This window comes from Oncorhynchus nerka, linkage group LG27 (assembly GCF_034236695.1).
Source record: "Oncorhynchus nerka isolate Pitt River linkage group LG27, Oner_Uvic_2.0, whole genome shotgun sequence".
Taxonomy (NCBI): Eukaryota; Metazoa; Chordata; class Actinopteri; order Salmoniformes; family Salmonidae; genus Oncorhynchus; species Oncorhynchus nerka.
The window spans coordinates 63,223,683-63,366,820 of NC_088422.1; the positions used below are offsets into that span (position 1 = coordinate 63,223,683).

The following is a 143,138-nucleotide window of genomic DNA, read 5'->3' on the forward strand; positions in this document are numbered from 1 at the left end:
TACGGGGCGGTAGTCATTTAGTGTATGATAGTGTATAACAGTGTATGATTAACGTTTCCCTTCCTTACAATATATTCCATAGAAATGGCAATGTGAGGGACACCAGGAGAATTGCAGGCTTGACAAAGTAATGGGGAGAGTTGGAAATTGCCTGACACAGCTAATTAACAGCCAACCTGAGGTAATTCTTATTTTAAAATAATATGAATTCTCATAGCAAAATTTAAAAATTATAATAATAGGAAGACAAAGGAGTCTCAAACTTCTCATTTAAAGACTAGAAGAGTATTCACTAACTCAAACAAATTCAGATATTTTTGTCACTAATTGTTTTTTTGATCAATCAGATCAGCTATTTAGGCCTATCAAATAATTCATAATGGTCTGTTGTCAGAAAGTGTCATGGCATAAAATGTCATTTTAGCTTAAAAGCTAAGAGGGAGGGGAGCTACACAAGTTGAGAGAAATAGTCTAAAAGCCAGCCTGTCAGCTATCTCCCCTCATATGACAAAGTAGTTAGAGGACAACAGACATGCCTTTCCCTCTCCCCCAGAACGACGGCCACTACTCGTTCCTGTAGACACTCACTATTTATAAAAAGGACACCACTTCAAACAGCACTTTCTACTGTCCTCCATCACCCAGAGCTCTTGTTTTTGTCATCCTAGAATTCTTCTATTGAAGATAAAACGTTTGCCAAAAAGCCCTGCAGTTTCTTTCTCCACCCGTTCTATTTGACATCTATGGCACGTCACTGAAACGTTGAGGAAAATCTATAATAATCGCCTGTAGTTTCTCAACACAAAACCACACGTTTCCTGAGCGGTCGTAGCAATAATTGGTTCCTCAGATGACAGAATGAAACCCCACCTCGATCCTGTTCATAGATTCTTTCCAATACCCGGACAGTGTTCAGACCTATAAGTTATATTTATTTGTTATTCCTATAGCTTAATTTTATTTTATTTTTTTAAATATCAGTTTTATTGTCACATACACAGGAGCAAATGAGGGTTATGTGCCATGCTCACAGGTAGAGACAGATTGTTCCCCTTGTCGGCTCAGGTATTTGAACCAGGGAACTTTCGCTTAATGCAGAAATGACAAATATGCTATGATAGGGTCAAGTCATTCACTAGCAACAAGTCCTACCGGGAATAAGCAGAGGGGGGGAGTAACGCCTTGACACGACACATCCCTTTAAAGCCCCCCCCCCCCCCCCCCCCATACACAAAACACTATGAAATGATCGATCCCTAGGTTGTTAGTGGGTCGTGGGTCCATTAAATGTGTATGTAAAAACATGAAATTTAACAAAACCATTTCACATCCAATTAGTCCATTCTCCCAGTCGAATGCTGACCTAAATATGGACTTTTGTCAGTTTGTACTCATCACCAGATACATTTTTGTTCTCCATCATTGGGCAGATGCTTTCACTGACATAATGATTACCGGCACCATTTAATTCAGTTTTGAATTTGTGGAATAAATTGGTCTATTGAGGTCAGCCTGGGACACCTCATAAGAGGCAGTACAATGTGTTGTATTTCACAGGGGCATGCTGGATTAGGTAATTAATCAAACTGTCTGTGGTGTAATGAGGTTTTACCAGCCCTTTAATCCCCAGAAAATTAATCAACTGGAATTCAACAATTGTGAGCATCTTATAAAAGGTGAAGCCTTAAGCCCAGAAAACCAATGAGCACCCTTCCAGATTTCACCCCTCTCATATGACCTGTATCCAATTGTAAAAAAAAAAACACAAAAAAAAACCAGATCAAAACTTATATAAGTACTCATTTTAATTGGCCCATGATTTAGAATGTTTACAGAATGTTTTCAGCAACATTTGATAAACAAATGACCAGAACTACAGGTGAGGGTGAGACACTAACTCAAAATAAGGCAACGTGATTTCTCCCAACAACAAACGCATTTCAAACAGTGGCATCTTAACAATATCCATTACAAGAAATCATACAATATCCACCCCAAAAAAAGTGAAAAAACATTTGAAGGACATTTGAGTCTCATCATTAGTCATAGTGAAAATAATTGTGTTTATTAGACTCGGGTCTCCACGATATCAGTATACTAAAATGAGAATTGTATTAAAAATAAAAAGCGTATGAAAGTACACATACCCACTCACTAGTCAGTGCAGCAAAATTTAGCAAAGAGGTTGGAATAAATCAAGTCAAAGTGTGATTGTGCATGTACGGAAAACAGAACAAGAAGAAGGGTCAGTTAGTCTCAGTACAAGGTGCCGAAGCTGCCCATGCAGTTTCTCCTGAACTGGTTGTCCTGTATGGAGACAAACATCTCCTGGGAGAGCAGGTTGTCATTTGCCTGGGTCACTCCCAGCTCCTTCAGCATGCTCTCCTGGCGTCGCTGCTTCTTGGCTGACGTGGCCACCAGCTCCCTCTTGATGGCATCGTTGCTCTCCGTGAACTCTGGAGGAACGGCGTAACAAGACGAATAGGAGACTGGTTCCTTCACAGAGCAGACGTCCACCACGATGTGCTGCACGTCCACATCCACCCGCATCTTCCCCTCACCCTTCATGTCCTCGTTCCCTTCTTCTATATCCAGTTGCTCATCTGGAAAAGAACGTGAATCCGTTCATGACAGGCTTGTTAACACCTCGCTGTGACATTCAGACCTAAAACCACCACTTCCACTTCCTTCTCCATCATGACGTTCGGATTTGTCGTGTATGAAAATACCACGTCTTCCTGTGAAATGTTACTATATTCTGTTCAAATCAGACTGTCAGTGTATTCTAACAAAGACTGCCCTTTGGGATCAATGGTAGATAATTGCCTTGCTCTTACCTTTTCAAATCCAAATGCAAGCAGCCTCTTTTCGACGTTTAAAGCGGGGAATGGAGTGTTGAGAAATGTTTTATTAACAGCTTTTTTTGCAAATTCCGGATGGGAAATAACAAAGGACCATAATGGACATCATCTTTTCAATAACAACGCAAATGACAATTACTACCCGGTTGTTGGCTTAGTAGTGTCTCCGCAAAAATTCATGAATGTTGCAGATGACATTTTTAAAGGGTAATCTGAAGAGAAGAGATAGCTTTGTTTATTTCGTTTTTTTTTTAAGGTCACATTTCTGCCACTTTCGCTCATTCTCCTGTCTGGGGTAGAGGTATTTATTCCTATGTACTGGGGTTAAACAATAAGGGACATTCCATTAGAGGACATCGGAGAGTGAGGGAGATGAAGAGAGCACTCCAGATGTATTTTAAGCCATGCCACCTTCAGCTGCACCTTTTATTCTGTAGCTGCCCTGGACTGAAGGTCAAGCACATTTTCTCACAAACTTCCCAGTGAAACCAACTCAGCCTTCCAGAGGCAGTAAACCCATTGATGTGGGAAATACTGAGTAAGACTTGGTTAGTACCTAGTCTCGTGTGGCAATCCTGTCTTGTTGATTCTACCTAAGGAAGTCTATTGGTCTATTCAATTTTCATGAAGACAAAACTCGATTCGGAACGCCACCGACGCAAAATATGTGAAAGATTTGATAAGTGTCGATGCATCACTAGTTTCCATCTAGACTCTGTTTTACGGCACCCCTTTTTTTATATAATATTCCTGAGGAAAACTTCCCCAGGCTTTGGAACTAGTTCATACCTGTAGGGGTGTCTTCCTGTGCAGCCTCGCCTGGTACAGCATCACTAGGCTTGACCAGGATCACATTGTTCACCATGGTGATCTAGGGCATGGTGTCCAGCTCATCAGCAAAGTCCTGGTGGGGTTGAAGGGATGGAGGAGGTTGACAGACGAGCAACAGAGAGAGGGTGGAAAGACAGGCATAAACAGAGTCATCACGTCGGTCTTCCTGCTTAAGTTGTCCTGGCCAAGTCCAACACACTGAGCAGAGAGACAACAGGAAGGAAAGCTCTGTGTGAGGGAGCGATAAAAAACACACTACCGTTCTAGCCTCAGGGAATATGAGATAAGACCCCAGAACTCGTCTGAAGGTAACAAGGGAAATAAGTCCATATTTGTTTTTGCGGCGTGTGTGTGCATTTTAACATCTTTCTCCACTAAATTCAATTTCGGGTTGAGGGAAGATAATGCCACAGGCTTAGAATTGAACTGAACCTAGGAAGAGATGGAGGTTGGATGTGCTAGTGCTGGGAACAGTAATATACAGATTGGTAAATGACCAGTAGAACTTCAAATCTCTCAACTTGATCAGGATCCCTTCTTTGCAGTGATGTATGCCATTTCCCACCATACTGCAGACACTGCCAGGGTAGATCTCCACACCAGCTCCCTATAGCACAACAGTTATCAGCATGTAGAGACACAGCTAGGCTACTGCACGGCCTCAGACACACACAATGATTAACACGAGAGCTAGATCTGTACTAGTAATAAAAAAAAGCCACCATGAAAGAGTGATGAGCGTCAATGACTTCTCACCTTAGAGCCGTAGAGGTCACACATGTTCATAGTCAAGTGGGCTGACGTCCGCACAATGACACCTGTCGTCTCGCACTGAAGGACACAGTTCTCCATCTCCAGCTTACCCTGACGTACACCTGGAGACAAGAGGGAAATAAGATGAAGATTGACACTAGGAGGTAAATAAAGAGACCAGCTAGATCCTAGTATTCCGAATGCGTGTATGACCATAACCCCATTCTCCTCCTGGAAAGTCATTGATATATGGCTGTTGCCAGATGTTAAGCAGTGCCAGCAGCTTAGGCAGAATTACTAACGCAGGACAATGGGTAGAGTTGGGGGGCAGGGTTGATGTAGAGGCAGCATCACATTGGGAAAAGGACTAAGAGGACTCACAGAGGATGCCTTCGATAGCGTCGTGCTGGATGAACTTGACGTTGGAGGCCTTCACGTCGGCTCCTGTTGACGCCACAAACGAGTCCCCTTTGTTCTTCTTCTCAATCACCACCTCATCAGGTAGGCCGAACCCTGAAAAGAAAGAAGATGTATTAGCCTAAATCAGAGCCTAAAATGTTATTTTTGGTCTACCAGCCACCAGAACAGGTAGATTTAAAAATCTACCAGCCACTCAGCTCTTCCCCCCACCCACCCCACACAAAAAAAACAGAAGAGCATGCTTTGTAGTTTTTCTAAAACAAATTCATTACTAGTAAGAAGTAATGTGGTATATTTTATAATTCAATTTGGCCTGAGTATTTGGTTTGCGCTTAGTGGGACTAACATTTGTTTTCAACAGGAGAATGACCCAAAACACACCTCCAGGCTGTGTAAGGGCTATTTGACCAAGGAGAGTGATGGAGTGCTGCATCAGATGACCTGGCCTGCACAATCACCCGACCTCAACCCAATTGAGATGGTTTGGGATGAGTTGGACTGCAGAGTGAAGGAAAAGCAGCAAACAAGTGCTCAATATATATATATATATATATATATGGGAACTCCTTCAAGACGGATGGAAAAGCATTCCTCGTGAAGCTGGTTGAGAGTATGCTAAGAGTGTGCAAAGCTGTCATCAAGGTAAAGGGTGGCTATTTGAAGAATCTCAAACATATTTTGATTTGTTTAACACTTTTTTGGTTACTACATTATTCCATATGTATTATTTCATAGGTTTGATGTCTTCATTATTATTCTATAATGTAGAAAATTAAAAAATTAAATAAAGATAAACCCTTGAATGAGTAGGTGTTCTAAAACTTTTGACCGGTAGTGTATGTCTGCGGCAGAGGGACAAGAGAGCCATGAAAAAGGCATTTTGATCTGTCATGGAGATAAGTGCTGAAAACATGTTGGCTCAACATTTAAAAAGATGGCGAACAAGCAATAGAATGATGAGCTATCAGGTTTTGGCGTAGGTACAGCCGACTAGCGCTAGCTAACATTAACTACCTAGCAATAATCTAAACTTGGAGTCACAGTATCGATAGGAACTCTGTAAAAACAATAGCGCAATACTCTATTACTGTATTGTTTCCCCCCCTCCCCCCCCACCAACTGTACATAGAAATAATACATTTAGATTAAATTGCATTTGCTCCATCTTTGCATGCTGACGGCTGGGACAACTGGGTCATGGCTCAATGGCCACAGTGTTGGGTCCGAACTCTCCTTCCAACCTCGCAGTGGTGTACATGACAAGTAGCGATTCAGCACAATCCCAGGCAGGCAGAATGTGATGGACAGTGTTCTGACGGCTAGGGTTCATTATTCTCTGTTCCTTGACAGATGGCCTGGAGACAGGTGTTCCACAATGTGGCCAACAATTCTACAGCATTGGCTAGGTTCCACACGCTGCCATTGGAAAGGCCAAAGGCTGAATATCGATTGGTAAAGTCATAGGCCCATGCACACATCCAGGAGAGGAAAACCCTATTCCCAGTGGGCTTCATGACTGGCAAAAACGTGCTGCTGCTTAGCGAATTAATTTTTTTAAATGCTAAAACGGTTGCACTGATTGCAGATCAAGAATCCAGTCTGTTCTTAACAAGTGCTGACTGACTGAACCTCCTCACTAATGAATTCTAATGTCTCCTTAGGAACACGCTTTTCGGAAATTCTCGCAATACTTATTATGAAGATAGATCATATGCATTTTATCCCCTTCGTCTTTGATACAGCAATATCCAAAAAGCAATAAACGCATGTGTGTGCCCTGCTCCTCTAAATATCAAAGGCTCTTTGGTGGGAGGGAGAATTCTATTATGGTAATCCGGCAGTGGTCTAATTGAGTTGCTCTTTTCCTGTCATGGTGCAGTGCCAGGCAGCGCTGCATCATATTTCCACACCCTCTTTATCTCAGCTTTCAGGGGTTTCCTAGCACCACAGGAGGGCACGCACATAGAAACAGACGCATGTAAACAGCCCCTCCAATCTCCCCTCCCTCTATCCAACTCGGCAGGCCCACTATTTGCATAAAGAGACTGACGCGGCGCCTCTGCTCTGACCTCTCCTCGCCCCCGAGCTAGCCTTCTCTATGCATTAATATCATCCCTGTTCTTATGCTTACTGCGCCAGCAAGCTCTATTTTATTCCCGAGGGCTCCCTCTGTACATCCCACATCCTCTCTGCTACACGTTCATTTCACTCCATGTGCCGTAGATGTGGTTGTTTTACCTTCGACACGCATTAACACGCCACATAGTACAACCAGTACCATAACAGTATGATCTGCAGGTGAACACTTGATTTCATCTGAAACACTTACACAAGTGTTCAATATGTTGATGGTGGTGGAATCTCCCATACGTGTTCAATTGGGTTGAGATCTGGTGACAGACGGCCATGGCAAATAGTTGACATCGTTTTAAGTCAGGAACCACGCCTGTGTGGAAGCACCTGCTTTCAATATCCCCTGTAGCCCTCATTGAGTTGTTTCTCCATTACTCTGGCAGTTACCTGTACATACATACAGCAGTCGTGCATCCTGCCATTATAAAGGCTGCTTGCAGAAATATGAAACATTACCTTCCACTGATATGGAGTCTGGGATACTGATGGAGCTGGTGACAGTGTAGTGTCCTTGAAGGATGATGACCACGTCTCCCTCGTAGCAGGCACTCACAGCCAGCAGGGGCTCACTGTGAAACTAACATTTAAACACAGAGCAGTTCCAGTACACAGTCGGTCTATACAACACAGATCTGCGCTCACGACTAAACAAAGAAAGACACAAAAACACATGTTTTCTGCTTCTAACGTCTCAGTGGAATACAACGATAGAGCCGAGGCATTCAGGCGAACAGACACAGCTTCTACAAATCCTGGTGGAATGCCAGTGTACAGGAACTAGGGAGGTCAAATAAAAAAAAAGCCCACACACCTTAGCAAATCCCAGCGTATTAGACCAATACACAAGTGTCACATAGTTAGAGAACTTAACCATTGGGTTTCATCTCTGGTCATCTCATTAGACAGGCCATTTGAAATGGAAACCTGGGCAAACTTACATTTGACAAAATACAATATGCCTAAGAATGGATAAATGTCATGGATGTAAAAAAAATATATATATAAAAAATAAATAAAAAGATTATATTTGTTTGCCATACATGTACTTCAAACTCTTCCACTGAGAATTTGGGCCCAAGCTTGTCTGCCATCAGGCTCTGCAGCTGGCTGACTGTAGTGGAGACGGACACGGCATGGACCATCCGGCCACCGGAGACACGAGGCCCCTTGGCCCTGCAAGCCTGCTGCCCTGAGTTAAACTTGTATCCCAGCACATACCTGCAGTGCCAGGAGAGAATACATTTATGTAGAAGAACACAATGGTACAGCATTGGACAAAGCACAATGGTTGCATCTCCACTTTCCAATAGCGTCTGAAAGTATAGGCCAGGGGAGGCTGCTGAAGGGAGAATAATTGCCGGAATGGAGCAAATGGAATGACATCAAACACCTGGAAAACCCATGTGTTTGATACCATTCCACTGATTCCGCTCCAGTCATTACCACGAGCCCGTTCTCCCCAATTAAGGTGGCACCAAGTGTGCGTTAGTAGTAACTATACATTCAATTGCTGTCCCTCCTTTGTATTCTAACCAGAATATGATGCATTGAACTGGACTGTAGTGTACTGTCATTCTGTGAGAAGTTTTGCTCTCAACTGGGGCAGTATAGGTCAAACATGCTAGCTCAGGGACAGAGGTGAATCCAATGGCCTTTACTCAGTCTTCTTATTTTTCCCTCTGTTAGGAGACCAACTTCATCAGTCACACAACTACTCCCTCAACACACTCTGCAGAGACACTGATAGCTCCTCTCAGTCTTCCCACCCCGTGTCCCCTTGGCCAGCTACCTGAGCAGCGGGTTCTCAATGATCCGGAGTTTGCGCTTCAGAGCCTCCATCTGCTCGTACATCCTTAGGCCCTCCACCATGGACACGTTGTCCAGCTCCGACTCCGAGTTGCTGCTGATGCCGTTCCGCAGGCTAGAAAACTCCTAGAACTTCTGAGAGCATCGTGCCAAAAGAGAGTAATACTCTGTCACAAGTCCAGCAGGCACCCGATCCTCCAGAATATCATAAACCCTACAGGGTTGACAGCCACAGAGGAAGAAATACTTATTTTGTTTTCCTTAAAACACAATCGCATTATGAGGACTGCTGGGAACAAATTGTTCAGCAACATTGGAGGGCAACGAGAGGTTAAGGTGGGATAACTCTAGAGGAGATGCACAGAGCACAACATTGTTTGTTTGATGGCCATGTACGGCACTTGAAAATGTTCTTAACCATTATTTGGAGAATGAATCGAGACCCTCCATTCTTTCTAAGGAGCCGATCGTGAATGGGTTAAAGACATTCTTTGTCTATTAAAAGCAAAATCTTCTTTTTTTATTTTTTTACCTAGGCAAGTCAGTTAAGAACAAATTCTTATTTTCAATGACGGCCTAGGAACAGTGGGTTAACTGCCTGTTCAGGGGCAGAACGACAGATTTGTACCTTGTCAGCTCGGGGATTTGAACTTGCAACCTTTCGATTACTAGTCCAACGCTCTAACCACTTGGCTACCCTGCTACCCTGCCCTACCCTTGGTATAAACTAGGAGTTGATTGGTCTAACATTAACAAGCTTGTGGATTTCTGCTGAAGCCAATAAGATATCTTTTAACCCTCTTCTCCACCCATAAAAAAAATAGGAGACGCCACAGTACACTCACAATCCCCGGGTACATACTGCCATCTAGTGGCCAAGGAATAATCTGCAGCCTCTCACAAACAGCATTGAACATATCCAGCTCTAACCATTAGACACGAAGCTTGCTCAAGTGTTCCTGACCTGCACTCATTTACAATGCTCTACAGGTCCCTATGCCATATGGCCATTCTGATAGCGGCATTAAAATAATGGGTTCAAGCTAGCCGTGTCATTGGCAGATCTGAACCAATACAGCCTAAATAAGAATGTGCCAATCTAGCCCACACACACTGACTAATCTTCCCACCCCCACCCCCCCCACTATCACCCTTCTACACGTACAGCCTGAGGCGGGGCTCCACACATCTGACAAATTAGTCAAAGTCATCATCCTCGTCGTCCCACTGTCTCCAGAAGACGCCACGAAATTTGAACACACCCTTCTGTTATTTAGTATCACATAAGAACTAGTCCATATATTATTTTTTTTGCGGCTGTAATGTGACGGGTGATGTCGGTTCTGTCTCGTCTGTCAAATCAAACTTTGTCACATGCGACGAATACAACAAGGGTAGACCTTACCGTGAAATGCTTACTTTACAAGCCCCTAACTCTTCTTGAACTGCACTGTTGGTTAAGAAAATATTTACCAAGTAAACTAATGTAAAAAATATAATAACGAGGCTATATAACTTACAGGGTACCGGTCCCGAGTCAATGTGCGGGGGTTAGGGATGAAAGGGTTACCGGTTTCACGATGAACCACGTTAAAATTCCAGACGATAAGTATTACCGTTTCACATTTTTATTATCATTAAAAACTCACGGTAAATACTGTCCAGCATCAACCAAAGTTAGCAACAGTCTGACGAAGGCGCAGCATGCAACGTGGTTTTGTTGTGTGTGAAAACATGACGGAAGGCAGTGACAGTGCTCGGGAGATTTGTCAGCCTTCTAAGAGGACCAAATCTGAAGTGTGGTCTTATTTTGGGTTTCAGGGGAACTTAATCGAAGATTGTCACCCTGTCTGCAGAACATGCAAATATAAAAATTGCTGCGAAAGGGGGAAACACTTGTGACCACCACCCACTACTTTATAGCGAATGCAAGGTAGTAAGCTTTTACCTCAATGCAAGATGTGGGGACTTCGGAATGGGTGAAAAATGCCATGGTTTGTCTGTTAACTTGCTAATAGCTTGTCAATAATGTAAACTGAAGCTTTCAGTGTTACCTACTCTTGTAAAAACACTACACATTGTTCTGCTGATGTATACATCCTGTGTCTGCAGACTTTATTCACCCATTGCACAAGTTATGTACAGCCAGAAGAGGACTTCCTAGGTTCTGGCCTTTCTAGGGAGTTTTTCCTAGCCACCGTGCTTCTACACCTGCATTGCTTGCTGTTTGGGGTTTTAGGTTTGGTTTCTATATAATAGCACTTTGTGACATCAGCTGATGTAAGAAGGGATTTAAAAATACATTTTATTTGATGTAGTTGTCACCCAAACAACATATTTTATTCATTTACAATCCGGCAGACTTCGACTTGGTCGTAAAAGTGTTTCAACAGGAGAAACACTATAGATTGTTGGGCTCATCGCAATTATCACTGTCTTCTTAAGACTAATTTGTATTCATGTAGATTGTGCATGGGTTCATTGCATATTCTCAAATGCAACACAGGAGATAGACTGTGTGTGTGAACAATAGTAATTATAATGTAACACCAATATTAATAACAACATGTTCTGTTCTATTCCCTAGTTTACGGAGTGGTCGAGCAGCAGGCTAACACCAGTGATGCTACTGGTCCCTCCTCATCTACAGTTGTGACACACTCGAGCAAGCATTTTGAAAGAGGCAGGCTGCTTATGCACCCACATCAACAAAAGATCTCAAGACCTCACTGCAGCCCTTTCATTAGGTTGAGAAGCCGGGCTTTCTGAGGCTGATGAAGGTTGCCGTGGCTCACTACAAAGTGAGTGCTGCTAAAAAAAAAAATGTTTTTTTTTGTTTGTTTTTTTGATTGCTTAAGGTTGTGTTCATTTAAACCTGCACTAGGGAAACTTTTACCTCATGGCGCCATCGTTAATATTATTTTAATGTTTATGCACACAAAAAAGTGCATAGTGCTGCTAATTCTATTTGTTGGTTTTCAATATAAAATTTGGTGAAATGATTTCAGTGTGCGTGTCAGTACTTTATGAACATTTCCAGCACATTTTAACAATACCGCGATAATACTGACAACCGTGGTCACTATAACCGTGATACGAAATGTTCATACCGTTTCATCTCTAGCGGAGGTACAGGTTAGTTGAGGTAATATGTACATTCAGATAGGGGTGAAGTGACATGTCATGTCCATTGACATTATTCTGAGTGCTTTTGTAAAAAAAGTTGACATATTGCAGCTTTTAACCACTCCAAAAAATGTGTTTTTCTAAAGTTCTATCAAGTGGACAAAAAGACAAGAGGGATACATTTTCAGACACACAGTAAGTCAGGCACAGCAACATTGAATGGCAGTTCCACCCCATGCAAAGTCCGACAACAAGAGGCATGTATCACAGGTGCTTTTTCTAGTGCTTTCTAATCTGACATGGAAAGAATAACTGCGGCTTTAACAGCCCTTTGAAAAAAAAACTCTGCAGTTTTATTAACAATAGGGACTTACCGGAGGTGCTCAAGTGCCAGCGCAGTCTGGTCAAAGTCCCCAGACTCATCAAACACCACATGGAGCTCCTGCAGAGGCACTTTGTGCAGCGTGGCCTCTAAGAGGGTATTCATGGCCTCGCAGCCTCTCGTCTCACACTGCAGGGGCACCACCAGCTTCACCTTGGCTTTCAGCTCCTTATAGTTCACATCCACCACCTGAGGAAAGGGGCATAAGTATGAGGTTGTGACCTTCATATGACCATTTTTCAAGGGTAAATGGTTAGGCTACCTTGTTTGACTACTTCTGCTCCACTGATCAGATCCAACCATCTGTATAACATTGGAAAAGATAGCTGTTTCACTGTTTAACCAGACCTCTGGATTCAGATTCCCTATAAAACTGTATCCAGAGTGCAAGTGTTCCAATTCATTTCATGCAGTGTACAAAGCACAGCTCCATTAGACAAGTCTCTTGCTGGGAAATCTTTCAGGTCGAAGTGACTTACCTCCACTGGCACATCAAACACTTCTGTGCACCACTGTGCCTGCCAGTCAAAAGGCTCCAGAACCTTCTCCAGGTAGTCAGCTGTGAAGGCCTTCACCTCTGATGTTTTACAATCACCTGTGCAAAACAGCACAGACAGCATCTGGGACAACACCTCAAGTCAGCTTTGTTTAGATTTTTCACTGGGAGCCTTGAAAGATCGATCAATATGGTTGCAGTAATCATCTTTCATCCTCTTTAGCCAGTAAACCTGACAACTGAATTGATGTAAGACCATGTAAGGTTATCATACCTAGCGTGTAGTCTTGATAGGCTCTGAATCTCCCGTAATAAAGCAGTTCATTTGTCTGAAAGGTGTCAGGAAGGGATGCATCTCCTACGCATTCATCACGTTACAACTGAGTACCAGCCATATCAGGGTTGAAGTAGCCTGTGCCACTGTCACCGTCATCCTCCTCATTCTGAAAAAGTCCTGTGTTAGAAAATAAAGTATCAGTTAGATTGATATATCATTTACTACCTGGATGCATAGTGCAACGTGGTTTCCTTCCCTTTTCCCCTATCCTTCATGATCAATTACTGATCTGGCATGGCCTAGTATTGATCAAGGGGAGACTAAATAATTCCATGGATAGGTACTGATACATTTTCTCTCTCTAACAGTTCTTTGAAATACAGCAAATAGAGATGAAATTAGATATAGCTAGCCTTATTTGCTGTTATGAGTCAACAGTTGGTGGCATTGCATGTTTAGCTAGTTACAGTAACATTAGATAACTAGCTAAGTAAATTGACAAACGTGAACGTTAGCATGCCAGCATTATTAGCTAGGTTAGCTGCACAGTTGAGATGTGCAACAATAGTTACTAAACAAAACCATGTCTGACAACATCTTCTTGTCGCAAATTAAAATGTCTGGCGTACTCTTCTAATTCAACTCCAAATCCACTTTGTCTGTCTTGTTCTGTCTACTTTCACTTGAAGTCATTGAATCTGCTGTCGGCATCATTCTATCAGCCGCCGTGTTCTTTTTTTGTTGTTGTCATATTTCAAAAATCAACTTACATTGCTACATCAAACATGTCTAGCAAACCAAACACAGGTATTAACAATACTCAAATATACAAAATATATCAATAAAATAATACTAAATAAACCATTTAAGTGCAATTATATTCACTCTGAAAATATCTTATTATAATGATTCATGAAGATGATATTCTTGTTGTTATTCACTAGGGTTAATGTTTTAATAAGATAATTAAATTCAATCAGAAAAATGTGTAATTTTGGTATAGAATTTTGGAATTTTTGTTTGTGTATAAAGTATTTGGCAACAAGCATTTTTAAAATTAACAATCATTTCAGTGGTTTTGTTATCATTGCAATAGTAACATATTATATCTTTCGTGTAAAAAATATAGGCAGTGTTCATAATGGCAAATAAGTACTTAAGCAAGGTTTTCCCAAAAATCTGACACAAATTTACATTCAAAGAACAAGTGAGACAGATTCTCACCTTCGTTTTCACAGAAAACGCAGATATCATCAATAGCCACAAATTTGGAAATCATAGAATTACATGGATATATCTTATGTAAAATTTTGAAGTGCACTTCTTTAATTAACTTTGTTTGGTATACAGTATTTGTAAGGCCTTAACCATGCATTTTTCCAGACAATATCAGGAATAAGCATGTTCCAGAAAAACTTTCCTCTAGGTGTAAGTTGGTTTTGTGAATGAAGAATTTGTCTTATATATTGATTACAACAAGCTCTCTCAAGTAAGCCCACGCCTTCCAATCTGAGTTCTGGATAAATTTTGTGATCATTCCCAAAATTAAGATGAGTTTTCATACGTGTAGTTAAACCACTGGGAACGGCTTTGATCACAGAAATAAACTCTCTGAAAGGTATTGGAAACTCTTTCAATGTTATAAATTGTTCATATGTGAGAATATTACCCTTGTTGTCGAAAATATCAAGAACAAAGTCAATATTCCTCTCATGCCAGCTGGGGTAGAACAATGACTTATTCCTTACAGTTATGTCTGAATTATTCCACAAAAGAGCTTTATGAGGGGAATAATTGTGCAGGAAACATATTTTCCAGGCCATTAAAGCTTATTGGTGAAACCTAGCCAATTTAGCAGGTAATATTTTAGGAATATAATTACATTTCAGTAAAAATTGAAGACCTCCCAATTTATTAAACACATTATTTGGAATGAAATACCATATTGAATCAGTATCGATCAGACATTTTTTCAACCAGTTTATCTTGAAAGTGTTATTAATGTCAGCAAAATCCAACACTTCTAGACCGCCTTCAGCTCTTTTATTAGAAAGGACAGATTTTTTTAGTTTGTGAGACTTATTTTTCCAGATGAAGTCAAGAAAGGTCTTATTGATCTCTTTACAAGTAGCTGGATTTCCACATAACGATAATGAGGGGTACAAAAAACGAGACAGTCCTTCTGCCTTGGACAGAAGTACTCTCCCAAGTATAGAAAGATCTCTTTGTAGCCAATTATTAAATATATTTTTAGTTCTCTTAATTTTAGGAGAGAAATTCAAATGTTGTCTGACTAAGTGTTTTTTTGACAGATGTATTCCTAAATATTTAACACAGTCCTTTACAGGAATATTTTCTATTTCTTTATCATCCGAGTCAAATAAACATAAGATTTCACATTTAGAAACATTCAGGATTAATCCTGATGCAATAGAAAATGCAGTTATAGCATTAAGGGCATGTGCAGTATTGTCAGCCAGTTGGGAAATTTTGATTTCTTTGTTAAAAATGGTTACGCCATACAAATTTGCATTATTCAGAATATCTGGAGATAGAAGTTCCACAACCAAAATGAATAAAAATGGCGAAATTGGGCATCCCTGTTGTACACTTCTGTTGATACTAAATATTTTGGAAGTATTAAGGTTTAGTAGCACAGAACTATTTATATCTTTGTAAAACATGCAAATTACTTTAATAACATTTTCACCAAATCCAAAAAGTTTAAGACCTAAAGAGAAATTCATGTTCAATTGTGTCAAAGGCTTTACAGAAGTCCAGAAATGGGACAACCGCATCTGAGTCAATTGCATCTGAATAATCTATAAGGTCCAAGACTAAACGAATGTTAGAGCTTATGTGCCCTTCATGAATCCTGTTTGAATCTCATTTATAATGGTATCTATTCCTTTTTTAAATCTTTCAACCAGAGCAATCAATTTGTAATAAACATTTAATAAAGTAATTGTCAATGAGAGAAGGGTCTTTATCAGGCTTCGGAATCAATGAAATAAGGTCCTGTTTCATAGTGGAGACCATTTCCCCCTTTTTAATGCAATCTTGAAACATATTGAAAATCTGGTCTTCTAGCAACTCCTAAAACTGTCTATAGAATTCAACTGTCAGGCCATCAGGGCCAGGTGATTTCCCTTTTTTCATTGAATTCAGAGCCTCTCTAATTTCTTCAATTGACACAGGTGAATCGCAAACTGAGTGAAAATCATCCTCAATTACAGGGACATAATTCTGAATGTGGCAAATGTAGCTTTCACAACCATCTTCCTGAAATTGAGAGCTGTAAAGGTTTTCATAAAAGGAATTGACAAATGATGATATTGTAATGGGATCTTTGCATAAAACATAGTTAATTTTGAGTGCAGTTATATATTTTCTTTTGTAGTTTCTCTTTTCAAGTGCAAAAAAATAACTAGTGTTTCTTTCCCCCTCTTCAATCCATTTTGCTCTTGACCTTTAAAGGCGCCCTTTGCCAGATCCGTGTAAGTCTGTTCTAATTCTAGTTGTAAAGACCTGAACACAGACTCCTTTTCTTCAGATAGATTATCTTTCTTTAGAAAACGGTCAAGCTTGCTCATCATCTCCTTTTCTCTAAGGTTCTTTAATTGCATCAGCTCTTTGGCGCGTTTAATGGCTACCACTCTGACTTTAATGGCTACCACTCTGCTACCACTCTGGCCGCCGTGTCTCCTCTTGCTTCAAGCTGAGGCTCCGTCATAGATGAACAACCATTTTCTTCAGCCAATGTACAACTTTCAAACTAGGCACAGCAGGGGCTCGAATGTACAATAAAATCCAGCACTAAAATGACGGGTGAGTTAGCTAACTGACTGTGCCTTTGCTAAGAAATGCACTTTCACATTGCTCATTTCAAAATTTCCCCTAAACCGGGGTCTCGACCGTTGAGCATTGCCGTTGGCTAAAGGTTTGGCGTTGTTCGGTTGATGTGCGTTCCCAATAGTAAACCAGTTCTTTTTTTCTTCTTTTTATATATATATATATTTTTTTTTACATATGAGTGGAGATGTATCACAAATTGTAAAGAATCTTTGATAATATGTTAAATCAGAGGCATTTATATATGAAGGAAATGCCTGGTCTTCCCTATACCAATGACCTGTTATATTGTTTATTCAGATCAGTGCATATGGGAGCCTCCCGAGGAAGGTGAGGAACGCACTTTGACTCTTTAGATGCAGAACAAAAATAATAGAGAGAGATAGAGGGAAAAGATAGAGGGGGAGAAAGAGATACAAAGATAGAGGGGAAAGAGATATATCCTTGACCGAGATAAAAGCCTTAAAGGGATACTTTGGGATTTTGGCAATGAGGCCCTTTATCTACTTCCCCAGAGTCAGATGAACTCGTGGATACCATTTTATTGCCTCTGTGTCCAGTACGAAGGAAGTTAGAGGTAGTTTCGTGAGCCAATGCTAACTAGCGTTAGCACAATGACTGGAAGTCTATGAGTATCTACTAGCATGCTAGTTAGCAACTTCCTTCAAAATGCACATAACATAACAATTGTATCCACAAGTTCATCTGACTCTGGGAAAGTAGATAAAGGGCTTTATTACCAAAATTCCAAAATATCCCTTTAACATTTTTCACGTTCAAGTGGTAGCCTACTGCTGACAGCATCCTTTTCAGTGGTAGAGTGGGAATACAGTCATTGTTTCTGGGCAGTGTTTTACACACCAAGCAGTAGTCCTGACTGAGTTAATAGTGAGTCAATGATGTCGTTTCAGAGGGACAGTGCACAGATGGGAAGGAATGAGTAAGAAAGAGCAGAATGAGAAGGGGGAAAGAGTGGGGGATGTCAAGAATAAGTCTTTAAAATGAGATGGACAGTGGTGACTGGTGACGTCCTGACCCTAGTCAGAGCAATCTGGTGTCAACCTCCTGATTCTACCTGTCCATCAGCATCTCCATCTTAATCCATCAACCTAATCAGGTACATCAAACTGGCCAGGTCACTATAAAGAACATTAATTTCAAACTGTGGATTTAAATTAATTCACTATTGGAAAATGTCTGTTTACACTGAGCATTATTAGAGGATTGTTTTATTGTCAAGCATGTTGCTGACTGTGGTATAAATCAGCATCTACATGATAAACATGGTGGCTATTCTGACACGTAGCTTGTCACAGGCTATTTTTCATGTTGGCTGAGCACATATAATCTGATGACTGGGTAACAACACACAGAGGACCACAGGATAACAAATGGACAACTCTGTATGACCTTGTGAACTTGTCAAGCCAGCAAGCATTTGCATCAGAAATGAAACAATGATTTCAGTCATAAATGTGTTACGTGTAAGTAGCATGTTGTGTTATTGTATAAGTACCCATCTAAGGAAAATCTGAACTATCAAAATGGCAACATCCTTTGGACCTGATTATAATGGCTCACACAAATTAAATATGAAGACCTAACTATTAGTTATAATTAAATAATATTCACATTCACAAATAGCATACTACAACTGTCAGGTTATAAAGTTAAACATATAATATGCAAAAAATATTTGGTAAAAAAAAATACCTGACTTGAATTTTTGACTATTTGAGTCCAGTGACTGTGTATGAGCCCCTTTTCACGATCTAGCTAAACTACCACTGTCAGAGCAGGATTGAAAAAGGAAATACTGTCCTCTATTGTTATTATTTGGGATAGAATCTGAGCATGAAGGTAAGCAGCACTGTCGACCTCACTAGCTAGGTTTTTGTTCATTGACAGTATTATAGCCCTCAACCACAGACAGTCATAAATCCTTATTTGAAGTTGACCTACAAACTACACACCTAGCTGTTTACGCCTGTTTATGACGAGTTTGTGGGATATTTTCATGGGTTGTGTTTATATAGTGAAAGGCGTATGTTGCTGTGCTTTAGTGGACCCAGTGCAAAGCCTTGTCAGATGCAGTCCTAGTCCCTGAAGTTCATACTTTTTGTCCAGTAGGGGTCAGCAGATACATTTTCAAGAGATTGTTCAGTTCATATTTATTATCAAATACATGACAGTATTATCAAAGATTGATTTTATTTCAAAAGGGGTAAAGTGAACTTGCTGGTGATGCAGAAAATAAATCCTCAGCAAGGAGGCAAATAGAGGCCTTTTGAGTTGAGAATTGTAAAACCCTTGTGACAATATTTGAGCATGTTAAGTGTTAATTATTGTTTTTTGAGACCTTAATGTGTAAGGAACACATGTTCTGTGGGCGTTCACAGATGGACTGTCATTTAGGCCACTTCAGCCTCCTGACAGCATGCCCACGTAGCCAACACTCAAAAAGAATCTGGATTTGAAACAACTCAATTTGAGTGTTGCCCACGTAGCCAACACTCAAAAAGAATCTGGATTTGAAACAACCTAATTATTTATTTATTTTTGGTAGCCCAGCGCAGGGTAAATAATGGACAGAGCACAAGCTTGGGTTGTGTGAATAACTAAACTGGCTGGGTTGTTCAGATTACCCAAACATGGGTTAATTTAACCATCAGTTGGGTTATATTCACTTTCATGCTGGGTTGAGTCAGCAGCTGGGTATTTTATAATGTAATCCTTAGGTTATTTTCAGGAGGCATGGCTTTCAGACAGTTATTTTGGGCCACCCATGAGAGTAAATGTAATTCCTGTTCATCTGTTCTGTTGTATTGTATCAGATGTTAAGATAGTACACCACAATTTTAAATGTTCCTTATATATTTTTGCATATTACATGTTATAATATAATATTAATAATATGTAGATGATTTATTACATATTGTAATAAAGCGGTAACTATCCCAACATTGGAACATATACACTTCTGTAAGCCTCATAAAAGCTTAAAAACGGTCTGAAATGTAATTTTCTTTGAAGTTATACAATAGGAAGGGGGGAGGGCGTAGCGAGAGAGAAGTAGAGGGACAGAAGTTAGTGCTAACAATTTTTCATGTGCTAACAATACAACAGAACTGTCACGACTTCTACCGAAGTCGATGTCTCTCCTTGTCCGGGCGGTGCTCGGCGGTCGACGTCACCGGTCTTCTAGCCATCGCCGATCCATTTTTCATTTTCCATTTGTCTTTTCTTGTTTTCCCACACACCTGGTTCTCATTTCCCTCATTATGTGTTGTGTATTTAACCCTCTGTTTCCCCCATGTCTTTGTGTGGTATTGTTTATTCTGTTTCATGTTATGCGAACGTTAGTATGTTGCGCTGGGTAATGTCAACCCGTATTGTTATTTCGTGTTTATTTTGCCGCGTGCTTTTGGTTCGCCTAAATAAAAGGCTCCGTTGGCTACCCAATATCTGCTCTCCTGCACTTGACTCTCTTACAGCCATTTACGCATACCTGACAAGAACAGAGGAACAGGAACAACATTTACTCTCACAGGTAGCCAAAAATAACAATATCTGAAAGCAACGCCCCTACTAAGCTATGCCTACCTTCTGATCTGACCCACTGGATCATATCTCAATAATAACACAGCATCAACAACCCAACTTTGCTATTTTCTCAAGAAAACAACCCCACTAAGTTGCCCATTGCCTGCAACCCAGCAGTTGGGTCATCCAAACACATTTTTTAGAGTGTACTCAGAGTCATCTGTCAAAATTGTACTTTTCATTGCTGCTTGCGGTTCTGTCAACGATATGACAATTTTATATATTTTGCTCTTAAGTTGTTTCATCTCGGTCACCATCAGTGGTGTAGTGCTGTGTAGTGTCCTAATTTCCTAAGTATTCCCACAAATAACAAAAGAGACCAATGTGATTGTGTCGCAATGTAATCAAGTTATGAAATGATTCTTTTCAAATACAATTTGCAGTGTACAAGTCATTATCATTATGTTCTGACCCGACCATCCGTCCCGCAGCTGAATCTAGTTGCCTACCACTGGCCTGATTTATAATAAGGTAGGCCTAATTTGGTGTTTTCGAATGTTATAGAAACACCAAATTAGGCCTATATGAGCCACTATGTGTAAGCATAAACAATCTGCAATTAGGATGATGCATAGTATGTATATTCTAAAATGAAATTATACAGTAGGCCGCATGTCGGTGAATTGAGAAATGATGACATAAAAAAGATTCGCTCCGGTACCTCAAAAAATAGCACTAGACCACTGGTTACCATGTCAGGTCAAAGCAGTCCACTCTAGCCCCCTTGTTTATACTCTTTCAGGAAGAAAAAAAAAAAGTCAACCTGTCTCTGTGCACTCAGTAGTACATAGATGAACGCTGCAATGGTCCTCCTGAGTTCCAGACTGAAGCTGGTCCATAAGCCAAGGTTTCTGTACATCAATGTCTCCAACGTCACTAAGTATATAAAATACTGTCATTTACCAGGCACTTGTGTCACCTTATGTGGAGAACACAAATTAATCTACACTGAACAAAAAGCGTTGGGCCCAAGATTCATGAGCTGAAATACAAGATACCAGAAATGTCCCATACACACAAAAAGCTTATTTCTCTTAAATGAAGTCCACAAATATGTTTACATCCCTGTTAGTGATCATGTCTCCTTTGCCAAGATAATCTATCCACCTGACAGGTATGGCATATCAAGTAACTGATTAAACAGCATGATCATTACACAGGTGCACGTTGTGCTGGGGACAATAAAAGGCCACCCTAAAATTTGCAGTTTTGTCACACAACACAATGCCACGGATGACTCAAGTTGAAGGAGCATGCTGACTGCAGGAACTTCCACCAGAGCTATTGCCAGATGATTGAATGTTAATTTCTCTACCATAAGCTACCTCCAACGTTGTTTTAGAGAATTTGGTAGATCACGTGTATGGTGTCGAGTGGGCGAGCATTTTGATGATGTTAACGTTGTAAACAGTGTGCCCCATGGTGGCAGTGGGGTTACGGTATGGCCAGGCATAAGCTATGGACAACGAACACAACTGCATTTTATCGATGTCAATTTAAATGCACAGAGATACTGTGACAAGATCCTGAGGCCCATTGTCGTGCCATTCACCCTCCTCCATCAGCTCATATTTCAGCATGATAATGCAGATCCCATGTCGTAAGAATCTGTGCACAATTCCTGGATGCTGAAAATGGCCCAGTTCTTCCATGGCCTGCATACTCACCAGGCATGTCACACATTTAGCATGTTTGGGATGCTCTGGATCGACTTGTACCACAGCAAGTTCCAGTTCCTGCCAATATCCATCAACTTCGCACAGCCATTGAAGAGGATTTGCACAACATTCCACAGGTCACAATCAACAGCCTGATCAACTCTATGCAAAGGAAATGTCATGTTGCAAGAGGCAAATGGTGGTCATGCCAGATACTGACTGGTTTTCTGATCGACGCTCCTACCACAGGAAGCACCAGTGACTCTGTCTTTAAAAAAGTGGTCAGATGAAGCAGATGCTAAACTACAGGACTGTTTTGCTAGCAGACTGGAATATGTTCCGGGATTCTTCCGATGGCATTGAGGAGTACATCAGTCACTGGCTTTATCAATAAGTGCATTGAGGAGGTCGTCCCCACAGTGACTGTACGTACATACACCAACCTGAGGCCATGGATTACAGGCAATATTTGCACTGAGCTAAAGGGTAGAGCTGCCGCTTTCAAGAAGCGGGACTCTAACCCGGAAGCTTATAAGAAATCCCACTATGCCCTCCGACGAACCATTAAACACCAGCGCCGAGAGCTGCCAAATAACACGAGAACTGCCAAATGACACGAACCGACCAGACAAGCAAAATAACTTCTATGCTCGCTTTAAGGCAGGTAACACTGAAACATGCATGAGAGCATCAGCTGTTCCGGACGACTGTGTGATCACGCTCTCCGCAGCCGATATGAGTAAGACCTTTAAACAGGTCAACATTCACAGGACCAGACGGATTACAAGGACATGTACTCTGAGCTTGCGCTGATTAACTGGCAAGTGTCTTCACTGACATTTTCAACCTCTCCCTGTCTGAGTCTGTAATACCAACATGTTTCAAGCAGAACACCATAGTCCCTGTTCCCAAGAACACTAAGGTAATCTGCCTAAATGACTACCGACCCGTAGCACTCACGTCTGTAGCCATGAAATGCTTTGAAAGGCTGGTCATAGCTCACATCAACACCATTACCACAGAAACCCTGACCCACTCCAATTTGCATACTGTAGCAACAGATCCACAGATGATGCAATCTCTACTGCACTCCACACTGCCCTTTCCCACCTGGACAAAAGTGAGAATGCCAGTCATTGACTACAGCTCAGTGTTCAACACCATAGTGCCCTCAAAGCTCATCACTAAGCTAAGGACCCTGGGGACTAAACACCTCCCTCTGGAACTGGATCCTGGACTTCCTGAAGGGCTGCCCCCAGGTGGTAAGGGTAGGTAATAACACATCCGCCAGGCTGATCCTCAACACGGGGGCCCCTCAGGAGTGCGTACTCAGTCCCCTCCTGTACTCCCTGTTCAGTCATGACTGCACGGCCAGGCACGACTCCAACACCATTAAGTTTGCTGATGACATAACAGTGTTAGGCCTGATCACCGACAACGATGAGACAGCCTATAGGGAGAAGGTCAGAGACCTGACCGTGTGGTGCAAGGACATCAACCTCTCCCTCAATGTGATCAAGACAAACGAGAAGATTGTGCACTACAGGAAAAGTAGGACCGAGCACGCCCCAATTCTCATCAACGGGGCTGTAGTGGAGCGGGTTGGGAGCTTCAAGTTCCTTGGTGTCCACATCACGGAAAACTCTACCTACATGTACATAATTACCTCAATTACCTTGACACGGGTGCCCCTCGAACATTGACACATTGACTCTGTACTGGTACCGACTGTATATAGCCCTGCTATTGTTATATACTGCTGCTCTTTAATTATTTGTTATCTCTTACATTTTTAGGGATTTTCTTAAAACTGCATTGTTGGTTAAGGGCTTGTAAGTAAGCATTTCACAGTGCTACACCTGTTGTATTCCGCGCATGTGACAAAGATTTGATTTGATTTACCTTTATTAAGGTATCTGTGAGCAACAGATGCGTGTCTCTATTCCCAGTCATGTGAAATCCATAGATGATTTCCTTATGAACTGTAATGGAGAAAAATCTTTGAAATTGTTGAATGTTGCGTTTATATTTTTGTTTAGTTTAGAATTAGTGTTTGACACAACTTTGCAAAGCCAGCCACAATATTAATATTAATATGAAATTAGATGATAATTACCTTTCAGACATTACATTTTCATTTATTTTTACCTTGGAAATTCATATTTTCTAACAGCAAAAATTATGTTTAGAAAGAAATACAGAAAACCCATATGCCTTCAAATGTTGTGTATTCTAAGGAATTAACTATTCTAATCTTTATTTCACTCTCTTTATATACTATATGCTCAAACAGACATAAGAGATAGGAATCATATGTCCTGTTTTTTTCAGTTCTCACAAGCACTGCAAAACAACCAATAAAAACGCAGCTCTCGTTTTATGTAGGCTGCAGCCTATAAAAACGGCATCTTCCTCTTCGTTTTCAGTCTTCACACGAGCCCCATGGAATGTCAGATTTAACAACTTTAACATGCTATTGAAGTTGGCTGGTTAAGCTAATATAAAAATAAATAAAAGTAGGGACAATGCAACCCGAATCTTTATTACTGGGTGCTGGAACATCCATGGCCGTCACTTCGCATTGGAAATCGAATGAGATGCTCAACTGGTCTGTGGTTACCCAGGGAAACGCCACGGCGCTTGGTGATATGGAGATGCCTGGGAACCCACGTTCGCAATATGGACAATTCTCTCCGTCTACCTCCGTGTTCTTGGCCGTGCTCATGACACTTCTTGTCTTCGCCACTGTGCTCGGCAACGCGCTTGTAATATTAGCCTTTGCGGTGGAGAAAAGTTTGCGAACTCAAGGGAACTTTTTCTTTTTGAATTTGGCCATAGCCGATTTACTCGTCGGTGAGTGCGTAAATGTATTGTGTGAGCAAATACATTGTGTGCCATTGTTGTAAAGGTATACATACTGTTGTGCATGATTCATAAGCTACTGCTACCCATACATATTTTCTCTCTGTACTGTTCTATATTGCCAAAATATCTGAACGCGTTTCAAATGCGTGCTTAATAGTCGTGCGTAAAATGTGTGTTCCATCCCACCTGTAGGAGGCTTTTGTATTCCTGCGTATATCCCCTATGTCATTACCGGCGAGTGGAAACTCGGACGAGGTCTTTGCAAGATATGGCTGGTGGTGGACTATACTTTATGCACTGCATCAGTGTTCAACATCGTCCTGATCAGCTTCGACAGATTTATATCTGTAACACGAGCGGTGAGAAAAGATTTACGCATGATTATCCTTTCCTGCAGCAGGTTTCATTTTCAACTGTCTGCGAGTGATTTGGAAGTAATGAAATGTAAAGACATATCAAAATATCATAATTGAAAGGTTTTCTTTAGTGCACCAAGAACCTGTGTACACCCCATTTCAATAATGCCACCATTCCGTTATTTCTGTATCAGGTGAGCTACAGGTGTCAGAAAGGTGTGACCCGGGAGGCTGTTCTGAAGATGCTGAGTGTGTGGCTGGCTGCTTTCCTACTCTATGGGCCAGCGATCATTATCTGGGAATACATCGCCGGTAGTAGCGTGGTGCCCGACAAAGAGTGCCACGCAGAGTTTTACTTCAACTGGTATTTCTTGATGACGGCATCCACTGTTGAGTTTTTCACCCCCTTTGTTACCGTCATGTACTTCAACATCAGCATCTACATCAACATCAGGAGGCGGAACCAGGTGAGGGATGAGCAGCCCGTCGAGGGGCCTGGGGACTGTGAGATGGAGGCCCTCAAAGCTGGAGTTCAGCATGTATTCTTCGTCAGACCAGTGGAAGGTGAAGCCCAAAGGATCCCAGACAATGCTGCCAGGTTAGGAGGTATTCTATCTACTGCTAAAGTGTCAGCAGTAACTGGGAACAGCAACCATGAGACAAGTAAGGACAGCACAATTCTGGACCTTCCTCCACTGCAAGTGGATGATGTGGTCCAGCATTCCAGGAGGACGCGGTTCCAGTCAGCGGAGCACTCGTTCAGTAAACAGCGCAGCCAATCTGAAGTAGCTGCCAGTCGTTTTCGTCTCTCAAAGGACAAGAAGGTTGCCAAGTCCCTGGCAGTGATTGTGTGTGTGTTTGGCCTGTGCTGGGCTCCCTACACACTGTTAATGATCATTCGTGCAGCATGTCATGCCCAATGTGTCCAGCACTACCTGTATGAAATCTCCTTCTGGTTACTGTGGGTCAACTCCTCCATCAACCCTGTCCTTTACCCGCTGTGTCACACCAGCTTCAGAAAGGCTTTCAGAAAACTGCTTTGTACCACCAAGATTCAAATTCAGCCACAGTATATGGAACAAATGTATTAAGCATGACCAAATTGCACTGACAACTATGGCCTCGTTCTGACAGTTTTACATAATCAGTCGTCTCATGATGTTAGTGTAGGCGGACAGGTCGTACGAGTGTTGCACAACACTGGGTACAGACGGTCACCATGAATATTGTTTTGTGTTTCTGTGTAGCACGTGCTTGTTTGCAGATCTTACGTGTATTAGTTACCTTTACAACAAATGTAATGTCTGTTTTATGTTGAACAATAAATACATGCAGCAGCTCATCTCCAATATGTTTATTACCCTGGCGTCTACCTTAGACTTCAGGCAACAGTGTTCAACACCTTTTTTGCAACACGTACCGTATGTTAGCCTTTATATAGGCACCAAAATGCCGCTAAACGACAAAGAAAAACATGTTCTCAGCTGTGATTGTTATTCCGTGGGCCATCAACGAGAGATTGTCTCCATTGAACAGTCACCTAGCAACGGATGAAGGAAAACGGAATAACAGCCGTAGTCAGGAGATAGCTAATTGGTCCTCATTTGTTAAGCATGAGTCACAACACAACCTTGACCATCCAAACTAAATAGTAGAAAACACCGAAAGTGTTTCTAAAAATATAACTTTCATAATAACCTTGTCTTTCATGAAAGGGTGACCATTTTGTAAACAAATGTCGATCCATTCACTAACGTGAATCTCCCTTTCAGTGCACAGACTCAGCATGAATTCAAAACCAGAGGCTAGTTACCTGCAGCATAACGGAAGATGGACACCGAGTTATAGACATGTAGGGTTAATATCAATTTGTTTATTTGTGCAAACGACATGATATTTATTCTGTTTTTGCTGATTTACAAGTAGCTCATACATACAATAGGGTTCAGAATCCAGAATACAACGAGATGAATAGAACCCAACCCCAGCAGAGATCTTTTAATCAATGTGGACATCTAAGAAATTAAAGGTTAGCTGCCACTTTAGTAGCGCCAGTGACAAAGGGGTATCATACACATCAGTTCCTCCTACCACTCATTGAGATATCCAGAGCAGGTCTATGTAAAAGCATGCACCAACACACGCCGCTTAACTCTCTACAAATGGCTGTCAACCACAGAAGTAAGGCCGCAACCAGGAGAAAAAAAAAGCTCAAGCTAAATGAGTGAAGCAGTTGAGGAGAGAGAGGAGGGCAAAGGAAAATCTACAGCCGACTGCCCAGGTGTTAGTCCATGGAGGAGAAGGGGTTGTTGGGTCACAGCGTTAGGTCTATGGGATAACTCTCCCCCAGTACGACCTAGTAATGACGAGACATAAAAGCAGGCAATTTCTTTCATTTGCATGACCATGAAATCATGATGACGTACAGACAGAGGAGATGAGTAGGGTACAAAGTTTAAACATGAGCTTCCACTGGCTAGATCTTCGCCTACTGAGGGTGACGACGGACAACAGAAATGGTCAAATATGATGGAATGACAACACACAGGAAGTGCAAGGCAAACTGCAGCCTGTACACCATGTATTCTCAAAAGCAACACCTTTAAATGCAACACCTTATGCTAAAAATGGTAACATGAAATAAAGGGGGATGATAGAAGGAAATAGAGTGAGAGGAGAAAAGGATAGAAAGAGAAAGAAATAGAGAGAGATGGAAGGCAGGTGTTGTTGGTGGGGTTGGCATTTTTCCCAATGGATGGAATACCCTGGTGTGAGTGTACATGTGTGTAAATATATATATAGATATTTATAAGTGTAGCGAGCCCTACAGCACCAGGCCCTCATAAGCAGGTCCCTCGGCCTCCGGCGACTCTCTCTGCAGACGCAGGTGCTCCAGTGTGTTGTGGAAGTGTTTGTTGATCTGCTCCGTCTCCTCGCTGGCCTCCAGGTTTGGCAGGTCCTCTCGGATCTTCTGGATCAGCTGGTTCAGAACCTGGACTGTCACCTACAGGGGATCAAGGCAGCTCATGATTTCAAATAATAATTTCAAATAAGTTGAAATTAGTGAGAGAAAAAGTACGTATTACCTACTGTAGATATGCAGAAATATACTCAGTTATAAGACAAAAGTTATATAATGATTTAGGGGGGAAAAAAATGTCATCAGTGTCTCAAATTGTTCTGACTATGGAGCCCCCGTTCTCAGTCCCTGGAGGCCTAGTACCCTCTCTAGCTGTTAAGAAAAACACCCTGTAGGACACCCCAACTGAGGCAGATGGGGTATCTGTCTGTGGAGAGTGGGTGGGTGAGCTGTAGCCTCCTGTCCTTCCCTCCTTGCTGCGCTGGTAAATAACCACAAAAGAGTGGGCGTCCCCTTGGTGTCCTAGCAAGTCCCAACACTGTTCCAATAAACTCAGAGAACACGGGAGATTGGATGGCGTCACTCCAGGCAGCTCAATGTGACCGTCTGCACTTGAAGTGCGTTGAAAAGACGTCAGGATTTCATAATGCAAGCCTGGTTCTTAAAAAAGCATGTCAGGAATGAGTGATAGTATAGACGATGAGGACAAAAGGGAAGAAATGTGCACATACCGCATCATTCTCTCTTTCGTAGAAACAGACGTATCTGTTCAGGATCTCAATGAAGAGCTGCACTTGCAATGACGGGTCCATGCACTGGTTGGCGATTTTCAGGGCCTTCTTTAAGCACTCCATCACCCTCTTCCCGTCAAGAATCTGAGGACAAAGACGGTGGTGTAAAACTCTTTTACCACGCATTCACACACACGCCACCTGTGATGAAGAGGAAGTTGAAACTCTTAATATAAATATAGAACAAAGAGAACCTCTTACTGCATTTCCCACGCTTCAATACTCTGATTATGTGTCATTATGCGCAAGGAACCTTACAATTACCACCCTGCTTGTCATATGGGGATTTATTTTTTACATCTCATCAGAGCAGAAGACAAAGCAAGGCAATCAATCTCAATACTTGGTTACTAGACTGTTACTGCATCTCTGTTACTATGGTGACACCATCATCTTTAGAAAGGCACTGTATTTTACACAATAATTATATATTTATCCTCTTTGTGATCACAACCCCCACCTCCTCTCCATTCTTTTCAGTGTTGCGTCCGGACCAGAAGAGGTGTGCACAGATGCTGACGGCACGACACTGGTCTGGCTTCTTGAGCAGTTTGGAGGCAGCGAGCGCACACTGTGTCCTCAGAGGCTCGTGGTTCTCCTCGCTGAAGCATTTTGTTCTCTCAAACGTGCCGATGATCAGCGTGATAGCTGCTAGTTGAGCCTTGGAGTCGCTGATCTCATCCTCATACAGGGAGAAGGCCTGGGGGGGGGGGGGGGGCAGTCGTATGTTATGATTCACAGAGAAAACAGATATAGAAAAATTCCTGACTGTGAAATCAGTGGATCAATGCTGCCAACACAGGGCACAAGTAAACCTAAGGCGAAGAGGGGCAGTGACCTCCTTCCTCCAATATTTAACACTCAACCCATTTTGTCCCTTGTACCTGTGACATAAACTCGTAGGCCACAGTCTCGTGGTTCTCAAAGCCAATCTCTCCTGCGGCCAGCGCCCCTGTAGGAAGAGTCTGAGGGGCAGCTCAGCCAGCTCAGCCTTGATCAGAGCACTGATGGTTTGGTGGGCAAATGAGAAGATCTTCTGGCACTTCTTCTCCCATTTATCATCCTGTGGGACGTGTTCAACAAAGAGGAAACAGTTCAAATCCACCTTCCTGTTTATCATAAATCATCCTCTTCATAACTTCGTTAAAAAAAACGATGTATACTGAACAAAAATATAAATGCAACAATTACAAAGATTTTACTGAGTTACAGTTCATAGAAGGAAATCAGTCAACTTAAATAAATAAATGATGCCCTAATCGATGGATTTCACGTGACTGGGCAGGGGGCACATCCATTGGTAGGCCTGGGAGGGCATAGGCCCACCCACTTGGGAGCCAGGTCCACCCACTGGGGAGTCAGGCCCAGCCAATCAGAATGGGTTTTTCCCCACAAAAATACTTTATTACAGAGAGAAATACTCCTCAGCATCTCCCCTCCCTGACGATCCCACAGGTGAAGAAGCCAGGTGTGGAGGTCCTGGGCTGGCGTGGTAACACGTGGTCTGCGGTTGTGAAGCCGGTTGGATGTACTGCCAAATTCTCTAAAACAACGTTGAAGGCATCTTATAGTAGAGACATTAACATTCAATTATCTGTCAACAGCTCTGTTGGACATTCCTGCAGTCAGCATGCCAATTGCACACTCCCTCAAAACATCTATGGCATTGTGTGACAAAACTGCACATTTTAGAGTGACCTTTCATTTCCCCCAGCACAAGGTGCTCCTGTGTAATGCTCATGCTGTTTAATCAACTTCTTTACATCTCACACCTGTCAGGTGGATGGATTATCTTGGCAAAGGAGAAATGCTCACTAACAGGGACGTAAACAAATTTGTGCACAACACTTGAGACTTGTACACTTGTGTGTATGGAACATTTCTGGGATCTTCCATTTCAGCTCATGAAAAATGGGACCAACACTTTACACGTTGGGTTTATATTTTTGTTCAGAAAAGTTAGGGTAAGGGTTACGTGGCGTACTGATGAAGAGTTTTCTTTGTAGCGGAAGGCCAGCTGATAGGCAGCAAACACCAGCGGTGGAAGAGTGTAGCGAATCCTCTGGTTCCCCCCAGCACCAAAGTGCTTCCTGGCTGTATTCAGGATCTGAAGAACATGACGGAGCCCACCATTAACATATGCCATGAAACACATCTCCTGAAAACACATTGATACTGTAACGGAATTCAACTGTATGGGAAGCAAAGCTTACCAGATACTGTTGGTCGGGGTCATCGGAAAGCAGCAGATGAATGAAGCGACCCACAAGGCTCTGCTCCTCAGCAAAGTCCTCTGGGTCTGGGTCCTCAGCGGGCTGGTCTGGCTGGTCCTGGATCAGTGTCGACACCAGGGACAGGATGGCATCCACCTGAAGGGAGAGAAAAGCGGTGCTTCAGCAGTGAGATATTTACAGTGCTTTCAGAAAGTATTCACACGCCTGGACCTTTTCCACATTTTGTTGTTACAGTCTGAAATAAAAATGGATCAAATTGAGATTGTGTCACTGGCCTACACACAATACCACACAATGTAAAAAAGTGTACTTTTGTCTTTAGATAAAAATAAATAAAAAAATAAAAAATGAAAAGTATTCAACTCCTTTGTTATGTCAAGACTGAATGAGTACAGGAGGAAAACTGTGCTTAACAAGTGACATAAGTTCCATGGACTGAAAGTTTTTTTTTAAAGCAGACACTGTATATCCCTTTGAGCATAGTGAAGTTATCAATTACATTTGGATAGTGTATCAATAAACCCAGTCGCTACACGGATACAGGAATCCTTCCTAACTCAGTTGCCGGAAAGGAAGGAAACCGCTCAGAGATTTCACAATGAGACCAATGGTGACCTTAAAACAGTTACAGTTTAATGGCTGTGATAAGAGAAAGCTGAGGATGGATCAACAACATTGTAGTTACTCCAGAATACTAACCTAACTGACAGAGTGAAAAGAAGGAAGCCTGTACAGAATACAAATATTCCAAAACATGCATCCTGTTTGCAATAAGGAACTAAAGTATAATCCTGCTAAAAATGTGGCAAAGAAATGCACTTTTGGTCCTGAATATAAAGCATTATGTTTGGGGGCACATCCAACACAACACATCACAGAGTACCACTCTTCACATTTTCAAGCATGGTTGAGGCTGCATCATGTTATGGGTATGCTGTTCATCAGGAAGGACTAGGAAGTTATTTAGGACAAAAATAAACAGAGCCAAGCACAGGCAAATCCTAGAGAAAAATCTGGTTCAGTCTGCTTTCCAACAGACACTGGAAGAAGAATTCACCTTTAAGCAGGAAAATAACCTAAAATACATGGCCAAATCTACACTGGAGTTGCTTACCAAGAAGACATTTAATGATCCCGAGTAGCCTAGTTACAGTTTTGCCAAATTGGCTTGAAACTCTATGGCAAGACTTGAAAATGACTGTCTAGCAATGATCAACAACCAACATGACAGAGCTTGAAGAATTATAAAATGGGCAAATATTGTTCAATCCAGGTATGCAAAGCTCTTAGATACTTACCCAAAAACACTCACAGCTGTAATCGCTGCCAAAGGTGATTCTAAAATGTATTGACTCAGGGGGTTGAATATTTATCTAACAAAGAAATGTGTACTTTTTAATTTTTTTTAATATAAATTTCAAAATCATAGAATTTTACAAATTAGAGTATTGTATGGACTGTTGACAAAAAGGACCATTAAATAAATTAAAAATCCCACTTTGTAACATACCAAAATGTGTAAAAAGGAGTGTAAATACTTTCTGAAAGCACAGTATCATCAACAAGTTTTCTTGAGCAGACTGGAAAGGGCTATTAGTGGCAACAACAACAACAAAACAAAAAAAACAAAAATAATTGACAGACTGCAAGTATATTATAATGGAGTTGAAGTTATATCGTGGCCAAAAAGGTATGGGTGAAGATAGTTATATAAGTTAGGGGGGGAAAGGCTTTTAAAAAGGCCTCTTATGGCATTACTGGGAAATCAATGATCTCCTGGAGTCCCACTAAGAGCGCTCTTAGAAAAGGCTGGTGCTCTGAATCATTGTTCACATTGACCTTTTCCAAATTGAAAAGTTAGAAAAGGTTATTATGACTTTAACAGCCAATATCTTGAAGAAGAGAATTGATGAAAATAAGTAGCCAGACTGCATGGAAGTATACAATACAAAGAGCCTTTTGTTCATGCTTACCTAAACAAAGTAAGGTGAAGAGGCCAACAACAAGAAAACACTTATGAGAAAGAACACAGCTCAATGTGCAAAAATATCAGTACGTGTTTGTGTGTACAATACCGGTCAAAAGTTTGCACACACCTACTCATTCAAGGGTTTTTCTTTATTTGTACTATTTCCTACATTGTAGAATAATAGTGAAGAAATCAAAACTATGAAATAACACATATGGAATCATGTAGCGACAAAGAAAGTGTTAAACAAATAAAAAATATATTTAGATGAGATCCTTCAAAGTAGCCACCCTTTGTCTTGATGACAGCTTTGCACACTCTTGGCACTCAACCAGCTTCATGAGGTTCTTACTTGGATTGCATTTCAATTAACAGGTGTGCCTTGTTAAAAGTTAATTTGTGGAATTTCTTTCCTTCTTAATGCATTTGAGCCAATCAGTAGTGTTGTGACAAGGTATGGGTGGTATACAGCAGATAGCCCGATTTGGTAAAAGACCAAGTCCATATTATGGCAAAAACAGCTCAAATAAGCAAAGAGAAATTACAGTGCATCATTACTTTAAGACATGAAGGTCAGTCAATCTGAAAATTTGCAGCCCAAATAAATGCTTCACAGGGTTCAAGTAACAGACACATCTCAACATCAACCGTTCAGAGGAGACTGCGTGAAACAGGCCTCATAGTCGAACTGCTGAGTGCTAAGAAGAAGAGACTTACACTTGGGCCAAGAAACACAAGTAATGGATATTAGACAGGTGGAAATCTGTCTTTGGTCTGATGAGTCCAAATTTGAGATTTTTGGTTCCAACCGCCGTGTTTTTGTGAGACGCAGAGTAGGTGAACGGATGATCTTTGCATGTGTGGCTCTCACCATGAAGCATGGAGGTGGTGGTGTGATGCTGCTTTGCTGGTGATACTGTCAGTGATTTATTTAGAATTCAAGGCACACTTCACCAGCATGGCTATCACAGAATTCTGCAGTGATACGCCATCCCATCTGGTTTGCACTTAGTGGGACTATCATTTGTTTTTCAACAGGACAATGACCCAACACACACCTCCAGGTGGTGTATGGACTATTTGATCAAGAAGGAGAGTGATGGTGTGCTACATCAGATGACCCGGCCTCCACAATCACCTGACCTCAACCCAATTAAGATGGTTTGGGATGAGTTGGACTGCAGAGAGAAGGAAAAGTAGCCAACAAGTGCTCAGCATAAGTGGGAACTCCTTGTTGGACTGCTGGAAAAACATTCCTCATGAAGCTGGTTGAGAGAATGCCAAGATTGTGCAAAGCTGTCATCAAGGCAAAGGGTGACAACTTTGAAGAATCTCAAATATAAAATATATTTTGATTTGTTTTACACTTTTTTCATTACTACATGATTCCATGTGTTATTTCATAGTTGATGTCTTGATTATTCTACAATGTAAAAAATAGTAAAAAATAAAGAAAAACCCTGGACTGAGTAGGTGTGTCCAAACATTTGACTGGTACTGTATGTGTGCGTTGGTGTGTGTGTGTGTGTCGGTGTGTGTGTGTGTGTGTGTACTGACCTGCTCCTGGGATATAATGGTGGTGTTGTAGTCCAGAGTGTTGCTCAGAACGTAACAGCTCATGCTTTTGCGGGACTCATAATCAAAGTACTCGAAGAGTGGTGGGAAGTGCTTGAGTTGCAGAACGGTCAGAATGTTGTTGTAGGTGTCCACTGGGATCTTCAGCAGCCTAGTCAACTCTTTCGAGACCGCGCTACTGGTTGCAATGCTTCGAAAGGGGGGAGACAATGGCGTTGAGAATGAAAATACTGAAGTAGCTACAGCAGTTTCCTTTGTCAGCTATTTATGAAAATTGGGAAATATAATAACTTCCAAACATCACATGACTGATATATATATATATATATATGTCTAAAGAAAAAAGGGAATTAGATACAACTTCTTACAGAGATTTGAGATCATAGATGGGCATGATGAACGTTATTTCTTTTTAAAAATTCATTACTGTTTGATGAGGAAATCTACTCTGCAACGGACTTTCTTTTGAGATTTGTAAACCTTTCAGTCTCAAGTATGGCTGAACAAAGCACTGTAGCCTACTCTAGCACTTTGCTGAAGAATTAGGTTTTTCTACCATTTTTCTACTAGCGGTTGTTTGTTCAGCAAGCTCTTAATGCAAGATCGGTGGCAGGTATATAAATATTTATTTTCTTGCCTGTTTTGCATGTTATTTTGGCATTAATACATGTCACATCAGTTTGCAAACAATATAAAAATATATGTATCATTGAGTTAATAAAGCAGCATACAAACATGGTCCTTTTTTGTTTTCTTGAGTGAGGCAGCTCCAAAATGCAAGTGTTTCAGCCTAGCTCAGTGCTTTCTGTGGTGGTGGTGGGGCAAGCCAGCAGAAAATAGGAGCATTGCGCCGTGATTGGCTCAGTGTTCTGTCACTCATGGGGACACTACATAATCGCCAAGTTTAAGTCCTTAGTAAGGGTAGACATCCAAGATTTCAGACCTTTGGGTCCTGCCGTAGAGTTATATTACAAGTGCCCTTCCAAGAAGGCTCAAGGTCATCGGCCACAAATAAAATGATGTCAATGACGTTATACGCACTGTAGCCTTGATTGGACTGATCATGTCAACATCTTACTTCAAAGTCTTTGCTAGCAGTCATTATGAATCAAGTTGACAATCTACTGGAAAATCATTTTTAATCCTTGTCATATGAAGATAAATAATTCAGATAAATTATAGATAAAATGTATCAGTGCTTGGCCATAAAGATTAAAAAGTTGGAAATTGCAAATTCAACAATGAGTGGTTTGTAAGGAATCAGTGGCTAACTGCAAGCATTGCAAAGCAACCACTAGCCTGCTATTCAATGGCGTGGCTGTGTGTTTTTTCCCCTGGTTCGCACCATAAATCCAGAGAATTCCAGACTTTGATGACAAAAATATTTATATTTTCTCCAACGCCGTATTGTAAACACATAGTTTTGTGGCCAGTGTTTGCAAACCTTTTTGTACAGATTTGACAGTGCTACTGATAGTAGTGGTAGCACTTCGCTTGCACGTGCAAACTCAGCACAAACAACATTCTATAATAGAATTGTGTTATTTGACATGTCAAATTAAAATCTTATTTAACGCGTCAAATAGTGTTATATGGGGCCTCCCAAGTGGTGCAGTGGTCTAAGGTACTGTATTGCAGTGCAGCTGTGCCATTAGAGATCCTGGTTCGAGTCCAGGCTCTGTCGCAGACGGCCGCGACCTGGAGACCAGAGCGGCGCACAATTGGTCCAGCGTCGTCCAGGTTAGGGGAGGGTTTGGCCGGCAGGGATGTTCATGTCCCATCGTGCTCTAGCGACTCCTGTAGCGGGTTGGGCGCATGCACGCTGACACAATTGCCAGGTGTGCTGGCTTCCGGATTAAGTGGGCATTGTGTCAAGAAGCAGTACGGCTTGGGGTTGGGTTGTGTTTCGGAGGACGCACAGCTCTCGCCTCTCCAGAGTCCATACGGGAGTTGCAGTGATGAGACAAGACTAACTACCAATTGAATACCACAAAATTGGGTAGAAAAATGGGCAATTAATGTGACAATTATTTTTTCCAGATTTTATTTCTTTCATCACATTCCCAATGGATCAGAAGTTTACATACAGTCAATTAGTATTTGATAGCATTGCCTTTAAATTGTTTAACTTGAGTCAAACGTTTCAGGCAGCCTTCCACAAAAAGTTGGGTGAATTTTGGCCCATTCCTCCTGACAGAGCTGGTGTAACTGAGTCAGGTATGTAGGCCTCCTTGTTCGCTTCTTCAGTTCTGCCCACAAATTTTCTATAGGATTAAGGTCAGGGCTTTGTGACGGCAACACCAATATCTTGACTTTGTTGTCCTAAAACCATTTTGTCACCATTTTGGAAGGATGCGTGGGGTCATTGTCTATTTGGAAGACCCTATAACGACCAAGCTTTAACTTCCTGACTGATGCCTTGAGATGTTGCTTCAATACATCCACATAATTCTCCCTCCTCATGATGCCATCTATTTTGTGAAGTGCACCAGTCCATCCTGCAGCAAAGCACCCCCACAACATGATGCTGCCACCCTCGTGTTTCACGGTTGGGATGGTGTTCTTCGGCTTGCAGGCCGCTCCCTTTTTCCTCCAAACATAACGATGGTTATTATGGCCAAACAGTTCTATTTTTGTTTCATCAGACCAGAGGACATTTCTCCAAAAGGTATGATCTTTGTCCCCATGTGCAGTTGCAAACCGTAGTCTGGCTTTATTATGGTGGTTTTGGAGCATTGGCTTCTTCCTTGGTTCACTGTGGATATAGATACTTTTGTACCTGTTCACTCCAACATCTTCACAAGGTCCTTTGCTGTTGTTCTGTGATTGACTTGCACTTTTCGCACCAAAGTACATTCATCTCTAGGAGACAGAACGTGTCTCCTTCCTGAGCGGTATGACGGCTGCGTGGTCCCATGGTGTTCATACGTGCGTGCTATTGTTTGTACAGCTGAACGTGGTACCTTCAGGCGTTTGGAAATTGCTCGCAAGGATGAGCCAGACTACTGGAGGTAGGATGAGCCAGACTACTGGAGGTCTACAATTATCTTTCGGAGGTCTTGGATGATTTTTTAAAATGTTCCCATGATGTCAAGCAAAGAGGCACTGAGTTTGAAGTTAGGCCTTGAAATACATCCACACAGGTACACCTCCAATTGACTGAAATTATGTCAATTAGCCTATCAGAAGCTTCTAAAGTCATGACACCATTTTCTGGAATTTTCCAAGCGGATTAAAGGCACAGTCAACTTAGTGTATGTAAACTTCTGACCCACTGGAATTGCGATACAGTGAACTATAAGTGAAATAATCTGTCTGTAAACAATTGTTGGAAAAATTACTTGTGTCATGCACAAAGTAGATGTCTTAACTGACTTGCCAAAACTATAGTTTGTTAACAAGAAATTTGTGGGGTGATTGAAAAACGAGTTTCAATGACTCAAACCTAAGTTCACGTAAACTTCCGATTTGAACTGTAGCTACAAATCAGTCAGAGCCCTGTCTGCTGCCAGAATGCCCATTCATGAATACTCAGTGGAGAAGTGCAACTAACGTACAAAATGAGTCTGAGGACGAGCTGAAATTACAATAAGAAGCATTTTAGATCTGCGTTTATAAAACGCAGCAAGATATTTCTTATGCGTTTTATCTATTTTTTCTGTGTTACGCAACCCCTGCTAATGTAATTTCATTTTAATTTCCATTAATGTATATCTTTGGCCCGATGAATTCCTCTACCAAACAAAGGAGAAGCAGAACTATCCAGATGATCAACTATGTAACACTGAGACAGGGACATGGTAGTGCTCTTACTGCTCCAGGTTGAGCTTATTGAAGATCTCCACTGTGCTCTCCAACACCTTGTCCACATAGTCCACCCGGTCAGGGTAGCACTTCATTGCCAGGTTGATGAGGGACACCTGTAGTGAGACCACATCCTCCGAAGGCATGTCCTGGCGGGACTGGAGGGAAAACATGAAATACAAAATATGTAATAACATATAATGTAGTCTACCTCAGTTGAATTACTTAAACATCCATCAAGGTCATGAGATTGAGTCGATGAGAGGAAAACTAGATCTCGATTTTGTGCCTGAATTTGTCTTTTGAGCGAGAGATATTGATATCTGCAGGGGAGAAAGAAAAAGAAGAAGAAAAAAAGAAGAACGCCTTTCTCCATCACTTACCTGTATAACTGTGGCTACTTGTTGGGAGAAAATATCAAACAGTTTGATTTCAGCAGGGATTCCAGGTCCATCTTCTCGGTGAGCAAACAAAGCCAGTCTAAAACAGAGAAGATAAATCACGTCAGTGTGTTTCAATACAATACCAGGGAAAATTGCAATCCTGTGTGTTGTGTACTGATTGAACTGAAATCATATGTAGCAGAGTTTACATCACCTGTCAATGAGAGCGATGATGATGTTTTTGACATTGACGTGCTGATGCAGGTCGGCACAGGAACGAAGGAATAGGTTCAGTGTCTGAAGGTGGAACTCATCAGGGAAAACCTGTTATAGAAGAGGAGAGCCAGGCCATAGACAGCAGGGCAGGGTGACTCCATTTGACCAGTCTATGTGAGGAATCAGTAATAGTTCATGCGTATGCATTTCCTACTACAGACCTTGACGCAATGACAAACTGGAAACGGTAGTTACCTGAATGATGCACTCCATGAGATATTCTTGAGCCAGGGAATCTCTGCAGTTTACCACCTGTTCTAGGACACCGGACAGCACAATCTGGGGAGAGAAATAACCCAAATACAATGTAACACAATGGACATCCTCTCTAGATATAAGGGACTTAAGTATTTGTTTATTTTCTGCACGTTGTAATACATATTCAATGTAATATTTTATCCAATGCTGCATCCCTCTTTGCCAATCATAATTTCTAAGGTAAAGTAGACATAATAGCAGAAATAAAACATCAAGAGGTGCTCAGGGTTAAGAACCTCTCTCGGAGCTTGACAAGGATCATCTTCCCTTGTCTCCACGCCCTCAGATAGACAAACGACAAAGGCTAAACCCTACATAATTCTATAGGTGCTCTGTATTCTAGAACAGTACATGATGTGTTCCTATGCTCCCCTGCATGGCAGGATTCTCTCAATTCAAGTACATTAATTCATTTGCGAGCCAATATCTGAAAAGTGGCACAAAAAAAGCATACTGATTCATATTAACTACACAGTCTTCAAGTCAGTTTCAGATGAATCATACATTAGCATTCAGATTTAATGTCAAGTGTTCCATTTTACTTCTAGTACATGCAAATGTGCAGCTCTAGACATTGATACATATCTAGGCAGACGTAAACACAAACCTGTTTATACTTGTCCACGTTGACCCCCTCCAGCTGGCTGAGTCGAACCAGGTTGGTCCCGACCAGGATGCGCAGCTCTTGCCTCTCCTTCTCCCTCTTCTCCCTGTCTCGGCTGTGGCCCTGGTGCTGCATGCGCACCCACAGCTTATTCATCTCAGCAAAATTCAGCAACACAAAGTCAATGGAGTCGTTAATGTCTCCCGTCATCGCATCCTCCCCCCTGGAAAGACAGAGACGAGGACCAAAAGTTCTGCCTCGTTAACTGGAGCATGATATATCAAGAGGAAGTATATAAGCCTTTTCATTAAATCAATAACTCTTAAGGTCACATTTAAACCTTCTGGGATGATTGCTAAACAACGAGCTCAAATCTCTTCCAATCAGAGGACGGACACAACGTAATGAGAAGGTCTGATAAATACACTGTGAGGCCTGGATTGCGAGTGGGAATCGGTCGATGAGAATGAGTGAGGGGCAGCTCAGGAGGGGAGCCCCGTGAGGAGAAAATCTGAATTGCGTACTCTTTTTCCTCACCTCCTTCTCAAAAACCATTGGATGAGAAAACCAAAGGTCCCTCCCCTCTGACCTTCTCCTCCAAAGGGTTTCATCATGAAGGTGGCAAGGCAAGAGGATTCAAGGAGTATGCAATTGAGATTCTCCCTTTGTTCTTACTCTAGCTGCTCCCCGTCGTCAGGCAAGATGTTGCGGGTGCACTGCAGCAGGTAGTTTCTGAGGAACAGGCCTCTCAGCGGGTGCTGCACCCCACGACACATCTCCACCAGGTCCTTCAGGATGTCCTTACGCGACTGAGGGAAGGAGCGAACATACACCACCCCCACAGTGATCAGCAGGTAACTGGGAGAGAGGAGAGGAGAGGGGGGGGGGGGGGGGGGGGGGGTCATTACCTGTTCTGTTTCCTATTCCTCTAGGGACAAGCTCCTTCATCTGATTCGCACTGCCTAAAGGAGGGCATTGTTGTCACATGTACAAGTAGGCTAGTCCAAGAGAACATGTGCAGCTTACACTTATTCACTATCTGAAACGATCATAAGGATGCTTGAGTACTCACAGTCTGGGGATGATGTTCCCTGCATATTGAACCAGCTCATAGAGGTCAGCCACCTTCCTGCCTTTGGCAAACTCATCTGTCAGGTACACCTCCAGGTAGTGGAGCTCGTCAGAGATGGCCATGTCTGCACTCAGAATTAGGGACTCATAGCACAATTGTAAACAACACCAAACATAGACTTGCCTAGAACAGTCAAATGATCTTGAGAATGAGTGCATTTTGTTTCTATGTCTAGACCAGAGAGCCATAGGTTGCAGCAGGTAAAGGATACAGAGTTCGTAGTAGCTCTTTGGCGATAACATGGAGGTCCTGAGTTCGCCCAGCATGTTAGATGCATGTTTCAATGCATCCATCAGCTTGTTCTTGTCCTACAGATGGAAGTGTCAATAAAACAAGTCAATGAGTATACAGTACAACAGTTCGTTTAATATCTGATACACTGCTCCAAAATATGCTGTAATGTAACTTGCGGCTTGGAAACACTGTCTCTCTCATACACTGATGAGGGTCAGAGAACACAATACATATTTGCTATATTGTTAACAGAAAAGAGAAGGAAATCAAACGGACCCACAAAGGAGGAAATAGGTAGATCTTACCAGGCAACGCTTCATCTGAAATGACTGGACCTTGACAGCCTGCACAGCTTCATCAAGTAGCTTTTCCTGCTCGTCCTGGGGTGACTGCTGTGTGGTAGGCTGAAAGACAGCACACAGAAGCTCAGAGGAATGCCATGCATGTTACTCTGACATACTCCATCCACCATTACAGCTACAGTGGTTTACAGTTACAGGGAGCCGAGACATGACATTGACTCAGATGCTCAGTAAACTGGCTATGCACACAGGAAAATAATTCAATGATTGGTGGTACTGTACTGGCCAACATAAACATCGAGTTAGCTAATTCATAGTTATTCTAATGTCAGCCCCTCTGGATGGCCTAAGATTAGAAATGGTGAAAAAAATGGCACATGCCTCATCAAGAGTGTAGTAGGTGTAGACTGCAAGCTAGCACTGAGTGACCAGACTATCATCAAATGGTTCGCTACTGATTCGTATGCACTGTGTTCACACGAACCATGTTCATTTCTAGCATCACCAGAATGAATGATCAATGACTGACATCTGTTGGCTAACCTTTGTTATTGAACTAGATAGCTAACGTCAGTTGTGGTGGCCAGGTTTATATATTTGGACCTCTCTGTCACGGATAACCAATCGAGTTTAGCTAGTTAGTTACATATGCTAAGTTAAATCGATATTCTCATTGATCTGTACTAGCTACGTTAGTTAGCTAGATAGCTAACTGGCTAACGCGTCTAGAAATTTCATGAAAATACTAGCTAACAAACTGCACTCCTTTGACTTGGTGAAGTTCGTGTCTTAAAAGTAAGAGATGAAACTAATCGACCATAAGAGATGCTAGACATCAATGAATCGGGTAGATTCTTCAAAAATGAAATATGTTGACAGTTAGTCTACAGCCTTGGCCAGCTACTAGCTAACATGTAGCTATCTGGCTTTTAACTAGGCCGTAGCTAACTAGCACCACCCACAATTTGAGTCTGTTTTCGAGTCTCAGCCATACAGCAATAACAAAAAAACAATACCGAAAAGTAATGACTCACATAGGAGGAATGGATGGATAATAATCACAAGTATAAAGTGTAGCTATTTTTGCCGTTTCACTTACCATGATTATCAAGTTTGTATCAGCAAACTGGTAGCTAACCCTGAAATCGTTTCCCAGTCATGTGACTGCTACCAATCCACCAGCTACCCGGTTTCCACAAGTTACCACAGCCACAAAGTCAAAATAGACTATGTCGTAAAAATGTATGAAAACAACTATTTGCTTTTATGTCTTAATTTAAGGATAGATAGGATTAGAAATAGACTGTGGTTAAGGTTGAGGTTATGATTAGGTTTATACTCCGATTTTAAGAAGATAAATTGTATACATGGGCGGGGTTTATGACTTTGTGGCTTTAATAACGAGTGAAGACCCCGCTTCCCTTTCCACAGAATCGCCCGCATTGGCTGAGCCGAAAACAAAGTGTGGGAATACGTCTCCCATTGGCTAAATTACTGTCTGCAGTAGTGTTAGCGCAAATATTTAGACGGAGATCCAATTACTACAATGTGATATAGGCAAATATATTATGAGTAGAACATTTGATGCTGAATTCCTTTCGTAAATAAATATGCTGTTGTTATTTTCAGCAACAAGTACGCAAACAGACGTCGATGGCTGGTAGGCGTGGTGGTGTCTGCCAATTTTGACGCGAAAGGCATGTTTTTGTGCGATAACTCTACCTTACGAATTTTGCTTTTTATTCTCTCGTTGGCAGTCACGAACATTAGTTAGTTACCGGAAATTGAAAGTTAAATGTTTACTAAACTTGCATCTAAAATGGGTATAACCTCTGCAAGAGTTTTACGGTGAGCCTGTAAAACGATCATATTAGCTAGCTAGTATACTTGAGACAGGATCATAGTTCAATCAACATGTACCATTGACTTTAGGTAGCTAATTAACCTGCTTGCCAACAGTTGTTATTATTCAGCTGCTTGATAACCTTCTTGATATATTTGCCTAAACTCTGCATCTACATTTACAGCCAAGCAGATGAGTACGTGCGGTTATCCCTGGTTAAATGTACGGGACTCGGAATTACGACGGGTACAAGTAAAGCAGTAATTTGCCTAGAACTGGTAGCAACATCAATGAAGTTACCTCTGGACAAAGTACGTGTTTTGTTGTTTTGCATTAGCTTTGATGACAAGGCATCTCGCCTGTTAATCAAATAACCAAATGCCCTGGTGTTGCTCAGGTAACGTGCCTTATGAATACTGTTTTTGTGCTATTCCTCAGGAATATGACTTCAAATTATCCGGGTTGAACAAGAAGCAGTATCAAAGCAATCTGAAGGCCTGAGATTGAATGCATGCTTGGCCTCAAGTCTCACCTAGGAGTCGGAGATCTTACTGTTCAGTTTGGGTGCATGGATGCAATCGAAGTAGCCACCCAAGTCTCAGAACGGTGAGAACTTGAAGAGTAGCCTACTCTGGCCAACACACAACTAATCTTCAAATATTTTGTCAACTACTATTTTCAGCAAGTCTTCTCTCCTGAACAAGGCACTGTCCTGAATATCATACATTTGTCAATGTAAATATGTTAATTTAATAAGATGAATCCATGTTTGTGTTCCAGGTATGAAGCAAGCCTTCCTGCTGCTCCGTAAAAAAAGATGTGGACCTGTCAAAACCACTCTTCACTACAGCTGCTTTGAACGCAGCATGCGAGTGAGTGTTACAGTATTTCTGTTACTGTTTATCCATAAACCATTCAACCTGATTGTTAATGAAACCTAATCACTATCCCCATGAACATCTCTCCAGATGCTTGAAGATCAAAGTGGATAGGAAGCTGTTAGCATCATCTGGTGCTAAAAAGGGAATCTTTGACAGGCTATGCACCCAGTTCCAGAAACTGGGACAGGACATCTGCAGTAAGTCTGCTGTCAAATGATAAAGGGGTTTGACCAACATATGGTGGGAAATGGGTGAAAGCCCAGGGAGGGCCTTTGGATTTAAAAATGTACTTCCGAGCAATAACGTCCTGTTGACTAACAATACCTTCTTTTTTTTGTGACATACGCTTCCCGAAAGCTGGGGTTTGAAATATTGTGGCATTTTTCATAGTGGCTATTTGTACTTTTGCCCTTGGTGTGTAGGTTTTTACTTTCCTTGGTGAAAAGAGAATCTAGGTCATTCCTCTCTCTCATTGTTGTCGTGGTTACTGCCTGGTGGGAGAGAGTGGATGTTCTATTTTAGGACTGAAAACTTCAGTGAGTTGGTCTCCCAATCAGGGATGTCCCGATCACGGCATACAACATGCCTATTACAATCAATCTCAGAATGTCGTAGCTATGATCTTTAAGTATCTCTTGATTTTTCTTTTCCCCAATAGAAGAAGCCACTCCACTGAAGAATCTAGTTAAAATGGCACAGAAAAAGTCGAACACTCATAGAAAATATAGAACAAAGAGGAAGGTAAGTGTGACCAAATAATAACCATACCAAATTCCTGATTATGTTAAAACGGTGTTGGGGGGAATATTTTGTGCTGTCTATCAAGGCCGACGTCTCAAAAGCAGCAGAAAGAGGACTCTGAGGAGTGCGCTACACAGGATTACGAAGAGTGGAAGCCGAAGAGTCTTGGAAAATGCACTTAAAGCCAATACATAAAAGTTCATTTGATAGTCAGCTCAGCCATAAAGTGGAAATGTTTTCACAACCTTGGGCTTGTGATCAGTGAAAATGCTGTCTACAGTGCTGAGTAGTGAGGCTGGAGCTCTTGTTTTCTTTGCATGTGAACTCTTAATGATCAGGTACACGTCTAGTAATGGAAGCACATATGCACTTACTTCAGCTTTTGGAGAAAGTTACCTGAAAGGTGTTTTTATTAGTTTTATCATTGTTTATTGTTTCAACCATGCTTGTTTTATGCTATAACCCTTACCCTTGTAAGCAAGCATGATGTGTTTGTATTCCATACAGTACTTTGCCTTTTCTGCCCCTCAGTGGCAGTGTATGAGACTTACTTTAACAGAATTCTGCTGTGCTGTTGCTGGTCAATGTGTTGGATTTGTACAGTTAAGATTACCATTCTGTGGCGTTTTGGCGTTCACAATTTATGGTGGACGATAGACCGTCTTACCAGTTGGCATTAGCAACTGTTTTTATTTAGACAGACCACAGTATGAGTTGGAAATGGTTGTAATAGTTTTTTTTTCACCATTCATTTTTCCATCTGGGATTTTAGAACTACTTCCTATGTTTTGATAACCACACATCTCTCATCAATAATTAGCATTGCGAATGAGTAAATTGTGGCGACTATCTTGATGACTCCCCTCTGAGAATTACACAGCTATCAAAACGTCACGCCAAGGTAAGCCTATATTTAACACACAATTTAATTAGAATTGTCATTCAAGTGGTGCAGCGGTCTAAAGCACTGCATCTCAGTGCTAGAGGCGTCACTACAGACCCTGGTTTGATTTCAGGCTGTATCACAACCGTCCGTGATTCGGAGTACCATAGGGCGGTGCATAATTTGCAAGGCATCATCCGGGTTAGGGTTTGGCCGTCAATGGAAATAAGAATTTGTTCTTAACTGACTTGCCTAGTTAAAATTTTTAAATTCACAATGTGAAAAATGAATGGTGGAAAAACCATTGGAAGCATTTGTGTTTATGGGTGTTATGGCGATTCCACTGTGCCAGACTATTGACAATAGTATAAGTCTGGCCATTTGTAGCTTCACTTAATTCATTAAAATAACATTTATAGTCATTGAGTTATTCTTGGTGAGTTCAAGTGGGGACACTGTGACAAAATAATGCTATATGGGAACACTACTGTCAGTCAGGTTGGGTAGCATGCAAGCAAGTAGCCCATTCAAAGCCTTCATAGAAGGAAAGATTGACAAGACAAGGTCATCTGTGTAATTTGTAAAGATTCACTTACCATATTAAATAAACCAAAAATGAAAGCCTTGTGAATCATGTGATTTCAACGTGATGTACATTCAGTAAGAGTTGTCATTAAATAAACAATTACACCGAAGTAGTAGGCTACCTGCTTGAAGTGCACTGAGCCCAGGGTCATTTAGTAGGCACTAAACAGGAAGACCGCACAAAGTTGTGCACTGTACAGTATAAAAAGTGATTAGAATACTACAGTACACTTCAATGTCCATTGCAATTTGCATACCAATGCCAGACACTGTTGCCTCAGTCCAACTAGCATAAATGGCAGGAATGCCTGCCATGGAGGTACAACTACTCAGTCTTTGACAGTCTTCTCACTGCTATGCAGTGTTTATGGGATGATTCTGGCGAAACCTCTTCAGCCTGTTGGCTGCAGCAACCACATAGAAGTGTTTCTGCAAGGAAGTAGAATTACATTTAGATCCCCCCCCAAAAAAATATATATATTATTCAGACAATTCACTGTAACACAGATGAAAGGTGTAGACCTATGATGGCAACATGTGTAACAGGCTTCAGTCCTCACCTTCCACTGTTTGTGAGCGGCCAGGTAGCGCTGGAGCTTGACTTGGGACTTGAGCCGAACCTGGTGCAATTTGGCTTTATCCTCCAGATTGTTCAGCCAGGCATGCTTCATGCAGCCAGTTGCACTGAGTCGACTGCTACAATACAGACCCAGGATAGGAGTATCAGTACACATAGGTCTACGGACAAAATGGACATTCATCAAGAGAATTGGTTGACTAATTTTACACAATGTGATATAACTTTCTAAACTGCATTAATCCTTTCTGTTTATAAACAAGAGTTTTCAATGCCACTGCCATTATGGGGTGGAAACATTCTCTAACCCATGCCTCATCTAATGCTGGTAGCCTATCATGAAATAGCTGCTGCTAACAGCAGGGATGTACCCATTCCCTGGAAAGAAAAGTAGCCTACAGAGGGAGGCTAATGATGAGCCCACCATGGCTGAAAGTGGGTGTTGGGGTGAATAACACACGACTAAGTGCCCCGATTTAGCAATGAACAGATCATTAACGGTGACACAGCACAGAAAGAACAACAAGGAGGCTGTTGCCATCTGCAATCCGGGCTGTCGTTGTTTCCTGCCAGCTGATCACTCAGTGAACAGTCCAGTGTGGAAGCATACACACAACTCACTCAGGCCCTGGCAGTGTAGTTTGCATTTAAATGTGACTCAAATGTGCTACTTTCTTTTGACCTTCTGTTTATGCAACTCATTTGGATTTCATGGCACATATTCAAATAACCCATTTAGACAAATGGCAAAATGAACCATCAACAGTCCGATTGTGATTCAGTGGCAATGAGGTGCATTCAGTTGGAATATTCCTGCCTTACATAAACAATAGGCCTTTTCATTTTACTAAATGAGATGGTGCTACAGCCATGTGCTACAGCCATGATTGAGTGGGGGGAAAAAACAATATAAACTAGCACCAACTTCAAACATCTGCTATCTGAGCAGCTAACCGATAGCTGCAGCTGTACATAGTCTATCGGTAAATAGGCCACCCAATTTACCTACCTCATCCCCATACTGTTTATATTTATTTACTTTTCTGCTCTTTTGCACACCAGTATCTCTACCTGTACATGACCATCATAAATATAAACAGTATGGGGATGAGGTAGGTAAATTGGGTGGGCTATTTACCGATTAAGACACTAACGGCTTACAGATGGTAGGCAATTAAGGTCACAGTTATGAAAACGTAAGACACTAAAGAGGCCTTTCTACTGACTCTGGAAAAACACCAAAAGAAAGATGCCCAGGTGTCCCTGCTCATCTGCGTGAACGTGCCTTAGGCATGCTGCAAGGAGGCATGAGGATTGCAGATGTGGCCAGGTCAATAAATTGCAATGTCCGTACTGCCTAAGACAGCGCTACAGGGAGACAGGACGGACAGCTGATCGTCCTCACAGCGGCACACCACGTGTAACAACACCTGCACAGGATCGGTACATCCGAACATCACACCTGAGGGACAGGTACAGGACGGTAACAACAACTGCCCGAGGTTCACCAGGAACGCACAATCCCTCCATCAGCGCTCAGACTGTCCGCAATAGGCTGAGAGAGGCTGGACTGAGGGCTTGTTGTAAGTCCTCACCAGACATCACCGGCAACGTCGCCTATGGGCACAAACCAACTGTTGCTGGACCAGACAGGACTGGCAAAAAGTGCTCTTCACTGACAAGTCGAGTTTTTGTCTCACAAGGGGTGATGGTCGGATTTGCATTTGTCGTCAAAGGAATGAGCGTTACATCGAGGCCTGTACTCTGGAGCGGGATCGATTTGTAGGAGGAGGATCCGTCATGGTCTGGGGCGGTGTGTCACAGCATCATCGGACTGAGCTTGTTGTCATTGCAGGCAATCTTAACGCTGTGGATTACAGGGACGACATCCTCCCCCCTCATGTGGTACCCTTCCTGCAGGCTCATCCTGACATGACCCTCCAGCTCCTTTACAATGCCACCAGCCATACTGCTCGTTCTGATAGGAATGTCAGTGTTCTGCCATGGCCAGCGAAGAGCCCAGATCTCAATCCCATTGAGCACATCTGGGACCTGTTGGATCAGAGGGTGAGGGCTAGGGCCACTCCCCCCAAAAAAGTCCCGGAACTTGCAGGTGCCTTGGTGGAAGTGGGGTAACATCTCACAGCAAGAACTGGCAAATCTGGTGCAGTCCACGAGGAGGAGATGCACTGCAGTACTTAATGCAGCTGGTGGCCACACCAGATACTGACTGTTACTTTTGACCCCCCCTTTGTTCAGGGACACATTATTCAATTTATGTTAGTACACATGTCTGTGGAACTTGATCAGTTTATGTCTCAGTTGTTGAATCTCATGTTCATACAAATATTTACACATGTTAAGTTTGCTGAAAATAAACATAGTTGACAGTGAGAAGACGTTTATTTTTTTGCTGAATTTAGATGAATAGAACATGAATTGTAAGGAAAATGCAGTATACATACCATTTAGTTGGAATCAGCAGTCTAGTAACAAAGTCCTTAGCTTCCTCTGTGACATTCTCAAATGCCTCTGAATCAAAATCCCAGTTGGCGTGAAGGATGTTGTTCATAGTCTCTGCATCGTTGTCCCCCAGGAATGGAGACAGTCCACTCAGACTATTAAAACAGGGGGATATTATTGGTTAGTCACATTTTCATACAGTCCTTCTATACATTCACTCATTAGAAAGACAAAGCAGTCATCAAAGTCATGATGCTACAGAGAGCTCTATCTCAGTGTCCTGTTGCATGGAATGAGAGTATGGGCCAGTAATGTAAATACAAAAGTTTGAGAATATGAATCTTAGACCCATACTGTACCACACTTCAACACAAAGACTGTGGGCAATGGCTATGAAGGTGCAGATGTACATGCCACGTTCCAGAGAAATTGAAACAAAACACACTCGCATGCTGATGCTTACTCTAAATAGAATAGAATAATTAAATTAGCACCATGGAGCCCTGGGTAGTGCTAGGTATTCAGGCAAGCTGGCGGCATAGTAGGACAGCCACACTTTCTTATTTTGAGCGAACCCTCCTAAATCTCCTTGGACAGCTGTCCGGTTATTAGCATGAATTGAATCGTCCGGGTCCTGAGAAAAGACAGGCGACCATTGGGATGCACACAGTTCATTCAGGGCCATGGTTGAGGCTGACAGGCAACATTGCGATGGGGCAGCAGTGGGTATGAATTTAGTAATAGCTGAACAGTCCTAGTGTGAGTGACAAGAGACAAACGTACGTTTACAGATGGGTGGCAAGCATGTTTCCAGTGGCTAGGATACCATTGGTTGACCCTTTACAACAGATCAGATCCTCATGTTATGCCAGAGGAGACTGGTGGGAGGAGCAATAGGAGGACAGGCTCATTGTAATGGCTGGAATGGAATTCATGGAATGGAGTCAAGCATGTGGTTTCCACATGTTTGATATTGTTCCATTTATTGCATTCCAGCCATTACAATGAGCCCATCCTCCTATAGCTCCTCCCACCAGCCTCTGTGTTACAAGGTATGACTGATGCTGCTGCCGAGCAAGAGGTGTGTGGTGAGTGTATTTGTCAAGCGGAGGTGTTTCTCTCTCTGTGTGTGTGGTAATACTCACAGCATATAAGTAATGACTCCTACACTCCACATGTCCGTTGGGAATGAGACAAAGTCGTAGTTGACCACCTCAGGAGCCAGAAATTCTGGAGTGCCAAAATTGACCTTTAGTTTCTCTCTGGGTCTATACCTGAGGGGAGACAAGCACATTTGAACAATGGGAACATAAAGATCTCACCCATTACAACAGAGCGTCATGGGTGGAGGCTCGGAGTTACAGAGATGGCCTACTTTTCACCAAACTGTCTACTGGGTGACTGTTACCATGACTACCTCATTGGCTACTCAATTGAGGATGATGGAAAAAGGGAGATGTCAATAGATGAGATTTGTAGATTAAAACAGCTCTCGTCACTTAATGGAGAAAATATTGAGAAACTTACTTTCTGGCCAGACCAAAGTCTATTATCTTGATCTGGTTCCCTGTGGAGTTGACACAAAGAATGTTCTCTGGCTGAGAGGAAATAAGGAGAGCATGTAAGAATCCTCACACCAGGGTGATACGTAATATAATTCAAATCCATGTCAAACTAACAAGTATTGCAATATATTCTATGTATAGTATATGATTTCTACCTTGAGGTCTAAATGGAGAATGTATTGCTGATGGAGGTACTGTACCCCCTCACAGATCTGTCTCATAAACACGATGGCATCCAGCTCTGTCAGCTGGTAGTTCTCGTCAACGATCCGGTCAAACAACTCACCACCGTCCACACTGCAAAGACAGGGAGCTGGTCAGTGCTGTAAAAGTGATATTGTTCTACTGTGCAAGAAGCAAAAGAGGGAATTGAGTGGCATAGAGTTTAATTCCACTAAGACATTGCTTTGTAGCCTGGAACAGTGTTTGCCGTACCCACATGAAATGCAGATAAGTTGTGTTATTAGAGTTGCAATTTCTAAATACTGACTTCATGAGAATAATGACTTACTACTCCATAATAAGCGTAAGGTTTGTCCGTGACTCAAAGGCATCATAAAGCTGAATCAGGTTCACATGGTTAAGTTGGTTCATCACCCCTATTTCATTCTTCACTTCATCCTGTGTTACCCAGTGGGAGGAAGGAGAGAGAGAGAACAAGGAAATAAGAGAAGAGAGAGCAGGAAGTCACACAACCTCCGCAAAATGAAAATCACAATCTATCACATTACATGATTTTAGAAGAAAATAAATCTAACCACTCTGGAGGGTGCTTATGCCCATATCAATTGTATGTATATGGCACTATACCTTAAACACATTAATTGAACAATGTATTATGCAGACCTGGGTTCAAATCAATGATGAATATATACCCTGGATTGCTGATGCTATGTATTGGCCAGTGAGAGGCTTTGAAGCCACCGGTCAGCCATATTGGTCAAAATGACATGTATTTAAGTATTTTTGTTGTTGTAGTGGGAACAGTGACATTAGTAATCTACATTTTTTTTACTATCATTTTAAAGTAAACATGAAGGTGTCTGTAATAAAATAAATGTGTCAAAACGAACGTAGACGTTAATAAATGCATGTCTATAGCTTCCAAAATATTTTTTACAATGGTGGGGGAGTGCTAAAACGGAGGCATGGTGACCCCCTATCAGTCATCTAATAATGTGGCCCCAATCAACTACTTATGAATAGCCTACTATTTAAAAGTATTTTCAAATACATAATTTCAAATTCCTAACCGACCTGGGTTAAATGCATGGGAGTGTATTTGAGTCAGTGTATTTTACCGTTTTCAAATACATGCCAATACGTTCCATGCTTATTTCCAAATACATTCCAATATTCAAATACTTGTCTCTTACAGTAAAAAAAATATATATTTGATAGTATTTGAAATACCCTAAAAAAGTACTTGAACCCTGGTATTATTCCACTAAGAAACAAATGAAAATGGGATATTTCTGATATGTATGAGTACATAAGAGCAATTTGCCATGGAAATCCCGTAATTACCTCTGAACAAAATGAGTACATGACATATTGGACATAAGAAACATCGTACTTTGCTCAGTGTATGGTTGAGTGTCTCTGAGTTTTTGATTGATTAAAAATACATTATTAATCACAAATTCAATACCAGCTTTCTGTTGTACTCATTCAGTGTGTCAATAAAGGCAAGGTCAGAAGAAAACCAAAGTTAGAAAATTAAAACAGTGCTTATAAAGAGTGTGGTGATTAGTAGGTGCAATTCGAGTCACATGTTGAAGGTGAAGGATGTGAAATTAATCTCGACGGGAGCCGTGGTGGATTTTGGTTAAGAGAAGAGACACAGGTGCATGCTGTATGTAAATATGTGCTCTTTAAAAGTGCAATAACCAGAAATCAATCCCCCATTTCCTGGTTGCTAAAATTGTAATAGTTCGCCTACTTTCAGTTTATGTGACAAAACAAGCAATGCATAGTGTACAATCATTGTACCATATAAACTGCTGTGAATTATATTTTCAATAACCAAAAATATTGTATTTTCAGCTGTTTGAAGCTGTTTTAGAGCCAAAATTAAAAGACGCAAAAATGAAACTTATGAACGGGAAGTATAGAAATAGTGCACATAGAACAGTTCTACCGCTTCTTATGCCAGGTGGACACTACATGACTTTCAAAATCCAAACATCGCTGAACCTCTCACATTAAATAACTGTCTTTCCTGTGTTTATTTGTCTTGCTTGTGCACACTAATCGATCTGGCACATATGGTGTGTCACACATTACAAGATTCTTCACTTGGTCATGAGGATTCTCCATACCACCACGCTGTCTCGTGAAAACAATGACATGATGATGTGATTCGATTGTTAACATAGCTAGAATGAGCTGTGGCTCAAAGCAGCCTCCAAAAAGCTTTCAGGCAGACATTCATGCTTGCCATACAGAGCTGACATTTGTAGCCAACATTTTGAAATGAATAACATTGCTTCTGAACTTCATAGCAGTAACGATTTTACACTTTAGCTTTGGTCAAAGGCAAGTACAAATGCATACCACCCTGCGTCCCACTGCTGTCTTGCCTCTGAAGCTAAGCAGGGTCGGTCCTGTTCGGTCCTTGGATGGAATACCAGATGCTGCTGAAGTGGTGTTGGAGGGCCAGTAGGAGGCAGTCTTTCCTCTGGTCTAAAAAAAATCCCCAGAGCAGTGATTGGGGACATTGCCCTTTGTAGGGTGCCATCTTTTGGATGGGATGTTAAATGGGTGTCCTGACTCTCTGTGGTCACTAAAGATCCCATTGCACTTATTGTAAGAGTAGGGGGTGTTAACCCTGGTGTCCTGGCTAAATCCCCAATCTGGCCCTCATACCATCATGTCCACCTAATCATCCCCAGCTTCCAATTGGCTCATTCATTCCCCTGTAACTATTCTTGAGGTTTTTGCTGTAAATGAGAATGTGTTCTCAGTTAACTTACCTGGTAAAATAAGGGATAATAAATAAAACACTAGTAGTAGTCATGGCTCCTGCAGGAGAGTACACTTTCTGGGTGATGTGATACTACGTCATCTCACTGGCTTCTTCTCTGGCGAGCGCTCATTGACTACTGTTGATCACCGTTCACAAAAAAATGTTGTTGCACTTCTCACACGACAAAAGCATTGCAGACGTTGCGCCGATAAAATCAAACCCGTTTGAAAATATTGGGACGTCTGGGACTGCTCAACGGCGAGATCGGTAACCCTCAGATTGTTTCTCTGACCCGCTCGCATTAAATGAGAGTCTGTGACGGCCGCATGCCCCGAGTAGGCAACGACATTGGGATTTTGTCTCTGATCTCCAACAACGTGTCTGGGATAGCTAAATCGGTGTGAAAATTGTGTACTGTACACCCGGTTTTAAACTTGATGTCAATGAAAATAACAGATCAATAATTCAGATTTCTATGTGAATATGGTCAGTTCACCCCAAAAGTTAGATATTGCGACTTTAATTTCATTGCATAGTATTTTTTAATTATTTTGAGATAGAGAGAGCTTGTGTGTGTGTGTGTGTGTGTGTGTGTGTGTGTGTGTGTGTGTGTGTGTGTGTGTGTGTGTTTGTGTGTGTGTGTGTATGTGACTAGCTCTTTAATCTGCGGCTAGAGAATTACTCACATTGAACCTCATAAATAAACTTAGAGAGAGGTCAGGGTGGGTGTGTAAGGTTGGAGTCAGAGAGGAGGGTTACAAAGACCACAGGTCTGTTGTTGTATATCCACTTACTCTCTCCCTCATTCCCTTTACTTTGATCAACTTCGCAGCGAGGATTAGGCCCGACGACAGTTCTGCGCACTTATGGACCTGCCCAAAACGTCCCCTGTGGAAACAAGGACACTTATGAGTGCATAGATACTTTACATACACTACTGTTGAAAAGCTTTTTTTCTTATTTTTTTGTCCATTAAAATAACATCAAATTGATAAGAAATACAGTGTAGACATTGTTAATGATGTAAATGACTATTGAAGCTGGAAATGGCAGATTTTTTATGAAATATCTACATAGGCGTACAGAGGCCCATTATCAGCAACCATCACTCCTGTGTTCCAATAGCACGTTGTGTTAGCTAATCCAAGTTTAACATTTTAAACGGCTAATTGATCATTAGAAAACCCTTTTGCAATTATGTTAGCACAGCTGAAAACTGTTGTTCTGATTAAAGAAGCAATAGTACACAGCATTGTATGAGATCTTCAGTTTCTTGGCAATTTCTCGCATGGAATAGCCTTCATTTCTCAGAACAAGAATAGACTGACAAGTTTCAGAAGAAAGTTCTTTGTTTCTGGACATTTTGAGCCTGTAATCGAACCCACAAATGCTGATACAAATCCAGATACTCAACTAGTCTAAAGAAGGCCAGTTTTATTGCTTCTTTAATCAGATCAACAGTTTTCAGCTGTGCTAACATAATTGCAAAGGGGTTTTCTAATGATCAATTAGCCTTATAAAACGATAGACTTAGATTAGCTAACACAACGTGCCATTGGAACACAGGAGTTGCTGATAATGGGCCTCTGTACTCCTACGTAGATATTCCATAAAAGCATCTGCCGTTTCCAGCTACAATAGTCATTTACATAATTAACTATGTCTACACTGTATTTCTTATCAATTTGATGTTATTTTAATGGGGGGGAGCTTTTCTTTCAAAAACAAGGACATTTCTAAGTGACCCCAAACTTTTGAACGGTAGCGTACATGTGAAGGAAACAGGTGTGAACGCGAATATTTGTTCATAGACATTTATGAACATACATCCTAGCCGCGCAAGCACAGACTCAACGTTGTATTCTCAGAATCCGTGCTTCAGGTTATGTAGAACCTTTCAAATGCTAGAAGTCAAGGCTACATACACCCCGACAAAGCCACCAAAGAGCACAGCACAGACCCACAAGCAGTCAATCTTGAGGGGTATCCTTTGCGTTGACCTCAGTCAGGGCTTTGCAGACATTCTCCAAGGACCTGTTTTACTCCTCTGGTTTCATTGGAGGTATATCATCATCCGCCACACATGGAGAGTTTACTAAGCCAACTTTTTTATGTAGCGAGAGAGCGCCTCTACTCGACATGGACCACGGAGATTTTAAAAAGCTCCTATGCAAATGGCCACTCAACACCTGCCCAAAATAAAACCCTGTCCATGACAAGCATAAAATAAGCCCGTGCTTATTTGCAGACTCTGTGGGGGATTAGCCATGTCTGCGTTGCCAGTTGTTCAGCTCTGCTGCTGCTACGTACTATCTCTCCTTGCTTTGCCCATCGCCTTGTATCATGCTATACTGCACAGTCTGTCAGTCTGCTAGCCCTGTTTATCTGCTAATGCTGCACCTGGTTACCACTGCTGCAGCAAGCTGCTCTTCTTGTGTTTTCTACATCGTTACTGTCAGTCAATATCATTGGGTAGATGCCAACCTGACAGTCTATTTATAGCAGTAGAATAACAGTTGGTAACCCTCACTTACAGTAAGTATGTTGTGTTGGGGGGGGGGTAACAATAATGGGAATAATATATGCAACACCACAGTCTGTGTGTACGGTAAACACATTCTCGTTGCCCTTAAGAATTAGGACTCACCCTCCAAGAACCGCGTTAGGCTTTACAGCGTAATAAGAGCCCATCGGGACTTGCTTGGCACTCACAATGCGGTGCTCAAAGGGAGCAGGCAAGGGTGGGCAGTCATCTGGAAGAGAAGAGCACCGGAGCATGATTTATTATATGCTTGGTGGTATGGGTAATGATCTGTGGACTTATTGGAAGATTGACAGACCACGAGGAGCATATTTCATACTGCATTTCACCCAGTAACATAGCGCTGTGAAATCCATATTGTGATGAAAATGACATTGATATTGCACTTCTTACCTATGACCAATAGTTGTGCATCCAGGCCTGCCGCCTGTGCAGCTGCTGTAGGGTTTTTAACAACTAAAGAGGGAGTTGGCTGAGGGATAACTGGTTTTGCAGAGTATTTCACTGTCTCAGACTCTGGTTGAGGTGGAACAGGTTTGTGCTGCTCTGTGGCCGCCACCGGCTCAGGCTGGACCTGAGGGACAATCGTTGCGAACTCTGGTTTGGTGACCACATCCAGTGGGCTTGTTAGCGCACTGCTGCACGGGGTTGGTGGTGTTACAATGATAACAGGTTCCTGAGGACTGACTGCAGCCTTTGTAAAGTCCTCTTCAGGGAGAGGGTCATCCTTGGAAGGAAGAGAAACACTTTCAGGGGCTTGCTCCAGCGGTTGCTCCTCAGTGGTGGAGATAGGTGGCTGTGATACAGTGGGCCCTGGACCTTTTGGAACCTCGGTCTCCTTGACTTTGATGTACTGACTGTCTAACTCACTGCTCACCGAAATCATGGTCACATCAGGAGTCCTAGCAACAGAGTAACATTACAAAACAGTCAACGTTTGAACAATGCACAGACCTACACTTTTTCTTCATTAATGAAACAGAATATACATGTAACTAATGTAACTAATGAAACCAACCTGATTGCATTTTAGATTAGGGTGTGTTTATCAGTCACATGTACAGGGACACGGATGTAATTGCAGGGTACAGTGAAAATATTATGCAGGTCAAAATATAGATAGCCTATTTTTTTATTTGACCTTCATTTAACTAGGCAAGTCAGTTAAGAACAAATTCTTATTTTAAATGACGGCCTAGGAACAGTGGGTTAACTGCCTGTTCAGGGGCAGAATGACAGATTTGTACCTTGTCAGCGCGGGGATTTGAACTTGCAACCATGCGGTACTAGTCCAATGCTCTAACCACTAGGCTACCCCCCCCCCTATCACTCATATTGTTACTATGAGTAGTGAGATACTGATTCTCAGTACCCCCCATTCAAGTACCCCCCATTCTTGGAATGCCACTTAGAGTAGGCATGTAAAAATTGGCACCAACAGAAGGACCCTTTGATGTTCTTTATCCCCTTTAGCATGTACCTCGTGTTGCTCACCCTACTCCGAGTGAGAGCCCACTGCCACTTGAAACCCTTTCATTAGAGACATGAAAAGGCAGCAGTGGGTTTTAGCTTGAGGATCATTTATTAAATCCCCTGTGCTTTCACATTTCTAGCTGAAAGTGTACGTCAGTGATTGCAGGTGCTTTGTTAGATCTCTTTGATGACAATTGATGTCAAACTCAACAGATCCACCTGTTACGCTTTTCATAACCCTGTTGGGAGTAATGGTACGGCTATTTGTTGACAGCATCAACAAAAAGCACTTAATAACAAGAGAGATTGCACTTTGGATAACTGGCATTTTCTATTGGTTAAGAATCAGTGACAGCCTACCTCCTCAGCTCAGAGAGCACTTCGATGGTGACCTCCACCTGAGCTACGACCACATCAGGGGCAAAGGTCTGGACTCTGGTGGGCTCTCTGCTCTTTAAGGTGACCTCTTTGGGCTTGCGAGAGCCTTTACTACCCCAATCACTATTGGTAGATGGGAATATGGCCTCCTCGACTGCAGGGCCCTCTGTGAGAGCTTCTGATAACCTGCAGGGATCAGGCTCAGGAGGAGTTGGGACTTCCACTCCATGGTCTGCGGCCTTCGCTTCCTTTACAGGGAGCTCTACCGCCTTCTGGTCACCTGTGGGAGAACAGCAGCATATTTACCAAAAGGAATTAGCTCAAGTAATCACTCATTTGCTTATGGAATCCCCATCCACTCACATTAACTTTGCAGAAAATATCCAGGCAGTTGTCAGTAACTGGTCAACATTGACTGAAAGCACCTTAAAACGCATTTGATGTAAGAAATGGGATATACATTACCAGTCAAAAGTTCGGACACACCTACTCATTCAAGGGTTTCTCTTTATTTGTACTATTTTCTACCATTGTAGAACAATAGTGAAGACATCAACAGTATGAAATAACACATGTGGAATCATGTAGTAACCCCCAAAAAAGTGTTAAACAAATCAAAATATACTTGAGATTCTTCAAAGTAGCCACCCTTAGCCTTGATGACAGCTTTGCACACACTGTACAAATAATGTTTGATTGATTAATTGATCCAGGCTGTATTACAACTGGCCATGATTGGGAGTCCCAGAGGGCGGCGCACAATTGGTCAGCGTCGTCCGGGTTTGGCCGGTGTAGGCCGTCATTGTAAATAAGAATATCTTCTTAACTGACTTGCGTAGTTAAATAAAGGTTACATTTGAAAAAATTACATTAAATTGAAAAACATTAACTGAAAAATATGTATCAATGCCAACAGAGAACACAGAGACAAGTCCAGCTTACCTGTGGTGATTTGTAAGCCCTTTTCCTGGACCTGAGTCCCCTGGTCGCAAAGAGTGACTTTAGGCTTTACTCTGCTATCTTCTGATTTTGTTTTCTGAGGGAAGAGAACATCTTTCATATATATTGTTGCTTACTACTTCATCACAATCAGGTTTAACAATAAGAGCGTCTGCTAAATGACTTAAATGTAAATGTAAATTCTACCACCAATGTGGTATTGTTTGAACAAGATACACCACATATAGCAAACAGAATAAATAAAAAAGTTAAAAACTGAAATATCTTATCTAAATGTTTGTTCACATACACTCATCACCACATTGCCAATATGTCAGGCATGGAGTATGATTGAGGCATGGTCTTTTTTAGTATTAATGATGAACTGGTATGGCATATTTGAAATGACAACACATAACTGATAACAGATGCCTACTGGGCCGACTCAGCTGGACTCTGTTATTAGTTTACACTAAGCCATGAGTAACTGGGAGATGCCAACAGTGGATATGGCCTGGAAGTACACCGCAGGGTCATAGCATGGGAGGGCAAGAAGCAATGTTGTTGTGATCTGTGTTCGCACGGCATACCTTACTGGCTCTCATTATAGAGTCCATCTGTCTGCCTAACACTAAATGAAACTGCACTATCTCCACTAGAGGTCGACCGATTAATCAGAATGGCCGATTAATTATGGCTGAGTTCAAGTTTTCATGACAATCGGTAATCAGCATTTTTGGACACCGATTGTGGCCGATTACATTGTACTCCCTCCGCGAGGAGCCTGCGTGGCAGGCTGACTACCTGTTACGCGAGTGCAGCAAGAAGCCAAGGTAAGTTGCTAGCTAGCATTAAACTTATCTTATAAAAAACAATCAATCTTAACACAATCACTAATTAACTACACATGTTTGATGATATTACTAGTTTATCTAGCTTGTCTTGCGTTGCATATAATCGATGCGGTGCCTGTTAATTTATCATCAAATCACAGCCTACTTTGCCAAACGGGTGATGATTTAACAAGCGCATTCGCGAAAAAAGTGCTGTCGTTGCACCAATGTGTACCTAACCATAAACATCAATGCCTTTCTTTAAAATCAATACACAAGTATATACTTTAAACCTGCATATTTAGTTAATATTGCCAGCTAACATGAATTTCTTTTAACTAGGGAAATTGTGTCACTTCTCTTGCGTTCCGTGCAAGCAGTCAGGGTATATGCAGCAGTTTGGGCTGCCTGGCTTGTTGCGAAGTGTGTGAAGACCATTTCTTCATAACAAAGACCGTAATTATTTTGCCAGAATTGTACATAATTATGACATAACATTGAATATACATAATATATATTTAGACTTAGGGATGCCACCCGTTAGATAAAATACAGAAAGGTTCCGTATTTCATTGAAAGAATAAACGTTTTGTTTTCAAAATGATAGTTTCCGGATTTGACCATATTAATGACCTAAGGCTCTTCTGTGTGTTATTATGTTATAATTAAGTTTGATTTGATATAGCAGTTTGCCAGCAGCTCTTCGCTGTGCTTCAAGCATTGACCTGTTTATGACTTCAAGCCTATCAACTCCCGAGATTAGGCTGGTGTAACCGATATGAAATGGCTAGCTAGTTAGCGGGGTACGCACTAATAGCGTTTCAATCGGTGACATCACTCGCTCTGAGACCTTGAAGTAGTTGTTCCCTTTGCTCTGCAAGGGCCTCTGCTTTTGTGGAGCGATGAGTAACGATGCTTCGAGGGTGGCTGTTATCGATGTGTTCCTGGTTCGAGCCCATGTAGGGGCGAGGAGAGGGAAGGACACTATACTGTTACACTGGCAATACTATGGTGCTTATAAGAACATCCAATAGTCAAAAGGTTAATGAAATACAAATGGTATAGAGAGAAATAGTCCTATAATTCCTATAATAACTATAACCTAAAACTTCTTACCTGGGAATATTGAAGACTCGTGTTAAAAGGAACCACCAGCTTTCATATGTTCTCATGTTCTGAGCAAGGAACTTAAACGTTAGCTTTTTTAAATGGCAGATATTGCACTTTTACTTTCTTCTCCAACACTTTGTTTTTGCATTTTTTTAACCAAATTGAACATGTTTCATTATTTATTTGAGGCTAAATTGATTTTATTTTTGTATTATATTAAGTAAAAATAAAAGTGTTCTTTCAGTATTGTTGTAATTGTCATTATTACAAATTTAAAAATTAATCGGCCAATTAATCGGCAGCGGCTTTTTTTGGTCCTCCAGAAATCGGTATCGGCGTTGAAAAATCATAATCGGTCGACCTCTAGTCTCCACCCCAAAAATATCTACATTTCAATATATTAGTCAAATGTATTTTATAAAGCCCTTTATACATCAGCAGTCACGTTTTTTTTTCGTTTTTTTTTTTTTTTACAGCTACCGAGCCTCAAACCCTTAAGAGCAAGCAATGCTGAGGCAGAAGCACAGTGCTTAGTAGCCCTTGATCCTGACTCTCAGTTCCATTACATTACACATAAAAGTCATTGGACGAAGGCGTCTTCTGTAGGGGGGATTTTTTTCCGATCAGCAACCTTATCTTTCATATAATAATTTTCAAAAAACAGAAGTCAAATTTGTACACACCTTTAATAGCGTTAGGGTTCCAACTTATCCATATTATGTTACAGTGCTTGTTTTTACGGAAAACAGACGGAAGAGAGAGTGGACTACCTGTGCTAATTAGCTATCTGCATCTTCAAACAGCTGTGTGTAACCGGAAGACAGATGCCACAAATGTGTTGTCACTGAAAAATAACGTTGGCTGCAACGGTGTTAAAACAGTGAGTGTGTGTATGTTGAAGTGATGTGACAGTAGAAGAGTTATATTTCTAGAACTTTACCAAAGTAGACACTCGATTAACATTTAGATGGAGTACTGTATTTGTCTGTTTTGGCTTCCACAGCCAATTCACCCTTTAAACAGAACGTGTAAAGTCCTTGGACTAAGGACTCCAAGGAGTCCAATGTTGGGCTTTAGGAGTACTTGTGTGGCCATTAAGGCCATATTGTTTTACAAGGCGTATATTGGTGCTATTTCTGAGTGTTTAACACCTTTTCTGTCTTCGGAGTTTTGGGGGATTTGAATCTGGATTGGCTATCCCTGGCCTCAGATCAATTTAAGAACATATAGTGCATTGGTTTTAAACTCACTCAATTGACCTCAAAACCCACATGGCTAAATGTGAAAAACCCTGTTAACTCCTCCTTGATTGTTTTAATTCTTACTGAACCGCATAAATGTTTGTCGAGCGGGTTATTTACATATGATATCAGTGGTCATTGTCCCATAGTATGAATTAGAGATACGAAACAGCAAAATACTAATTCTCCTTTAATTAAGAACATAACTTTTTTTTTATGTTTCTCCTCAATGGTTTTTACATGACATGTTCTACTCTGATTTAGCCACTGTGTCCTGTATTCCTAACCATGAGTTGGCTCTAGAATATGTATTCCTCTGGCAGATAAACACGCCCCTGTTGAACAATTCAAAGATAGCTCAGAAGAAAACCAAGAGTTAGATCTATCTAAGCTCATTCAGGTGAGAAATCAGGCCTGGGTTGAAGCAAGTTAAACTGACTCTGTAGTGGATTGGCAATCTTTCAGACAATTAAGAAGCAGATACTATCTCGATTAAGAAAGCTAAGTCAACCTACTTCCTAAGCGGTGACCCTGCGGGTGATCCTTCTACATTTTGGAAAACAGTAAATGCACTGAAGCATACAAATTCCTCTTCATCCCTGCCTAAACAAGTTCTGTCTGACTCTGGCACCATATCTGAGAAGAATGGGATAAGTGATGCTTTTTAGTTTTATTTGAGAGAATTGGTGGTTTAACTGACCCTGGTCAGTCAATCAACTGCGCTTCCCTTTGCCAGCTTCTAGCTGACTGGACAGTTAACCCGTCAAATTCTAGTGCATCTCTGTTTTCATTTGAACAATTTACTATCTGTGATGTGCTACATGCCTTGTTTAAGTTTGATGTAAAACAAATCCACTGAGGCTGATATGCTTGATCCATTTTTGCTGCAGCTCTCTGCCCTCCTGAATAATTAACCCATATTTTTTACCTGCCTATTATATCTGGTACTATCCCCAAGGTTTGAAAGGCGGCCGATGTACTCCCCCTTCACAAAGGTGGAGACGCTTGTGACCTAAATAATTAAAATCGCCCTATTTCTAAACTTTCTTGTCTAGCTAAACAATTAGAATCCTTAATTCTCAGCTAAGATCTTTCTTATCTTTGAAATACATTCTAAATGTACATCAGTCAGTGCTATAACCTGGTCTAAAAACTATCTCTGCTGCAACCCTAGTTATAAATGTGGTTAACTGTATGGTTAAAAGGCAACATTGTTCTGCCCTCTTCATTGACCTGTCAAAGGCGTTTGATACTGTTGATCACTCACTGCTAATTCAAAGGCTTTCCTCAATTGGCCTAGACCAGGCTGCATGTAACTGGTTAATAAATTACTTGACAGATGGAACTCAAATGTGTATCTACTGATGATGTTAAATCAGGTTAACTGGATATTCCAAAAAGGTGTCCCACAGGGTTCTGGGCACTATATTGTTTACATGAACAATATTGATTTGTCTGTAAAAAAAAATTGCAACCTGCACTTGTATGGCGATGATACTGTTGTGTATGCTTCTCTACCAACTGAGCCACACAGGAGGATGGATGTTTTCTTGAGTGATGATTTAAGCATATGCACTTTTGATGGTGTCCATATTGATCGTGTTCCTGCTTACAAATATCTGGGCATCTGGATAGAGGAAAAGTTGTCTTTTAAAAAACTGTGATGAGTTAGTTAAGAAGCTGAGAATAAAAATGGACTTCTTCTATAGAAATAGGTCCTGGCTCTCGTTAAATAGTAGAAAGCAGATTATTCAGTCGACGTTGCTATCGGTCCTGGACTATGGCGACATCACCAGTATGAACGCAGCTGCCACTTCATTAAAGCAGCTAGATGCAGTTTATCATTACAGGCAACAGTTTTAGTACTCATCACTGCATTCTCTAACCAGAAAGTTGGTTGGCTCTTTGATGTCATGTAGGTTGATACATTGCTATGTTTTCATATATAAAGCCCTTTTACAAAAACTCCCACTGCAGCTAACATCATTACTAAACTTTAGACATACGAGTTACCACATCCGGTCTCCGGGATGGCTAACTCTGGAAATTCCTTTGGTCTCTACTGACTTAGGTAAATCAGCTTCTAGTGGAACAATCTTCTAAATGTACTTTACATTTAATATTAAAATGTACTTTACATTTCATATTTTGGTGCCTCTAGGCCCATTCTGAAAGCTGATTGAGGGGTTATTTATTGATGAATGTGTTTGTTTTCTTATGACCATGTTTTTCCTTTCTACTTGCATTTTGAAGTGTGTATTTTCTGTCATTTCGGTAGTGCTCATCTGTAAAAGAGACCGTGGTCTCAGTGGGACTCCCTGATCAAATAAAAAGGTTGAAATAAATAAATGAATAAATAAGAGATCATATTGAAAGACTATTCTATTTCCTAATTATATGTTCAAACGAATAGATGACCAGCATTTGGTTCCATCTGCCTTCTAATGGTTTGTTAGTAGGCTACTGTATGTGGTAGCAAACATTAGTATTTCATGTCAAGATTATCAAGACGCCAGTGATGAGAACCTAATTTTGATATGAATCAGAAAATAGATTCTTCATACATTATATGTAATCCAGATTCTTTACCCTAAATTGTCATGAGCTGGGGGGGGGGATACAGTCAGTGGGGAAAAATCCCTCGCACTTCAGTTTCACTTTGAACTTAATGCTAGCCAACAGCCTGATCTTGACAGTAACATTACTGAAACAGCTCACATTGTTTCCCAACAGCTGAACAAACATTCTAGAGACAGTCGGTGACACAGGTCGCCTGGTTAAGTGACATTGCACAAGGCTACTATAGTAGCAACACTTTGCACTGGGAATTTCAACTGACATTTTGCTGGAAAAATGTCCAACTTCAATTTACACTTCCTCATTATGTTAGGTCATGCCCTATGAAAATAGCAATGACCACTTATTGAGAGTTAACATTTAACAAAAGATGCTGTTACAGTAGTCAAATCACGACTATATTGAAATCCTTTCCCACAAGCCCAAAGCATGAATTAGTCATTTTCAAAAGAGAAATTGTTCCCTTTATTTTACACCACATCATTTGGTGAATTAAACAGGATGAACATTGCATATCCAATGCTGCAAATGAACTCATTTGAACTCATGTTCCCATTTGAATGAGAAAGTATTTAAAAAGTGTGAGAACTACACATAATGACAGTCCACTAAGTACATAATGCACTGCGTACTTTCCAAAGGTTAAATTAAGTGGGTAATGGCTCACAAAAATAACTGATTATAAAATGTTTAAACCATAACTCAAACATTGTCAAGCACCTAAGGACATCACATTTAGTTCTGAAATGGCAAAGATGTGCCAGCCCGCTTTAACATGAGCTCACTGACCTCCTCCTCCTCTTGGATGTACAGCAGGCCCTGTTTCCTCCAGGGTACGATGCCTTTCAAGATGAACTCCACTATCTTAGAGCTTCGGAAAACTTCCCCCACGTATCCCCAGAGCTTGTCCACGGCCGAAACCGAGCTCTCTATTCCTTCAATTTTCTCCCGTTGCCATTTACCCTCCTGCTGCAGGTTCTTCAGCAGTGTCACGGTCTCCCCACACATTACCCTGACCTCCGAGAACAAGGCTGGGTCCCCTCCACCTCCACGAGAGCCCCTGTCCCCTGCCTGGGGGTCCCGGTCTTTTCTGAGCTGGGCCAGGTCCTTCTCCAGCATCCCCATGCCCTGACACACCATATCCAGCCTCCTGAGGACCTCTGTCTGGCTACAGGCTATCTGCTCCACCTTCACCTCAAGCTGATTCAGCTTGACCTCCATGCCTCCCAGGCTGTTCAGCAGGCTGTTAGTTGGCTTTTTCATTGCTCCAGAAGGGGCCCCAGCATTGTCCAATTTACCCCCCTCGTACATCTTGGCAATGCAGGAGGCCAATGTCTCTGGTTTACTCATAGTTCCAAGAAATTCCACACAGAAGGGAACAAGTGTCAAGCGAGACAAAGGAAGCTGTGCTAATCCACCTTGCTCCAAGCTGAATTGGATCTATTTTAGTTCAAGCTCCCGAGGTGGTGTTGTTCCGCTCCCATACAGGCAGTCTCCCGGACCCTGTTGTCTGTATGTGCCAGAGACATGACACTACTTAAATAAACACCAACTCTTCGCTATCTTATCTTTCCACTTGTCTCCCCCCCCTCTACCTACCTCTCTGTCCCAACCTTTTTATATAGTAGCCCCCCCACTGCCAAAATTCCAATGGTCGCTTGACGTCACCAAAACATTTAAATTCAACCTCAGAAGATGCTGTTGACTGGTGGGCATGCAAGGAATGACCTTTTGAATATGGCCTTTCGCCAGTATTAAGAGAGAGATGTTGTGAACTTTGGAAAGGTTGTTGTTTTAAAATGTTGACCCATTGTCATGTTGCTTCCCCATTGGTATGTACAGGTTGTTTGTTTGTTTGCTGGTTGGTATATGTTTTAGTTTGTTTACTGGTGCTGATAGAGTAAAGTGAACCATTGGTGGATCTAAAGGTTCTGGTCCGCCCAGCACAGCTGCTCTGATTGGGTGACTGTCCCCCATCATCGCTCAAAGGAAAGTGACTTGACATTGGCTGACACTTCCCTTTAAAAATAAACCTCTGTAGACAGAGGAATGATGAAGTGCAAGCAGGAATCTAAGCAGTCGCCCTCTCCCTCTGGTCCATGGTAAGGGAGACTGGGGCCTCATGGGTTGGTTGTCACAGTGCATATCACTCTGAATCTAGAGGGTGCTGCGTAATTATAAAAACATTCTAAATGTATTAATTATTTGTCTAAACATAACATGTGTAAACATAGCAAGATTCAATAACAGACAAACTGAACAAGGTCAACAGACATGTGACTAACAGAAATGGAATAATGTGTCCCTGAACAAAGGGGGGGGGGGTCAAAATCCAAAGTAACAGTAACAGTCAGTATCTGGTGTGGCCACCAGCTGAATTAAGTACTGCAGTGCATCTCCTCCGCATGGACTGCACCAGATGTGCCTGTTCTTGCTGTGAGATGTTACCCCACTCTTCCAACAAGGCACCTGCAAGTTCCAGGACATTTCTGGGGGGGGGGGGGTCCAAGAGGTCCCAGACGTGCTCAATGGGATTGAGATCCGGGCTCTTCGCTGGCCATTGCCGAACACTGACATTCCTGTCTTGCAGGAAATCACGCACAGAACGAGCCGTGTGGCTGGTGGAATTGTCATGCTGGAGGGTCATGTCAGGATGTGCCTGCAGGAAGGGTACCACGAGGGAGGAGCATGTCTGCAATGACAACAAGCTCAGTCCGATGATGCTGTGAGACACCGCCCCAGACTATGATGAATCCTCCACCTCCATATCGATCCTGCTCCAGAGTACAGGTCTCGGTGTAATGCTCATTCCTTCGACGATAAACACGAATCCGACCATCACCCCTAGTGAGACAAAACTGCAACTTGTCAGTGAAGAGCACTTTTTGCCAGCTCTGTCTGGTCCAACGACGGTGGGTTTGTGCCCATAGGTGACGTTGTTGCCGGTGATGTCTGGTGAGGAGCTGCCTTACAACAGGCCTACAAATCCTCAGTCCAGCCTCTCTCAGCCTATTGCAGACAGTCTGAGCCCTGATGGAGGGATTGTGCATTCCTGGTGTACCTCAGGCAGTTGTTGTTGCCGTCCTGTACCTGTCCCGCAGGTGTGATGTTTGGATATACTGATCCCGTGCAGGTATTGTTACATGTGGTCTGCCACTGCGAGGACGATCAGCTGTCCGTCCTTTCTCCCTGTAGCACTGTCTTAGGTGTCTCGCAGTACGGACGTTGCAATTTATTGTCCTAGCCACATCTGCAGTCCTCATGCCTTCTTGCCGCATGCCTAAGGCACATTCACGCAGATGAGCAGGGACCCTGATCATCTTTCTTTTGATGTTTTTCAGAGTTAGTAGAAAGGCCTCTTTAGTGTCCTAAGTTTTCATAACAGTGACCTTAATTGCCTACCGTCTGTAAGCTGTTAGTGTCTTAATGACCGTTCCACAGGTGCATGTTCATTAATTGTTCATGGTTCAGTGAACAAGCATGGGAAACAGCATTTAAACCCTTTACAATAAAGTTCTGTGAAGTTACTATGATTTTTACGAATGATCTTTTAAGGACAGGGTCCTGAAAAAGGGACGTTTCTTTTTTTTACTGAGTTTGTGTTTTTCATTGGTAAAATAAAAAACATGTAAAGTATGTCTTGTTATTTTATAAAGGTTTTAATTCTGGGATTATACATCAAAAATATGTTTATAGAAAAGAGAAAAAGGAGAGCTATTCCAAACCTTTTTCTGAGTTGCTAGGTCAAGGCATGTGGTTACTAGCATTGGTCGGGTTGGTAGTCACTATCAACTCATTGTAACCATACTGTTCGGGGACATTATACTGGCAGTGACTGTTATGGTTTTCTTTTATCTCCTCCTCTAACGAGGAGGTGTAGCAAGGATTGGACCTAAATGCAGCATGGTAATTTTGATACATGTTTAATAAAGAAAGAACACGAACAATACAAAACAAGAAACGTAACGCGAAAACCTAAACAGCCTAATCTGGTGCAAACTAACACAGAGACGGGAACAATCACCCACGAAACACTGCCTAAATATGGTTCCCAATCAGAGACAACAATAAACACCTGCCTCTGATTGAGAACCACTTTAGGCAACCATAGACCTTTCTAGAAAACCCCACTATACTACAATCCCAATACCTACAAAAAAAACAAGACTAAACACACCACATAATAAACCCATGTCACACCCTGGCCTGACCAAAATAATAAAGAAAACACAAAATACTTAGACCAGGGCGTGACAGTGACACAATATATCCCAAGCTATTTTGTGCTGTTGCTATAAAAACCTAATTTCCCAGTAAACACAAACACCTTTGGCCAACATATCAAAATGTGTTGGGAATATGTAGTGTGGAGAGCGTTTGCAGATTGGGAAGACGTCACCGAGACATCAGAATAAAATGTTGATGCCTGACCAACGTATAAACGATGTAGAACTCTAGAATGTAGAATGTGAGACGTCTTGCCAATTAGCAAAATGTCTGAACTGCTTCTTCCCAATGCATCATGAATATCTGTTGGGCAGAGGAGTGGGAGTGTTGGCTCTTTTTTTCCCCCTCCCCAATTTCATGGTACACAATTGGTAGTTACAGTCTTGTCCCATCGCTATAACTCCCGTACGGATTCAGGAGAGGCGAAGTTCGAGAGCCGTGCGTCCTCCGAAACACGATCCAACCAAGCCATACAGCTTCTTGACACAATGCCCACTTAACCCGGAAGCCAGCTGCACCAGTGTGTCGGAGGAAACACTGTACACCTGGCAATTGTGTCAGCGTGCATTGTACCCAATCCAGCCACAGGAGTCGTAAGAGCACGATGGGACAATTGTGTGCCGCCCCATGGGTCTCCCGGTTGCCTGGACTCAAACCAGGATCTCTTGTGGCACAGCCTAGTGCCTTAAACCACTGTGCCACTCAGGAGACACCAAACACATATTTTTTATTACACACCCACACGTGTGCAAACATGCGCATACACACACAAATATACTCAAAATGTCATACGTTGTTCTTAAGGTATAAAATGCTGAATAGGAATATCGTTCTATAAAACAAAGCCATTTCTAAGACTGTGCTATATTGCGTAATTTCCTGTTAAAAATGAATAAGCTACTAGCAAACGTGACAACCCACCCCATACGACAACCAACCCTGCGATGGGGCTGGTTGTCACAAGTGGGCAAGGTGGGTTTGATTGCTTGTTGGAATAAGATATGTGAAGAAAAATAGTCCCTATTCCACCCAAGACATTTCTGTTAATGTTGAAAGGAGTCTTGTAAGATATAAGAGAGAGTAAAAACTGTGACATCCAACCCCGGTATCCCCTACTGTGTCCCCTACTGTCCCATTGGATGGGAATGTTTTCCTGGAACATCCTGACATTTTGTACTGCATGGGTCTTTCCCCATTTTCCAGTTATTGGTAAAGTATTCAGGTATTGTAAAGAGTGTTTGTTTTTTAACCTACTATTGAAAAGACAGTTCAATGACAAATGGACCTCAATGATGAAATCTCTGCTTTTCAATGATTCAACAAGCTAGACCTTACATTTGTTTAGGCTAACATGCCCAGCTGTTGACAAATGAGCTCTAGAAAACAATTAAAAACCAAAATTATCTAGGTAAATATGCGTTAAGGCCATTTCTGAGAAGACAAAAGCGTTGTCTAATAATTCAATTATCACACATTCTGGGGATATGTCTTCATCCCAGTGCTGTGAATAGTGATGCAATGATTTGATGAAATGATGGGTCCCTGTCTCCTGGTCCGGAGAGCAGAAGATAGCCCATAGAACCATCCATATGCAACTGTAACACCGCCAAGTAGTGGACGGAGTCCCTTAGGACCAGTCTAAATGGGCAGAATGTAAGCTGGGTGCTTTATTTATAAAGTCCTTCCCAATGAGAAAACAGGCTAGCTCTCTGCCTTGGGCCTACGCCAGGAACCATCCCACTAAAATGTAACCACATTATGCAATGGAGTGGCAATGGAAATCTCTGGTAGGATGCTGGCCCATCAAAGGAATGTGGCTCCGCTGTGGTTTTCCACAAGGGGGTTTGACTGGGGGGTGCGTCACAGCAGCTCTGAACAATCATAACAACTCCATTTACCACCCCATAACCCAGGGCAGGCAAGTTAGCTAGCGTCCTAGCATATCAGAAAGTAAGCGTTGGCAGTAGCATTGCTCATAAATGAATGTCTACTCCCCCAAAATGGGGCAGCCAGCTGCAATGAATAACAGGAAACAATAGATAATGAGAGGTGCGGTGGTGACATGGGATCAGGCCAGCGATGATAATGTGACCCAATACACATGGGTCATGGAGGGTGGGCCCGTAATACCAAGACCACAAAAACATTTCAAATATAGGCCGACTGTTGCCGGGAAGCAGGGCTGTGCAAAGACCTTTTGGTGGGTGTGTGTTGAAACAAAAAAAAAGGTCAACCCAGAAAAATCCGAACAATCAAGGTCATGGACTCGTTGAGCAATTATTAGGCTACTTTGGTTTAGTTACTGTATATAAAACCAATAGACAGTCAAATTTTAATGGGAAATTAAATGACACAAATAAATAAACCTTAGTCTGAAAAGTAATGTAATATTTCACCTATAATAACTCCGTCGTCATTTAGCACAGATCTATTACATTTATTGCTTTGCTTAACCCTTTACACTAGTGAAAACTGGTCTATATGGATAGGGGACACATTTTAATGTTTAACAAAATAACTAGAAAAAGCATATGCATGACCATGGTAGCAATTGAAAGAGTACACTTAGGATCTTATGGGGAAGTTATCAGACCAAATGTGAGGACACAATAATTCACCTGACTCAAGACTGAATCCAAACAACAAATGCTCAAAAGTTGCCCAATTAACGTGAGGGATTTCGAACGACAGTCAAGTTTAGAACGACTGTCAGTCAAAACCCATATAGCGTTGTGAAGCGGAGACCCTGAGCTCGGACGTCATGTATAGAATGTTACTGTACAGAAATTATACTTCCACCCAAAAGGGCACTTTGGAGACTGGAAGGGCAAATGGGCATGTTCTTTGCAAAGGTAGAGCCCTATCTGTGCACATGCCTGCCGGGAGGGACCATTAGACATCAAACACACGGACAGTTTCCCTCATTTGCACAGCTGCTGTGGTACCACTAGAGCTACTTATCACGTTTACTTGTATTTAATGTCTGTAAAAGTATCTGTAACAATAGCAGTAAAATAAACATGGCTCCTGGCAGGCACCAATAAAATCACAGAGTGGGAGAACATCAGACAGAGGAAATAAAGGAAACCCAACTAACTGGAGGGTTAATCTGGGTTATTTTCCCTCTGAAATGGAAACGTGACACCAAAGCTACCTCCCTGACACAACAACATTTCAGACCTGTGAGGTCACTGGAGAGGGTATTCTGGGTTTCGTCCAGTCCTCTCCATCTAACCCTGTACCATTACAGCCCATTGTCTACCAAAAGAGAAAACATGAAAACTGTCTGACTGAACGTCTCTGCATGGTTTCCATTCCCCCGTTTACAGGGGCAGTTCCATGTTACGTGACCGAATTTTGTGAGGTGGGGTGAAGAAGAATTGCGGGTGGAGGTCAGTGGGAGGTTTGCCTTGAACCCAATTTTACACTGAATGGAACATTCTGGGGTGCATGTTCGGCTGACAGCATTGTGTGCATGGGAAATTCTCTGGATTTGTATCTGACTGGTATACTGATTTATTAAAACAAGTCCATCATTTTGTCTGGCAGACATTTTGTCTGGCAGACATATCCGTGTGGATGACGGATCACCACCTCAAGCTGAACCTCGGCAAGACGGAGCTGCTCTTCCTCCCGGGAAGGACTGCCCGTTCCATGATCTCGCCATCACGGTTGACAACTCCATTGTGTCCTCCTCCCAGAGCGCTAAGAACCTTGGCGTGATCCTGGACAACACCCTGTCGTTCTCAACTAACATCAAGGCGGTGGCCCGTTCCTGTAGGTTCATGCTCTACAACATCCGCAGAGTACGACCCTGCCTCACACAGGAAGCGGCGCAGGTCCTAATCCAGGCACTTGTCATCTCCCGTCTGGATTACTGCAACTCGCTGTTGGCTGGGCTCCCTGCCTGTGCCATTAAACCCCTACAACTCATCCAGAACGCCGCAGCCCGTCTGGTGTTCAACCTTCCCAAGTTCTCTCACGTCACCCCGCTCCTCCGCTCCTCCACTGGCTTCCAGTTGAAGCTCGCATCCGCTAAAGACCATGGTGCTTGCCTACGGAGCTGTGAGGGGAACGGCACCTCAGTACCTCCAGGCTCTGATCAGGCCCTACACCCAAACAAGGGCACTGCGTTCATCCACCTCTGGCCTGCTCGCCTCCCTACCACTGAGGAAGTACAGTTCCCGCTCAGCCCAGTCAAAACTGTTCGCTGCTCTGGCCCCCCAATGGTGGAACAAACTCCCTCACGACGCCAGGACAGCGGAGTCAATCACCACCTTCCGGAGACACCTGAAACCCCACCTCTTTAAGGAATACCTAGGATAGGATAAAGTAATCCCTCTCACCCCCCCTCCCCCTGAAAAGATTTAGATGCACTACTGTTCCACTGGAGGTCATAAGGTGAATGCACCAATTTGTAAGTCGCTCTGGATAAGAGCGTCTGCTAAATGACTTAAATGTAATGTAAATGTAAATGTAAATGTAAATTTTCATGAAGTGTTTGATGCATCTAAGTGTGCGTGGCAAGGTTTGAGCCTAGTGGGTCTAGTTAGAGCTCTTGGCAGACCAGAGGAGTCAGTATTTTGATCTGTTTGGAGAGCTACTGATGGAAAGTCTTTTGCTGTACCTAATGCTCCTCTTTCTCCGCGACCCCTGACATTAATATGATACATGTAATGTCAATCACAAGTTTAAAATACCATTGTGGTTCTGTGGGAGTAATACCACACAGCACATCAAATCAAAGTTTATTTGTCACGTGCGCCAAATACAACAGGTGTGGACCTTACAGTGAAATGCTTACTTACAGGCTCTAACCAATAGTGCAAAAAAAAGGTATTATGTGAACAATAGGTAAGTAAAGAAATCAAAATAACAGTAAAAAGACAGTGAAAAATAACAGTAGTGAGGCTATATACAGTAGCGAGGCTACATACAGGCTCTGATTAGTCGAGCTGATTGAGGTAGTATGTACATTTGAAGTCGGAAGTTTACATACACTTAGGTTGGATTCATTAAAACTAGTGTAGTTTTGGCAAGTCGGTCAGGACATCTACTTTGTGCATGACACAAGTCATTTTTCCAACAATTGTTTACAGACAGATTATTTCACTTATAATTCACTGTATCACAATTCCAGTGGGTCAGAAGTTTACATACACTAAGTTGATGGGCCTTTAATCAGCTTTAATCCAGAAAATGATGTCATGGCTTTAGAAGCTTCTGATAGGCTAATTGACATCATTTGAGTCGATTGGAGGTGTGCATGTGATTGTATTTCAAGGCCTACCAACACCATGGGACCACACAGCCGTCATACTGCTCAGGAGGGAGATGCGTTCTGTCTCCTAGAGATGAATGTACTTTGGTGCAAAAAGTGAAAATCAATCCCAGAACAACACCAAAGGACCGTGTGAAGATGCTGGAGGAAACAGGTACAAAAGTATTTATATCCACTGTAAAACGAGTCCTATATCGACATAACCTGAAAGGCCGCTCAGCAAGGAAGAAGCCACAGCTCCAAAACCGCCATAAAAAAGCCAGACTATGGTTTGCAACTGCACATGGGGACAAATATTGTACTTTTTGGAGAAATGTCCTCTAGTCTGATGAAACAAAAATAGAACTGTTTGGACATAATGACCATCATTATGTTTGGAGGAAAAGGGGGAGTTGCAAGCTGAAGAACACCAACCCAACTGTGAAGCACAAGGGTGGCAGCATCATGAGGTGGGGGTGCTTTGCTGCAGCAGGGACTTGTGCACTTCACTAAATAGATGGCGTCATGAGGAGGGACAATTATGTGGATATATTGAAGCAACATTACAAGACATCAGTCAGGAAGTGAAAGCTTGTTTGCAAATGGGTCTTCCAAATGGACAATGTCCCCAAGCATACTTCCTAAGTTGTGGCACAAAGTCAAGGTACTGGAGCGGCCATCACAAAGCCCTGATCTCAATCCTATAGAACATTTTGTGGGCAGAACTGAAAAAGCGTGTGGGAGCAAGGAGGCCTACAAACCTGACTCCGTTACACCAGCTCTGTCAGGAGGAACGGGCCAAAATTCACCCAACTTATTGTGGGAAGGCTGCATGACACATTTGACCCAAATTAAACAACTTAAAGGCAATGCTACCAAATACTAATTGAGTGTGTAAACTTCTGACCCACTGGGAACATGATGAAATAAATAAAAGCTGAAATAAATCATTATCTCTACTCTTATTCTGACATGTCACATTCTTAAAATAAAGTGGTGATCCTAACTGGCCTAAGACAGGGAATTTTTACTAGGATGTAATGTCAGGAATTGTGAAACTGAGTTTAAATGTATTTGGCTAAGGTGTATGTGAACCTCAGACTTCAACTGTACATGTAGATATGGTTAAAGTGACTATACATATGATGAACAGAGTAGCAGTAGAGAAATCTTAGAGAAAGTTTGTAATATGTAAGTATGTAAAATACATCTCAACAAAAGTAATGTTGAAATAGGCCTAGTAATGGTTGTAGACTTCCCAAAGTTCCCATTGTTTGTTTGTATGCTCATAGTGGTGGTCGTCTCATAAACAAACTTGAACATTGTGAAAATTCTGTGCAATTTCCAGCGAGTGTTTACTGTGAACACCGAGGCTGTACCCAGTTAAAGTTAACAGTGGCCAAGCATTTGATCATAATGTAGGCCTACCAGAGTGGCCTACCATCAAAAACAATGAAGAAAATGCTTCCCATACATTTTAACATGGAAATAGCTGTTCTCTCACACAGTCTGCAGTAGCAGCAAATGTGCAGTGTTCAATGTAGGCCTACAGACCTTTGAAAAAACAAGCAGGTCTTAATATGATACATGTCAATCACAAGTTCAAAATACCACTGTGGTTCTGTGGGAGTAATACCACAGCATATCCTAGTGAAAGGTTGATGTAATATTTACTTTACTGGGCCGACAGTGCCTGCATCTATGGTCAGTCTCAGCAGAGAGAGAGAGAGCAGCAGACTGATGATCCGCCTCTCAACATCCCCTCCGCTCTCTCTTTCCTCCACTGACACTGACAAAAAGGGACACTCTTCCAGTTGATGGCAAAACTCGAGTCGCACCGCATTATTTCTGCCTCATGTTGTTACTTCTATTAACAGAAAAAGTGTCAAATTCCTATTAAAAGACCCAAGCAGCTAATAATAACAACAACGCATGCCTATCGATACACTTTCCTACTCATTGATTACTGCTGTAATGCTTGTTGTAACGTAAACTCACGTAAACTCGTACATCGCCTTGGTCTGTACTATTGCCCTTATTTTAGCACCCCAAAAATGTAATACTTACAGATCAACTGTAATGTCAATACCATTGTAAAGCACCATTTCTCCCCTTTCAAACAGAATCAATTACATGACCTAAACGCTGCCCGTTTCTGCATAATTCAAGCAGGCAATGAGCCCCGTCGGGTCTTTTTAAAAATGGCGGATGGGGAAGTGAAACTAATGCGTGATAGTGAGAAGGAGGGATGTTGTGTGGGAAAATTGCTTTTTTCACTCGATCTGTCCAACTTATCACCTTATCGCCTCTAAAATGTAAATAAAACACTATAAAGAGTTTATATAATGTGTCATTACATACCTATTTGAAGGTTTGTGTCGAATTTGAATCGGGTTTTTAGGGCGGTGCTAAAGTGATCTTAAAACAGAGACTTTGAGAATGATGATTGCATGCAATGATGACGAAAAAAATGACTAGGTATCCCCCCCTTACCCCGTCACTGTCCATTTCTTGTTTTAAGAGGATGATAGAAGTGCTACTCCTGGTGGAGAGAGATTGTAAGACAGAAATAGTTGCTTAATGTGTGCTGTACGTTACGACATGACACGTCAAGATATAACTGGAGGGTCAGATTTTTCTACTTTTCTCCAATACTATAGAACCATTACCATGTCGATCAACGCTTGAATAGAAACCTAGTTCACACCCCCGATTTTGACGTCAACACAGTCGCTACAGTCCCATTAGTTTTCTTTGTAGCCTCGTTTGAATGTTGCAGTTGTACACATTTGTACGGAATGGGGTGAGTTTACGTTAGTGCTAAATGGAAATAGGAAGAAAGCCATTTCATGGTTTACAAAGTGTTGACAGTGCTGAGTAAGAATTTAAACATGAACTCACTTATAAAAAAAATGGCAACGGTTCGCATACCCGGGTGCAGGGCAGCTGAATCGGTTGCACCTACAATTAACAGAGATTAATAAATAAAAAAATAGGAACACAAGGATTTATTTTTAATTTTTTTAAATGTAAACTTTATTTAACTAGGCAAGTCAGTTAAGAACAAATTCTTATTTACAATGACGGCCAAACCCAGACGACGCTGGGCCAATTGCGCGCTGCCCTATGGGACTCCCAATCAAGGCCGGATGTGATGCAGCCTGGATTAGAACCAGTGACTGCAGTAGTGCCCTTTATCGACTAGAAATGACCTGGAGATCGGACAGGTTGGTGACCACTCCTCTTGAAAATTGACTGAAGTTCAATCTCGAGTGGTGCTTCTCTTCATTGGCTGATATGTATTCTGCGTGGCAGTCTCAGGGCTACTGCGGGAATGTTGCTAAAGAAATCACTCAAGTACAGCTTCCCGGAGGATAATAGGGATTTGTGTATGTTCTTAAACCAGCTGCCAGAGTTAAAGCTATGGATAACAAACAGATAGCATGCTAATACACCAGTGGTGGTTTGTACCGTTTAAGATGATGGAGGACAATCTTTTTTTAATGAGCATGGCCTTATTTTTATTACAGCATATTGAATCACTGTCATGCATATTCCATTCACCTAGCTCACTGTAACATCGATAGGCTTAGGATAGTGCATGCTACTCAAATTTCCCTATACCAATCATGAGGTTGCTACAACCTAGCCTATGAATTAACATTTACATTGTAGGTGCACAGGTTGAGAGAAATTTGAGTAATCAAGGTGACAGACATTGACACATTCAATACCGCCTTGCACACTCTTTCCTGCATCTAGCTAATCTAGGGTGTAATCATTAGTCCAACAGTTGAAAACAAGAGTTTCTAATAGACAAATTCAGGTATTTTTATCCCTGTTTCGATCCGTTTGTTTCCGTTTAAGAAACGTTTTCCAACCGAATTGGCGGAATGAATACACCCCATAATCCCACACAGCCTACATCGTTGCCACCATATTAAAGTCATAGTCAACATACTGTAGCTACTAAAACTAACACATTATTAAATCCACTACAATCATGCAGTGCAGTGTTCAGTCAGCAGGAAGCAGTTTAGCAGCTACACCGGCGGGCCCCATGGCAATAAATGTATAACACCAAAATCTTACCTTGACTTGAGAGTTCCAGTTTTGGATAGGCATAGCCAACTGTTCAACTATTGTCTTTCTCTCTCTTTGAGTCAACGACTCACCACATTATATGCACTGAAGTGATAGCTAGCTGTAGCTTACGTGTTCACCACAAGATTCATTCTCTGATCTTTGATTGGGCGGACAACATGTCAGTTCATGCTGCAAGAGCTCTTATAGGTTGGAGGACGTCCTCCGGAAGTTGTCATAATTACTGTGTAAGTCTATGGAAGGGGGTGAGAACCTCAAGCCTCCTAGGTTTTGTATTGAAGTCAATGTACCCAGAGGAGGACGGAAACTAACTGTCCTCCGGCTACACCATGGTGCTACCCTACAGAGTGCTTTTGAGGCTACTGTAGACCTTCATTGCAAAACAGTTTATTTTAATTATTTGGTGACATGAATATATTTAGTTTAGTTTTATCTAAAAAGGGTAACTTTTTTAATGTTTCACTATTTTTATTTTATGAAATTCACTTAGGAGGATGGTCCTCCCCTTCCTCCTTAGAGGAACACACACACACACACACACAAACTGTCTTTTGATATGGATAGACAAATACAGAACTTCAAAAATACAACTTTTTTTCTGCAAGAAGTCATGTTTTCGGCAAGCTTGTTGAACAAATGATTTAACCCTGAGGGCTATGCTTCATATATTATTTAATAACATAAAATAAGTTTTACTTCATAAGAAAATCTTAATTCAAGGACTTAAATGGTAATTGAGAAAAACAACACCGTAATAACTCACTCTTCTCCCAAATGTTCTTTTCCACCTGACCACCTCCAAATAACATTCCCCCATGCTCCCATGACACAAAAATATTCTAGATTCTAGAAAGGAATTAATTTAGTTTTGCCTAGCATCTTTTATTAAATGCCTATTATTAATTAGGCAGCCTTGTGTGACCAATGGTCTGTCTTCAATCTAACTTCATCCATGAACCTGATTAAATAAAATTACAAAATTAAAACTAGCTTGTATAACCTCAACCCAAAAGCAATGAGTGCCAAGTCTCTTACCGTGAACTTTTGAATGTAGTCAGATACGCTGAAACCTCCAGTGCGTAGAAGGAGAGTTCTATAGACGGAGGTTCCCATCACTTTCTCTCTGCCCAAGGTTAGGACCTACGGTTCTCCATACCAGGGTCTCTGTGCCTTATGGAGAGGGTGAATGGGGAAGCCGGGCCCTCTGGGTACTGAAACATAGTGGAAAAGAAAGATGGGTGCTGACAGAGACAACTCTATCTTTATCGCCCGGTGCCTCGTCCTGTGCTGTAGCTGGGTCCCTATCCTGTCCCCTCTCGTAGTGATATCAGCACTGCTCCAGCACCACAGCCGGCCCAGAGCAAAGAGCACTTCCTGCAGGGAGATAACAGCTGCCTGAGATTAGGCAGGGTATGCACGAAATGTGAGTGTCCTGCTTTATTAATAGGGGTTCAGATTGGCCTTTTTGTTTTGGAAGGTCTCTGTGGGGGTCCTCCCACCCAGTGATGATGAGAGGATGATTCCTAGTCTGAGGTGAAGAGAGCCCGTTCTCAGATCTCTCACAAATGCCCTCTCTCTGCACCCCACTGAGGTTAATACCAGTGTACTCCATCCTGTTTACCCCTCCGTGTGTGTGTGTGTGAACCTGTTAGGGATCTGATCCCACACAACTCTGCTTTGGGGCAACAGAAGGTGCGTCACCAACACTCAAATGCAGTGGCATCGTGTTGCTGGTCTTAACCTCAAAACCACCCATGTCTTACACTCAGGGATAAAGAGGCCCCCTCTCAGCCTGGCAGCAACAGGGTTTTAGGTGGAATGGAAAAGTCTTCACCTCCTGGCAAGCATCCCACTGCAGTTTTTTCCTCCTCAGAACACCTTGTTTAGAAGTGCAGGGTATTTTTGGAATATTGTCTACAGGCTTTGGTGTCTGCAGGGGAAGTGTCAGCTCTATGATGCAGGAAGAAGTATGCACGCCAGAGGGATGATGTCCCAATGGTCCTAAGGAGATGATGATGATGCACATTTTCATTAGGGCTGACCTGTTAATGTGTCACTGTGTATGTACACGTGCTGGAGCCACACATATGACATATCTATTATGAACAGCATGTAGGTGGTATGCCGGTGGACTGTCACAATGTCATAATCCTCCTTCTGATGTGGATGATGCTTCAGTTAACTGTCTGCCTTAAGACATCACAGGACAGCTGGTGGGTAAGGAATCAGCATGATTCGAACTGTTGTCATTGCTGGTGTGTATAGAGTTTTACACAATCTGTCTTTCTTGGATGCCTGACATGTGTGTCTGTCTATGCTGTCGCACTTGTCTCTGTCTCTTGACTCACTTAACGTGGAAATTGTACTCAATGTCCTGTTCTCTACGACCAATTTTTTTCTTGTCAAAACAGCCCACTGGGTCCTCCAAGACAGATACACATGCACACTGACATGACTGTTAGTTAAATGAAAAGCTGGATGATGCTTCCGAACAAGACTTAATAAATCAAAATCAAATTAATAGGGACGTTTAAATCTCCCGAAACAACTTGTTGTTCACATTGTTGATCTCTTACTGTAGTGGTCCCCTGGATGCTAAGACCTCAGAATGACTGTCCAGTATTTCATTGAAAGAGATGTTTCTACCACAGGAGGTTGGTGGCACCTTAATTGGGGAGGAAGGGCTCGTGATACTGGTTGGAGCGGAATGGTATCAAACACATGGTTTGATGCCATTCCATTCGCGCTGTTCCAGTCATTATTATGAGCCATCCTCCCCTCGGCAGCCTCCACTGGTTTCCTTACCTTTTCCATCTAAATCCAGAGCCAGAGAAAAACACTTGGAGGAAACAAGCAACAAAGGCAAAAGATTCTCTCATCCATCAATCCATTTCATAAAAAATTGCTGGACTGACTAATGTTCTTTGAAGTAGAGTGGCTTACAATTATAATAACCACTTTTCATTTGATGTTTGTTCATTTGAAGACATTTAATTAAATTCTTTCTGCCTCATATGATGTCATAGCAGAGGAGACTGAGAGATCACCATTTCACAAAAATGAACATTTACTGTTAATTATGTGAACTCAGCACTGGTTTCTTATGTCACTGGATTGCCCTCCAGTGGTTGAAAGAGAGACTACATGGCATATTAACAGTTCAATGTCAAAGAAAAGGACAAGGCACTCAATTATTTACATGCAATAATTGCACATGTTACAAAGGGAGTAGGGTCTATAGGAGAGAAAGTGAAAACATTTAAATGTTGGTCTCTAGGACATGAGGGTGGTTCACAGTTTGACATTGGTTTTCCAGTAGGCAACATCCTCAAGCACACCTTACAAGCATGGATTATATGCAAACTATCATATTGGGCAGATAATAAACCGAACAGATTAGATTTTAAAATAATGTCAGGAGTATTAGCTACTGTATGTTTAATCATTTTTTTTATGATAAAATTGTCCTCAAATTCCATAAAGCGAATAATATACAGTATCTCATGTTACATTGGAAAGTAGCCAGGTTACATGCGCCAAGATCTGAACAAAGAACTCTCTCGCTGGTTAATGAGAGCATATGTGAGTCATGTGACTTGGGGAACACTCCACACGGAACAAATGGCAATTTTGTTTGAGTAACAATAGACTTTTAGTGTGCACACGTATCTCTCTCTCTCTCCCTAGACCCCTCTTCTCTCTCTCCATCTTTCTGTCTATGGGCATGGGTGCTCAGTATTTCTCACTTCACTATTTCCTGTTAGATAGAAAGCCAGGGATCTCAGTGTTCCTGGAGGCATGTGGTAATAGGGAATGGTATTCAGGCTGGGCCAGGCATTTCATCATTAACAGGCCTGCCCAGCCTGGCTTCAGCGTGTTCATTTCAGCCCCACTACCAGCCATATGCAGTAATGATACTGTCATCATGGAACTTTCTCACATTACAGTACATGATTTCTGAAATGTGCTCATCAGGTACCGTCCTTTATCCTTTATACCCTTAAGAAATCCAAATAAGGTCTGACTGCGTGAGTGATTTCCATTAACAACCGATTCTCATTTCAATCATGTTCTACATTTCACAGAACATAGTCATTTTCTCAGAAAATGTCATTAAGAGTGAGTTTCAGAATTTGGAGCAGTGGTTGACGAATATCATGACTTTTGTTTTCAAATGGTGCTTGTAGATAGCGGATGGATGTGTATTATTTAATGTTTGAATGTATTCGAATCAGAGGCCCAATGTGAAAGCTGACACCCATCTCCTGTGATTTTGCATTGCAACAGGCAGGCTTTACTCAAGTATCTTATGTAAATGTTGGCTTTGAGAAGAAAGAAAATCCCGGGCTCACCCTGAATCCCTTCTTCATTGTGTCCAAGTCTCCTCTGACTATTTGAGGGGAATTAATACAATGTCTTAGGGCAGCCAATCCACATAATCCCCATGACATAAAACAAAATGCATCCAGGATCATTTATAGCCATATACTGCCAATGCCCTACTCTTATGAAACTGCATCTGGGTTCTATCAATTTCACAGTGAATTTAAGGGTCAAAGTTCTTTAATCCAACTCTCAAATAACCTTTTCATTACTTCACTTAGATTATAATTCATTACTTTCCCCCCTATAGGAACAGCACTGTCTTTTGTTTTTACGCACATGTATTTCCCATAGGGGCATGCTGAACACGGTCTCTTTCTGGCTCACAGAATGGCCACAGTTTCTCACAAGGACTGAGGTGTCAATACAGCACACAGAACCCTTTTCCTAACCAAGAAGAAAAAGTCTCATCATTAACAGCCCTGCTTTGCATATTCAAATACCAGCAGTGTTTACTCTTTAGGTTTCACTCATTGTATGAATAACCAGGATATGATGTACGCATGTTTCTGTACATTCATACCTGTACAATGCCGTTTGGTGAACAAAGAGGCCAGGCAGTTGAAAATGTCTCCAACAGGATTATCCTGTGAGGTTGAGATCTGTTGAGAGTTCCATGGAAACTGGGATGTGTTCCAGACAGATGAGCCTTTAATGGCAGGGCCTTTCCCCTGTGGAGGGAGGCAGAGCAGAATTGGAGAAACTGCAGCAGCAGCTGTCTCCAGGAGAAGTGGGCAGGTTACAAACAGGTGTCTCAGAGGCCAAGCCAATCCCTCTGCAAGGTAATATATAGACATGAGGGTGGGTAATACACTATAGTACCAGTGAATGATGTGTATGTGCAGTAAATCAACAAAGTACAACACACTCTTAAATAAAAACTTATATTTGCTCATTAAGGCCCAACATCTGACAGTGGTGGTTGTGATTCGTCTCTTTTAATGACCAAAATAAGTCACATTAAAGAGGATTTGCCGTTGACATTTAAATTACAGGTGCCCAAAGCAAATATGACATATTTAATATAATGTCACCAATAATGAAACAAAATACAAAACAATATGCATTTAAATTAAGATGGTACACAAGCATTATAAATATAAATGTGCAAGGCCTTCTCCCAAAGTCTTAAGCATGATACAAAATATATTGAACATTATGTTGCAATGGCATCTAGACTTAAACAATGTTTACTAGCACTACAAGCCAATAACATTATAGAAGCCAGTTACAATGCTAGGATGGCCCTCCATGCTTCAACATATTTATGCCCTTTTTTAATAGAAATGTTTTGCTACCGACAGCTTTCTTGGTTTACAAGGTGATGAATCCTATACCATATCATCTAATATATATATATATAAAATAACATATATAAATTATTTATATATAAATTATATATATATATATTATATATATATATATATATAATATAAAATCTGATTAAAAGATAAATATTCAGATGTCCTACCCCCTCCAATTCCATAAGCTACTCTAAAGATAAAAGTTGGTTCCAACATTTCCTCTTGAGCAGACCAGGTGCCTGCTTCTCAATGTTCCCCAACATCTCCATTTTCCCAAGGCTTTGACCAATCCGGCAGGGAGTTCATGGGTCAGAGTTCATACCCTGTTAGACACACTGTGGTGGTCATCCATGGGTTTCTCCACAGTAACATTCTTAGGTTTCACATGTCAGTCCCTCAAAGCAACCATCTGGTCTGTCTATAAGATCAGTCTTTGGCCCAGGATCTTTCGGTTGATCTCGGCCAATGCCACCGAAAACACAAATGCTTTCTCATCTGAGAGGTTGGCATAGATATCAACTTCTTTCTCAAATTTTTCTGGTAAAAAAAACAAAAGAAAATGAATTAACAACATCCCCTGGTTCATAGAGAAAACCCATTGAGAAACATACATAATTTGCACGTGACAACAATAACCTTGGGCAATATATGAACATAATTTCTGTCTTCCACACAGGAGGAACCTGCATAATGATATTTCTCCTTATAGATCAGCCGCTAAAGCACAGGCAGAGTCAAGGACACCATGATTTATTCATGGGTGAGAGGAGAGAGCAACCCTCTCTGTAAATCATTCATCCAAACACAAATCCCCCAGCTCTGTCCCAATACTGCACTAATCACCAGCCTTATCTCCTGTGACTAGAAAATACTGAAATATTACTAAAACAGTAATACTAAAAAAGTCAACACAAAACAATGAGGAATAACAAAGCTTAGAAAGTATCTTGGAAACGCTTAGTATATCATAACTGCACCATTGTCATTGAGTGTCACTTTTTATTATTGTTTTACCTTTCTCCTCCTCCTGCTTCTTCAGCCCAACTGTCTTTGGCCTGCCCCGCCCTCTCCGGATCTGATCCGATTGGCTGTTGGAGCGGCATCGCCTTCTGTTCTCCATGTCATTGGTTGATGGAGAGTTGATCTTCTCTCTGCGAATTCTTTCAGTTCTCCTCCTCTTTGCATCCAACTTGTCTAAATAGACCAGAAAAATGTTTTAAAATTGTATGAACACTAAAAATATGCCATATGGAAATGAAAGATTAATGTAAAGTAATGAATTGCCTTCAAATATGTCAAAGTATCAAATGCATCATACATCCTAAGGACAAATCGTCTTATGCCAATGACTCCAGTTTAAATGTATGTTATGGAAAATTTGTGGGAAGGCTATATGGTATTAAACATCTCAGCCTCCACTTTTTCTCTCCTACCAACCCCCCTCTTCCAACAATACTGCCTTAAAATAACAACAGAATAGCTCCTCTCATATTTAACACGATTCCAACAAAAGGAAGATGCTTGCATTCCCTTTTCGGTGATTCCAATGCATATCTAGCATCCTAGGTGTGCGGTTGCCTCAAAACCACTTTAAGTCATTGAATCAGTGGAGTGTTCTTATTACCAGAGCAGGAGGTAGGCCTATATTTCACTAGGAGTTTCTGTCTAGTGGCCTTTTAAAAAGCCTTCCTCTTCAGAAATTTAAATTACCACATATTGCTGCTTCCTGAGTGGTGTTGGCAGTGAGTGTGCACCCGGGAGTATTTAGGTTTCAAAACAAGGACTGATTGAAAGGGCCAGATAAAATAGTGATACAAATGGACAAATATTTGGTGTCCAAAAGGGTAATACTTTATAACTGTGTAGCAACCCACTACTAACAATATTGTATTAACATATTATTGCATAGTTTTTTAGTAACTCTGTAATAATTGCAAAGCAATAGTATTGCTATTAAATTCAATTGATTGTTTCAAAGTCTGGACTAGGCCTGAAAATATATTTTCTACATCAACCACGTGTGTATTCTCGCATAGCAGAAACAACTTCAGAATCTCCCAGGAATTCTAGCCTTATCAACAGCTTGCCCAAACATGAACACACTTCCTCTTCAGACTGACAATATTGTCATAAAATTGTGACATAATCAATAGTCTGAGAAAACTATTGCACTCTATACTATAACATAAACATCATATACATAACTTACTACTTCACCTTTTCCAAGGCTAAATTCTCATAGTCAAGAACAGATTATATTTTTAAAAAGGCCATCTTATATAAATATGTTCCACTAAGGAATCATGAGCGAGCAAAAAAATAAATACAACTACTGGCACTTTTATCAAAAAAAAAAAGGTTCAGTGCAACCTTAGTCTTCCTAGTCAACAATAATGTTTTATTAGTGTCTGTTCAAAGTTACAAAGGAAGTACTACAATTTTAACCTGAAAACCTGAGACAGTCTACAGAAATGACAGCGAGGAGAGGCAAATGATAAACTATTTAAGGAGAGGGGAGGGAAGCCAAAACCCATTATTAAAAATCACAGAGCTGAAATTCAAGACCCCTTCCTCTTCAAATGGAACCAGTCTTCTCTGCCTTCAAGATACTTATTAACTACAATACCTCAAAGTTAATTCGGTATCATAAGAAACTAATGAAATTGTATCATAAAGCGAGAGAAGATGCGAGTAATTCTACTCCATAAACTGTCTAATACTAAGTGTTTAATACAGAAAAGTTCAAAGGCATGTGTTAACATTCCATTCATAACTTCAGGCACTGCGATAGCCTATACACAATGATTTCACCCCTACCCAGATATAAGTACTAGCCTACATTTAGCATTCCAATCACTCCATCTTTTAAAATCTAAACAGCAGTATTGTATTGGTTCTCATCCTTTAAGGTTGAAAAAAAAAGTATATATATATATATTTGCAGAAATGTGTTTATTATCAGGTAATAAAGTAGTACTAAGCTATTTAAGGTATTTCTATGGCATATTCCTCAAAAAACTGATTGAAATAATTGCTTATATGTTACTGCATTTTTGTTTGGAGGGAGATGCAAGGCTATGGGCAGACAGTAGCACATTGATGGCACACACACGGGAAAAGCCCTCATTGGAATAAAACATTGAACTAGTATTCTGTAATCATGCTCAGATACACAGGCAGGCTTCTGTGCCCTATATCTATTTAATCCTTACACTTTCCACATTTGACAGGATCATAGCGGCATGAGCTGGCATGTAATGGGTTATATAACAATTCTGTATTCTAATTTATTTTCCTAATCACCTTTTGGAAATGGCGTAATCAAATCCTGTTAGATATCTGTATTCTGAAAATGTCAAATTTCATGAAAGACAACATGATCTAACTCTACAAGCTAAATGTAAGATCTAACTTTTCACAGTCAGCGATATAGGCTGCCTTATGCTACTGCAGAAGCCTACAAGAGAGAACTGAGGGAACAAGCTTTTCAGTCAGGAATAAAATATCCCATCCCCCCACTTCTTGCAGTAGGCTACTCACTCAAGCAAATAGCCATTTAAACCAGCCACCACTGCACCACTCAAATATTATACTCTGATCCAACTGACAAAATAATCAACACCAATACATCTTAAGTGAATAACCAGGGGAGGGGGAATGTAATTGTATTAATACATGACTAAACTCAGCAAACTAATTTGCTGAGTTTAGTCATGTATTAATACAATTACATTCTGGCTACTTTATCTTCAATCTCATGTGAATGTTTTACAGGCTCATAATAAAACAAAATACCTAAGTTAATAAACATTGTAACATTGAGTGTGTGAAGAGAATGTCAAAGAAACTATGATTTGTAGGCTCCTGAAGTATGTTAATTTACCTATTGCTGGTGGTGATCTCTCATTCAGTTTGGCATTTAGAAGCTTGCGACTAATGAATACATAGCCACAGGGACAAGACTTGCAAGCAACTGGAATCTAAAAATGAAACAGGATAAAACATGGTTAATATAAAAATATTCCTCCAAACTGAGGCAACTTTGTTGATGAAGTCATCTATTAATAAGCATAGGCTACATTCCAGAAGCTATATAAACTTTAGTATTTTTTGTTAAACAAGGGCGTAGCCAGCGTTAACCCCCCATGATAACTATATTGCCCAACAATTTTGAGATATTAGAGGACTGTCCATTGTAATTCATGAAAAAGTCCTTAGCGCAATCTAGCTGAAACGCACCACATATTTTGGACACGTGCCGACAACAGCGGTGACATTAAAACGTTCTAATGAATAAAGCGTTTTCAAATCGAATGTAGACTAGTAGCCTACATTTCGTCGACACGTTATTTTTAGAAAACAAATCAATTCATCGATGCAGTTTAGAGAAATGATATCAAGAAACGATCTAAAAGCTAGATCAAAATGTCGCCGTATAAACTACGATTGATTTGTGTAATATGTTCATTTTTACAATATATCAATGTCAGCAATGCAGCTACATTTAAGACATTTCAACGCACGATATTGTTCTAAGGCTATATATAGCCTATGATTTGCAAAGTCAGATCACGATGATTAACCAGTTTCAGTTGGGTTACAGTATGAGTGTATCAAAATAAGGAAACGTCGAGCCACATTTGGCGAGCAATAACATTCGGACTCTTTAATCGTATCAACGTGTCATAGAAAGCACTTACTAACTATAGTTGAGCTACATTGTAACATGGTGTTTGAGATCTAATGCACATACTCATTTAGATGATTAGCCTGATTATTTGCATTAGTTTAGACTATGTTGCTCCAGATCTTGAATTCATAGGCTACCATATGGGATTTCAGCAGCCTACAGTGGCTTTAAATGCCATGCCTAGGAGGCAAAACAACATTATCACTAAGTCATAATATATCAAAATGAACAATATCTATACATTTTCTCACCTGTTGGTCGCACTCAGGGCATGATTTGGTAGCCATTTTTACTTTCTTAGCTTTGTTTACCGACATATTCTGTTTCCTTATCCGACGATTCCTTTGAAAAAAGCCTACTTCAACGCCGTAAAACTTATTTCTGCAATACATGAAGTGCAGCTGATCTTGCTCAGACGGACATAAATGATACAAAAGCAATGACCATGCGCACTGTGGTCAATGAGAGAGAGGATTCATTATGATTTTCCTTTACTATGACATGGGGCATGCGCACCACTCAGCCTAAAAAACAGTTGGCTACATACAGTACACTAGAAAATGTTGTGCATAATGCTTGCATTTTTTTTATCCTATCCACTGAGCATACGTTAACCTCTCACAGAGTCGGAAACAGTGCTCAGCTGGAACAAATTATTTGAATATACACAAGTGACTAGATGACGGAGAGGGGGCGCTGTGTTGAAGCCACTGTGCCTCCATTTTGGCACTCCCCCACCGTACAAATACATTGGGAGCTATAGAAATGTATTTATTAATCCCTACATTCGTTTTTGCTACATTTATTCTATTATAGACACCCTAATGTATACTTTTAAATTATATTATGTGAGCTAAGCATTAAAAAAATGAACAAATATATAAAAGCATGTTCCAGTTAGATCATTTAGATGACTAATGTTACTTTCCCCACTACAACAACACGAATACTTAAATACATCTAATTTTGACCTTGAAATATTTCCATTCATTCCTATGGAGGGCTGCTCCTACTGGGGAGTACCAATATGGCCGATCTGTGGCTTCAATGACTCTCAACGGTCAATACATATCATGCGCAATCCAGGGTTTATATACATCGTTGGTTGGAACGTTCGTGGACTATTTGTTAAACCATATTTAATTACATAAATCAAATGACTATAGCCAACTGAAATTAAATTACTGTGAATGCTAGGCCAACTTGTATTTGATTAGGGCACAAATGCTCACCCATTGTATTCTATCAAACCCATTTGTTTTCAGTGGCTGTGATTGTATTGATACAATAGACATCCAAGGTTTTAGAAAATGTTGTACTTATTGTGGTAGGCCTACATTGCATGTATTATGTCTATGTGCCTGTATGATGTACATTAAAGATAGATGGCAATATAAAAACATTGTCTGAAAAGCAAAGAGGCTTAGTGTACATGGCTACCATCCCCCATGCAAGGTACCACAGGCTGCCAGCAAGTTTGCTCTGTTTTATGATCAGTGAGATACAGTGGTAATAATGACGACTAAGACAAAACATGTTTTCGATTTGAAGTCAATTCTACTGAAGTATCACAGTGTACAGTGATCATGATGAGTTATGGTGTACAAGGTGTACGATTACAGCATTAATATTGCTTGGAAACAAATGTAAGATTCCTGTGGGATAGGCTATAGCTCAACAGTTTTTTTGCGTGACCAAGCTAAGTAGGCATGCCAAAATCTGTCTCCTATATAATTTTCTTCACTTTCCATTTCCTCTTCATCATATTCAGATATTGCAGGAAGCTCTTATGTCATAGGAAATAAATACAAATTCAACTTCACATAGACTTTGAAATAGTCATTGGATCCACTGCTGCCTGAGAGAGAGAATTTCTCCTCTCTTGTTTGACAGTTTTTGAGTTTTGTGTCAGATTAGAATTTGTGCATCATGTACTCACATCTCTGACTGTCACGCGGGACTAGATGGGTGAGGAAGGAATCAGGCGCAGAGAGTTCCACTGGGAAAAAGTGCTCTTTTAATATGGCACAAAACATGACAAGCCCAACAACACAGGGCGCAAACAGTAAATGTGACTACCCAAAAACACAGGGTGCCAAGTCCAGAAAAGATTATACACCTCAACCTAAACGCACACACGTAACACAAAGACAATCCCGCACAAAACAAGGGCGGGTACACGTACTTTAAATAAGGAAGCTCATTAAGCACATACAACAAGACACAGGTGAAACTACTAAGACAAAACAAACAAACAAATGAAAAAGGGATCGGTGGCGGCTAGTAGGCCGGTGATGACCTCACTCTCACATCCTTTGTGCTGCAATAGACAGGCTCTGTTCTCCCCCCCCCCCCCCCCCACAGCTATTGTTGCCTTATCAGGCCCTGTCAAATAATATTCATGACAGGAAAGGTGAAGAAACAGTTGCCATTTTACAAGTTACCTCGTCACCCTAGACGTTTGATAACAAAGTCATTCATTGTTAACTACCTATTATTGGACAGTTGGTCAAATTTAGTTGATTAAAAAAGCTTTGTAAGTGGTGTTAAAATAGAGAAGTCAGTAATGCCTTTGTTGACATTGATCATTCTTGCACAGTTCAACCCAATGCCAGCTCAGAGGGCCTTTACAACAAGAACAGCCCTATCATTAGTGCAAGACGAATATGTCACTCAGTGGTTTAATTTCCAGTGTGCCGATGCTGAAACCAAACTTGAAACACTTGGAACCAAACCAGAGTTAAATAGTGATTTTTGTACCAAATGGAGAAAATGTATAATAACTCCACGTAATAAAGCATTTCTAATGGATTAGTAAATAGTTTATTCACCATTTATTAATCATTACTTCCACAATTGTAAATGTTAGCAACTTAGTTATTCACACATTTATAAACAGCTTATAACAACTCATACGACCATTCATAAGCTGTTTAATATAGGTCCTTTAACATCCTCTGTTGTGTGCTTATTATTTTACCATTGATATGTTCTAGGCTATTTTGAGACCTTAAGGCGCATCAGGTACTGCTGGAATGTCTACCAATGGCATGTCCATCTTTTTTTGTGAGAAATAACACAGGTCACTCAAAACATTTATAAACTATTTATAAACTATAAATAGTTCACACTTTAGATGAGGCCATGCAAAATGGCTAATCCATTATACATGCTTTATTATGAGTTATTGTAAAGTGCTACCATAAAAGCACTGGCGGATTTACCATTAGCAAGAAGAGGCAAATGCCTCAGGCCTCACATCATCAAGGGGCCTCATGAGCTGGGCATAATAATAATAAAACAAATATTTTAATAATTTCGGCCTTCCCATCTGCGGTGGAAGGTGGCAGAGCTACAACGCTGTTTGTCAGAACAGAAGACATCCTGAAAATCGTCTTTCTCACGAAAACATCTATAGCGTCTGAACAGTTTGGGCTACACACCTCTATGGAAAGATGAGACTCTCACGAACCTGATGGTTTTCTCTGCTTTGCTCTACAAACCCCACAAGTGTCGGCACTTGGTTTCAACCAATTGCAAATTGAAGGATAATTGGCGGGTGCACAGGGGGGGCTCAGATTGGCCTCTGCATGGGGCCTCCAAATCACTAAATCAGCCCCTGCCTAAAGGAATATATAACAGAGCAGCATACAGTCTTTAAGATTCTTGAAATTCTTAAAGTTTTATAATGTTCTCTGACAAAATGCCTAGTTGATGTTTCCTGGATTTGAGTTCAGTATACTTAACACGTTATAAATGTCTCACCAGGGTGAACCACCCATGAGTAAATGTTCAGAGTAAAATCTTCCAATTTGATCCAGCCCTGAGAAACACTGAGGACAGCAATCTGGCACTGAGAACCAAGAAGTCTGACTGATCAATGGGTCTCCATGCATATCAAAGGAAACTGTACTCACTAAACGTGGTTGACGCCTTCATTTGCGTAGGCAACGCCACACACATTTACATGCCTAAACGTTCACATTTACATGCCTAAAAAGCCTAAACGTCCCTTGTCTGTCACGAATGTTGAATAAAATCATACTTGAACATACTCTGCCAATTGTCCGCAGGAAAGTATTATTAAACCGACTTCAAAACACAGGTCTATGTGTGTGGGAATCAAGATGCGTTTGCTCATGACCCGTCCACAAGACAGAAGTATACTAACAGGTGTTGACATGTTTTTTCTCATGTGCTAGGTAATATACATTTCAACTTTAGTACCGGCGCTCGGTAAACAATACTTTCCTATGGATATTTTGTCTCAAATTTCAAACAGCTGAAGAACCAATTGCACAGACAACCGGTGGATTAAGTTCAAATGAAATGTTATTTAATATTCTGGTTTGTTAGGAAAATGTCCACGATTTTGCAGTGCTTTGTTTCAGACTGTTTACTAATAATTAGTATCAAAGTAAGATTTATTAGGCAAGGAAAACTGCAGTACATGGTTCATATGCAAAGTATGGATTCATGATTCACAAGCATTTCGCTACACCCGCAATAACATCTGCTAAACACGTGTATGGGACCAAAAACATTTGATTTGATTTCATGAGAAATGTAGAATTCTTTAACCTTTTCTGCAGTGTATCTGAAAAGTTGACAGTATTATTACTATATTATAATGACTGTCTAAAACATGTATCTTTAGTTTGAGAATTGTATTTCCTTTATTTGAAGAATTTAAGAAATTCATTGAGATGCAAAATAACCTTTAATTGAGGCACTCTTTTACTTCACATTATTTGCTTGTGCATTTTCCAGCCAAAGCCATTCTGTTTTTCACTTAGCCCTGAATCCCCATACCGGTAACTGGATTTCCCCATACCGGTAACTGGACTATTTACATTTGACCACATTGATTCTGTACCGGTTCCCCCTGTATATAGCCTCGTTATTGTTATGTAAATGTATTGTGTTACCTTTTTTATTTTTGACTTTAGTAAATGTTTTATTAACTCTATTTCTTGAACTGCATTGTTGGTTAAGGGCCTGTAGGTAAGCATTTCACCGTAAGGTCTACAGCTGCTGTATTCGGCGCATGTGACAAATACAAATAGATTTGATTGAATGTGGCCCGAGGTTATTAGGACAGTAAGAACACAGTGCAACCATGTATCCAGTAGATGGCACTATTCTGCTTGTTGACCAATCAGCTAACCTCCCATCCCATGCGCTGAGTGTAGTTTGATTGAGTAACGAGCCAAGAGAATAAGTGTGGTGCGTTTTATTTGAGAAAAAGTGTGTATGGTCAGTGTAGTATCTTGAATAGACCAACATATAATTGGAGGACACAGGATGTAATCTTTACTTGTCATTTATTAGGATTTGATTTACACCACTATCTATCATGAAGACCAATACTCAACTATCTCTTTTGCTCACAGAACGGTTACCAACCTAGGACCGGTGATAGCGCCGCCTGGTTAGATGAGCCAGCATCATTTATCACCATTATCAACAGTCAGAAAAAACCCCACTTAGAAACACTTTAGCTTCATTTGATGCAGTGTGCCTGGTACAATTGGCACCAATGGAATGGTCCCAAAAGTGCAAACTCCAAATAAAAAACAAACCCACCTCAAATACTTTTTGACATATATTCACATTTTGACACGACACAGACCCAGGTTTGGTATCATATTGGCAGGCAGTCCTCACTTTTGATCATAACAATTCATTTAAAGTCAGTGTTGCAAGTGGCTGTCCAGTTCCATTTGCCGTCCTGTACATTCTTAGCAGTCCAGTATTGAAGGTGTGGGAAATGGTAATTCAACCTAACTCGGGCAAATTCAAACCTTCAAGAACGTTGCATACAGAAATGTAACCTGATTGGGTGATATTACCACAGACTATCCATTATGTTGACCAGATACTCAAGTGGCTACTCTAACAATGAAAATAAATGTCTTAAAAAATGGAACGCAGTCAGGATGAGGCAAGATCAGGTGAGACCATTCTAACCAATGAGAGGGAAGATACGTATCTGAAGAACAGGAACAACTCTGGTATAAAGTGTTTGTTTTTGCCGGGGTGTCACGTGTCCTACTTATATCTGTACACTCGTAACAACCTAACAATTAAGAAACACATTTTCGGTTAAATAAGCCTCGCGTCACAATCAAGCCATTCCATATTTTTGTAGACCAAATTCGACACTCACTTTGATCTCCAAACTAACACTCCTCAGTTGGTTATGGCGAAAAAAACACAACTTCGCCACCTGCTGGAGAATACAGATTTCGCGCTCAGTTATCCCTCTAGCATCGCCTCTTCCTCACATACTATCGTTCTTCATTTTCAGCGGTCATTAATTTCTGTGCCTCTTCTAAGCTAACCTTCTGAGATCATGCATCGACTTCAGCACTTGGCGAATAGATCATTGATTGCACGTGTTTTTAACCAGTCTCCAGCCCTTGTGCGGACAAAGGCTCGGGAAACCTCATGTTTAGTGCAGTCCATACGACTCAAAACACAAGGACCCGTTGAACAGTATGGACAGAAGAGATTCAGTACAGCGGAGGCAACCGTGGTTTTAAGAGAGAATGGCAAGATGCGAGAAAAGAGTCTGACCATGGACACCCTCAATCCGCAAGTGAAAGCGGTGGAGTACGCTGTGAGAGGACCCATTGTCACAAAGGCTGGTGACATCGAGAGAGGCTTGCAACAGGTGACAACAACATATTTGCCTATCATTCTAACTAGCGAGGGGAAAAAAAACAATAGGTGAGCTTTCTACGAGCTCATGCAACCAGCATTTAATGGCAACTAGCTATTTACACAGCCGTAACGTCGGCAACCCCCCAGCAAACAAACTAGCTAAGATTAGTCATGGATCTGTGTGCTCTCATGCTTTATATGATCAACTAGAATAGTGGACGACAGTTGGTTAAATGGAGGAGTAACGTTAGCTTACTAGCTAGTTTATATAGAATTATGTGTGTAGCGTCTTCCCTCAGTGCCGATACAATGTTGCATCATCCTCCTCGAGTCGCGATGCATCCATCCGCTTGTATATGTGTGTGATAAGGAGCCAATCCTTGCTCAACCTTTGTGGTACCCCCTCGTGGACGTGGCAGTGGCAGTGATGAGCTTTGACTTGGGGACCACTAGACAATCTACCGTCCGGGATTTTTCTTTGTTTGAATTTGGAAACGGTCCTCTGCAAACCGGAATGTTGAATACAATTATATTTGAAGTTACTCTATCGGTTATCTGCGTAGTTGGTAATTTTGCAGGTAGGACTTTGACTACCGACAGGAAAGTCTTAGCACAACTTGTCAAAGCACTGGTAGTCCGTTCAGATAACTATCACCTGAAGCATGCACACATTATGTAAATACTTGCATGCATACTTGCCAAACATGTACAGTGCTCATGTTTACATGGTTTTATGCCTGCTTCAAGTGATATAATTGTGAACACAACTCGGTGCTTTGAAAGGTTGGTCTAATAATACTTTCATATGGCTCAAATTCCAACCTGCAAAAGGACCAACGACGCAGACAACCAGTAGAGTAAACGAATTTTATTATATTCAACATTTCGGCTTAAATAGGACCTGAGAGGTCCATGGGAAAAAATGCTCTGACAAATGCCTTGAGGCCGATACGTAAAGCTTAATAAAGAACAGTGATCGTGGCTTCTATTTTCTTTCATGTTATTCAATTGTTACCATGCACCTGCAACAGAGATAGTTCAACTGTGCAAGTACCTTTTTGGATTCAGAATCAAACACAGAAAAATGCCAGAAGGCGCCATCTGATTCCCAGGCAATGACGAACTTTGCTAGTGAAAGCTCAACCAAAGTTACTTGTAACTAACCTTTAGCTCAACTGTTTTTCATGTGCACGTTGTGCTGTTTAGTGATGCCTTTACATTAATATCAGGCAAGGACCACTTGTGATCCAGACTGTTGTGTGGGGTTGTTTAGGCTAGTTTACTTAATGATGTCTATGAGCTACAACACAGAGATCCTTTTATTTACATGTAATTATATGACCTACAAGATCAGTGAACTGGAATTCATTCATTCAGACTGATGCTGTGACTGACCTATAGCCCACACTCCACTTGAATGAAAGCCAGTCTTCAAAGTCTACTCCCACTACTCAAAATCTACTCCCACTACTCTTCTTTCACTTGAGTTTTACACTCACTTGTTTCTCTGTCATGTTGTATAAAGTTGATTGATGTGTGCCTTGGGCAAAGGTAGTTCAACTAATAATAGCCCTGAAACAGGTGCCTTCCTACGGGCTGGTAGGAGCACATGATCCGTGTACCACCCTGACATATACAAGACCACACTAGGGTGGGTCACTTTGTTATGTCCCCTGCATACTCTTGTCAAAATATGATTTAGATACTGGGCCACCACAGGGGCATTAAAATGAAATTGTAGGACTACAGCACTTAGGTTAGGCTAATACATCATGTAAAGAATGGTGTCAATTAGAGGTCGACCAATTATGATTTTTCAACGCTGATACCGATTATTGGAGGACCAAAAAAGCCGATAACGAATAATCGGCCGATTTTTATTTATTTATAATAATGACAATTACAACAATACTGAATGAACACTTATTTTAACTTAATATAATACATCAATAAAATCAATTTAGCCTCAAGTAAATAATGAAACATGTTCAATTTGGTTTAAATAATCCAAAAACAAAGTGTTGGAGAAGAAAGTAAAGTGCAATATGTGCTATGTAAGAAAGCTAACGTTTCAGTTCCTTGCTCAGAACATATGAAAGCTGGTGGTTCCTTTTAACATGAGTCTGCAATATTCCCAGGTAAGAAGTTTTAGGCACTTTAGTATTGCCCGTGTAACAGTATAGCTTCCGTCCCTCTCCTCGCTCCTCCCTGGGCTCGAACCAGGAACACAACGACAACAGCCACCCTCGAAGCAGCGTTACCCATGCAGAGCAAGGGAAGCAACCACTGCAAGGCTCAGAGCGAGTGACGTTTGAAACGCTATTAGCTCGCGCTAACTAGCTAGCCATTTCACTTCGGTTACACTAGCCTAATCTTGGGAGTTGATAGGCTTGAAGCACAACGAAGAGTTGCTGGCAAAACGCACAAAATTGCTGTTTGAATGAATGTTTACGCGCCTGCTTCTGCCTACCACCGCTCAGTCAGATACTTAGATACTTGTATGCTTGTATGCTCAGTCAGATTATATGCAACACAGGACACACTAGATAATATCTAGTAATATCATCAACCATGTGTAGTTAACTAGTGATTATGATTGATTGTTTTTTTTAAGATAAGTTTAATGCTAGCTAGCAACTTACCTTGGCTTACTGCATTCGCCTAACAGGCAGTCTCCTTGTGGAGTGCAACGAGAGAGAGGCAGGTCGTTATTGCATTGGACTAGTTAACTATAAGGTTGCAAGATTGGATCCCCCGAGCTGACAAGGTGAAAATCTGTCGTTCTGCCCCTGAACGAGGCAGTTAACCCACCGTTCGGCCTAGGAACTGACTTGCCTACTTAAATAAAGGTATATAGAAATAAAATAGAAAAAAATCAGCAAATCGGCGCCCAAAAATACCGATATCCGATTGTTATGAAAACTTGAAATCGGCCCTAATTAAACGGCCACTCCGATTAATCGGTCGACCTCTAGTGTCAATCAATGATATACCCCCAAGTATGCATAATCATGCAATGTATTTGCTCTTAGACCACAACCTTGACAGGAGTAATTATGTAACCCTTCACTTGCTATGACAACTCATCTAATATACTTTTCTGTCTTGTAGGCCTAAATCTGCCTCAACAGTTACGCTGATAGAAAGAGTAGCCTACTTAGATCAGCACTACACTGAACAAAATATAAACACAAATGTTTAAAGTGCTGGTCCCATGTTTCATGAGCTGAAATAATGAAACCAGAAATGTTCCATTTGCACAAAAAAGCTTATTTCTCTCAAACCGTGTGCACAAATTTGGTTAAATCCCTGTTAGTGAGCATTTCATTCGTAGTCAAGATAACCCATCCACCTGACAAGAAGCTGATTAAACAGCATGATCATTACACAGCTGCACCTTGTGATGGGGACATTAAAAGGCCATTCTAAAATGCAGTTTTGTCACACAACACAATGCCACAGAGGTCTCAAGATGAGGGAGCATGTATTTGGCATGCAGACTGCAGGAATGGCCATCAGAGCTGTTGCCAGAGAATTTAATAAGCCGCCTCCAAAGTCATTTTAAGAGAATTTGTCAGTACGTCAAACTGGCCTCACAACCGCATACCACGTGTAACCATGCCAGCCCAGGACCTCCACATCCGGCTTCTTCACCTGTGGGATTGTCTGAGACCAGACACCAGTCTGATTGGCTGGGCCTGGCTCCCCGGTGGGTTGTCCTGGCTCCCAAGTAGGTGGGCCTATGCCCACCCATGGCTGCACCCATGCCCAGTCATGTGAAATCCATAGATTAAGGCTGATTTCCTTATATGAACTGTAACTAAGCAAAATCTTTGAAATTGTTGCATTTTATATTTTTGTTCAGTATAGTTTTTCATATGTATTTGTATTGAACTATTTATTTATTTATTCATATGTGCAGAGGTATTTACAAAGTTCTCATTTTCTCTCAACGTGAATCTAAATTGTACTTTTTTTCTCTCCAGGGTCAGAAACACCCCTTCACTGAGGTCATCAAAGCCAACATTGGAGATTCGCATGCCATGGGGCAGAAGCCAATCACCTTTCTCCGTCAGGTGAGAGGCAGGGATGGGTCAGGAAAAGTGTTGTCTTGAAAAGTCATATTTACATCACCTGTCCTACCACCATAAGGTCAAATAGACTTCTAATTCCATTATCACCCTCTCTAACTGGACTGTTGATTCGGTGATCTTGCTAAGGAAATATTCTGTCAGGACGGCTATCTGTTTATTCCGAGTTACTAAATCAGTCATCCTTGGCTGGGCATCAGTTTGGCTGATGAGGGTGCACATCTACTGTTTTGTTTAGGCTACTATTTGCACTCTGAAACATTTAGAGGAACGTCCTCGGCTCATGGAGAGGTTGGAAATGGGATCACATTCATTACTACTTAATAATACAGTCATTTCTTAACAGCAGCACAAAATGTGTTACCTATCTCTATCTGGTGTTCTAGAAGAAAAGCATCTAAAAAGACATTAAGCATATTCTTACTCGACTTACTGTTGGATTCCACCCAGCAAATTTGTGTTGGATAGGCTATCGGTATGAGCACAGAGTATGGTCTCTTCTAGTGAAAGTGCACATTCCAGAGAAGGGGCTACACTATGTCCAGTCTTGTGCTCCACATTGTTATAGCAATCGACTAGGGCTGGGCTATATTGAATTATTTATAATTTATGTATGATCTTCCAAATGCCTATATCTCAAGAATCAAGTTTATATATATTTTTTTTAACGAGAGTTTATGTCTGCTTATTCTCACGTTTTCTTTTTGGTCTCGTCTCATTTGCTCCTTCTTTCCTGTGTGCAATGACTTGTAAGCTGTGCACCTTCCAATATACACAAACACCAAGCCCCCCCCCCCCCCGCCACTCAAGTCAACAAAGATGAGAGATCACTTCTTCCTCTCTTACAAGCGGATTCAACTCGCTATTTGAGGTTTGGTTCAACAGAATTGGTCAAAACCATTTTTATTTGTCACATCCGCCGAATACAACAGGATTGAACCTTGCTGTGAAATTCTTACTTAGGAGCCGTTTCTCAACTATGTCGAGTTTTTTATTTTTTTAAGTAAGGATACTGAAGGAAAAATGGACACCGAAACGCATTGAGACATTATTTTACTGTACTAGAGAAGTTAACCTTTCTAACGATAACCTGTCTCAACTCTTCAAATTGTGCGCAGAGCAGACCCTACTAAAACAAGAGTATCACTGAACATTGATTCAATTTGTTGCGTGCGACATTGCAGTACCATGTACCGCTATAAGTATTTTAGCCAAAGACTGTTATACTAGCTGTCTAGTATGTGTTTTTATAACTGTGCAATCAGCATAAAACACTAATTATATATGGAATTGGCAACTCATTCTCATTCTGAGAATTCAAAACAGTTGAAGACAGACAGAATGGTGTGTTCATAACGCTTCAACTGTTCTACCTTGTTAGCAAGCAAATAGATCGAAGTTTGCTAAACTTGAAATGTAAGATTGAGAAACACGATTCTCTGGTCTGATGAAACCAAGATTGAACTCTTTGGCCTGAATGCCAAATGTCACGTCTGGAGGAAACCTGGCACCATCCCTACGGTGAAGCATAGTGGTGGCAGCGTCATGCTGTGGGGATGTTTTTCAGCGGCAGGGACTGGGAAACTAGTCAGAATCAAGGGAAAGATGGAGCAAAGTACAGAGAGATCCTTGATGAAAACCTGCTCCAGTGCACTCAGGACCTTAGACTGGGGCGAAGGTTCACCTTCCAACAGGACAACGACCCTAAGCACACAGCCAAGACAATGCAAGAGTGGCTTCGGGACAAGTCTCTGAATGTCCTTGAGTGGCCCATCCAGAACCAGAACTTTAACCTGATCCAACATCTCCGGAGAGACGTGAAAATAGCTGTACAGCGACGCTCCCCATCCAACATGACAAATCCTGAGAGGATCTGCAGAGAATAATGGAAGAAACTTCCGGAATACAGGTGTGCCAAGCTTGTAGTGTCATACCTATTAAGACTCGAGGGTGGGATCGCTGCCAAAGGTGCTTCAACAAAGTACTGAGTAAAGTGTCTGAATACTTATGTAAATGTGATATTTCAGTTTTTTATTTGTAATACATTTGCTGTTTTTGCTTTTCCATTCTAGGGTATTGTGGGTACATTGATTGGGGGGGGTATATACATTTTAGAATAAGACTGTAACGTAACAAAATGTGGTAAAAGTCACAGGGTTTGAATACTTTCCCGAATGCATTGTGTATATAAGTTTAGGCCATATCACCCAGGGCTACATTCGCCCTCAGGGCAGCTCACTCCAGATCTTCCATTATCATTAAAATAATAGCCCCAGTGCTTGAACTTGAACTATTCGGCTAGCTGTACCAGGAGGCCTGTTTTTTAAATGTTATATTGTTGAAGTACTGGTATGTGAAGTCTTTGCCTAGTTTGAGTAGTTCTATAAAGCCTAACTCTGCACCGCCCATCTTACTTTGTCTCTAATAAACTTGCGTTGTCAGGTGGCTTGAAAGTAAATCTGTCAGTTGCCAATGACATTGTGTGCAGACCAGTGTGTCCATGGAACTGTCGTAAAACTTTCCATGTGATTCAGTAGCTTGGAAGGCAGCAAGCTTTGTTGATGCCAGTCAATGCCACTGCTATGTCACTGTCCAAGGTGACTTGTGTCCCTGGCCCCACTCCCCAGTATTTCCTCCTCTGGAACCATAGAACCTGTGTGCTAATGTCATGCTGCCTATTTTACTGTGGTCAAAGGTTCTGTTCTAAATCTCATCTGCAAACATACTCTACACCACCTAGCAACTACACTGCGAACAAATAAACACGGAACAGATTGTGTAAATTACTTGTGGCTAGGCTACACTTGCCTTCTATTGACGGATTGGCCAACGTCAAGAAAATGATGCGCACGCATGAATTGATCCGGAAGCTGTGAGTTATGATTCTGAACAGTCAGATGGCAAGAAGCTGCCATGTGGGGAATTGTAGGAGGCACGTTTCAGCACATTTTTATCTTGCTCTTGATATCTTGTTTTGACTTATTTCATGTTGATGCTAATATGGCAAAAATTCGCTAGCTAGCTATCCAACAACTGTAACGATATATTTGGGACAAGTGCTCATTGTGCAAATTAATTTGTTTTCAATAAACATTGGAGACTAAATATAGTTTAATAAACATTGGAGACTAAATATAGTTTACATGTTGTCCACAATATAAGTCAACCCCGTCTGTTTTGCACCATAGTTGCATATGCATCGGTTTTGTTACAAAACAACCAATATTGGTGAAATGGAATTCCGTGGTATCCAATTGTTTTAGTAGCTAGTATCTTGTCTCATCTCTACAACTCCCGTACGGGCTCAGGAGAGACGAAGGTTGAAAGTCACGCGTCCTCCGATACACAACCCAACCAAGCCGCACAGCCCGCATCCAACCCGGAAGCCAGCCGCACCAATGTGTCGGAGGAAACACCGTGCACCTGGCAACCTTGGTTAGCGTGCACTGCGCCCGGCCACAGGAGTCACTGGTGCGTGATGAGACAAGGATATCCCTACCGGCCAAACCCTCCCTAACCCAGACGACGCTAGGCCAATTGTGCACCGACCTCCCGGTCGCGGCCGGTTACGACTGAGCCTGGGCGCGAACCCAGAGTCTCTGATGGCACAGATGGCGCTGCAGTACAGCGCCCTTAACCACTGCGCCACCCGGAAGACCATTTTTAAGTGGCTTATTTTATGGCTGTCATTGTGTAAACCATGTATGTAACACCATGTATTTTCCTCCTCCTCACATACCAGTCCTTACATGCAACAAAGGCTACATACAGGAATCATAAATTCCTTTAGAACTGTCAACATGATTGTATGGAAGGATAACTTTAGTCACTTCCCTCCTGCTGGTTCACCTGGGATGCTTATGTAAAGTTATTTACATAATATGTCAAATAAATTGGCATATTAAATTGTGAAAGTGTCTGTGTGTCTTGATGGGGGTGAAGTTCACATTAACACCTCCTGTCTTTATGTTCAGGTGGTGGCTCTCTGCTCATTCCCAGAGCTGTTGGACAGCTCTAGTTTCCCGGAGGATGCCAAACAACGTGCCCGTCGCATTCTACAGGGCTGTGGGGGACAGAGCTTGGGTGTGTACTGTGTGCCTGTCTGTCTGAGTGCACTGTACTCACATTCCTGTGTTGAAATAGCCTAATAATATAGGTTTAAAAGCTGACCAAGTAGGAGCTTTGGCCTCCTGTGCATGGTTGCGTTCAGAATTGTCTCACTGACAAAGAACAGGATGCTAAGTTAAGCTCTAATGACGTTGTGGCCTGAAAAATGGAGAACCTTAGCATTGTTTTGGTTACAACAATATGCATTTGAAACATTCTTTCTGTGACCTACTGTTGCTGCAAGATATGCCTAATAGTTCATTTAAAACTGCATGGTACAGCGGAGCTAGAAAGTGTATGCAAGTTGAAGTTATCTAAGCTCTCATTTATTTCCTGAAACGGAACATAAAAAACAAATCCAGAGTTTATACCATATTGTGTGTGTTTTAACTCCAGGGTCGTACAGTGCCAGCCAGGGAGTGGACTGTATTCGGCAGGACATTGCTGTCTACATCGAGCAACGGGATAAGGGTGTGCCTGCCGACTGGGACAATATTTACCTCACCACCGGAGCTAGTGATGGCATCGTGGTAAGTCTTTAGTTCTTGACCCTTTCGAATAATCTTCTTACAAACCGAAGAGAGTTGGTTGGTCTTTGTTTATTCTGAGCTGTCACTGAAAGTTAATTGGATTTATTAGGTATTTTCATGTTTTTTTCCCCTCTTATAATCGTTATCGTTTTCATTTGGGATGCTTTCCTACTAGTTGTTGATGTTGTGCAACGATATTCTCATCTGACCGTAGAGCATCTTGAAGATGCTGGTGTCGGGCCAGGGCCGGTCCAGGAGTGGTGTGATGATCCCCATCCCTCAGTACCCCCTGTACTCTGCAGCCATCTCTGAGATGGAGGCCGTTCAGATCAACTACTACCTGGACGAGGACAACTGCTGGGCCCTGGATATCAACGAGCTCCACAGAGCCTACCAGGCTGCCAAGGAGCACTGTCACCCCAGAGTCATCTGCATCATCAATCCAGGCAACCCTACCGGTGGGTCTTGCCAGCCAGAACAATGAGATTAGGTTACTTATGTAATGTGACTGTTCAACACATCAAAGACCAGTATCACACACACCCAAGACCAGTATCACACACACCCAAGACCAGTATCACACACACCCAAGACCAGTATCACACACACCCAAGACCAGTATCACACACCCAAGACCAGTGTCCACCACACTCAAGTCCAGTGTCCACCACATTCAAGTCCAGTGTCCACCACATTCAAGTCCAGTGTCCACCACATTCAAGTCCAGTGTCCACCACATTCAAGTCCAGTGTCCACCACATTCAAGTCCAGTGTCCACCACATTCAAGTCCAGTGTCCACCACATTCAAGTCCAGTGTCCACCACATTCAAGTCCAGTGTCCACCACACCAAAGACCAGTGTCCACCACACCAAAGACCAGTGTCCACCACACTAAAGACCAGTGTCCACCACACTAAAGACCAGTGTCCACTACACTAAAGACCAGTGTCCACCACACTAAAGACCAGTGTCCACCACACCAAAGACCAGTGTCCACCACACCACAGACCAGTGTCCACCACATCAAAGACCAGTGTCCACCACATCAAAGACCAGTGTCCACCACACCAAAGACCAGTGTCCACCACACCAAAGACCAGTGTCCACCACACCAAAGACCAGTGTCCACCACACCACAGACCAGTGTCCACCACACTAAAGACCAGTGTCCACCACACTAAAGACCAGTGTCCACCACACTAAAGACCAGTGTCCACCATATCCAAGCATGATCATCTCAAATCTATATGTTGCAAATGTTTACCATGTCCCATAAGGCTAATAAGCATGATGATTAACTTTAAGAGGCAGCTTATGTTGATACTGTACCACCATTGAAACAAGCAGGCCAAGGGTCATGATGCCAGGTTGTGTAAGATATTATATGTGGAACCCCCTCTACTCTTCTGTGTCATGTAGGGTAGCTGATGGGTGTTAATAGCCTGCATAGGAAACGGGATCTGTCTTCACAAGTTGACGTTAGGGTAAAGGAATTGGACTCCCTTTTACAATAGCTGTAACTTAATAGTCTGTCTGACACCTAACTTTAAGTCTTCCTGACTTCAGAGTCTGGAAAGGCTCCATAAGGTTGTAGGCAAGATGTGTTGATAATGAAGGGGGCTGTGCTTTTTTTGTGTGTGTGATTGGTTCGCCTCTTTCTCACTCAAACACCAACATTAACAGCCACACAATCAAAGCTCAAGCCAACTTATGTGCACTAAGAACGGGCTCCTGTCCAGACCAGTGTGTCACAGTTCTCCCTCACTGTGTACCACGTGAATCGCATCCGGCAGGCTAGTAACCGTCCGTGAAGCAATACTGTGGTCCTCTGGTTTCCAGCTGCCTCCATAATGCAGTACATGCTGTCTTTGTTGTCATGGCGTCCCCTGTACAGATGGAAGGCCCATGTAGAGTTTCCCATGTTCTCATTTTCAGCACCTGTGGTGACCGCTCTCCCTCCCCTCTCCTTTCTTTCTCTCTGGCAATATCCAGGTCAAGTGCAGAGTAAGAAGTGCATCGAGGAAGTCCTCCACTTTGCCTACGAGGAGAATCTGTTTGTTATGTCCGATGAGGTAATTGTTTGCTGTTTCCAACTACCATGGTGTATTGAACTGAATGGACGCGGACTATTTCTCTCCATTTCCAGTCCTATGAGAAGTATCAATTCTCCATTGATGTAATCCACCTATGTGTGTGTCCAGGTGTATCAGGACAACGTGTACTCCCCAGACTGTCAGTTCCACTCCTTTAAGAAGGTGCTCTATGAGATGGGCCCTGAGTACTTCAACACTGTCGAGCTGGCCTCATTTCACTCCACCTCCAAAGGCTACTCAGGAGAGTGAGTATTCACATCCACGTGCCCTTCGCACGGGGTCACTATTTCCCCCAAAGTACCCTTAAAACACCACACGTTGTCTGTGCTCACTCTGAATTCTCTGTCTGACCCCCATAAGAAGTCACTGACGTACTTTACACTCTCCTATGTATCCGTAACAGGCTGTCCAGCTCGTATAGCGCCTTAGTCTCATGTATTTGATCTACAAGAACACTATAAAATGTTAGCCTTTGTGTTAGTACGCCATGTTGCCCTGGGAAACAGGTCCATGCTGTGCTTTAGCCAACTCTGATTTGCGTTGTCATGCTTGTATAAATGTCAGACGGGTTGGCTAAAATCACAAGGCTACCAGGCCCCCCTCCCCCCAAAAAATTATGCCCTTGGAATGCAGACTGACTGGCTCATGGGATTATCCTTGCCATGGTTGATTTGATCTGGGATAAAGTCCAATTTGGTTCTATTGCGTGTGACTGTGAACCCAACACTAACGCTCCCCTCTCCTCTGTCCTCCTCCCCTACAGGTGTGGGTTTAGAGGGGGCTATATGGAGGTTCTCAACCTCGACCTGGAGGTCAAGGCCCAGCTGGTGAAGCTGCTTTCTGTTCGACTGTGTCCCCCTGTCTCTGGACAGGCTGCCATGGATGTCATCGTCAACCCTCCTCTGCCACACGAACCCTCCTATCTCCAGTTCCACAAGGTCTGTCATTCAATGTGGTGGTGGGGGGTTCATTTGTTAGTATTCAGTTTTGATTGCCATCCAAGACCGATGTCTGAGCTCTGTGTTGTGTATGCGTGTTGTCTTCCAGGAGAAGAGCGCTGTGCTTGGAGCTCTGGCTGAGAAGGCCCAGATGACTGAGCAGATCCTCAACACGGTGCCTGGGATCAAATGTAACCCTGTGCAGGGAGCCATGTATGCCTTCCCACGCATCTTCATCCCCCCACGAGCTGTGGAGGAAGCCATGGTCTGTTCACCTAACACCCATCTAGAAACCTACCGCTGAAATGTGATTCCTTTCTACACCCATTAGTGAATTTGTCACTTCTCAAACTCACGCATAAAACTTGCATGGTAAAACTGGATGGATCCAAGAAGGCGTAGCAGTCGGACGTGTGTTTTGTCTTGTCCCGTCCTGTATAGTGTAAATATAGTTTTTCCTCTTTTTTTTTTTCTGTATATATTTCGTACATATTTTAATCTCACTTCCCAACCACAGGCTGAATATACTCTCCTGCAACCCGCATCACCCAATGTGGTACGGATCTGCTTTTTCTATACTTTAGAATCGGAACCCTCATCAGAAGCTAGCCGCTAACTAGCTACTAGCTAGCCACTGCTAGCGGTCTTCAACGCTAACTAGGACACCAGCGCGACATCTACCCAAAGCATATCAGACTGCTTTTTCTCTACCACATCTCCGGATTCCTACCGCAAGCTCTGAAGCTTTATACCGGATCATCGTAAATAGCTAGCTGCAATCCGAGTGGCTACTCCTGGCTAACGTCTCTGTCCCAGAGCAAGCACCAGTTAGCCTGGAGCTAGCCTCGAGCTAAGCCCATCTCCCGACTACCCGAAGAGGTCCAAAAATACCTAATTTGCCAATTGGCCTGGACCCTCTACTGACCCTCTACTGCCGACACGGAGCCCCGCCGATCCATCACGACTGGTCCGCCGACATAATCGTCCGAGGGGGTTTCAACAGGCTTTTCCGCTGCGACATCACCAAAGATCCATCTGCTGGCCAAGGCCCGCGAGCTTTCTGAATCGCTGTATCTCCAGCTCACCGCATGAAGAGGAATAAATAAACAGACTCACCCCATCGCGACGTCCCCCAAAGGTTAACTCTCTAGCCCTCGCTATCTCCCTGCTTGCTAATTCGGCCTGCTAACGGCTAGCTTGTCAAGCTCCGGTCCGCTAACTGCTACCTTGTCTAGCTCGGGCCTACGAACTGTTAGCTTGTTAGCACAGGCCTGCTAACCGTCTGTACCACCGCGTCCCAATCACTCTCTGACCCCATTTACTTTCTATCTCTTTTTGATTTTTAATTTGTTTATACCTTCCGGAAACCTGCCTCACCCAATGTGATACGGAATCGCTATTACTTTTACTCTTATTTTTATTTTTATGACACACTCAAGAACCTCCAGACGCTAACCAGCTAACTAGCTACAAGCTAGTTAGTCATTGTTAGTTAAAAAAAAAAAAAAAAAAAACCTGGATAACACTCGCCAGCCCCCTGCCCATCCACCGCTGCCCCTGGACACTGATCTCTTGGCTACATAGCTGACGCACGCTGGACTGTCCATTAATCACGGTACTCCTTTCTGCTTGTTTGTCTTACCTGTCGGCCCCGTTGCCTAGTCAACGCCATTTTACCTGCTGTTTGTTGTGCTAGCGGATTAGCCTCGCCTACTGTTTTTAGCTAGCTTTCCAAATTCAACACCTGTGATTACTGTATGCCTCGCTGTATGTCTCTCTCAGATGTCAATATGCCTTGTATACTGTTGTTCAGGTTAGTTATAATTGTTTTAGTTCACAATGGAGCCCCTAGACCCACTCTGCATACCCCTGTTACCTCCTTTGTCCCACCTCCCACACATGCGGTGACCTCACCCATTACAACCAGCATGTCCAGAGATACAACCTGTCTCATCATCACCCAGTGCCTGGGCTTACCTCCGCTGTACCCGCACCCCACCATACCCTTGTCTGTGCATTATGCCCTGAATATATTCTACCATGCCCAGAAACCTGCTCCTCTTATCCTCTGCCCCTAACGCTCTAGGCGACCAGTTTTGATAGCCTTTAGCCGCACCCTCATACTACTCCTTCTCTGTTCCGCGGGTGATGTGGAGGTAAACCCAGGCCCTGCATGTCCCCAGGTACCCTCATTTGTTGACTTCTGTGATCGAAAAAGCCTTGGTTTTATGCATGTCAACATCAGAAGCCTCCTCCCTAAGTTTGTTTTACTCACTGCTTTAGCACACTCTGCTAACCCTGATGTCCTTGCCGTGTCTGAATCCTGGCTCAGGAAGGCCACCAAAAATTCAGAGATTTCCATACCCAACTATAACATCTTCCGTCAAGATAGAACTACCAAAGGGGCGGAGTTGCAGTCTACTGCAGAGATAGCCTGCAAAGTAATGTCATACTTTCCAGGTCCATACCTAAACAGTTCGAACTACTAATTTTGAAAATTACCCTCTCCAGAAATAAGTCTCTCACTGTTGCCGCCTGCTACCGGCCACCCTCAGCTCCCAGCTGTGCCCTGGACACCATTTGTGAATTGATCGCCCCCATCTAGCTTCAGAGTTTGTTCTGTTAGGTGACCTAAACTGGGATATGCTTAACACCCCGGCAGTCCTACAATGTAAGCTAGATGCCCTCAATCTCACTCAAATCATCAAGGAACCCACCAGGTACAACCCTAACTCTGTAAACAAGGGCACCCTCATAGACGTCATCCTGACCAACTGGCCCTCCAAATACACCTCCGCTGTCTTCAACCAGGATCTCAGCGATCACTGCCTCATTGCCTGTATCCGCCACGGAGCCGCAGTCAAACGACCACCCCTCATCACTGTCAAACGCTCCCTAAAACACTTCTGTGAGCAGGCCTTTCTAATCGACCTGGCCCGGGTATCCTGGAAGGACATTGACCTCATCCCGTCAGTTGAGGATGCCTGGTCATTCTTTAAAAGTAACTTCCTCACCATTTTAGATAAGCATGCTCCGTTCAAAAAATGCAGAACCAAGAACAGATACAGCCCTTGGTTCACTCCAGACCTGACTGCCCTCGACCAGCACAAAAACATCCTGTGGCGGACTGCAATAGCATCGAATAGCCCCGTGATATGCAACTGTTCAGGGAAGTCAGGAACCAATACACGCAGTCAGTCAGGAAAGCTAAGGCCAGCTTCTTCAGGCAGAAGTTTGCATCCTGTAGCTCCAACTCCAAAAAGTTCTGGGACACTGTGAAGTCCATGGAGAACAAGAGTACCTCCTCCCAGCTGCCCACTGCACTGAGGCTAGGTAACACGGTCTCCACCGATAAATCCACGATTATCGAAAGCTTCAATAAGCACTTCTCAACGGCTGGCCATGCCTTCCGCCTGGCTACTCCAACCTCGGCCAACAGCTCCGCCCCCCAGCTCCTCGCCCAAGCCTCTCCAGGTTCTCCTTTACCCAAATCCAGATAGCAGATGTTCTGAAAGAGCTGCAAAACCTAGACCCGTACAAATCAGCTGGGCTTGACAATCTGGACCCTCTATTTCTGAAACTATCTGCCGCCATTGTCGCAACCCCTATTACCAGCCTGTTCAACCTCTCTTTCATATCGTCTGAGATCCCCAAGGATTGGAAAGCTGCCGCAGTCATCCCCCTCTTCAAAGGGGGAGACACCCTGGACCCAAACTGCTATAGACCTATATCCATCCTGCCCTGCCTATCTAAGGTCTTCGAAAGCCAAGTCAACAAACAGGTCACTGACCATCTCGAATCCCACCGTACCTTCTCCGCTGTGCAATCTGGTTTCCGAGCCGGTCACGGGTGCACCTCAGCCACGCTCAAGGTACTAAACGATATCATAACCGCCATCGATAAAAGACAGTACTGTGCAGCCGTCTTCATCGACCTCGCCAAGGCTTTCGACTCTGTCAATCACCATATTCTTATCGGCAGACTCAATAGCCTCGGTTTCTCGGATGACTGCCTTGCCTGGTTCACCAATTACTTTGCAGACAGAGTTCAGTGTGTCAAATCGGAGGGCATGCTGTCCGGTCCTCTGGCAGTCTCTATGGGGGTGCCACAGGGTTCAATTCTCGGGCCGACTCTTTTCTCTGTATATATCAATGATGTTGCTCTTGCTGCGGGCGATTCCCTGATCCACCTCTACGCAGACGACACCATTCTATATACTTTCGGCCCGTCATTGGACACTGTGCTATCTAACCTCCAAACGAGCTTCAATGCCATACAGCACTCCTTCCGTGGCCTCCAACTGCTCTTAAACGCGAGTAAAACCAAATGCATGCTTTTCAACCGATCGCTGCCTGCACCCGCATGCCCGACTAGCATCACCACCCTGGATGGTTCCGACCTTGAATATGTGGACATCTATAAGTACCTAGGTGTCTGGCTAGACTGCAAACTCTCCTTCCAGACTCACATCAAACATCTCCAATCGAAAATCAAATCAAGAGTCGGCTTTCTATTCCGCAACAAAGCCTCCTTCACTCACGCCGCCAAGCTTACCCTAGTAAAACTGACTATCCTACCGATCCTCGATTTCGGCGATGTCATCTACAAAATGGCTTCCAACACTCTACTCAGCAAACTGGATGCAGTCTATCATAGTGCCATCCGTTTTGTCACCAAAGCACCTTATACCACCCACCACTGCGACTTGTATGCTCTAGTCGGCTGGCCCTCGCTACATATTCGTCACCAGACCCACTGGCTCCAGGTCATCTACAAGTCCATGCTAGGTAAAGCTCCGCCTTATCTCAGTTCACTGGTCACGATGGCAACACCCATCCGTAGCACACGCTCCAGCAGGTGTATCTCACTGATCATCCCTAAAGCCAACACCTCATTTGGCCGCCTTTCGTTCCAGTACTCTGCTGCCTGTGACTGGAACGAACTGCAAAAATCGCTGAAGTTGGAGACTTTTATCTCCCTCACCAACTTCAAACATCAGCTATCCGAGCAGCTAACCGATCGCTGCAGCTGTACATAGTCTATTGGTAAATAGCCCACCCATTTTCACCTACCTCATCCCCATACTGTTTTTATACTGTTTTTTTTATTTATTTATTTACTTTTCTGCTCTGTTGCACACCAATATCTCTACCTGTACATGACCATCTGATCATTTATCACCCGTGTTAATCTGCAAAATTGTATTATTCGCCTACCTCCTCATGCCTTTTGCACACATTGTATATAGACTGCCCATTTTTTTTTCTACTGTGTTATTGACTTGTTAATTGCTTACTCCATGTGTAACTCTGTGTTGTCTGTTCACACTGCTATGCTTTATCTTGGCCAGGTCGCAGTTGCAAATGAGAACTTGTTCTCAACTAGCCTACCTGGTTAAATAAAGGTGAAATAAATAAAATAAAAAATGGTGTAGGTACTGTGCAGCTGACTACAAATTGGCATATAATTATATGCCTCCACACCCAAAACTAGAAAAACTGTTTTTTAAGTGTGTCTCTCTTCTGCAGTCCCTGGGAATATCTCCTGACATGATGTACTGTCTGAGACTGCTTGAGGAGACTGGCATCTGCCTCGTTCCAGGCAGTGGCTTCGGCCAGAGGGAAGGGACGTATCACTTCAGGTAACTGTTCAAATAGTGGAAACCTTGCGTCATACATTTACAAAGACAATCATTTAGAGAAGCCTTTCAGAAAGATGTCTGTGACGACAGTGTTTTGTTTGTCCTGATTCACCAGTTGGATTTAAATAAGAATGTGACCGTAGCTAGTGACCTATAGTTGTAGTCGGTAGTTTACATACACTTAGGTTGTAGTCATTAAAACCTGTTTTCCAACCACTCCACAAACTTCTTGTTAACAAACTATAGTTTTGGCAAGTCGGTTAGGACTATCTATTTGTGCATGACACAAGTACTTTTTCCAACAATTGTTTACAGACGGATTATTTAATTTATAATTCACTGTATCACAATTCCAATGGGTCAGAAGTTTACATACACTAAGTTGACTGTGCCTTTAAACAGCTTGGACAATTCCAGAAAATGATGTCATGGCTTTAGAAGCTTCTGATAGACTAATTGACATCATTTGAGTCAATTGGAGGTGTGCCTGTGGATGCATTTCAAGCCCTACCTTCAAACTCAGTGCCTCTTTGCTTTATATCATGGGAAAATCAAAAGAAATCAGTCAAGACCTCAGAAAAAAAATTGTAGACCTCCACAAGTCTGGTTAATCCTTGGGAGCAATTTCCAAACGCCTGAAGGTACCACATTCATCTGTACAAACAATAGTATGCAAGTATGAACACCATGGGACCACGCAGCCATCATACCCCTCAGGAAGGAGATGCGTTCTGTCTCCTAGAGATGAATGTACTTTGGTGAGAAAAGTGCAAATCGATCCCAGAACAACAGCAAAGGACCTTGTGAAGATGCTGGAGGAAACAGGTACAAAAGTATCTATATCCACAGTAAAACGAGTCCTATATCGACATAACCTGAAAGGCCGCTCAGCAAGGAAGAAGCCACTGCTCCAAAACCGCCATAAAAAAGCCAGACTATGGTTTTCAACTGCACATGGGGACAAAGATTGTACTTTTTGGAGAAATGTCTTCTGGTCTGATAAAACAAAAATAGAACTGTTTGGCCATAATGACCATCATTATGTTTGGAGGAAAAAGCGGGAGGCTTGCAAGCCGAAGAACACCATCCCAACAGTGAAGCACGAGGGTGGCAGAATCATGTTGTGGGGGTGATTTGCTGCAAGAGGGACTAGTGCACTTCACAAAATAGATGGCGTCATGAGGAGAGAAAATTATGTGGATATATTGAAGCAACATCTCAAGACATCAGTCAGGAAGTAAAAGCTTGGTCGCAAATGGGTCTTCCAAATGGACAATGACCCCAAGCATACTTCCAAAGTTGTGGCAAAATGGCTTAAGGACAACAAAGTCAAGGTAATGGAGTGGCCATCGCAAAGCCCTGACCTCAATCCTATAAAAAAAATTGTGGGCAGAACTGGAAAAAGCGTCTGCGAGCAAGGAGGCCTACAAACCTGACTCAGTTACACCCGCTCTGTAAGGAGGAATGGGCCAAAATTCACCCAACTTATTGTGGGAAGCCTGTGGAAGGCTACCCGACACGTTTGACCCAAGTTTAAAGGCAATACCCTCAATTAGTATTTTGTAGCTTGTAAACTTCTGACCCACTGGGAATGTGATGAAAGAAATAAAAGCTGAAAGAAATAATTCTCTCTACTATTATTCTGACATGTCACATAATTAAAATAAAGTGGTGACCCTAACCTGATCTAAGACAGGGAATTTTTACTAGGATTAAATGTCAAAAATGGTGAAATAATGAGTTTAAATGTATTTGGCTAAGGTGTACGTAAACTTCCGACTTAAACTGTACATTGACGCATTGTAACCTAATCATTACAGTGCCACGTCTACCAGGCTCAAATTGGTCAGGCACTGACATCTCGCTTGCATAAGTGAACTAAAAAGATTTAACTGAGCTGGAAATTGCAAATATTACACTAGCCGGAGAGGAGCTAACTGAATAGCTGGCCTCCTTTCATTCCAGCTCTATTTTTATATCTTCCAGATGCTGTGTTTACTTTGCATTGATCTCTTCCTCCCTGTCTGTCTGTCTTTTGCCCGCTAAGTAATCTCTCGTGGAGAGATTTACGTGTAACAACATTCGCAAGAATTTAACTTCTGGGTATCTGAGATGACCTGCTAAGTTGTCTTACATATGATTTCCCCCTAGAATGACCATTCTGCCCACGACAGAGAAGCTGAAGGTTCTCCTGGAGAAGCTCCGGGATTTCCACATCAAGTTTCTGAAGGAGTACGCGTCATTGGAGGAACCAAAGAGATGAGAGCACAGAGGATGACACACAGGACGCACTGAAACAGTTCAGATAGTTCCAGTTTGAGAATGTTTAACACACAAACAAAAACACCATTTACAGCGGTGTCGACTAACAATGTAAAGTAAAAAAGTAACCCCTTTTTTTTACTCTACTAGTGTAACCTATGATTGCTTGAAGTTTTATCTGATTTTAGGAACAGTACTTGTTTGAGAGACATTTGTGCCTTTGTCAGACGAGGTAAAAGTGTGGGGAGAAACTATGCCGTCTGTACAGAGATGTTAAAGGGGCAATCTGCAGTTGCTACATACATTTTAGGACTTGTCAATTAAATTGCAGTTCAATGTACAAATTGATTCTTGAAGAATACAACTTAGAAATGCTTCATAAGCTGTCGTACCCCATCAGAACACAAATATAAGCTTTGTAAATGTAAACAAACTATATAGCCTTAACATGGTTAAAACTGTAATATTGATTTCATGGATGATCAGTCCTTGCATCCATTGCTCTGGCTATGCATTTGGTTACAATTCTCCAGTCCCATCCCTCAGATTTTTATTGAAACTGGCAGTGAGGACGTTTTATTGTAACTACTGCTGATTGCCCCTTTAACACTAAAGCAATGTACATTGTGATGTACGCAAAGGTGCTCCATTATAGAGGATGCACTGGGGAATTATTTTCTAGCACTCCATTTTGTTGTTTTTGTGCCCGGGAAGTTATTTACACTGTTTTGTATTTTCTACCTGTCTTGAGGCTTTTCTGTCTCCTTAGAGGCATTTTGTGTTAGTGCTCTACACTGGGGCACCGTAAGTGCAAATATTATCTTAGAACCAGCTGTACATTTCCATGTGCCAAATGGAACTGGGGAACAGAGGTTGTTTCTGTAGGTCATGGACTCCGGACAATGAGTACTGCTACATCAGCTCTTTCTGGTCTGAAAAACAGCAGGGAGGGATTCTCCTCACCATTTATAACAACATCCTGTCTCTCCAAGTCATAAAGCTTTGAGTCTGCATAGCTCCTTGTTGGGCACATGTTTACTCATATAGTACCTGTCTAGCATGACACTGATCTGAGGTGTCAGATGCACTTGGAGAGGTTTTTTTTCAAGGGGGGTGTGTGTGTCCCGTACTCTCTGCCTAGTTGCAGTATTATGTGCTTGTTATGGAAAGAAATGCAGTTGTTTGTGTGCTACTTTGAAATGAGCTTAAAGGTCAAACCAAGGGAAATGTAGGTTCTGATAATACTGTATATCGACATGTGCCCTTATTAGGCTATTTATTGCATAGATAGTTTACACTTTTTTTACTGACAGTGGCTTTATGTCTTTCATTCACATTTGTATCACACCCGAGAACGAGAAAGGGTGTACGGTGACATCTCAGACGATGGAGATGGTGGGTTGAATGCACTTCAGTGGTATTGTTTGTAAAATGCTTTTGGGATCCTTCCGCCTGTGTCTCTTTCTGCACACTGCAAGCAGGAGGAAATGTCATTGTAAAGTGAAACACTTTACAATTTCCTTTTTTAGGTTGGAGATGAGCATAGTGACCCACACAAGGCAGTCTTAAAGCTTCAGTCCAATGAATTCAGCCAGCCGATGAACTGTGGTTCTCTGATACCGTATCATCTCATCTCTATTTTTGTATGCAGTTTAATGCTGAATGAAGTGTTGAAGCATTAATGTAACCTGGGGAGCCATTCAATGTATGAAACTCTTGACTGACCTCAACATGGAATGGTTTTTAACCATTTGACTGCAATGGGGTGCCTTCAATGGCAATGAGCTGTAATTTACATTGAGTGACTTTTGAGAATGTCAACAAATTAATATTTTTGTATTAATACTATGACATTTTTAAAAATGCACATTTTCTGCTACATTTTTCATTTGTGTGCCTGCTTTCTTTTCAACATTCTTTCTTCATGAGCTGAAAGTTAACTGGAAAAGGTTTTGGGTTCAACATCGATGTGCTTATAAATATCAAGTTTCTAACTGAAATAAGACTTAACCCTAGTTTTATCTTGTCATGTTTATGTTTTGGATATTAATAAAACAATTTTTTTTCCAGATTTGGATTTCTTATTTTGTCATTTCTGTTGTGTTTTGTACAATAAATACTTTTGAGATCCATTTTGAGAGATGATTCAAATCTTTTTTGCCTCAAACTAAGGCTGCATTTACACAGGCAGCTCAATACTGATATTTGTTTCATTGACACAAACAACTGGATTTGTTATCCCTTTCATGCCCTGCCTCCAGTCCACTTACTGATATCTGAACGAGAGCCACATCGAAATTGCAACAAGCGGTTCTGTGAAAATTGAATTTAATCAGAAGCCACTGCCAGATTTCTGGATTGGGCTGCGCTCAGAGTATCCTGCCTTTGGCAAATCGTGCTGTTAAGACACTGATCAGATCAGCTCTGAAAAAGATCTAATGTGATTGGTCAAAATACCAATTAGTGGGGAAAAAATATCAGAATTGGGCTGCCTGTGTAAACGCATAAATGGTCTCTGAAGAAATATCCACAGATTCAGTTTCATGCAATATGAACTGAATTGAATGATTGTACTTGGGGAAACTACTGAATCTAATATTTAGCCATTTAACCAAACATCAGAAACTACAATGACACAGTTCAACAATAAACGGTCTATCCTCTAATACAGGAGGACAATTTGCTCTCCACCAGTCATTGAATAACTGCATATCACACTTCCACCTGAGTGCTGAACTGTTCATAAATCTTAAACTTGGCCGTCTTTTAAAGTAATATTAGATTGACTCACAGGACAAGGGTGCAGTTTTCTCCTAGCCCAGCACTAATGGTTAGTGACGAGTTATTAGTGGTGGATTCTAGGGTCAATTTGAGGTCAATTGACTGGTCAGGAACACCTGGTGTCCGTCCTGAAGGTTATAAATCAGCGTTCAGGAGGTGTGGCGGCAGGGGAAGAAGGCACACGGTTGAAACCATGGCACCAAGAAGGAGAAGGAGAAGGAGAAGGAGAAGGAGAAGGAGAAGGAGAAGGAGAAGGAGAAGGAGAAGGAGAAGGAGAAGGAGAAGGAGAAGGAGAAGGAGAAGGAAAATCAGCAATCAGACAGGACACATTAGCAAGGAGATACGCCAAAAGCAAGGGACGCTTTTTATTCAACAGTTCGAGAAAGAAGGTTGTTCATTTTAAGTAGGTCCATCTCTACCGTCAGTTTTCCATGTTCCTCAAATTAACTGAAGTCACTATGTTCTCGCGTTACAGCACAAGAACGTATAAACGAGACGGAGGAAAAATTGGAGCAGACTCTTGCAACAGTAGATCGGGTTTTCAAAGTGGAATTGATGAAAATGCCACCTGCGCTTCAAAAAACCGTGATAGATTTAATAAATGGTGCGGTTTTCAAATGTATTTTAAATGTTATTTGGAATGCATGCATGTTGACTTTATTTAGGTTTCCCACTTCTATTTCCTAGTGGATGGTAATTCGGCAGGTGAAGTCACCATCGCCATAAAGGTAGGACTAAACATTGATTATCAGACAGGCTGTAAATGGCTGCCTCCTTGTGGCATACTACAGAAATGTCAGAACATAACGTTTTTTTTACAGACCGAATCACCCGAGATTCACCAGCCTCTCACAAGGAAGGTCAGTAAAGGTAAGTGTTTATTTCCTCCATTAGTTAACTTAAATGCGTGAACTTTCCATTAACGATACACTTCGTATTTCTGTAGTCAAAGTAAGTGAAGGTGCATCAGCTCATAAATGGAAGACTACAACAGAACCATCAAAGGTAGTTAGCAATTCAATTTAAATGGCTTTAATGTCATGGGAAACGTATTGTATGAAATAGCAGGGAGCAGGTCTCAAACCCTCGACCTTCTAGGCCGAAGTCCAGCGCGCAATCGACTGCCTCAGAGTCGATGTCCGCGCTTATAAACAGGGTCGTTACAGTATATTTACATTGGCAAAGCACGTGAACGGAATAATAAACTGTTAAATAAACAAGCAAAAATGAACAGTAAGCATTACTCACAATTTTCAAATGAATACATTTCAAATGTCATATGGCTATGTACAGTGTTATAACGATGCAATCGTCTACCACGGTGTACTACCTGGTTAGGTTCAAATAGCATTCCAGTTTGCTCTGTTTTTGTTTTGGTAGTCTTTCCAATATGTCAAGTAATCTTTCTTGTTTTCTCATGATTTGGTTGGGTCTAATCGTGTGGCTATCCTGAGGCTCTTTGGGGTCTGTTTATGACCAGAGCCCCTGGACCAGCTTGCTTAAGGGACTCTTTAGGTTAATCTCTCTGTAGGTGATGGCTGTATGTAAGGTTTGTGAATTGCTTATTTTAAGGCAGTTGTGAAATGTAATGGGTATTGGCCTAATTCTGCTCTGCATGCATTTTTTTGTTGTTCACCCATGTTTTTGCAGAGTCTCAAATTGGTGTTTGTCCAATTTGTTGGTGAGTGGATCCCAGACCTTACAACCGTAAAGGGCAATAGGTTCTATAACTGATTCAAGGATTTCTTTGAAATTGGGATGTTGAATTGTATGTTCCTTTTGATGGTGTAGAAGGCCCTTGCCTCCTTGTCTCAGATCTTTCACAATATTGTGGAAGTTAGCTGTGGTGCTGAGGTAGGTATTGTTTAAGATCCCACTTTATTTGCATGGCATTAGGCCAATGTGTGATTGGGAACATAGTAGGCATTTCCCCTTAAATATATACAATTTAATACAATTACATTCTTCTGAAGGTTTCCAAGAAAGCCAGATCACTTGCCAATGGCTCAAGCACTGGAAGCCTACGGTATGTCTCCCTATATATTATCAGGCCTGGCGAGCAACCGGTTGGTTGCTAGTTTTGTTCCAGTCCACCACTTATTAAACTCCCTATTGAACTAATTCAGTAGCGTTAGCTGAAACGCCCTCTTCTGGTTGATTCTGCTCACTTGCTCTTGCAGGAGTGCCACATCCACAAGTAACAAAATAACCAAATCTCGCATTGCCAAAATCAGTGATCAATCCCCACTGACTGGGACGAAACACAGGTTTGTCTTCATTATCACTTTCCCTTATGAAAAAAAAGATTACAGTCAGAGTGCAGTTATTCTGCAATTACTAGGTCCAAAATACTATTAGTCAACTGCACTGTCACTAGTTTCAAAACGGCTATCTTTTACGGGATGTCTGAGTTCATCAAATTAATTCTGTCCTAAATTCTCCTTGGTTTCTAGATCTGTTTTGCGGTCAGCCAGTGATGACCACTTGTATTGTTCCCTGTCTGGATTGTCTCCACATGTCATGATCTCTACATCCCATGGAGAGGTAACTTTTCATATTGAGGTTGTTGGGCTTTAAGTTATTTCAAGCAGTCTAAACTAGTCCCATTTTCTCCCAAGACTTTGTGCCTCTCGGATGATACTGTTGAAGATGTTGACATCGGGTTACTGGATGATATGGCTGTTCTCCAGATGCAGAAGTTGATGGTAAAATATATTCTTGTCAATTTATCCCCTACAATTCTGACATTTTTCTCATTTAGAAACTGATGGACTATCTTTTCAACAAAGTAAAAGCGACTCAGCCTATGAATTAGTCTGCAATGATACCAAGACGTCTAACATTGAGCCACTAATGCCACCTATGCATGTTTTACTTTCAAATGAAAAGTTGATTCAATAAATAGTTCTGTATTTGTATATTCATGTTCACTGGCTGGTGAGGAATATATAGCCCCACAAAGTTGGTGGTTGCGAGCATCCTATTGAATATTTTCGTATTGACAACTGTCAAACTGTTAAGCAAGTGTGCCCTGTTTAGCAAAAGTGTTAACTTAATAATCAACTGACTGGCTTTATTAATGTCTACAGTATTCCCCCCCGTATGCAATTTGGTTTCCGCTCAGGTTATTGATGTCATTGCAACCTTAAAGGTCCTCAATGATGTCACCATTGCCCTTGTTTCTAAGCAATGTTGTGCTGCTATTTTTGACTTGGCCAAAGCTTTTGATATGGTAGACCAGTGGTTCCCAAACTTTTTATAGTTCTGTACCCCGTCAAATATTAAACCTCCAGCTGCATACCAGGGTCAGCACACTCAAATTGTTTGCCATTGTAAGCCTGCCACACACTATACAGTACATTTAATAAACAAGAATGAGTGTTTGTCACAACTGGGCTTGTGGGAAGTGACAACTTATAGGACCAGGGCACAAATGAGATATTCACATTTAATAAAGAGCAAAATATTTTCAAGTTAATGGTGTGCTTGAAAGGATGCAGATAACGGCAATGTAGGGTTATATTGGCGAGTGTAAAATAATTGTGCTGAGAATCCACTCTTCCAAAGGTATGTGGTTGCAGTGTTTTGCCAGGTTAGGATACTCTGAGCGCAACCCAATCCAGACATCTGAAAGTGGCAACTGATTTTATATAAAATTTTCACAACCACTTGTTGCAACTTCAATGATGCTCTCTTCTTCAGATATGGATAAGTGGACTGGAGGCCGGGCATGAAAGGGATAACGAATCCAGTTTGTGTAATTGCGTACCCAATTTGGGTGCTTTGCTATATCACGTTGACATTGTAACCTTGAGTTCAATTGCACACATACAATTATGGAAAGATCTGTGTTAATGCAGAAATAACTCTAACTTCTTAATCAGCCTCAATTTTGTCCCGCACATTGAATATAGTTGTGGAGAGTCCCTGTAATCCTAGATTCAGATCATTCAGGTGAGAAACTAATGCAAGTGTCAAGACAAGTGAACATTATGGTCAGTAAAGAACTGTAAGCTCGTCTCAAGGTGTCAATACTGCCCCTTGATAACCACCAGACTTCGGTATGTTGTAAGCGTTACATGGTCGCTGCCTATATCATTGCATAGTTCAGTAGCCTTTAACAACTTTCACTTCAGTGTCAGTCTTTCAAGCATTCCTTTGGCAGCAAGCGCCTCAGTGGTGTCGGGAGCAACTGCTTGCACGCGCATTACCACTCATGTCGCCCTGTATTGGCTTTCGCACCATCAGTACAGATGAGCAGCAGTTACGTTTGGCTACATACGGACTGTTACGGGAACCCCCAAGAGTAACATAAGCACACCTCTTGGAGGGGATGCAACACCCTGCTACACAACTCCCCGTGGAGTGAAAGAGGTATGTGATTTTAGGTGCAGGTAAGGATGACGGAGGCAGAATATTACTGTTAATTGGGAATTTATTTCCTTAATGTGGGGAAAAGGGGCTGGATGGAACCAAATAAAGTAAAAGTTAGTCCTCTCTCCTAGCTTACCTGCCTACCCATAACTTACCTAACAATGCCACCTGGCACGCTAACCAAAATACAGGGGGTGGTCCGCCCAGGTCTTACCTAGTGTGCAGTATGTGTGTATGCCCGCAGGCCTCTTGCCTAAGCACTCCCAAGGTGCCTTCCCCCCCTGGGAAAAAAAAACAATTAACTTAGAGTGAACTTCAAAAATCACAGTCCTATTGGCACACACATACCTCAGAAGTAGCAGCTACAAAATACTTTCAACTACACTCTGCACAACAACCAACACAGGACATCCAAGAAGCTCTCTCTCCTAACAAGGGAACACTGGCTTTTATCCAGCTGGAGGAGTTTGTAATTGCAGACAGCTGTATCTCCTGACGCGAGGGCGGAATCAGAGCTCAAATCTACAATGGGGCCGACCAATCAGCTGCTTGGGGGAATCCAGGAAACCATTTCCTGCAATATACACAAACCCACAACACAGAAACTGGGGAATGTAATGGTTAATGTGATTGGATGTTAATTATTTGACATTGTTATTTCGCTGAACACTAGATGGTATAATTTTATTTTTGGCAGTGAGTCAAGGCTACTCAGGCGAGGGGGGAAAAAACTCCCAAATGTATAGCCCCGTTGGAAAATATGTACTGTTTGAAAATGTGAAGCAAAAAACATGAATCACATTATTTGGCGTACCTCTAGCTACATTGCGTACCCCCGTTTGGGATTACCTGCGGTAGACCATTCCATTCTTGTGGGCCGGCTAAGGAGTGTCTCTGAGGGGTCTTTGGCCTGGTTTGCTAACTACCTCTCTGAGTGCAGTGTATAAAGTGAGAAAATCTGCTGTCTCAGCCACTGCCTGTCACCAAGGGAGTACCCCAAGGCTCAAACCCAGGCCCCACGCTCTTATTTAAATAAATAAAAATGTAACCTTTATTTAACTAGGCAAGTCAGTTAAGAACAAATTCTTATTTACAATGACGACCTAGTGGGTTAACTGCCTTGTTCAGGGGCAGAACAACAGATTTTTAACTTGTCAGGTCGGGGATTCGATCTTGCAACCTTTCGGTTATTATTCCAATGCTCTAACCACTATGCAGTAGGAAGCTCTCTCATACATTTATATGCAGTCTTATACTCAGCTGGCTACTCCCCAGATTTTTTAAATGCTCTACAACAAAGCTTTCTTAGTGTCCAACCTTGTTCTGAACACATCCAAAACAAAGGTCATGTGGTTTGATAAGAATGCCCTTCCCCCCACAGGTGTAATGACTACCTCTGAGGGTTTAGAGCTTGAGGTAGTCACCTCATACAAGTACTTGGGAGTATGGCTAGATGGTACACTGTCCTTCTCTCAGCACATATCAAAGCTGTAGGATAAAGTTACATCTAGACTTGGTTTCCTCTGTCGTAGTCGCTCCTTTTTCACCCCAGCTGCCAAACTAACCCTGATTCAGATGACCATCCTACCCATGCTAGATTACAGAAAGTCAATTTATAGTTCGGCAGATAAGGGTGCTTTTAAGAGGCTAGATGTTCTTTACCATTCTGCCATCAGATTTGCCACCAATGGGACACAGGACACATCACTGCACTCTATACTACTCTGTAAACTGGTCATCTCTGTATACCTGACACAAGACCCACTGGTTGATATTTATATATAAAACCTCTTAGGCCTCACTCCTCCCTATCTGAGAGATCTACTGCAGCCCTTATCCTCCACATACAACACCCGTTCTGCCAGTCACATTCTGTTAAAGGTCCCAAAAGCACACACATCCCTGGGTCGCTCCTCCAGCTAGTGACTAGAACGAGCTGCAACAAACAATCAAACTGGACAGTTTTATCTCCATGTCTTCATTCAAAGTCTCAAACATGGACACTCTTACTGACAGTTGTGGCTGCTTTGCGTGATGTATTGTCTTCTGCCTTCTTGCCCTTTGTGCTGTTGTCTGTGTCCAATCATGTTTGTACCATGTTTTGTGTTGCTACCATGTTGTTGTCATGTGTTGCTTCCTTGCTATGTTGTCTTAGGTCTCTCTTTATGTAGTATTGTCTCTTGTCCTATATATATATATATATATTTTATTTTTTTTTTTTTTAAATCCCAGCCCGTCCCTGCAGGAGGCATTTTGGTAGGTCATCATTGTAAATCAGAATTTGTTCTTAACTGACTTGCCTAGTTAAAGGTATAGGTTTTTAAAGGTTTAAAGTTTATTTATTTTTTATTATAGTTGGCTATATGAGCAAATATAATGGTCTTGCAAACAGTGATTGACTTGGGCAAGAGCTCACCAGGGCTGAGTACCAGCACTTCAAATGTTCAACTGCTTGAGCTCCTGTTCCTCTTTTATAGAATATTAACTCTAAGGTATTTGGCGCTCCTGCACCAAATATAAACAGTACCGGCACCTATATCTATCCAAGTCGAGCACTGCTTAAAAATATAAAAATCCCACCTTATTGTGCCTGAATTTCTCACTTTTTGAAAACATCTGCCAGATGAAACTGCTGGGTTATAATGAATAACCACTCATTGTCTGATCCTAGGACAAATGCTTAATACAATTTAAGGCTGTTGCTAATCATACTCGACCAATCCCACTAATCACATGCTACAGGTCAAACACCAACGATGCTGAATTGCATTTTATATGGTAAGTGTGGGCAGGGGAGTAGTGTTGGCGCTAGCAAACTACTGTATATACACCGAACAAAAATAAACAGTTAATAAAAAAATCAGTAAATTGAAAGAAATTAAGACCTAATCTATGGATTTCACATGACTGGGAATAGATATGCATCTGTTGGTAAAATGCCTTTAAAAAAAATACAAAATAGGGGCGTAGCTCAAACGGAAGTTACGAATGTAACTATGGTTCTACGAATACCTGCAAGACCTTCAGTATGGTGGAAAGTATGGATTATAACCCTCGTGCGCCGCACAGATTGAGTAATAAAGTCACGCCGGTGACGTGACAGTTTGGGAGGACGTGCCCCTCGGTACAAATATAACCAACCGTATGTCGGACCACACACTATCTTCTCGCCCAAAAGATTGAGTGATGTGTAAGTACTGACGGTCTTCCAGGTATTTGTAGAACCAGTTACATTCGTAACTTCCATTCTACTTCATACCTTTAAGACTGTCAATGCGGTACCAACAAGGTCACGAGGAATAGACTACTAACCTCTAATGCACCAGTGCAACTAGAAGAATGGCAGAGCCCATGGTGTGGCAAGATGCAACGTTGACCTTGTCAAATCTAGAACGTGCAGGGTGACGACCCAGTAGCAGCTGCGCATATCTCATTCAGGGGGATGCCTCTGAGCACAGCCCAGGATGTGGCACCACTTCTAGTCAAATAACATTACACACCTTCTGGGACAGGTAGTCCTGAGTCATGACATCCACAACCCAGTGTTTAAGCCTCTGCTTGGACAATGCTAGGCCTTTCCCACCAATGCACGGTGGCTAGTCTGACTTCCTGTAGTTGAGGCTTGCATATAGCATTTGAGGGAACGGACTGGACACGAGATTTGCTCGCTCCTCTGCATTCTGGAAAGGAAGGGGCAGTAGGCCTGCATTTCGATTGATGTGATAAACCTTTAGGCAAAAAGGCTGGATTCGACCATAAGGTCAAGCCTAGGTCATCTGCCTTAGAGAGCGCGTGGAGCAAACGCACACATTTTACTGATGAAATAGCTAAGAGAAAGGCCGTTTTCAGAGATTTTACATTTACATTTAAGTCATTTAGCAGACGCTCTTATCCAGAGCGACTTACAAATTGGTGCATTCACCTTATGACATCCAGTGGAACAGTAGTGCCACATCTAAATCTTTTAAGGGGGGTGAGAGGGATTACTTTATCCTATCCTAGGTATTCCTTAAAGAGGTGGGGTTTCAGGTGTTCCCCCAGAGCTGCCCCCCACCGAGAAAAATACAATAACTCCTTTCCCCACCCCCAAGAATCAACAAAATGAACAAAAGAGAAAAAAGAGAAAGACAAAGGAAAACAGAAAACAACAATGCAAAAAACAAAAGATATGAAGAACAACCAAAATAATAACAGCAAGGCCAACTGAATATGTTTGAGTGCATGTATGGCACTATTTACATGTGTGTGTCCATGTATATTCACATGTGTGCATTCAAATGAGAGTGTGTGTATATGCATGTGTACAAACACCTGCATGGCATCAGCCTCAGGCAAACAGGCATTAGCTGTAACAACACTGCCCCTCAGTGTCATTCAAACTTACTTTTTGATATGTTTAATTTCAACTTTTATCTTTGACCGTCGTTCTATCCCCTGCCCAGCAACTCCACTCCCACTTGTCTCCAATTCCACATCCCAACTCTCAGCTTCCCATACAATTCAGCTTCCCTCAGCTACCCCGCCTCCTCCATTTTTGAGCAGAACTTCCCGTACAATTCTGATAACTCCATGACAGACATAAAGCTACCGTTCCAATTTACAATATAATTTCAAACAGAATAACCTTATTTCCCATAAATACAGGTATTTTATCAACCAGCATATTTGAGTTCAGCCATAATATTTATTGTAATATTTGTTCTATCTTTTCAGGGGGATGAAATTGAAATTGTAGCCAGCTCTGCAATGCTTGTTTGAACCATTTTATGTCTGGCTCCTTCGTGTGCTCGAAATTAGATTCCGTCTGATAATAGCAGGACCGCAGTCGATCAGTAGAGGGTTGGGCTCTTCAGAGCATGAAAGACCCTGTGCAGCATTGCTAAGATTGGGGGGTTGGAGGGAAAGCATACAGTAGGCCATCTGTGGGCTAAGGCGTCCATGTTCAGGGGATTCTTGGACTCTGCCAGAGAGCACTAGAGGGAGCAGTGGGATGTTTGCTCTCTCTGAGGCGAACAGGTCCACATGTGCTATTCCAAACCGCTGCCATATTCTCTTCACTACTTGTGGGTGAAGTCTCCAGTCCCCCGGGGGCGGTTTCTGTCACGACAAGAAGTCTGCTTCCTTGTTCACCTTGCCTGGGACATGAATGGCTCGTAAAGGAGGCCAGATGTGGTAGGGCCCATATCAAAAGTTGTTGGGCCACCTGTAGGGACCTTACAGACCTTGTTCGCCCTTGATGGTTGATGTGGAACACTGTCCATGTTGTCTGATCGTATCAGGACATGTTTGAGAACCGGCAGAAAATGATTGAGGGATAGGTAAACTATCATGTTCTAGCACGTTAATATGCTCTTTCCTCCAGCAGGGGCACCACTCTCCACCTGTGTTGCCACACTGCTCCCCAGCCTGTTAGCAAAGTGTCCGTCGTCAATACCTCTCGCCTTGCCGGAATTGATCTGAGATGGTCACCTGTAGTCAGGTAGGCTCTCCTCCACGGCCACAGAGTAGAGTAGCACACACAAAGTTGCTGAACATAGGTGGGAACAGGAACACGCTGTCGATCCAGAGTATCCCATCATGCTCAATGGGTGACGTGTCTGGTGAGTATGTAGGCCATGGAACAACTGGTACATATTCAGCTTCCAGGAATTGTGTACAGATCCTTGCGACAGGGGGCCATGCATTATGCTTTAACATGCGATGGTGGCGGCTGAATGGCACGACAATGTGCCTGAGGATCTCTTCACGGTGTGCATTCCAATCGATAAAATACAATTGTGTCCATAGCTTATGCCTGCTCATAGCATAACTCTACCGCCACCATGGGGAAACCGTTCACAACGTTGACATCAGCAAACCGCTCGCCCACACAACACCATATGTCTGCCTGGCACATTTGAAATTGTGATTAATCCACAAAGAGTATCCTCCAGCAGCCATCGAAGGTTGGTTACGACACCAAACTGCAGTCAGGTCAAGACAAGTACACAGATGAGCGTCGCTGAGACTGTTTTGAGTTTGTGCAGAAATTCTTTGGTTGTGCAAATCCATTTATCAACTGTCGGTTGGCTGATCTCAAACAATCCCGTGGGTGAAGAAGCCAGATGTGGAGGACCTGGGCTGGTGTGGTTCGTAGTCTGCAGTTGGACCTACTGCCAAATTCTCTAAAGTGACATTGGATGTGGCTTATGGTAGAGAAATTAAATTTCAAATCCCTGGCAACAGTTCTGGTGGTTTAATCAGCTTCTTGATATGCCACACTTGTCCGGTGGATGGATTCTCAGCGAAGGAGAAATGCTCACTGGCAGTAAAGAAATTTGTGCAAAAAAATGGGAAAAATCTATTATCTTTTATTTCAGTTCATGAAACCCAACACTTGACATTTTGCATTTATATTTTTGTTCAGTGTAATAACACATTAACATGACACATAGGCTGCGTTTACACAGGCAGCCCAATTATTGGTAAGAGCCAACCTGATTGGTCAAAAGACAAATTAATAGAAGATCAGAATTGGGCTTCAAATGTAAACGCAGCTCTAGTGCAGTGTTTCCTAACACCAGTCCTTGAGTATCCACAACAGCACACATTTTGTTGTAGCCACAGACAAGTAAACCTAATCAAGCCCTCAATGAGCTGAATCAGCCAAGTTTGTCCAGGGCAATAAACAGGAGTGCTGTTGTGGATACTCAGACTGGAGTTGGTAAACACAAATAACCAGCTCATCAAGCTTTGATTATTTTAGCCACTAGAGGCCTCTATCATTCTCTATGATACCCATCAACATTAATGAAAAAGGACTGAGATGGTAACCAAGAACTTTTCCTGACGGATGCAAGTCATTTCCCAGACAAGCACAAGACAGAATCACAAACATCATGTATTGCTGTTTGAGATTTGAATAACTTTTATTTAACAACTTAATAAACCTTTTTTTCACAGAAGTTAAGCTGCTTTTAAATTGTATTTTTTCAGCTTCTCTCGTTAGATTGGATGTTTAATCGGTGCAGGAACCAATGCGGTCTTAACATGCACCAGGGTTGAGGACAAATACAGGCGTTTTTTCTATTTATATCACACCACTGTATTAGCGCAGCTGATAACGCTCACCGACAATCACTTTCATATTATACACAATGTTGTCATGTTTGAATTTTTATATATATAGAAAGGAAAACAAAAGTAAAAACCTACAAAAAGAAAAATCAAGCGGTAAAAATCAAGCACAGATACATACAAACCTAAAAATGTGATTGTGTCCTGGGTCCTTTCAGGATCTCCCTTCCTTAACTCACACCTCACAGTCCAGAGGTGGAGGCCAAAACTGCATTTTATGGTTAGTTTAAATTAATTATTGTAAATACTATGAGAAAAATGCAAGTTACACACCAAGCAAAGGATAAATGACCTTTTTCCATCTTATCTGATGTTGCCACAAGGAAAGTGAGGGATGCGTGATGGGAAGACGGGGGACGGGGTGCAACACGTACATTTTCCTCTGAGCCAGATGCTACTGGTGGGCACACTGCACTCCAGGGCCGTGGTGGCCTCCTTCATCGTCTGAGCTGTCGTTGTAGGCCTCACGTCGTCCTCCAGACGAGCCCTGGCTGACGTCGTAGTCCTGCAGGTCCACCTCCTCCGCGTCCCCAGACACTATGGGAGCCTCGGCACGTGTTGGTAGCAAGTCCTCCAGCTCCTGGGGTTTACAGAGGGCCACAGTTTTTAAAATGTTATGTCTAGTTAGCAAAGACCCCTATCCAGCATGCAGATATCACTACAAAGCACTTATTTTAAAAATCGAACACTTGTGTGGTACCTCAACTCTTAAATACCATCATCGAACAATGCTCAACATAACCAGTATGGTCTGGGTCAAAATCCTAATCTCGGTATGAATGATCAAATTGTGTCCTTCAATCCCATAATAGAACAGGTACTGTGACAGAAACAGTCACAAGAAAGGCTTTTCATAGCCCATCATGACTTACATTGAGTTTATCGGGGCTGATCCAGTTGTTGTCTGGGAACTGCACATCAAATTTAATATACAGGTCTCCTTTTTCAAATGGATTACGGTACTGTGGCATCCCCTCGCCTCGCACAACTCTGACCGAGCCTGTAAAATAAACATTGCATCATAGAAACATTACTTTCACATACTGCATTGATTAATAGTCACATGCTGTGGTCTCATCTACAATATGTAAAACCAGTACAAAGATCAAAATCTTACCTGGCTCAATGACTTTGCCAGCAGCGTACTTGACTACAATCTGTCTGCCATCTAAGTGTTTCAACGTAAACTGGAATCCACAAAGTGCTTCAACAAGGCCAATCTTATGGGTCATGTGCAGGTCATGGGCCTCTCTTTTGTATGTCTGTTGGCATGAGAAAACAGGCAGTGTCTCAATATAGTAATAGAGAGGTTGTTTTAGGCCAATTTAAAATGACCAACATTTGCTGGAAATGTAACAAAGTATACCTGAGGACTAACCGATACTGCTGGCTGATTGTACATAATGAATATAAGATAATAGCCCCAGGAAGCTGTGCATATACATCCTGTCAGAGTATTGTCTCCCCTTCCCATTGACTCCCCTGTACTGGCCTATTCTCCACATGAGAGGCTGGTGCCATCAACATGTGTGTTCTCCCATCTTCAGAGGAGTGAGTCTGGAGGTGACACAATGGAGTGGAAATGCTAGGACTCTAGGATTAGGAACGATGTGCCACTCGTGACTATAACTAATACCAAGTTATGCCAGACATGCAGGGGGCTCAGAGGGTGGGAGGCCAGTACTGGAAACTGGATTACAGCATGTTCACATTGGCCTAGCAGCATTGTCACTGCAATCTGCTCCCAAAAGATCCCAGTCAAGAGTGCTGGAGGACCCAACTCAGCCAGCTGGCTGCTTTTGGTCAACCAGCTGCCATTCAACATTATCCATCTATACTACTCAAGTGCTCATAGAAATAAGACATAACAGCTGAGTAATAACACGTTTACACACAAATGTTTCACCTTCACTAATATGTTTCTACATTGTAGTATTGCCTTTAGTCAACAAGAGACGTAGTCTTAAGGAGTGGGGACCATGGTGTCCAGAGCACAGCAGTTAATCTCTACCTCATGCTCTTTCTCTTGCAGGACAAGGACAATGTCTCCTGGCTCAACCCCAGGCGCCTGGTCAGCTTCCCCTCCGAAGGTGATCTTCTGCCCATGCTTCATGCCTTTGTCGACATGGACCTCCAGGATTTTCACCTCCTTACTAACCTTCTTGCCCTCGCACTTTTTACAGCGGTCTTTCTCGTTGATCACCTCACCTATGGGTATAACCATAGAAGTTTAGGAGTCTGATAGGGCAAAGCCTTTTCATGAGTCGCTGGGTACTACAAGTTTATGGTTTCTAAACTGTACTGTTGCTTACCTTCTCCATTACAATCAGTACAAACGGACTGCATCTGTTGGACCATCCCAGGAGCCAACTGTCTGATCATGATGCGCATACCACGACCCCTGCAGGCCACACACTTCTGAACTGCGCCAGTCTTCCCACCCTGGCTGTTGAGAAGAAGTTATAACTTTTTGTCTAACACCAACAAACCTACATGAGCAACATGTATGATGCAATAATTGACAGGCAGATAAAGCAAGACCTGAACACTGCTTCATGTGGGCTAGAGAAGTAATTTTGAGGGAAAATTGTTGCAGATACAAATGGAAGAATGTGGAAACACTTACCCATTACAAGTGCCACAAAGAACATTCTTGCTCAGCTGCAGTTTAGTTGTTTTTCCATTGTACAGGTCTTCAAGTGAAACTCTTAAAAAAACAATGAGCATAATTGGAGACAGTAGCAAGATCATAGAAACCACAGGCAGACAATGTAGTCAGAATATTAAAAAATATTTGATTATCACTCAATAGATCTGTGACACCAATCTATAGAGTAAGCTTACTTGAGTGGGTGAACCATGTCCTCTCCTCTTCGTCTACCACCATTTCGGCTGCGCCCCTGTCCGCCCATGAAGCCAAAAAGTCCACCGCCGAAGATGTGTGAAAAGATGTCATCCATTCCCCCACCACCTCCACCTCCTTCCCGCAGTCCCTGCTCCCCATAGCGATCATACAGCTCCTTCTTCTCTGGATTAGTCAACACTTCATATGCAAAACTGATCTCCTTGAACTGTTTGAAGGAGACAGGGGGACATTAAGTTCTATGACATCTACAGATATGTGTTAACATTTATGTAGCTACTCAGAAGTGTAAGGAATGGTTGAATCCCTCCCCCCAAAAAAATCTTCATGCAATTTCAATACCTTGTCGCCAGCATTTGGGTTTTTGTCGGGGTGATATTCCTTTGCTAGCTTCCGGTATGACTGAAAGAAAAGACAAAACACATAAGTTCAAGGCACTGGTTTCGATTATTTATGCTAGTCAACATTAGCCAATGAGTTGTATAACCACCACCCTTTCCACGTTATCCCCGTAGTAGCCATCAGTGAAATATTGACAGGAATCGGACGTTCCTTTTTACAGTAACGTTAGTTAGCCTCCCTAAATTAGCTAACTAGTAAATTGAGCTTGAAACTGCGGAAGAAAGCTAACGGTAGCGATTGTCTAATAATGACTTAAGTTAACGACTGGCTAAACAATTAAAATAATGACAAAATCAATATTAACCAGCGATCCATCAGAATTTCCCCAACAAAATCAACCCAAAAATCTCTGACCTGAAGATTTTGCCCCAAAATTCCATTACTGTGAATTAAACTGTTAACACGTGAGTTAACGTCGTAGGCTAGCCGGCTAAATAACGCAACTAGCCAGCTAACTAGTTAGGCGGCACACACTACGTTAGCTAACATTAAAATATCAAACCGGGGTAACCTTGATATTGTACCTTATCTATAGCAACCTGGTATGAGGCGACTCGGTCGTATCTGTTATCAGTAGACAGACGCACGAGAGTTAGCTAGCTAACGTTACTAGCTAACCATTGTCTTAACTAGTTAGCAACCACCAGTCTGGAAAAACGTAAACAAAACAACTGCTAATCCAGTTCTATCAAACGCGTTGATACAGTAGTGGTTTAATATGTAACAATGTATTGTGTATTATGCGGACTATAAACAAAAATACAAGCGATAGTGTTAACGTCCTCGCTACCAACCGCATGCTAACTTTTACAAAAATATATAACGTTACTCGAAAGCGTTCGTTATACGCGAGATGCCATCGTTGAAACAGAACGCTAGCACCAACAAACGCAAAGTACTAACACCCAAATACTTTGCGCCAAAGACAGAGGTAATTATCTAAAACATTGGAGGAATATAAATGATTGTACAATGTGTACTATCATTTTCTGATTGACGCTAACGTTAGTTGGCTAGGAACATCGCTAGTTTGACTAGCTAGCTAGCTCAGACTAACGTTTCTAGGCCAGACTAGCTTTTAGCCAGAATAACCTGTTTCTACCAACAATTCAAAGCCCACAGCACCTAGATTTAATTTGACTAGATACAATCAACGTTACCTTTTTCAACTCATTTTCAGTGGCAGTGGGGGACACCCCTAGGATGTCATATAATTTAGTATCGACAACGTTCGCCATGATGGAGCTAAGGGAAGGACCTTCTGTACGAGAAGTGAAAAGAGAAAGAAGAAGAGCCGGTCGAAAACGTCATACGTTGCGTCAATTTGAACCTTTCTCCTGGCTTTAAAAAAGGTTGCATCTCAATTACAGATGACTTGCTTATTTTCACCTCATCTATTTTCTCCTCTCTATTATACATGTGAAATTGATTCAGGTATTTTACATTGCTCACCAGTTTAGTGACATTGTGTCTGTTTTTATCGTCTTATCACACACCAAGCTAATTCCCCTCTAAGATGAAACTTTGACAAACTCACAAGCACACACATACAAACTCACACATGCACTTATACACACACAGCATTTGCACAGTCTGTATATTTCTGTATGTGCGTCAGGAGTAATTTGTCCTCTCTTTACATATAGGCCGACAGAATCATATCATTGGGTCTATGTTGGTAGGAATATGAACTGTGTATCGTATCCATGAGGTGTTGTAATGGCTGGAACCTGGGACAAAAGGACACTTGAGTTCCCATAACTTTGTGACAGATAATTTGAGTATTAGATTACTTTGGGTCTATTTCAATTTAGGCAGATTGAGAATTACCAGCATCACAGCAACTTCTGTTTGACCTCTATCACTACGTTCATAGAGTTCATATATGGTTTTTGTGGCTTTCAGAGGGCTTCATTGTAGCTTCAGACCCCATTGGTACTAGTAGCCCTCTGTCTGTCCTCTGCCTTTTAAGATGGATGAAGCCCTAAGCCCTCTCATATTGTCTAATGCAACATGACAGTAGAGATAGGGGGTTGGGATGTTGGTTGGTGGAGAGAGAATCAGCCTCTATGACTGATGTCTGTCTCTGTGTTTTGTGTGTCTCATCTGACTATCATGTTGCAGTAAATTAAGTGAAATTATATTTAATTGACATTGATTACTACAGACACGAATGGACATAAGATCCTATACACTGCATGCTGCATAGTTCATTTTGATTGAAGAGGGCTCTTAAAAGGACAGTTGCACAAAACTCAAACATTTTATTACATCAGTTCCATGTATAATATAATCATATAAATACATTTTTATATGACTGAGCAGAGTAAATCATGGTAATTCATTACAATAAACATAATGAATTGGAGACTAATTTGAAATTCTTCTAAAATGGCTAAGAATACTATGTATTTGTACACATCAACAGAACAAAAACTTAACTTCAGGATATTTTCATTATTTGCAATTCCTATGCTGTTTCTTTAAGTTGTGGGGTTTTGGTATTTTTTGTATTTATTATGTAGAGCAACTGTCAGTGTTTACTTATGAAATGAAAGGCAGACACAGGTAGGTGAGTAAGGTCTCTTTTAATGAAACAATGAAATCCTACAACCAATGATTGAAATAATAAATGGTGGCCCATGTCTGTCTGATGCAACAGGTTGTGCTTGTTTTAAATGTCAGCTCAGAAGACACAATCTGAAGTCCTTATTCCACCATTCAGGTATAACAACATTTCTGAATTAAAAGTCGCTAAACTATTTAGGCTACTATTTCACATCACTCTGAATTTGTTATCCACTCCTACATTTCCCTTTTAGCTCATCTATCTTGTCAAAAGTTCATGGAAACTCAACCCTGTAACAGGCGAGTTTGTGTGGGCATCCCAATCCCGTTATAGATTCCCTCTGGGTTCACCACTATAGTCCACATCTGAACTCAAAAATCCCCAAATGGACCCAAGATGTTAAAAAGCACACATCTGTCTAGATATTATACATGAAAATCTGACACTTCTGAATGTATATTTACGGTGTTCTCTCGAGACATGGAATATTCATTGGGGCTCTGCAAGTGTGTGGATGTGTGTGTGTGTGTGTGTGTGGTAATCATAACCCGCATCAAATCATTGTCATCATATATGCACATTATCAAATCAAACAATATCAAATGAATGGGTGAAAAGCCAAACAACAACATGAAGCTTGATACTCTGGTTTTAATATACAGTACATAGACGAAAATAAAGACGAAAATAAGTTATGAGAAGAATAATATATCTGTGCTTGGCATGTGAATGAATGTAAATACAGCAAACAGTCTAAAGTAATTTTCATCGGTGTCTCTGTTTTCCTGTGTGGCAGTGTCCAGTTCTTTTGAGCATACAGGGGAAAGGCTGAATCTGCATGCGAGAGTCTTCCCTATTATACTGATCAAAAGAAGGAAAACAGAAAATAAATGAGTCAGGTTCCTCTCCTTTTCTTCCCCCTCTCCTCTCTTCACCTAGAAGTCCATGGACATTGAGCGCTGCTGGGGGTCGACGATGCTGGTGTTATTGCGGCCCCCGTTGCGGGAGCTGAGGGTGCCACAGCCTCCTGGTCCAGAACTTGGCCCGGCCGCTCCGCCGCGGACGTAGATCTCACAGGGGATCTCCTCCATGACGCGGTCTTCAATGACCTTCTCGGCGCAATCATGAGTCTGTTTGTAGCCGTAGCAGCTTTTCTTATAGGTGCTGTTAAAGGTCTTCATGGGCGGGGGCTTGGAGAAGTCGTTGTGGTAGGAGAGCTCCATGGAGCTGAGGGTGGTGCGGCTCTGCTTCAAGCTGCTCCCCGAGGCCTGCAAGCCACAATGGTGCTCGTGGACACAGCGAGACGTGGTGGAGGAGCGGCGCAGCTTGTGGTAGCTCTCCAGCTCCTCTGATAGGTCGGCCAGGTCAGAGGAGATCTCCTTGTCACGGAGGGAGAAGAGCTCGTAGTGGGGAGGGTCAAAGACCTCCTGGAAGCCAGCCTTGTTGAAGACTGGCCGGCGGGCTACCAACTTCTTCCTGGGCTGCTTCATCTGAACCAGGATGGAGATGATGAGTAGGACTAGAACCACGCCTGAAGACACGCCGATCACCGTGCCGTGGGTATTAGTGATCTGATGGAACAGGCCATTGGATTTCTTCTCTGTTTGTGAAGCGGAAAAAAAACAGTAAGTCTACTATAATGGTTTGGTTGTCATAAGTCAATTTACCACGCGATAAAAGTACTAAATGATTAAAAGTATCCCATAGGAAATTAAAGTTTCACTCACCCTTACAATGGTTCTCATCCCAGGGGTAGACACAGTTCTGTACCCCATTACACACCAAGGAGTTATTGATGCACATGTTGCTATGGCAAAAGAATGTGTTGCTATTGCATGGGGCTGAAACAAGAGACAAGGTAAAGTTATTAAAGATGAAAACTACTGCAATAAAATGCTAGATGTCTGCAACTTAAAACCATACATCATCATTTACAGCTTGCATGACATGATTGGCAATTGAAATGGCTGCTTCTCCTAGCCACCGTGTAGAGGGGAAAACAGCGTATGGAGTGCAGTAAATCAATTTAGACGGCCATCACGAGGCACAGATGGCCAGGCGCGCTGAGACTCCAGATTAAACTAGCTCTTACAATGCGAGTCACGAGACAGCCAAGAAGGCTGGTAAATTGAACGTGGCTGCTGCGCCCAGGAGATGGATGTGCGAGGCTGGTTCTGTGGGTCCTAACAGGATGCCCCCCGCCACACACTTACATCCCCTTTCCTCCTGCCACCCCACTCCACTCATTCTCTGATAGAGATCCACCCCAAATCCCCCTCCCCACACATACCTCTCAAACCCAATCAGACAGTACTACAGCAAGGTAGACACTAGCCCCCACCAGGTACCACTGCACCCCTGACACATACACGATGTTTAGGGCACGTTGCCGAACACCAAACCATTCCCCTCCACTGCTGCGAGGCTAAGCGGTTCTGACAGCGGGGAAAAAAGGGGTCAGAACACGCCGTTCGTCTCCCGTTGAGTGCGTAGAGCTCCCTGACTACGCGCTCACTTCAAAACCGATTAGACGTCTCTCGCATTCAAAAAGCCTGACACTCTCTCTGGGTGTCAGCGCTGGTTCGTGTTCCCCATCTGTGGTTCTGAGAGAACCCAGAACCACAGAGGTAATGAAAATGATGATGCACAGGACTAAGTGTGTCAGTGGTGTTCTGAGAAGGATAAGGACAAAAATGTCCAAGGTGACGACGCGAGTAAAAGTGCCGTGACTGATTTACTAAGCCGAATGTCTCTGACGTCGGGACAACGTGAATTTGAAAAGCAAGGCAATCATTGTGAAATATGTGGTCATGTTTAATATGCGTCAGAATGTTTTAAGAGCTCTCTTACAAGAGAACGTGGGCTGCTGCACCTAGGAGATGGATGTGCGAGGTCATTAAGTGTTGCAGGGATGGGAATAAAAATATTTAAAAATATCCAAAATGAATACAGCAATTAATATATCTCTGATTATTCAGGCATTTAATGAAAATAGTGTGGCCGAGGAACAACTGAAGAGTTTATTTCCAAAACACTATATCGACTAATTCTTTGTGGGTTTTTTTCATGATAAATTAATGGTTATGGGTACATATGAGTATGTAAAATATTACTCCTCATATATATATCTCCATACAGCATATATAAAAACACTGTTTAGCTGGAATGTAATGTTCATATCCTGTATATTTAACATATAAATGAAACCCATCATAAATCTAACCTCATGCTATGGTGTTTGGTTAGAGTTAGTCTCGTTCCACAGGGCATCCTATTCCCTATATAGTGCGCTACTTTTTACCAGAGCCCAAAATTCATATTACTATATTGATATACAGTACCAGTCAAACGTTTGGGCACACCTACTCATTCCAGGGGTTTTCTACAATGTAGATTAATAGTAAAGACATTTCATAATTTTGATAACACATATGGAATCATGTAGCAACCAAAAAGGTGTTAAACAAATATTCTTCAAAGTAGCCACCCTTTGCCTTGATGACAGCTTAGCCTCTCCTGGCATTCTCTCAAACAGCTTCATGAGATAGTCACCTTGAGTACATTTGAATTAACTGGAGTGCCTTGTTCAAAGTTAAATTTGTGGAATTTCTTTCCTTCTTAATGCGTTTGAGCAAATCAGTTGTGTTGTGACAAGGTAGGGTTGGTATACAGAAGATAGCCCTATTTGGTAAAAGACCAAGTCCATATTATGGCAAGAACAGCTCAAATAAGCAAAGAGAAATGACAGTCCATCATTACTTTAAGACATGAAAGTCAGTCAAGTTTCTTCAAGTGCAGTCGCAAAAACCATCAAGCGCTATGATGAAACTGGCTCTCATGAGGACCGCCACAGGAAAGGAAGACCCAGTTACATCTGCTGCAGAGGATAAGTTCACTAGAGTTACCAGCCTCAGAAAATGCAGCCCAAATAAAACGCTTCACAGAGGCCAAGTAACAGACACATCTGAACATCAACTGTTCAGAGGAGACTGCGTGAAATCAGGCTTTCATGGTTGAATTTCTGCAAAGAAACTACTACTAAAAAGGACACCAATAAGAAGAGACTTGCTTGGGCCAAGAAACACTAGCAATGAACATTATACCAGTGGAAATCTTTCCTTTGGTCTGATGAGTCCAAATTTGAGATGTTTGGTTCCAACCGCCGTGTCTTTGTGAGATGCAGAGTAGGTGAACGGATGATCTCCGCATGTGTGGTTTCCACCGTGAAGCATGGAGATGGTGGTGTGATGGTGATTCTATGGTGACACTGTCAGTGATATATATAGAATTCAAGGCACACTTAACCAGTGAAACACCATCCCATCTGGTTTGTGCTTAGTTGGACTATCATTTGTTTTTCAATTGGACAATGATCCAAAACACACCTACAGGCTGTGTAAGGGCTATTTGACCAAGAAGGAGAGTGGATGGAGTGCTGCATCAGATGACCTGGCCTCCACAATCACCCAACCTCAACCCAATTGAGATGGTTTGGGATGAGTTGGACCGTAGAGTGAAGGAAAAGCAGCCAACAAGTGCTCAGCATATGTGGGAACTCCTTCAATGCTGTTGGAAAAGCATTTCAGGTGAAGCTGGTTGAGAGAATGCCAAGAGTGTGCAAAGCTGTCATCAAGGCAACAGGTGGCTACTAATATATTTTGATTTGTTTAACACTTTTTTGGTTACAAAATTATTCCATGTGTGTTATTTCATAATTTTGGTGTCTTCACTATTATTCTACAAATGAGGAAATAGTCAAAATAAAGAAAAACCCTTGAATGAGTAGGTGTGTATATCATTTATTTTTATTTCGATGTCACAAATGTATCATTTGTACAGTTCTTTAATAAACATGTAATTATTTGTCAAATTTGATTGTATAAAATCTTGCAGGACTACTTTCTTCTCTGAGAGTGAGGCGGATATCTTGTTTTGCAATAAAACATTGCTATTTGTCTCTCTGAAATGAAACCATCTAGTGATACGTTTCAAGCAAATACTAGTCTGTTATTTAAAAACCCAATGCCGTGATTAGATCTGGGGGAAAAAAAACACACCAATTTCTATCAGAAGTTATGTAGCCCTTCACACTCATACCCATATACGGGTTGAGAATGGCATATTTTGGCACTGATAATCACCTAAATTTGAACGCAGTGGCTGTGCAGTAACATGCTATAAATAACTTCAGAGGTCAGGCTCTGCGCTTCACAGCGCTGTATGGGTTTTGACTGACAGCCGTTCTGAATTTGAGCACGGCACATAACAAGAAGTTTACCCAATCCTTCCCGCTAAATGGGCAATATTTGCAAATGTTTGTTGTCTGAGTGAGGGAAATGGGATTTATTAAGAGAACTTCATGTATTTTGAAAGATGAGATGTTGAGGATTAGAATAAATACATATTTGATGTCATTCAAGCATGTCAAACACCTGTGAGTCCAAATGTGCACTTTACAATTCCATATCACAAAACTCATGTCATATACATGAGTCCACTATGTTTGATGTCAAACTACAAGACAGTAGGGTGTCACACCCTCGGTTGTTCTAAACAGAATGAGCCCGTTTGTCTATGGTGAATAAAATTTGCCGCAGAACATGCACCCGACTCCTTTCCACGCGCACCAAAATTACTATTGGTTTCTCTGAATTTCCTTGCGAATGAATGCCTAAGAAACATTTCAATATATAATTGTCTATATAGGTCAAGAGTGTAAAGGGTTAAACGTAAAAAGCTAATTTACTAACATTTCTGACAATGGATATAATGTTTTGAAAAAAAAAATTTTTCAACCATTTCCTCCATGGAAATGCATTTTTACATACAACATCTGCCATGCAAAAGGCAGAGCTTATTTTCAAATGATTCAGCTTTTCCATTCATCAATGGAAGATAAATCCCATTTGTCTATTGTGAACGATGAACCATATTTATGGTCAATGTCTTCCACTGTTACCTGCATATCAATAACATTTTCTTTGAGGTACTCAGCAAAGGCCAGGGAAAATAATTGGCTTTGCAATATCACTGCTTAGTATGCCACTTTAATTACATTTTCCATTTCTAAAATGGAGAGTTGAATGTCAGTTAGTTATTTACTATTCAGAGGATGCAGATGTCGTCAATAAATCAAGAAGAATAATGGGCAGTTGGCCCCATTTATCTCTTCCAACCTTTCAGAAATCTGCTGTGTGTCTGGAGAAAATACTGACCACTAAATCATGGGAATTAAAAAGAAAAATAACGAGAAAAGAGGACCTGCCAATTGATAACGTACCCAGACTGATCGTAAATATTCCTCTCCATACTAACTCTTGGTTCAGATGGCCCACAATAACTGTAAGTAAGATTTAAAAAACAAAACAAAACAAAGGAGAACACTCACGGTCGACAAATGAGGTGAAGAGCATCTGGAAGCGGCTGAGTCGGCTCTTCTCGTCGGCCCACATCCTCACCACTCCCACCCCGTTGGTTAGCATGACGTCGTTAGCCACGGTGCTGCAGAACTTGGCCTTCAGGTTTTCGATGGCACTGCTGCCGTCGTACACGGCCACAAAGTTCTTGTTGCACTCGTTGGAGTGCTCCATCTGGTATTCCAGGAACCGAATGTAAATCTACAGCCAGAAATCACCACGTTACAACACAGAACCATGGCGACCCAGCTGACACTCAGAAAGAAATGAAACCCAAAATGAAGGGAAAATTGAAGCATTTAATAAAGGGATATTGGAACTGAAGGACAATACACTCATACTTAGGCTAAGCCTATCCTGGTAGGCTTAGCCTAATTGTACAGCACACAACCACTGGGAATCATTGACCTCAGATGAAGAATTACAGAACTGTGACGACCCTCCCACTCTGTCTGCCGTATTCTCTCTGTTATTTCCTTATTAGGATGCTGGTGGGCGGAGTTGGGAGGGTTGTCAGCTACATGGGAAACACCTGGGCCCGGTGTCTCCCAGGATAAATACACCACTTCCCCATTCATGGAGGAGACTCTCTCCATGCAGACACCCTTTGTAGATTGTGTTGTGGTTCTTGGTGGCCGTTTGTTTGTTTGCTTTGGCACCTTTCATCACCCTGCATTATCACATTCATGCATGCAAAACACTCACTTACACTACTGATTACTGATTACACACACCATTGTATATTATACTTAGTTGCTTTAGTTAATAAATACATATTTTGCTACTCCTTATCTCCACGTTGTCTCCCTTTGTTACGGGCTTTGAGCCGGTTCGTGACAGAACTAAAATCTTTTGAGCACAAGATTGATGCTTTGCACCC

The 143,138-nt window shown here is 41.9% G+C and overlaps 8 protein-coding genes and 2 pseudogenes across 11 annotated transcripts in view; 4 read left to right on the forward strand and 6 right to left on the reverse strand.

The window, feature by feature from the left end:
• Positions 1–1,804: 1,804 nt before the first annotated feature.
• Positions 1,805–20,435, reverse strand: LOC115112523 (SHC SH2 domain-binding protein 1-like; annotated as a pseudogene).
• A 4,208-nt stretch (positions 20,436–24,643) lies between these two features.
• LOC115112122 (histamine H3 receptor-like) lies at positions 24,644–26,761 on the forward strand. The gene is made up of 3 exons (XM_029638940.2): positions 24,644–25,051; positions 25,256–25,422; positions 25,614–26,761. Exons 1-3 carry the CDS (start codon positions 24,724–24,726, stop codon positions 26,508–26,510), a joined length of 1,392 nt encoding a protein of 463 aa, XP_029494800.2. The 5' UTR covers positions 24,644–24,723; the 3' UTR covers positions 26,511–26,761.
• Positions 26,762–27,272: 511 nt separating this feature from the next.
• Positions 27,273–43,131, reverse strand: LOC115112121 (vacuolar protein sorting-associated protein 35-like). The gene is given in 18 exon segments (XM_029638937.2): positions 27,273–28,423; positions 29,011–29,154; positions 29,531–29,770; positions 29,955–30,019; positions 30,022–30,133; positions 31,055–31,177; positions 31,284–31,439; positions 34,831–35,038; positions 38,662–38,810; positions 39,036–39,132; positions 39,250–39,359; positions 39,507–39,590; positions 40,177–40,396; positions 40,849–41,031; positions 41,246–41,369; positions 41,517–41,613; positions 41,845–41,943; positions 42,941–43,131. Coding segments are annotated over 18 exon segments (2,394 nt in total). The 5' UTR covers positions 42,944–43,131; the 3' UTR covers positions 27,273–28,243.
• Positions 43,132–43,274: 143 nt separating this feature from the next.
• Positions 43,275–46,810, forward strand: LOC115112125 (origin recognition complex subunit 6-like; annotated as a pseudogene).
• LOC115112123 (myosin light chain kinase 3-like) lies at positions 45,681–80,377 on the reverse strand. 3 transcript variants are annotated; one of them, XM_029638942.2, is made up of 14 exons: positions 66,230–67,021; positions 59,683–59,776; positions 58,723–59,020; positions 57,767–57,791; positions 57,283–57,616; positions 56,995–57,100; positions 55,142–55,235; positions 51,891–52,000; positions 51,535–51,676; positions 51,342–51,412; positions 50,960–51,088; positions 49,817–49,969; positions 47,335–47,470; positions 45,681–47,203 (listed from the first exon to the last, which is right to left on the reverse strand). In XM_029638942.2, exons 1-14 carry the CDS (start codon positions 66,788–66,790, stop codon positions 47,129–47,131), a joined length of 2,328 nt encoding a protein of 775 aa, XP_029494802.1. In that variant the 5' UTR covers positions 66,791–67,021; the 3' UTR covers positions 45,681–47,128. The 3 variants fall into 3 exon arrangements, with proteins under 3 accessions (XP_029494802.1, XP_029494803.1, XP_029494801.1); XM_029638943.2 differs by lacking the exon at positions 66,230–67,021 and adding an exon at positions 80,067–80,377 and having other exon boundaries at positions 57,283–57,791; XM_029638941.2 differs by having other exon boundaries at positions 57,283–57,791.
• Positions 80,378–84,282: 3,905 nt separating this feature from the next.
• lg27h16orf87 (linkage group 27 C16orf87 homolog) lies at positions 84,283–89,797 on the reverse strand. The gene is made up of 4 exons (XM_029638944.2): positions 89,660–89,797; positions 88,602–88,698; positions 85,733–85,912; positions 84,283–85,255 (listed from the first exon to the last, which is right to left on the reverse strand). Exons 1-4 carry the CDS (start codon positions 89,723–89,725, stop codon positions 85,137–85,139), a joined length of 462 nt encoding a protein of 153 aa, XP_029494804.2. The 5' UTR covers positions 89,726–89,797; the 3' UTR covers positions 84,283–85,136.
• Positions 89,798–95,540: 5,743 nt separating this feature from the next.
• On the forward strand, positions 95,541–117,808 carry LOC115112127 (alanine aminotransferase 2-like). The gene is made up of 11 exons (XM_029638946.2): positions 95,541–96,084; positions 100,061–100,150; positions 104,140–104,248; positions 104,669–104,802; positions 105,017–105,260; positions 106,796–106,875; positions 107,005–107,141; positions 107,660–107,834; positions 107,944–108,099; positions 113,363–113,475; positions 115,627–117,808. Exons 1-11 carry the CDS (start codon positions 95,764–95,766, stop codon positions 115,736–115,738), a joined length of 1,671 nt encoding a protein of 556 aa, XP_029494806.1. The 5' UTR covers positions 95,541–95,763; the 3' UTR covers positions 115,739–117,808.
• Positions 117,809–118,693: 885 nt separating this feature from the next.
• On the forward strand, positions 118,694–121,436 carry LOC115111103 (borealin-2-like). The gene is made up of 10 exons (XM_065011876.1): positions 118,694–118,907; positions 118,994–119,122; positions 119,206–119,246; positions 119,340–119,388; positions 119,465–119,523; positions 120,492–120,544; positions 120,699–120,785; positions 120,972–121,062; positions 121,137–121,223; positions 121,280–121,436. The coding sequence occupies exons 1-10, from the start codon at positions 118,712–118,714 to the stop codon at positions 121,331–121,333; spliced, it is 846 nt and encodes a 281-aa protein (XP_064867948.1). The 5' UTR covers positions 118,694–118,711; the 3' UTR covers positions 121,334–121,436.
• Positions 121,437–129,222: 7,786 nt separating this feature from the next.
• Positions 129,223–134,562, reverse strand: LOC115112129 (dnaJ homolog subfamily A member 2-like). The gene is made up of 9 exons (XM_029638950.2): positions 134,434–134,562; positions 133,214–133,273; positions 132,853–133,079; positions 132,635–132,715; positions 132,321–132,454; positions 132,020–132,216; positions 131,126–131,270; positions 130,881–131,008; positions 129,223–130,588 (listed from the first exon to the last, which is right to left on the reverse strand). The coding sequence occupies exons 1-9, from the start codon at positions 134,509–134,511 to the stop codon at positions 130,403–130,405; spliced, it is 1,236 nt and encodes a 411-aa protein (XP_029494810.1). The 5' UTR covers positions 134,512–134,562; the 3' UTR covers positions 129,223–130,402.
• Positions 134,563–135,842: 1,280 nt separating this feature from the next.
• Positions 135,843–143,138, reverse strand: part of LOC115112128 (neuropilin and tolloid-like protein 2) — a 14,026-nt gene continuing 6,730 nt past the window's right edge. For both annotated transcript variants that reach the window (XM_029638948.2, XM_029638947.2), the window contains 3 exons: positions 142,231–142,459; positions 137,570–137,683; positions 135,843–137,442 (listed from right to left, as the gene is read on the reverse strand). In XM_029638948.2, the coding sequence (XP_029494808.1) occupies positions 136,778–137,442; positions 137,570–137,683; positions 142,231–142,459 (1,008 nt within the window). In that variant the 3' untranslated portion in view covers positions 135,843–136,777. The remainder of the gene's footprint in view (positions 137,443–137,569; positions 137,684–142,230; positions 142,460–143,138) is intronic.

Excerpts from the sequence above, each read along its gene's own strand:
- LOC115111103 (XM_065011876.1), top strand. The coding sequence starts at position 118,712 with ATGGCACCAAGAAGGAGAAGGAGAAGGAGAAGGAGAAGGAGAAGGAGA. Across the intron at positions 121,063-121,136 it reads TCTCTACATCCCATGGAGAG|ACTTTGTGCCTCTCGGATGA; the intron begins GTAACTTTTCAT and ends TTTTCTCCCAAG. Across the intron at positions 121,224-121,279 it reads TCCAGATGCAGAAGTTGATG|AAACTGATGGACTATCTTTT; the intron begins GTAAAATATATT and ends TTTCTCATTTAG.
- LOC115112123 (XM_029638941.2), bottom strand. The coding sequence starts at position 66,790 with ATGAGTAAACCAGAGACATTGGCCTCCTGCATTGCCAAGATGTACGAG. Across the intron at positions 55,236-56,994 it reads CCTAACGCGGTTCTTGGAGG|GGGACGTTTTGGGCAGGTCC; the intron begins GTGAGTCCTAAT and ends TTGTTTCCACAG. Across the intron at positions 47,471-49,816 it reads CTGCTGATTCCAACTAAATG|CAGTCGACTCAGTGCAACTG; the intron begins GTATGTATACTG and ends TCTGTATTGTAG.
- lg27h16orf87 (XM_029638944.2), bottom strand. The coding sequence starts at position 89,725 with ATGTCGGTAAACAAAGCTAAGAAAGTAAAAATGGCTACCAAATCATGC. Across the intron at positions 85,913-88,601 it reads GAGATCACCACCAGCAATAG|ACAAGTTGGATGCAAAGAGG; the intron begins GTAAATTAACAT and ends TGGTCTATTTAG. Across the intron at positions 85,256-85,732 it reads GAAGCAGGAGGAGGAGAAAG|AAAAATTTGAGAAAGAAGTT; the intron begins GTAAAACAATAA and ends TTTTTTTACCAG.
- LOC115112129 (XM_029638950.2), bottom strand. The coding sequence starts at position 134,511 with ATGGCGAACGTTGTCGATACTAAATTATATGACATCCTAGGGGTGTCC. Across the intron at positions 133,080-133,213 it reads ACCCAAATGCTGGCGACAAG|TTCAAGGAGATCAGTTTTGC; the intron begins GTATTGAAATTG and ends TCCTTCAAACAG. Across the intron at positions 131,009-131,125 it reads TGGCAAAGTCATTGAGCCAG|GCTCGGTCAGAGTTGTGCGA; the intron begins GTAAGATTTTGA and ends TTTATTTTACAG.
- LOC115112127 (XM_029638946.2), top strand. The coding sequence starts at position 95,764 with ATGCATCGACTTCAGCACTTGGCGAATAGATCATTGATTGCACGTGTT. Across the intron at positions 100,151-104,139 it reads CAATCACCTTTCTCCGTCAG|GTGGTGGCTCTCTGCTCATT; the intron begins GTGAGAGGCAGG and ends CTTTATGTTCAG. Across the intron at positions 108,100-113,362 it reads GAGCTGTGGAGGAAGCCATG|TCCCTGGGAATATCTCCTGA; the intron begins GTCTGTTCACCT and ends TCTCTTCTGCAG.
- LOC115112122 (XM_029638940.2), top strand. The coding sequence starts at position 24,724 with ATGCAACCCGAATCTTTATTACTGGGTGCTGGAACATCCATGGCCGTC. Across the intron at positions 25,052-25,255 it reads CATAGCCGATTTACTCGTCG|GAGGCTTTTGTATTCCTGCG; the intron begins GTGAGTGCGTAA and ends TCCCACCTGTAG. Across the intron at positions 25,423-25,613 it reads TTATATCTGTAACACGAGCG|GTGAGCTACAGGTGTCAGAA; the intron begins GTGAGAAAAGAT and ends TTTCTGTATCAG.